Source organism: Cibotium barometz, chromosome 56 (genome assembly GCF_041138505.1).
Source record: "Cibotium barometz isolate CiBa-2024 chromosome 56, ASM4113850v1, whole genome shotgun sequence".
Classification (NCBI taxonomy): domain Eukaryota; kingdom Viridiplantae; phylum Streptophyta; class Polypodiopsida; order Cyatheales; family Cibotiaceae; genus Cibotium; species Cibotium barometz.
This window is the reverse complement of record NC_141101.1, coordinates 13,647,252-13,791,430: the sequence shown is the minus strand read 5'-3', so window position 1 is coordinate 13,791,430 and position 144,179 is coordinate 13,647,252. Positions and strand designations below refer to the sequence as shown.

The following is a 144,179-nucleotide window of genomic DNA, read 5'->3' as shown; positions in this document are numbered from 1 at the left end:
CTATGGATGCTAGTAAGGTTGATGCTATTATGCGATGGCCAACACCTCGAAGTAAGGAAGAACTTCAAATCTTCTTGGGAATGGCAGGATTTTATCGCAAATATGTGAACGGTTATGCAAAGATTGCCGCTCCCATGACTGATCAATTGAAAGGTGCGGCAATTACCTTTCAATGGCGTGAGGAGCAACAACGTAGCTTTGATAAGCTTAAAGTTGCTTTGGCTACAGCTCCCATCTTGGCAATTGTGGATCCTCAAAAACCATTTGTGATTGAAATGGATGCCAGTGCTAAGGCAGTGGGTGCGGTTCTCATTCAAGATGGTCATCCTGTTGCCTATGAGAGAAAGAAGCTCAATCGTGCTCAACAAAACTACTCAGCTTACGAGCGTGAGCTCTTTGCCATCATATATGCCTTACGAAAATGGCGACATTACTTATATGGTGCACAATTCGAGCTTGTTTTTTATCACGAAAGCATAAAGTGGTTTATGAACCAAACAGATTTGCAGGGTCGAAAGGCCAGATGGGCTGAGATCCTTCCGGAGTATGATTGCAAACTACGCTATCGCAAAGGACGTTACAATATTGTAGCTGATGCCTTGAGTCGTATGCCGGAGATTAATTCGCTGCTATTCACAGAGTTGAAAAGCGAATTGTTAGAATCTTTACGAGGCAAATGCAAGCAGGATTCAACATACTCAAAGGTGTGGAATCATGTTCAAATGAGGGGTCCCTCTCACTCAAACGGTAGTGTTTCCAGTTCTTCCACACATGGTTCTTCTTTATCACAAGATGAACTACAGCGATGGAAAAACTTTTCCATCGATGATGGATACTTACTCCACAAGGGGAGAGTTTGTGTTCCATTGGACTTAGACACTAGGCGCCAAATTCTTTTTGAGTGTCATGATAGTCCAAGTGCAGGTCATGCGGGCATTCGCAAAACGTATGCTCTCGTAAGAAAGCATTTCTATTGGCCTGGACTTCACAAGGATGTTACTGACTATGTTCTGCAGTGTCAGAAGTGTCAAGTGAACAAAGCAGAACGTCTTAAAGCTGGCGGGTTACTGCATCCATTAGAGATTCCTGACGGAAAGTGGGAAAGTATCTCTATGGATTTTATAACGGGCTTGCCCACAACGAATCGTGGACATGATGCCATTTGGGTAATCGTGGATCGATTAACCAAGCTTTGTCGGTTTGTGCCTACTAAGAAAACAGTTACAACTCCAGAATTGGGACGCCTTTTCGTGGAGAATGTTTATCGACTTTATGGCTTACCATCCAATATTGTCAGTGATCGCGATCGCAAGTTTAACAGCCATTTTTGGCGAGCAGTATTCAGTAAGTTGGGTACTATGTTGAACCTTAGTACAGCTGATCATCCGCAGACAGATGGTCAGACTGAACGGGTTAATCAAGTGCTGGAAGATATGCTTCGGGCATATGTCAGCAAAAAACAATCTGATTGGGAGTCTTATTTGCCTATTCTTGAGTTTGCTTACAATAGTGCAAAGCATGTCTCGACAGGCTTTAGCCCTTTCATGTTGATGTATGGTTTTCAGCCACGTTCACCAGTGTCGGTGGGACTGGCGAATGAGAAAATCAGTCAGGTTAAGGATTTTATCCAAGACCATATGGATATGTTGCGCCTTGCACGATTAAATGTTCGTCAAGCGCAAGATCGTTACAAGAAGTTTGCGGACCAGAAACGTAGGCCACTTCACTTTCAAGAAGGTGATTGGGTGTTTCTGAAGGTACCAGAAAACTCCATCAGTTTAAAAACGGGTCCCGTACCAAAATTGTCGCCCCGATTTTGTGGACCGTTTAAGATACTCAAGAAGGTGGGCCCAGTAGCCTATAAACTTGAGTTACCAGCACATTCCAAGGTTCATCCCATCTTTCACGTAAGCCGTTTGAGGAAACGCCTTATGGGTCATGAAAGGCCGGTGGATGATTCTTTCTTGGTAGAATATGTGGAACCCCCAATACTGCCTCATGAACCAGAAAGAGTATTGGATTATCACATGTTACGTACTCGCCACCAAGTTTGGAAACAAGCTCTTATCAAGTGGAAGGACCGTCCAGAGGAAGGCTCCACTTGGGAAAACATTAGTGTGATGAGGAAACGTTTCCCCACTTTTGTTTTCGAGGACGAAAACTCTTTTCGAAGGGGGGAGTAATGTCAGGACTATGGTCCTACGGAAGTCGAACCCTAGCATAAGTTAATAGCTTTCGGAGTCTCGAGAGTATTATTAGTGCTAGCGGGGTTCAGGGGTTAATGGGCATTAGGGTTTGGTCCATGTGTGTACACATTTAAGTTAGCACGGCTCTTAAGTAAGATGGGCGGCCGGGCTAGGAGGTGTGGACACAGGCCAGGGTTTTGGTATAAAACCCAACGAGAAACCCTAACTCGTCATTATATGGTTGGGAGGTGAACCGACTTCCACCCTCTCTTCTTCTCCACGCCTAGGCTATGGCGGCTTGAGGAAGACGCAGCCGTAGCGGAGGCGTTACACGCCACCTGGGAGAAAGAAGCCGAACTGATGTGAGATTATCCCCAGTTTTGTGAGATGAGGACATCTCACGTTTTTCAAGTGGGAAAGAATGTAAGATTCCTCCCCAGCCCCCAAGATGTCCAGTATCTTCCCCTGTAATCAATCCCCTTCTCAGAATAATAAAAGATCTTGTTTCTACCTATTTTGGCCTAGAGAGAGAAAATGTTCTAGAGAGAGATAACTCAGTTTTAAGATATCTTTGGATGAAAAATATCCTTTATTATTAAAATAAATTCCCCCAAAACATAAGTTTAAAAAGAATTTCCTAAGGTGCATTAGAAACAAATTGTAATTTGCTAAAAAGACCTTAGCCTAAGGGTCCAGATTTTTTGAAAATTTTGGATTAAGATTCTGAGGGGCCAATCAGATTAATCCAAATGTAGGGAGGAGATAAATTGAAGAAATAAAGAAAAATCCTCCAAAAATGAGTAAATACTCACATAAGATGAAGAGTGGACTAAGGACAAAGAAAACATTAAAAAAATAAATTTTTGACACCTCAGAGTGGGGATTCCCCCTCATGAAGGAGGCGCCTATTTCACATGTGTGGAGGAGTCTTAAACTCAAAAATAAAGAGATATTTCATCTCTCCTCTCTCCTAATTCAAGTCTAGTTCCAAAAAGTAAGCTGAACTGACCCAAAAATGGTCAAAATTTGACCAAACTGATCTGGAAAATTCTAGAATCAGTTTGCTTGGTTAGAGGCCCACTTTTTCCTATAAATAGAAGCCTCTCCCTTTGTAAAAGCTTAATAGTGTTTATGCACTGTTACTCTACTCCTTCCCAAAGCCAAAAAACATTGAATTCACTTGATAATTCACTTGTTTTTGACTAATTCCTCTACAAAGAATTGGTGGCCACTCTAAACAAGAGTAGAACCCTCAATCCCTCAAGCTAAAGGAAAGCTCACAAAACTCCATGTAAGTTAAAAATTCTACTTTTTTAAAATTTTAATCTATGGTTTTCTGATTTCTTTACTTTTTTATGTGAATATGGATGTTAAGCCTTGATGAAAAGGCTTCCCCCTTCTCTTCATTAAGAATTCAGCCTTTCTTTATCCTAAAATGAGTAACAAATAAATTGAGTTAAACTTTTCTTATTGATTACTCTTTAGAAAGTGAAAATTGATTAGATTAGAGTGCTTTATTTCATCATGGGATTAATTTTAAAGTAAATTTAGAATGTAAAAATTGAGAAATGGCCAGCCATACAAAGGAGGTTATGGTAAAATTTTCTCTTAAATTTTGTGGAAATAAATTTTATCTTTATGTTATTCTAAAAGAGTAATCCCCACCATTTGTGCATTCTAAAAGAAATTCTTTTTATTTTAAAAGTGTTATTCTCATTGGATTTAACAATAAAATAGTGTTTGAAATATCACCCCTTTCGAGAAAGATAGTTCAGGAAGAACCTTATCAGACTCGAACCCTGAATCAGACTATGACCAAGACCAAACTCTTTCGTCAGTTTCAAGGAAAGACAATGTGACCAGTTCAGGAAAATACACTCAAATCACCCACCAAACCTGAAACTAAGTTGAAACCTTTGAATTGATTTGAGGATCAAGGTTACAGAATTCAAGGAATTTTGTTTTGAAATTCAGTGTTACGTGTATGAAGTTTTAGGGATACGGATTTAAGATATACTCATTATATTCAAAAGAAAAACAAAACTGAAAACTTGCATAGAAACCATGTTTTCTTAAAGGACTGTCTTACGCCAGAATGCTGGAGGGAGCATTTGGTATATGTGTGTTTCTTAGGGAAGTTCGGTTGCAACAGCAGCAGCTGGCAGGGAGTGTTCAAAGGACAACTCACGCGGCAAAGCCTAAGCCTTGGTACGGTTAAAATGGTGTGCTTTCGGTACGATGGATGAGGGCCGACGAAGCGGTCCCTAAGTGAAGTACAAGGACACCTAAGGAGGATCCTGGAGGGTTCTGACCAGGCGATGCACGGGCTTGCGATGCCGAGGACACCCATGCGTATGTCGAGGAAGATATTGTATGATGGACCAATGTTTATTGTAATCTATTACTAGATCTCGTTGTGCTGACCAGCTGGTCTCAAAACGGAGAGTCCAGAGTGATACTGTTTTTGTTGAGAAACAAGGATTGGATGGAAATTTCGAGTTATGACATGTGTAACCAATAATTGTTTGTCAATGGATTGTTTTATAAGTTAAAGTTTAAAGAGGAGTGTGTGCGTATCTGTATTCTAAAGCAAAAGTTAAGGCATTCAATTATGGATGGGTGAGTAATTGTCTGGTTCTACCAATTCCAGTGGTTGGGCGGTGGCTAACCCATGGGCCGTATGGGGCTAGGCTGGAATCAGTAGAGTTTTAATAATAAAATTGATTAATAGGAATACGCTTACAACTCAAGTAGTTAAATAAAAGCTTGAAGACTTCTCAAATGAATAGATCAACGGCTGTGCCTGATTCAATTAGGAAAAAAGCATTGATTTCTTCAAGTTAAGTCTGTAACAATTTTCCTTCTATCTGGTTTAATCAGATGAAGGTTAGTTTAGTCTCTTGACCCCGTTAGAAATTCAAAAAGGTGGAATCGTCTCCATTTTTTGGGCAAGGAAAATTTTCTCGGTTTCGGTTTCGGTTTTGGAATGACCACCAAATTAGTCTCGTGCCCGGACATTCGAGGACGAGGCCCCGAGTGGGAAACCCTTCCCCCTGCGCAAGAGGAAGCTACTTCCGCTGCTACCAATCGGGAATCCGATGCGCAGAGGGGGTAGTGGGATCCTACATGTCCGATTAACTACCTCTTGATCAGTTTCTACCCTTTGGGATCCTACATGTCTGATTAACTGCCTCCTGATCAGTTTCTACCCTTTGGACTGTTTCTATTTTGTGTGTGGAAGGTTTTGAGTCCATCGTGGGGATGAAGCAGGACACTTTTTAGTATCATGGTCAAAGGTTTTACAATAGATGCAGTATAGAAAAATAGGTGCCTTGTATGCACAATAAGGATTGGGATGGTCATAGTGATTCCATTCCATTCAACACAAGGCATTTCGCTCGTCATTTTTATAGGCATTAAGGATGTCTGATTTTGAAGGTTTTCATCCTCTCTTAGAGATGTTGGCTGTAAGGTTTTAAGCAAGGCTGCATAGAATTCGGGGAATGTCAATTCTGAGATCGGTCTTTCTTTTGCCATTGCTTCACTTGGTTTAGATGAGGAACATCTTGTAGCATGATCGTCTTCTAGCATGTTGTCATCTAAACGTATTATTTCTTTACAACATGGATCGAATGTTTTCGGATTGGATACAATGATCAAGTTGTGTAAGCTAATATTCTTTATGCCCATCATGAAACATCTCCTCAATTGAACATCGTTTAATTTTTCCCATGACTCACATGAGTCCAAGAGTTTTATCCGAAGGATAAAATCTCTAAAGGATTCATTTGGTTGACGTTCAATTGAATAGAGTTCTGTTGTTGCACTCCACCGATCACCTTATCTAGAAAAGCCATGTATAAAGGCTGATTTTCAAGGTTTTGAAGTTGGTCTTGATCGCGGGCATATCAAAGCGATGAACGATCGACTAGCTTTTCCTTCTAAGCATAAGTTCAATGCATGTACCTTAGTGGGGCAGTTGGGATTTCCAAAGGCTTCACATCTCTGTTCAAACATTTGAATGAATTGAACAGGGTCTGTTTTTCTGTCGTATTTGTCCATAATTTTGGAAATTTGTACGGCTGTATTTCTGTATGAGTCATTGAGACTATATGTGCGTGCTCTTGTTGGAAGACTCATTGAGTCCTTGGGCCACCCCCCTTCCTAGACTAGTCAGTATGTCCAAGGTGTGGGCATCCAGGAAAGAGTCGGTACTTATAAGATTTGCCCGAGAATGTCAGGCAAAGGACCGAGCCAGGTGGGATCGAAGTCATAGGGGGTGTAAAACCTGATGACACGCTTTGTTATAGCCATGGTCAATGGCATGGGGAGGTGAATTGGCGGCATGGATCTCAATGGCTCGAAGATGTCAGCCACCATTGGGTTGAGTCCTTGTGTAATTGCAGGCAATCCCTCTATTGTGGCCATGTTAGAGTGCCTAAATGCTCCTTAATGAGCAATCAAAGTTTTTTTTTTTGCTTTTTATACTTTCCCACAGCCCGTTTTACAGCCTCAAGAGGCTTGGCGTACTCTTGGTTGGATCAAACGGGTGTCTGTCTGCCCTAATTAGCTTAGGCGCTATATACACGTGAACGATAGAGATATTTTTTCGAAAAAAGTGTATGCTAGGAACTTTCCAAATGGAAGAGGAGGTCCTAAAACCTATTCTCCATCACTGTCTCAAGACGAAAAAAAAATTTGAGAATTTTTTTCCTATTTCGCAACATGTTTTTGAGGGTGATCCAAAATGAATTTTGAAAAACTTTGTATGAGGGTAGTATTTTTGGAGTACTACGACTTTGTTTCCCTGAGCCGTCCGTGATTTTGTTGTTTAGACTCTCAGAAAATAGCCCGAATATGGCTCGTTGTCATTTTCGTGTTGTTTTTTGTAATTTTTCGTGGTTTTTGGGTTGTTTTTTCCTGGATTTTCTGGTTGAATTTTGAGGCTGTTGGTCAGAGGCCAAAATGATCGATTTTGACTTCGGACAACCAAGTCCGAAATCAAAGAGCTCGATGTCAGCTTTTTGATGAGCCCTGGAGCGCCTTCATCAGCGGATATATGGTTTAAGAGATACGAGCCTCCAAACAGGGGTGGTTTCCAGAGAACCACACGCTGAACACGCGTGACCCGAACTTCGTGGGATTAAATTTTTAATTTTTTATTTTATTAAAATTGATTTTATGCATAGAAAGACGCAAAAAAGATTTATTTTTATTTCAAAAGTGTTATCCTCATCATTAAAATTGATTTTATGCATAGAAAGACTCATAAAAGATTTATTTTTATTTCAAAAGTGTTATTCTCATTCAAATTGAATTTATGCATAGAAAGATGCATAAAAGATTTAATTTTATTTCAAAAGTGTTATTCTCATTAAAATTGAATTTATGCATAGAAAGATGCATAAAGAATTTAATTTTATTTCAAAAGTGTTATTTTTCTTAAATTTGAATTATGCATAAAAGGATTTTTATAAAAGTGTTATTCCCACTGAAAGTGATTTTTATGCATAAATAGATGCATAAAGAATATTTATATCAAAAATTAGAATTCTCTTAAATTCTATGTTTAAATTCTATGAATAGATGTAATGAGATGTAATGAGAATCAGATAGATGTGAATGGATGGGTGGTTGTGATGTGAATAGAGGTGATGAGATATGAGGTGAATAGATGTGATGTGAATCAGATAGATGTGAATGGATGGATGGATGTGATGTGAATAAAGGTGATGAGGTGAATAGATGTGATGTGAATCAGATAGATGTGAATGGATGGATGGATGTGACGTGAATAGAGGTGATGTAAATCAGATAGATGTGAATGGATGAATGGATGTGATGTGAATAGAGGTGATGAGGTGAATAGATGTGATGTGAATCAGATAGATGTGAATGGATGGATGGATGTGACGTGAATAGATGTGATGAGATGGATGGATGAGGTGAATAGATGTGATGTGAATCAGATAGATGTGAATGGATGGATGGATGTGACGTGAATAGATGTGATGAGATGTGATGTGAATCAAATAGATGTGAATGGATGAATGGATGTGATGTGAATAGAGGTGATGAGATGTGAGGTGAATAGATGTGATGAGATGTGATGTGAATCAGATAGATAAGAATGGATGGATGGATGTGATGTGAATAGAGGTGATGAGATGTGAGGTGAATAGATGTGCTGAGATGTGATGTGAATTAGATAGATGTGAATGGATGGATGAATGTGATGTGAATGGAGGTGATGAGATATGAGGTGAATAGATGTGATGAGATGAGATCTGAATCAGATAGATGTGAATGGATGGATGGAGGTGATGTGAATAGAGGTGATGAGAAATGAGGTGAATAAATGTGATGAGATGTGATGTGAATCAGATAGATGTGAATGGATGGATGGAGGTGATGTGAATAGAGGTGATGAGAAGTGAGGTGAATAAATGTGATGAGATGTGATGTGAATCAGATAGATGTGAATGGATGGATGGAGGTGATGTGAATAGAGGTGATGAATGTGAGGTGAATAGATGTGAATGGATGGATGGAGGTGATGTGAATAGATGTGGTGTGAATCAGATAGATGTGAATGGATGGATGGATGTGATGTGAATCAGATAGATGTGAATGGATGGATGGATGTGATGTGAATAGAGGTGATGAGATGTGAGGTGAATAGATGTAATAAGATGTGATGAGAATCAGATAAGTGTGAATGAATGGATGGGTGGTTGTGATGTGAATAGAGGTGATGAGATGTGAGGTGAGTAGATGTGATAAGATGTGATGTGAATCAGATAGATGTGAATGAATGGATGAGATGTGATGTCATGTGAATCAGGATGTAAATGAATGATATGGGATATGAGTGGATGATATGTTATGAAAATGAATGTAAATGTATAAGTGAAGAATAAATATGAATGTATATGTGAAAGAATTGATGTGAATGAGTATGTGAAAGAATTGATGTGAATGAGTATGTGAAAGAATGGATATAGATGTGTATGTGAAAGAATGTGATGTGATGGAAAGAGATGTGATGGAAAGAGATGTGATGTGTCATAAATATATGTGAATGTGAATGTAATGAATATGAATGAATGTGAATGTGATGGATATGAATGAATGTGAATATGATGGATATGAATGAATGTGATGTGATGGGATGTGAATCGGGATAGATGTGAATGAATGAGATGTGAGGTAAAATGAATGAGATGTGATGTGAGTGAATGTGATGTGGTCTGAATGGATGAGATGTGGATATGGGTAGATGCGAGTGGATGAGATGTGATGTGAGTGAATGTGATGTGGTCTGAATGGATGAGATGTGGATATGGGTAGATGCGAGTGGATGAGATTTGATGCGGATAAATGAGAAAAGATGTGATGAAATGGAAAATGATGTGATGAGAATGGGAATACACATGAAATAAATGAGAATTGATGTGGAACAATGTGGAAAGATAAGAGTTCGTAATAGAAACTATATTTATGACCTGTTTTTAAATGGCTGTTTTATGTCAAGAATAAAGGGGAAGCATTCTGACGGTCTTGTGATTGAGGTTGTGGAGATCTAGTCTGATAAAGTTACAACAACTGTGAACGGAGAGTCAATGGAGGACGTCTCGCGTAGCAAGGTCGGCCGAGGTCTTGAGTGACCAACCTCGGTTCGATTAAAATGGTGAGCTTCCGGTACGGTGGATGAGGGACCAAGAAAGCGGCCTATGAGTGAAGCGCTAGGTCACCTGCGAAGGATCCTAGAGGGTGCTGACCATATGGTGCTCGGGCTCTGGGTCGCCGAAGATACCCATATGGTGATCTGAGTGAATTGTTATCTGATGACGGCACCATCCTACGGATGGGTGGACCCGATTAGTCGGGTAGCTTTCCAGCAAATTAAGTTGAAGCCCTACGTTAGATAGTTAGGTTCTTGGGCAACTCTATTCAAGAAGACTAGGTCAGCGGCTGTGCCTTGCATAAGATGAGGAAAAAAGCGTTGTCCCTAGAAATCAAGTCTAAGTAGTTGCCCAATTTTTTGATCAATTGCCCTATGGGTGATTTGATGTTTAGGAAATCACGCTCCCCCTGCGGGATAGAGCTAGGTCATACCTATGAATCGTATCCTTGAATCTCTACAAGGTCAAGGTGTCGATGAATAGGAAATTTTTCCCAAGATAAGACTTAGCGGACTATCTTAAGTGTTTCTCCCATTTTTAAAGGGAGGAACCTTACATCACTGCACACATCTACAGGCTCATGGCTCACATTTCCTAACTTATAGCTCACATCTAGCTAGACTCATGTCTACACTATAACAAAAGCAAACAATAGTGGCACTTATTTGCGGCATTTTAGCGGTGTTTTTGTTTAACTGCCCACCCAGTTTGGGCAAGATGATAAAAAAATAGAATGTAAAACTTGTGTGGAAATAAAAAAAATAAAATAAATTAAAGTTCAAAAACTTGTCAAACATTTAAATATATTTGAAATACAACAATAAATCACCGAATCATTACAAAACCATGTACATAGGTTACAAACCGATCAATATGTACATACGTTATGATGATATATATATTTAATTAGTACCATCATCGATTCTATCTTGCACTAAATCCATGCATGCCAATTGGTCTAATCTCTAAGTCCATCATTTTGATGGCTCCAATATCAATATAAAGTCCTATTCCACTACTTAGAGAAGATGTAGAGGTATTATCATCATGGTTATGACGCATAGGCTGATTGATTTCATTTGATGAAACCAAGGCAGTAGATCTTCATTTGTATTGCATTCCTCAAATTTTAAATGGGTTGTTCCATTTCTTGGTCCTCATGGTGCTCATATTGATTGTTGTTAGTTGTGTTGGCCATCTAGCCACTGCCTAGACTTCACCCATTTGTAACAAACTATTATGTGTTACAATAGAGGATTATGCAATAGAACTCATAGCATTGCTAATGCACCTAGACCAGCCCAACAAACCTACCCCAGCCACACTGAGCCAATGGTTTGTGAGAGGATTGAGGGAGAAGCTCTAGATGGTGGTAGCCTCTTATGATTTTGAGACCCTCACCTTTGAACAAATGGTAGCAAGAGCAACTAGAGCCGAGGGATCTTGAAGCAGAAAAAGAAGGATAAAAGGAAAATAAGGAAGAAGAAACTTTCGAGTTGGATTCCGATGATGAAGACACCTCAGAATTAGATTCCAGTTGGGATTTGGGTGTCGAAGAGCAAAAGCCCCATAAGAAAGGCAAGAAGCAAGCAATGGTGGATGTTCAAGAAGAATTGAAGGCCACCCTAGCCAAGCTTGCCAAAGGACACATAGGATTTGAACTAAGACGAGACATCTGGTGTGCTTGAAGTGTAATAACCAAGGTCATACAAAGGAAGAGTGTCAAATAAAAAACACGCAGCAACCATGTGCTACTTGCGGTAAGAAGCTACTCCAAGCCATAGTGTTGAGTGAAAGATTGGCGCAGATGCCCATGTTGGAAATAGAGAATCCGGCCTACAAAGTGAAAAAATGTGGAAATAGTCCAGGATTGTGTGACAGAGCTATCCTGGAAGTGACCATTAATATCACAGGGCAGACAGTGTCAAGGGTCATCCTGGATGGAGGATCTGGAGTGAATATAATATTAGATAGCTTGGTGAAGAAGATAGGAATTACAGAAATGCAACCTGCTCCATTCCAAATCCTAATGGAGAGGCTAATTGGAATCATCAGAGGAGAACAAATTTAAGTGGTGCAATGTATGTTCACTTCCATGTTTATAGTCCTAAAGATGACTGAGATCATGGGTGCATGCCCCATGTTGTTAGAAAGACCATAGCTCAAAAGTGAAAGATTTAAGCACAATTGGGTAACATACAAGATTACAATCTAAAGAGGAAAAAAGAAGGTATGCATCTCGGTTGCAGCAGGGAAAGACAAGTTAAATCTGGCCAGCCAACTGTTGTATGCAAAAGGAAGATGACAAGGAAGAGTAGATCCTAAATGAGAATCTAGACCTGCTGTCATTCTTCAAAGTAAACATTGAGTGGATTGTCCAGAGGTACGATCTAGAAGTCTTGATCGCTAATCCTGAATTGCTGAGATGAATGAAGAAAGTGTGAAGGAAGATGAGGAACATAATCAAGACTAGATAACAGAGATAGATGCCAAGCAGGAGAAGGCCATGGTTTCTCTCAAGCAAGAAGAAGACCAACTGAAGAGACGTAATATCAGGATTCAGGAAGATGAGCTTAAGGAGGTAAACCTAGGAGATGATCAAGAGCCTAGAACAATCAAAGTCAGCACAAAGCTAAGTCAAGAATTCAAAGGAAAACTCTTGGACCTATTAATATTCTACAAATATGTTTTTGCATGAAACTACTCTGACATGAAAGGAATTGATCCCAGCTTTTATCAACACAAGATCAACTTAAAGGAGGATGAAATTCCTATCAGGTAGAGTAGGTATAGAATGAATCCTAACTATGCCAGAAGGTCAAAGAGGAGATAGATAAGCCATTGAGAGTGGCATTCATCTATCCGATTGACAGAGCAGAATGGCTATCACCCATAGTCATTGTCCCAAACAAGAACGGGAAGCTTAGAGTCTGTATAGACTACCAAAAACTGAATGCCTCCACAATATCTCATCAATTTCCTCTACCATTCAAATTCACTACTAGATGCTGTATGTAGGTCATGAGACATACTCATTTTTTGATGGATTCAATGGGTACAACCAAGTGCAGATGTCTCTAGAGGATAAGGAGAAAACAACCTTTGTAACAAAATGGGGGGCTTTTACCTCCAATGTGATGACCTTTGAGCTGAAGAATGATCCAGCCAGAGGATGGTGCAAGAAATATTCTATGAATATTTAACCACCTTCATGAGGGTTTTTGTGGACGAATTAAATGTGTTTGGAAGAAAAGAAGACCACATAAAGCACCTGATGATCTATCTAGAGAAGTGCAAAACAGCTAGACTGAACCTCAATCCAACAAAGTGTGCCTTTACTGTCATGAGCGGATCCCTGTTAGGACACATAGTGTTTGCAAAAGGATCCCTATTAGGACACATAGTGTTTGCAAAAGGATTGGAAATAGAGAAGTGCAAAACAGCTAGACTGAACCTCAATCCAACAAAGTGTGCCTTTACTGTCATGAGCGGATCCCTGTTAGGACACATAGTGTTTGCAAAAGGATTGGAAATAGATCCGGTAAAATTCGAGATCATAGTAAAACTGTAGCCTCCCAAGAATACCAAGGAGCTAGCCAGATTCCTAAGATTGATCAAATGGCACAACAGATTCATGAGGTTTTTGGAAAACGTGGTGGCAATATCCCTGTACATTCTAACCTTGAAGGATGTAGAGTATGTATGATCAAGAGCCTATTAGAAGGCATTCCAGAATCTTAAACTGATACTGTCATCAACACCAATTCTTCAGCAACCAAATTTTGATCTGGTGTTCCATGTGTTTGTGAATGCTTTTGACTTTGCCATTGGAAGTGCTTTGATGTAGAAGTCACATGAAGGCTGGTTTCAACCAATCTATTATGCAAACAGAAGACTATCAAAGCCAGAGAGGAACTATTTCACAACAAAAAAGGAAACACTAGGAATGATCTACTTGATCAAAAAATTCAGGCACTGGGTAATGTTTTTGAGTTTCATGTGGACCATAAGGCACTCTTGTACCCAGTAAACAAACCAAACCTGGTAGGAAAGTTAGCCAAATGGATGTTGTTTATTGCAAGAGTTTGAGTTCACCATCAAGCACATCCCAGGGAATAAACATGCAGTGGTAGATTTTCTATCCAGACTGGAGTAAGGAGAAACTCCAAATGGGGTGGAGGATGATTTTCCACATGCTCACATCTTCATCATAGATGGAGAGAGACCAAGATGGTATGATGAGATGATGTAGTTCCTCTCTGACTTGTCTTTTTCAGAGTTCATGTCTAGAGATCAGAGAAAAAAGATGACTCTCCAGAGCAAGTCATTCATAGTGATAGAGCAAGACAACTGTACAAGATGGGCATAGACCATATTTTGAGAAGGTTTGTTCCTGAGCATGAACAACAAGTTATGTTGGTAGCAGCACATTAAGGGATCAGTGAAGGCCACTTTTTCAGAGAGGTCATGTAAAGAAAAGTGTTTCAAGAAGGACTATGGTGGCCAATAGCATTGAAAGATGCCCACAAGTTTATAAAGGAGTGTGACATGTGCCAAAGTCTAGGGTAGCCAAATGACTTAGACAGAATGCCTTACACCTCGATACTACCACTCAAGCCATTCCAAAAATGGGGTCTAGACTTTGTAGGCCCATTCAAGTCATCAGCTCCTCAGAGTGGGAACAAATACATACTAGTGGCTATAGATTGCTGTACAAAGTGGGTAGAAGCTAAAGCTTTTAAAGACGGTAAGGCATCATCAGTGCTGGGAAAAGTTTCTCTACAAAACTATCATCATAAGATTCGGATGCCCAATAGAGATAGTCAGCAATCAAGGGAGCCACTTCCTTAAAGTTTTTGTACGAAACTATCATGACAAGATTCAAATGCCCGATAGAGATAGTCAGCCGATTAAGGGAGCCACTTCCTCAATGAAGTGACTAAGAAGCTGACAGAGCAACACATGATTGTACATAAGAAATCAATAGTCTACTACTCACAAGCTAATGGTCAGGCGAAAACAAAATCCTAAAAGGAATTTTGGTCAAGACGGTAAATAAAAATAGGACAGATTGGGACACAGAGCTGCATTCTACATTGTGGGCATTCTGAAGAGCTTACAAGAATGCAATGGGACTTATGCCATTCAGCATGGTTTATGGACTAGAAGCAGTAGTGCCCATGGAGTTCCTCACACAAAGCCTCAGGATAGCCATGGTAGAAAGACTCCCTCCAAAAGAATTAGAATTCCATAGAATCAAGCAACTCCTTAAGCTAGATGAAAAGAGGCTGTGTAGTGCATGGATAGCCAAAGTTGTGAAGAAAAGAAGAAAGCTCTATGTGGATAGAAACACAAAGTTCAAAATATTCGACGAAGGTATGCTATTCTCCTTAAGAATGGAACCTCACCCAAGAAAGCTGAAGATGAGATGGACATGCCTATTTAGAATCATCAGGAAAATGGAAACAAGAATCTATGAACTGGTAAGCCTGATGGAGAAAGGCTAAAGAAACTAGTGAACAGATATAGGCTAAAGCCTTATCATGGAAGGATGCTAGAATAGGAAGAGACTCAAGCAAGACAATTGTGTCCAGATCCAAAAAGTGTCCAAGGAGCAGAATCCAAATCTAGTCAAGATCAGGAATTTTAAGTGGGATAGAATTCTAGAGGGAGCAAAAATGGAACAGCACAAAATCCAAAAGTAGAAATTGTTGTTATAAATGTGATTTTAATATGTAAAGAAAGCAAGGAGCCAGTGGGCAACTGCATGGAGGTGGCGAGAAAATCGATGTTGTGACCTTGTAAAAGAGTGCATGGATGGAAAGGGAAAGGCATCACATCGCTTTCGCCCCACTCCCTAGCCATAAATGACCTCATGGCTCATGCAATAGGGAGCACTAATGAACATCCTATAATAGGCACTGATGAACAAAATTTAAAAAGGATTGGGAAAAATCATGGAAATATCGAGCAATTATGGTTGTACCGAGGAGAGGCGTGCACCATGACAATGGCTTTCTCACTTGAATGCCTGATTTGCATGTTTCTATTGTGCAAAGGTTGCATTCCACACTCTCTGCTTTGGTGTGCTTCCTACCCTCTCCTTTCTAAGCTTTGTTATAATCCTTGCCTTCTCTCACCTAACCTTAGTTATCTGTTGCCTAATAGGATAATGGAATTTAAATACCTATCATCTACTTTGTACAAGGAAGCAAATAAACATGCAGAGTGGCTGAAGAAAATGGTCCTAAAGGAGTTCACAGAGCTTCCCTACTAGGAGGAGCTCCAACATAACTTTAGAGTAGATGAATAGCTGAAACAACTCCAACGATCCAACATCATCACTCTGACCTCCTCAAGAAAGAAGAGGTAATTTTACCCCTTGTATGTGGCTGAGGTGTTTCATTTGCTGGCAGAAGGAGAGGTGGAGATTAAGCCTGGAGAGGATGATAAATCGATTAGAGAATTTATCCCATTGGAGGGGAGAGCCAAAGAATATAAGATAATTAGAACAGCTAATGAAGACATGCAAAAAAAAATGAGGTTTGTGGTAGAGATGATAAACCTCACCCACAAGCCTTACTGCATGTTCAGAAAGACATTCAACATGGTGAAGGCCGTAGAAGTGGGCACAAGGGTGGCTTGGGCAGAAGTTCTCTAGCACAACCTTAAGGAGCAGATCAAGAAGCTCACCATGCCTAACACAAAGACAAAAATTGGGCCTTACCTCAATGCATTGTTCAAAGGAAAGGATCAACCAAAGGCAGAGAAGGAAAAGGTAGAGAGCTCAAATGAAAATGCCCTAGGGAAATCTAAAAGTTCAAAGCCCTCAAGAATCGGCCACCTCTAAATAGGGCAATAAGAGGTTATTTAAATTTGGTGAGAAGAAGCTCACCAACAAAAAGAGAAAAACTTCTAAGGAGGGCACTATCGAAGGAATTAAAGTGCAAAGCGGTCAGAAAATGAAGGAGGACCTGGCCACGCTGGGCAAATCGGTGTTATTGTTCCCTAATGTTGAAGCAACAACAAGAGGCCACCTCCACTGCAACCCTAGAACTAGAGATGCAGCCTCCACAGCCAAAACTCTCGGTGCCCATATCGGCCCAGATGGTGACATCATTCTAATTTTTATTGAGATGGAATGGGTGCAAGGTGCCTTAATTTACTTACAACAGTGCATGAATGATGGTGTAAGATTCCTCCCTAGCCCCTCAAGATGTCCAGTTTCTTCCCCAGTAATCAATCCCCTTTTCAGAATAATAAAAGATCTTGTTTCTACATGTTTTGGCCTAGAGAGAGAAAATATCCTAGAGAGAGGTAATTCAGTTTTTATGTTTCTTTGGATGGAAAAATATCCCTTCTTATCAAAATAAATTCTCCCAAAACAGAGTTTAAAAAGAAATTCCTAAGGTGCATTAGAAATAAATTATAATGTGCACAAAAGACCTTCGCCTAAGGGTCAAGATTTTCTAAAAATTTTGGATTATGGTCCAATTAAGGTTCCTATGGACCAATAAGATTAATCCAAATGTAGGGAGGAGATAAATTGAAGAATAAAAGAAAAATCTCCCAAAAATGAGTAAATGCTCACATAAGATGAAGAGTGGACTAAGGACCAAAGAAAAGAATTAAAAAATTAAATTTTGACACCTCAGAGTGGGGATCTCCCCTCATGAAGTAGGCACCTTTTTCTCATCATAACCCCCAATTTTTAATCAATAAAATGAGATATTATCATCTCTCCTCTCTCCTCTCTCCTGTTTCAAAACTAGATCCAAAAAGTAAGCTGAATTGACCCAAAAATCAAAAATTGACCAAACTGATCTGGAAAATTTTAGAATCAGTTTGCTTGGTTTTAGAGGCTCACTTTTTCCTATAAATAGAAGCCTCCCCCTTTGTAAAATCTTAATGGTGTTTATGCACTGTTACTCTACTCCTGCCCTGAGCCATCTACATTAAATTTTTTAATAATTCAATTGTTTTTGGCCTAATCCTCTCCAAAGTGAATTGGTGGCCACTCTTGCTTCAAACAAGAGTAGAACCCTCAATCCCTCAAGCCAAAGGAGAGCTTACAAGCTCCATGTAAGCTAATTTTCTTACTTGTTTAATGAAAAATCTATGGTTTTCTTAAATTTTATGTTTTTCAAATGTTTGAATTAAATTCAAATGCTATGCCTTTGATAAAAAGGCCACCCCTTCTCTTCTTTACATTCCAACCTTTCTCAATCCTAGAAAGATTAACTAAGGGATAAATTAAACTCTTCTTATTGTTTACTCTCTTGAATTTAGAAAATTGTGTAGATTAGAGTTCTATAAATCTAATTTGGGTTAATTTAAGTTAAATAAAGAATGATAAAAATGAGAAATGGTCAGCCATACAAAGGAGGTTATGGCAAAATTTTCTAGAATTTTGTGAAAAAGAAAGTTTTTTTTTATGTTATTCCAAAAGAATAATTCCCACCATTTTTGCATCTAAAAGAAATATTCTAATTACTCCATGTACATATTCACCTATGAATATGCATGGATATCACTGATATTAATTATTAAATTTGATTTCTATGTATAGAAAGATGAATAATGGAAATTTTTTTATTATAAAAGTATTATTCTTATTAAAATTGATTTCTATGCATAGAAAGATGCATAATGGAAATTTTTTTTATTATAAAAGTGTTATTCTTATTAAATTTGATTTCTATGCATAGAAAGATGCATAAAGGAATTTTTTTATTACAAAAGTGTTATTCTTATTAAAATTTATTTTTATGCATAGAAACATGCATAATGGAAATTTTTCTATTATAAAAGTGTTATTCTTATTAAAATTAATTTCTATGCATAGAAAGATGCATAATGGAAAATTTTTTATTATAAAAGTGTTATTCTTATTAAATTTGATTTTTATGCATAGAAAGATGCATAAAGGAATTTTTTTATTACAAAAGTGTTATTCTTATTAAAATTGATTTTTATGCATAGAAAGATGCAAAAAGGAATTTTTTTTATTACAAAAGTGTTATTCTTATTAAAATTGATTTTTATGTATAGAAAGATGCATAAAGGAATTTCTTTTATTACAAAAGTGTTATTCTTATAAAAATTAATTTTTATGCATAAATAGATGCATAAAGAAATTCTTTTTATTTTAAAAGTGTTATTCCTATTAAATTTGATTTTATGCATAAATAGATGCATAAAAGGATTTTCTTTTATATAAAAGTGTTATTCCCGTTGAAGTTGATTTTTATGCATAAATAGATGCATAAAGAATTTTTATATCAAAATTAGAATTCTCTTAAATTATATGTTTAAATTCTATGAGTATTTGATAAATGAATAATTAAATACTCTAAGAGAGAAATTTCTATCGTTTTATATTCACACGGATTGTAAAAAGAAAATTCAAGAACTTTATCGAGATCGAAATATTCAGATAAATGAGTAATTTATTCTTCATTGGAATTCGTAACTAATTTAGAAATAAGTTAAGTGAATGTTCAAAGAAAGAAATTCAGTAAAATAGTAACTGAATTATCAAACCTTTTTAAGAGAGATAGTTCAAGAAAAATCTTATCCGACGCGACCTTGAATCAGACTATGACCAAGACCAAACTCTTTGACAGTTTTGAGGAAAGAAGGTATGACCAGTTTAGAAAAATACACTCAAAACTCACGCCAAATCTGAAACTAAGTTTGAGACCCTTCCAATTGATCTGTGGATCAAGGTTATAGAATTCGAGAAATTCTGGTATGAAATTCAGAATGCTGATCAAGAAGTTTTGGAGATATGGATTCAAGAAATACTCCTTGTATTCAAAAGAAAATCAAACTGAAAACTTGCATAGAAACCCTGTTTTCTTAAAGGATTGTCTTACGCCAAAATGCTGAAGGGAGCATTTGGTATATGTTTTTCTAAGGGAAGTTTTGGTTGCAACAGCTGGCGGCGGGGAGTGTTCAAAGGACAGCTCACATGGCAACAAAGCCTGCCTAGGTCTTGTTGACAAGCCTCAGTATGGTTGAAAAATGATGCTCTTTCGGTACGATGGGTGAGGGCCGACGAAGTGGTCCCTGAGTGAAGTGCCAGGACACCTAAGACCAAGGAAGATGTTTAAGGAGAAATCAAACGATGAAGTAGCTCTACATGTCTAGATAGAGGAACTAGAAGTGCTCATCAAAGAATACAAAGAACACCAAAGCCAAGACGGCCATACCATCAAGTCCTTGAAGAAAGAGGTAGAGGCAGCCACACCCACAAGGGTGACTAGAGGCAAAGGAGAAAAGATGGGTATAAATGAGCTGAACAATGACAAACATTGACATCAAGAAAAAAGCCCATCAGATGGACGCCATGCAGATGAATGCCATGAAAAAGGCCCACCCTGAGGAACTATAGTCCAAAGACGATGGTTCAGGACTTCCAAAGCTGGGCCAAAAGAGAGAAGAAGGTGCGGAAAGATGTACAATGCAAGCTATAGAAGGAACTAGACCAAAAGTGCCTGAGCGCCTAGAAAGAGACGTCTCTCAAATGCATGCACCAGTTGGTGAACTCTACACACAACAAGCGGGCGCTATGAGGCCTTTCAACTGGGATGACATAGCCAAATTCATGAACCACTTGGAAGTGCCTAAAGTGGCAAGACAAGGCCAAGGCCCTTCCCAACAAGTAGAAGTGGCAAGACAAGGCTGAAGCCCTCCCCCAGATCCAGAGCTATGTGAGGAAGTAGCGGGATGTTATGACTCACGGATCCGAGTGAGGATGAAACTCAAAGAGCAACGCTGTCAGTGCCCCTTACCAAGAGAGTCAATTGGCATACATAGAAAAGGGGATTTCAATATTAGAATAGTCCAAAATACCACCCTATGGGTGGAAGTGGAGTTGAGGCGGTAGAAGAGGGCCAAGAGAACCGAAGCAAACTATTTTTGAAGAAGATGTTATCTGTCCATAGTAGATGGAGTCTCATGCCTTCACAGCCCCGGCATGACAGTAGTAAAGAGAGCTAAAGAAAAGTATCCGGAGGCATGGCCCATTGATGTGCAATTCAGATGAGCCAATGAAAAAACAAGGCTTGGGCATGCCTAGGTGAGCAGTAGGAAAAGAGCTTATGAGCCCAGATATAGCCAAGACCAAACATTAAAGTTCATTTCAGGGGGCACTGCTGCACATGCCAAACCATAAGGAGGGTGGAATAGCGTGTAAAGGAATGGACAACATGGTACAGAGTTGAGAATAGTCTAGATTTGGAAAAAAATTTAGAGCAACATTAGGAATCGTGGACTTCACTCTGTTGACCAACGTCCACCATGATTTCCAGGTGTTGGCGGCTAACCAGTCCATCAAGCTGCCACACTTAGACTTCTTTCCATGTGTAACAAACTATTATGTGTTAAGTTTTCTTGTTGGTAACAACTTTTGTAATAGCTTCTGCAAACACGGTAGTACCCAGATTGATGTAATAAGTGAAGGGGATTATTCCCAAATAGAGGAGTGGACTGATAGATGAATGGATAGTTGAGCTCATGAATTCACAAGCTAAGTCGTTGTTGCCAATGTACTGTATGCTTGAGAGATTAAACTAATATTCAAGGATGTTTTGTGGGTTATTATCTATCTTGTCTCTATTCTGCACTGCATAGCTCTGTTTATTCCTTGTGTCAGTGCATGAAGTATGCAAGACTGGCTTTCGGGTGGAATTTGAGGAGCATTCAGTTGCTCTACCGGGACTGTGAGACTGGCCAGGTTGTTTGGGAAGGCAGTGTGGAGAATGGTATCTACAAGCTCTCTGCACTCTCCTCATTGACAGGTCGGAGATCTGTGGCACTTTCGTTTTGGCCACTTAAATGTGGATGCACTGTGGCAAGCTTTCCGAGACCAGATGGTGGTTGGCTTGCCAGATGTTGGCAGCAGAGTAGGCAAGGACCTTGCAGTTCTTGCATACGTGGTATGCAGCACAAGGAATCCTTTCCAAAGCACGCTTCCAAGCGGGCGTCAAAACCATTGGAGTTGATTCACAATGACTTATGTGGACCTCAGCAGACACCATCATTGGGAGGATCTCTCTATTTCATGCTGCTTGTTGATGACTGTACCAGATTCACGTGGGTCTACTTTCTTTCACAGAAGGACCAAGCTTTTGCACGGCTCAAGGATTGACACGTGATGGTGGAAAAAGAGTGTGGATTGCAGGTAAAGACTCTCAAGGCTGATAAAGGGGTGAATTCTCCTCGAATGTATTTCTCAGATTTTGTGCAGATCATGGCATCAAGAGGGAAGTGGCCAATACAGGATCGCCTTCAAAAAATATACATATATATATATACATATCTACATATACATACATACATATAAATATACATACATATATATATATATATGTATATGTATATATATATATATATGTATATGTATATATACATACATACATATAAATAAACCAAAAAGAATTTGTAGTGCATGTGGAAGGATTGGGTACTTGGAAGAACATTGCTACTCCAAAAAAAATCAAGAAAACACTTATGTGGTAGATGACCACTTTGTGGTAGAAAATGATGTCTCTAGCTCCAATCATCTTTTGTAAAAACTTTGTATGTCCTACCCTCTAGTACCAATTATGTAGCCAAGGTAGAAGAAATAGCCAAATTTTGTAACCCTTCTCTTAGAAGAGACCTCTAGACCTCAAAGATAGGTCAAGTCTCTATCAAGGGAGGGACCTCACTCTTAGAGATAACCTCTAGGCCTTAAAGATCGGTCAAAATCACCATCAAGAGATCCTTTATTCCAGATGAAACACAACCTAAAAAGAAGAACCACAAAATATTTATAAGGAAATATAAACAATACCTTCCTTTTATCTATTAATTCATCAAAATTAAAAATCAAGTACAAACATGTTCATAATGTTGTGGTAGAACGTATGTATCTCCTGAATATTACCATAATTTAGTTGTTGAATCAATGGCAAAAACTTCACTTGGATGCTTCTTGAAGATTGCTTGAGTACCTCTTTATACCACTTTAAACCACTTAGCATCAAAGGTAAACCCTTTGAAAGCACTAAATCCAATCTCCAAGATGTTTTGAATTGTTCGACAATATTCAGCATGGCCTACCCAGAAGAATAGTAAGTGATCGAGATCCTAAATTCACGTCAAGATTCTGGACTGCATTTTTTGAAGCACAGCTTTTACCACCCTGAGACCGATGGTCAAACTGAAAGGGTGAACCAAGTAATCGAAGATATACTTCGGTCATGCTTTAGCAAGGAACCCAAGAAGTGGCTATGCTATCTACACACCTAGTCAAGTTTGCCTACAATGCTTCTTATCACTGAAGTATTGGGATGAGCCCTTTCAAAGCTCTGTATGGACAAGATTGCTTAACTCCATTAACTTGGTCCGACCCATTGATTAGGGTCGAGATGTCCAGACAGATGCTTGACGACATGGAGCAGCAGATGTAGTCAATTTGCAAAGATATAAAAGCTGCCTAGGATAGACAGAAGCAGTATGCAGATAAGAAGAGGACAGAAAAAAAATTCAAAGAAGCAGATATGGTCTTCATTCGAGTATGCCCCAAAATAAGTTCTCTATCTCTTGGGAAGTACAAGAAGTTATCCCCCAGATATTGTGGGCCATATCTGATTATAAAGAAAGTAGGTGACTTGGCATACGAGCTTCTTCTGCCTCCTCATCTCAAAATACATAATGTATTTCATGTCAGCCTTCTTAAAAAGTATGTACTAAGCCCGAATCATGTGCTTGATGAAATCTTAACTTCTTCAACCCAAGGGCAGATGGAATCTTAACTTCTTAAAAAGTATGTAGTACTAAGCCTGAATCATATGCTTGATGAAATCTTAACTTCTTCAACCCAAGGGCACATGGAACTCCAACCTGAAGAAATCCTTGATGTTTGAGAAAAGGTACTCAGGAATAGAATTCTGAGAGAATTATTGGTCAAATGGAAGTTCTATCCTTTTGAAGATGCCACCTCGGAGTAAGAAGCCGAACTGTTGTGGGATTACCCCCAGTTTGCGAGATAAGGACATCTCGCATTTTTCAAGTGGGAGAGAATGTAAGATTCCTTCCCAGCCTCTCAAGATGTCCAGCATCTTCCCCTGTAATCAAATCCCTCTTCAAAAATATAAAAAATCTTGTTTCTACCTGTTTTGGCCTAGAGAGAGAAAATGTTCTAGAGAGAGGTTATTCAGATTTTGAATATTTTTGGATGGAAAAATATCTCTTCTTATTAAAATAAGTTTCCCCGAAACAAAAGTTCAAAAAGATTTTCAAAAGGTGCATTAGAAATCAAGTATAATCTGTTCAAGAGGCCTTACCCTAGGGGTCCAAATTTTTTGAAAATTTTAAATTAAGGTTTTGAGGGGCCAATCAGATTCATCCAAATGTGTGGAGAAGATAAATAGAAGAAATAAAGAAAATCCCTCCCAAAAATGAGTAAATACTCACATAAGATGAAGAGTGCACTAAGGACCAAAGGAAATACTAAAAAAATGGATTTTTGACCTCACAATGGAAATTCCCCCCTCATGAAGGAGGCACCTGTTTCACATGTGTGGTGGAGTTTTAAATTATCAAAAATTCAGATATTTCATCTCTCCTCTCTCCTAATTCAAGTCTAGTTCTAAAAAGTAAGCTAAACTGACCTAAAAATGGTCAAAAATTGACCAAACTGATCTGGAAAATTCTAGAATCAGTTTGCTTGGTTAGAATCAGTTTGCTTGGTTAGAAGCTCACTTTTTCCTATAAATAGAAGCCTCCTCCTGTGTTGAAGCTTAATAGTGTTTTATGCACTGTTACTCTACTCCTCCCAAGAGCCAAGAACTGTGAATTTCTTAATAATTCACTAGTTTTTGACCATTCCCTCTTCTAAAGATTTGGTGGCCACTCTTATTGCAAACAAGAGTAGATCCCTCAAACCATCAAGCCAAAGGAAAGCTTCCAGAATTCATGTAAGTTAGAAATCTTATATTTTTCTTTACTCTTTTAATGGTTTTCTAATTTTTGTTTTATTTGAAATGATAATCTGATGCTATGCCTTGCTGAAAAGGCTTTCCCCCTCTCTCATTCTTAAAATCAGCCCTTCTTTATCCTAGTTAAGTGATCTAATAGTTGGAATCAAACTTTTCATATTGTTTCTTTTTTAAAAGTAAAAATTGATTAGTTTAGAGTGCTTAAAACCATTTGGGGATAATTTTTAAGTAATTTTAAGATAGGAAAATTTACAAAAAGGTCAACCATACAAAGGAGGTTATGGTGAAATTTTTTAAAATTTGGTGAAATAAATTTTATCTTTTATTATTCTAAAAGAATAATCCCTATCGTTTGTGTATTCTAAAAGTGTCATTTTCATTCTATGCATACAAAAATGCATAGTAGAAATATATTTATTCTAAAAGTGTTATTTTCATTAATTTTAAATTCTATGCATATAAAGATGCATATTGGTTTTTTTTATAAAAGAGTGATTTTCATTAGATTTAAATTCTATGCATAGAAAGATGCATATTGATTATTATTTTTAAATATAAAAGTGTTACTTTCACTAATATTGATTTTTATGCATAAAATGATGCATAAAAGAATTCTTTTATTATAAAAGTGTTACTTTCATCAATATTGATTTTTATGCATAAAATGATTAATAAAAGAATTTTTTTATTATAAAAGTGTTACTTTCATCAATATGGATTTTTATGCATAAATAGATGCATAAAAGAATTATTTTTATTATAAAAGTGTTACTTTCATCAAAATGGATTTTTATGCATAAAATGATGCATAAAAGAATTTTTTATTATAAAAGTGTTACTTTCATCAATATTGATTTTTATGCATAAAATGATTTTTTTTTATTATAAAAGTGTTACTTTCATCAAATGGATTTTTATGCATAAAATGATGTATAAAAGAATTTTTTTTATTATAAAAGTGTTACTTTCATCAAAATAGATTTTTATGCATAAATAGATGCATAAAAGAATATTTTTTATTATAAAAGTGTTACTTTCATCAAAATGGATTTTTATGCATCAAATGATGCATAAAAGAATATTTTTATTAAAAAAGTGTTACTTTCATCAAAATGGATTTTTATGCATAAAATGATGCATAAAAGATTTTTTTTATTATAAAAGTGTTTCATCAATATTGATTTTTATGCATAAAATGATGCATAAAAGAATTTTTTTTATTATAAAAGTGTTACTTTCATCAAAATGGATTTTTATGCATAAAATGATGCATAAAAGAATTTTTTTATTATAAAAGTGTTACTTTCATCAATATTGATTTTTATGCATAAAATGATGCATAAAAAAAATTTATTATAAAAGTGTTACTTTCATCAATATTGATTTTTATGCATAAAATGATGCATAAAAGAATTTTTTTATTATAAAAGTGTTACTTTCATCAATATTGATTTTTATGCATAAAATGATGTATAAAAGATTTTTTTTTTAATTATAAAAGTGTTACTTTCATCAAAATGGATTTTTATGCATAAAATGATACATAAAAGAATTTTTTTATTATAAAAGTATTACTTTCATCAAAATGGATTTTTATGCATAAAATGATGCATCAAAGAATTTTTTTAATTATAAAAGTGTTACTTTCACTAATATCGATTTTTATGCAATAAAGGATGCATAAAAGAATTTTTTTTAATTGTAAAAGTGTTACTTTCACTAATATTTATTTTTATGCATAAAAGGATTTTCTTTTATATAAAAGTGTTATTTCCATAGAAGTTGGATTTTATGCATAAATAGATGCATACATAATTTTTATATCAAAATAAGAGTTCTCTGTAATCCTTGTTTAAATCCCATGAATATGGGTCAATGAATTAAGTAAATACTCTGGAAAAGAAAATTTTACCGTTTTATATTCTCTAGGATGATAATGAGAAAATTCAGAAAATCTATCAGTCGAAATTTTAGTTAAATGATTAATTTATCCCTCATAGGAATTTGTGATTAGTTTTAAATTCAGTTAAGCAAATACTCAATGAATGAAATTCAGTAAAGTAGTAATTGAAATATTACCTTTCGAATAAAGATAGTTCAGGGTGAACCTTCCCAGACTCAATCCCCTGAATCAGACTATGACCAAGACATAACTCCTTCGTCAGTTTCAAGAATAGACGATGTGACCAATTCAGTAATCTACACTCAAATCACCCACCGAATCTGAAACTAAGTTGAGACCTTTGATTTTTATCTGAGGATCAAGAATTCAGAATTCGAGGAATTCTGCTTGGGAATCCAGACCTGTGATCTAGAAGTCTTAGTACGGAATTAAGATATACTCATTGTATTCAAAAGAAAATCAAAACTGAAAACTTGCATAGAAACCCTGTTTTCTTAAAGGACTATCTTACGCCAGAATGCTGGAGGGAGCATTTGGCATATGTGTTTTTCTAAGGGAAGTTCGGTTGCAACAGTTGGCGGGGAGTATTCAAAGGACGGCTCACACGGCAAAAACCTGCCCAGGTCTTGACCAGCCTGGGTATGGTGTAAAATGGTATGCTTTTGGTACGATGGGTGAGGGCCGACGAAGCAGTCCCTGAGTGAAGTGCCAGGACACCTAAGGAGGATCCTGGAGGGTTCTGACCAGGCGATGCACGGGCTCACGGTGCTTAGGACACCCATGCGTATGTCGTGGAAGATGTATATATGAATGATGATGAGAAAATTATTGTAGTCTATTATTGGATCTAGTTGCTGACCCGTTGGAGAGTCCAGAGTGATACTGTTTTGTGAGAAACAAGGATTGAATGGAAATTTTGAGTTATGACATCTGTAACCAGTAATTGTTTATCAATGGATTATTTTATAAATTAAAGTTTAAAGAGGAGTGTGTGAGTATCTGTATTCTAAAGCAAAAGTTAAGAAAGGCTTTCAATTACGGGTGGGTGAGTACTTGTCTGGTTCTACTATTCCAATGGTTGGGCCCTCTGCACAAAGTTTTTGACTCTTCTAGATCTTCGTAACTTTGCATTCATGGCTTCCATAGTCATCTTCACACCAAGTGTCCTCATTGTTGGAATCCCAAGCTCCTCATCAAGGCTCATCTCCAAGCCACTAGACTCTCCATCAACAAGAGAATGCTCTACAAAAGTATCAGGCATACCAAGGGGCTCAACCACTTTCTCTTTGCCTTTATGTGATGTACCAACAACATTTCCAGGATTGGTATTATGACGTAGCTTGCCACTCCATGGTCTATCAACAGAACCGCTGGATGAGGACTCTCCTGGTCCACTCAATGACTATGATTGCTAACTTGCATTCTGTGCAACTGCATTTCCACTTACATCAGCCCCAACATCATCTTTTTCAGTAGCATACTAGCTACTCATCTCATCAAATATAACTTCCTTACTTGCCCTCAATTCACGTGTAGCAAGATTATAGTATCTATATCCCTTTTGCTTAAGGGAATACCCAATAAACACACATTTTTTTGCCTTTGGATCTAGCTTGGTACACAACTCATCTGGCACATGCACATATGCAATATATCCAAAAACTTTCAAAACTTCTCCTCTGGAATTACATCAGGTATGGCTGCAGAGTAGGAGTACTATTCATGATATAAATTGTTGTAGACACAGCCTTAGCCGAATAGCTATGCAACATATTCTTCTCTGCCATCAATGCTCTTGCTATCTCTGCAATGTGCCTGTTTTTCTACTCAGCAACTCCATTTTGCTGCGGAGTGTATCTACATGTAAATTATCTCTGAATGCCATTCTTTCACAAGAATTCAGTTGGAGAAGTATTCTCCCCCTCCATCTGACCTAGGCACTTCACATGCTTTCCTGACTATTTTTTAGCCACTCTGAAATTCTAAAAATGAGTGAACACTTCACTCTTATCCTTCATGAAATACACCCACACTTTTTTTGTGTGGTCTCATTAATGAATGTTACGTAGTACTTGCAGCCACCCATAGACATAGTCTTTGTAGGACCCCATACATCTGAATGCACATCTAGTACATTCTTACTCACATTTTTGTCATGTGGAAATACATGCTTTGTTTCCGTTCCAAATTGACATGCTTCACATACTTTTTTCATACCTTCAACTTAGCCCTATCATAATGTCTTTAGTCTGCATAGACTTCCTTCTTTGCACATTTACATGCCCAATTCTCTTCTGCCAAATGTATATATCTGCAAAAACTCATGAACCATTTGCAAACATTGCAGTACTCACTTCATGCATATTTACATTCAATGTAAACATTGTATCCACTCTGTTGCCTTTTGCTAACCATAATTTTGATTACCTCTTCGGCCACCACCTTGACCACATCCATGACCTCTACCTCGTTCTTTACTTACACGTGTAGAAGGCCTACTGCTCTAAACTGTTTTTGTTTTGTGAAGACTGTTGATCTTCACCCAAATTCTTCTCTTCAATGATCAGCATTAACACCAAATCTGTGAAGGTGGGAATGTTCTCTCGAGTCTGATTAGACGTCTTGAACACCTTCTTGTATTGTGGCCCGAGTCCATGTAGACACACTTCTACCTTATCATCATCATTAATAGAAACACCAATTAATGCAAGGGATTCCACAATGCCCTTGATCTTCAAGGCATAATCATTCACAGACATATTTTTCTTCTCCACAATATGAAGCTCATTCTTCAACTGAATCTTTCATGCCTTGGTGTTAGTTTTATACAACTTCACCAAGGTGTCCCATGCCTCCTTAGGGGACTTGGCATCCTCTACATGTCCAATCATAGTGTCATGTATGCTGATAGAAACCCAATACATGAATTTCCTTGCTCCTTGATTCCAATCCTTGAATTCTTTTACATCTACAGTAGTTGGATTAATCTCCGGTATCTCTGGTGCCTCCTCATATTCACCTTCAATGTAGTCCTAGTAACCTTTTCCCTGTAGCTCTGCTCTTGCGAAGAAAGCTCCTCAATTGGAGTTTGTTTGTCGGTGCCTCCCGAAGAGCTCCCGCCACAAGGGTGTAGTAGCCAATACAAATGAGGGAAGAGTAGATGAAGCTCTTACCCTCGTACCACTTCCTTTGCTTCTCTTGCTTGCCACTCAGCCCTTAGCATGAACCAGGATCTAATACCATTAAAAGATGCAAGGGAGAAGATAGCTTGAGCTCTTGCAAGCACACACACACTCACACAAACCCTAGAAGAGAACACACAAGTTGAGAGGCTGAAAATTCTTCTTCTTCTTCACACAACAAAATTGGTCTACAAAGAAGATAAAGTGACTAACACACATAATAGAGTATATACAAGCGGTCCATAATGTGAACACGCTAAGAGGAGTGGGTAGGTGTTGACTAGTCAGTGTAGTCCAGCTATAGAATCTTTGGGGAGCGAAGATATGTCGATGCCAGCTACTAAACGCACCGTTTGACGTAAATGTCAAACGGTCATGCAGGTGCCTCGTGAGTGTCATCTCATATTGAGCTTGACATCTCAACAATAAACACAAGAGATTCACACATATGGCCAAACTAAAAATGATAGAATATCACAAGTAACTCCTAACGATCTTCATAGCCAATACATTTTTGTTAAGCTTTGGCTATCTATTCGTTTGGCTAAGTTACTATAGCTGCTCCATGAGTACATATCCATACTCACGCACTGGAGGACATTTACACCAAAGCCTCACCACCATCAATAACTTTTCAAGTACATCTCTGGATGGGGGGGGAATGGTGGGCGAAAGCCTAGTCCATGGTACAACTCATCGCCTAGAATTTTCCTTCAAACTGAAAACCTCTCAAAACAAAGCTAGAATTTTCACAACACAATGATATCTAATCCTTCGTAAAGATATCTATCTACGCCTCGCAAGTCCATGTAATTCTTTCATGCCTCGTAAATAAGTGGCTACTTCAACAAGAGCAACTCAATAAGAGTCTAATTGACTCATTTCATGTACTTCTTGTTTATCTGCTTCATAGAGCACTTAAATATACACAAAAGAATAAAAAGCACCTGGGAAGAAGTATGCAGGAACAGGTCCTACTCAACATCTCATAAGAATCCTGCCACAAAAAGGGACTTCATCCAAGGCCAATTTATTCAAATGGTGAATGTTACTTCAACGAATCAAATGAGGAACTGAGAATCACAGTCTCATTTTAATGATTTTGTCTACGTTCCTCCGGATCCTCCTTCTCTTCTCCCCTATTATTAACATCTCTTAGTTTTCCACTAACACAAATTATAGGTAACTCTACTTATGATTGCCAAAAAACAAAGTGAGCAAAAAATATTAAACAAAAAAAAGGCTCATAAAAATATGAAAAATGTAATCGAGCAAAAACCCCCAACCCCTCACCCCATTAGGAATGTCCGCTAACCTCTAACCTTTTCATTTACTAACTAGCCTTTCTTATTCCTTCTAGAGGAAAAACCATCATTGAACGTCACTTAACATCAAAGGCCAATAACCAAGCTTGTCAATTCTCCCCACACAAAGGTCTTCAACACGATCACGAGAGGACGTGATCACCATCTGGAAGGGGGGAATGTTAACCCATTCCTAGGGTTAACAAGATCTACTACCATTATCTTATGTCAAGGAAGCAAGTTAGATACACCAAAAGGTCATACATTCAAGATATGAAGCAATGGTGTCTAAATCTACAACTTGGACAGGCGCCTGTAATGGTCGGACAAAATACTTATGGCGATTCCCACTTCAAGAGCATGTGGTAGTAAGTTAGGATGAAGTCCCAAGTGATGTACTTCATGGATATATTATGAGAGTAGTCATTGTAATAGCATTAGGCCTCTTATGAGCCTACAGTGCCCAGTCGGCCACAGTTTAAGTGAGTGTGAACACTCATGGCCATGTATATAAGTGAAAATATCTCATAATACAAAGAACTCTCCCATTGTGCAATAGAGTCTTGCTCTTGCTAATCCTCTTGCTAATATCTCTCCCTAATGCATGCTAGTGAGTGTGTGTGAGTGAAGTGAGGTGAGAGGAGGGACGAGTACACGTAGTGCAATGCGGCGGTGTGACAATACTCACAGAAGACGCAGTGGAATTGCTTCTTAAGAAGTAGAGCTTGGAGACCTCAAGGGTTACGAGCTTGGCCATTAGAAACATCATCACGATAGTTGCGGTTCACGAGGTAATCTCTCGTTGGATGTGTTTCAAGGGGAGTTCGGGTGAGTCATAACTCTGTATGTGTGTGTGTGTGTGTGTGTGTGTGTGTGTGTAGAAATATATGTGTGTGTATAGATATGTGTGTGTTTGTGTGTGTATAGATATGTGTATGTGTGTGTGTGTGTGTGTGTGTGTGTATAGATATGTGTGTGTGTGTGTGTGTGTGTGTGTGTGTGTGTGTTTCTATATATGGAAATGTGTGTGTATGTGTGTGTTTCTATATATGAAAATGTGTGTGTGTGTGTGTGTGTGTGTGTGTGTGTGTGTGTAATATGCATTCATATATATTTCCATATATATGAACGTGCACACACACACACATCTAGGTTAGATTTTTTAGTTTATCATCATATAGGTAGAAATGAGAAGTGTCTTATATAAATTAGGTAGAAATGAGAAGTGTCATATAAATTAGGTAACTTGTGATTCTAGATTTATCATGAATATAAGTTCAACATTGGTAATATGTTAAGAAAATAATTTTTAAAATTTCCTTTATATCAATCACTCAAAATTATTATGGGTAAAATACATTGTGTCATTACTCAATGCTTACTTTAGAGACTATGCATTAGAACTATATTTCTTTGAGAAAATAATTTTACACATCTAAAAAATAGTTACTTGAAAAATCCTGCTCAAAGATTTTTACTCAAACTATGTATACATCCCTCTATGTGTGTGTGTGTGTGTGTGTGTGTGTGTGTGTGTGTGTGTGCGCATCCATGTGTCTATGTGTGTGTGTGTGTTCCCTCTATGTGTGTGTGTGTGTGTGTGTGTGCATCCATGTGTCTATGTGTGTGTGTGTTCCCTTTATGAGATTTAAGTAAATATATGACTCAATTAAGAAACAAAATATGTAATTGATTTTAGAGAAAGGAAGTGGTAGAGTGTCATAATAAATTAATATTATCTAAATACATACGTTATTCTAAAGAAGATAAATAACATATAAAAAAGAAAGTATATCTTATTCAAGTAGTATAAATAAATTATTAGAAATTATTTCTTATTCAAGTACTATAAATAAATTATTAGTATTTGTATATGATTTCTTGTGTTAAATAAATATCATTCAAAAATAAAGAATTAAACATAAATATTGCTAAGTAGATATGGGCAATGCCAACCAATCCTCCGAGTTTTAATGGTGCACTACAAAAGGAAAGTGGGAGAATGGTGTCAAAAGTTCCAAATAGGTGGCACCTTCCTCCCACTTTCCTTTTACGATGCATCATTAAACTTGTGGCAGCCTAAAAAGGTGTGCTGGGAACATGTGGCTCAAGCCATTTGTTGGGAATACGTTGGCTGGAGTAGCCGAAAAAGGAAATCTATAAATACAGTGAGCCATGTAAGTCATCGTTCTTATTTTGCTAACATTTTTTTAGTTTTTTTGTCTATATATGCAATATAGATGTCACCATCTCAAATCCACCCGATGCTAGAGTTGTACAGTGTGCGATCTAGGTAGTCCTATTCCAAACAAACTGTCTTAAATCCCCCCTGGAGTGATGATGTGAACATGTACAAGGTATGGCTTATCAATCATAAAAAGGCAATAAGCCAAAAGCTTTACGAAAAGCTTCAAACGAAGAAGAGCATTTGTGAATAAATCTGCCATGTTGTCATGTGTAGGCACATAGACCAAGCTGATCTCTACTACAGAGAGTCTTTCCCTAACATAGTGGTAATGCACCTCAATGTGCTTAGTGTAAACATGAAACACTGGGTTCCTCACAACTGCTAATGCGCTATGGCTGTCAGTGAAAATGATGATTGTCCAACACCCAAATCAACCATAAGACATCTAGGCCACACTCAATTGTAGTTGTAAAAGCTGCCCTCTGTACTCAACTTCACAGCTAGAAGTGGGCCACTGTAGGTTGCTTCTTACTGAGCCATAATATACATGAATCACCAAGGTGAAAGCAAAACCCACGAGTGGTGGACACTCGTGTCTCATAACATCCAGTCCAATCTGAATCACTGAAAGCATGCAATTGTGACTCACCCCCCTTCGATAAAATAATCCAAAATACTAAGTGCCCTGTAAATAGCGAAAAACCCGCTTAACAGCTTGCCAATGCTTCATACCTGGGCTATGCATAAATCTGCTCAATTGCTCAATTATCTGGCCTCGTTTTGCACACATAAAGAAGGGATCCAACAGCCTACTAATATAAACTAGCATCAAAAGAGTCTCCTCATCTTGAAGACTAAGTCGAGTACCTATCTCCATAGGTGTAGCCACCACAGGTTTACAGTCTTCAAGATTAAACCTCTTCAATAGCTTCTATATATATTTAGACTACAGCATAACAATGCCATCATTGCACTGCATAAACTGAATCCCCAAATAATAATGCAAGGGCCCCAAATCTGACATCTCAAAACGATGACTGAGAGGCAGGCATTAAACAATGACAAAAAATGTGTCCGTACTTCTCTAGGGTACTCTCTATTGGACTATTACAAAAATCATTTGTAACCAAGTATGCATGAATCTTCTCATACCATGCTCGAGGAGCTTGCTTAGGGCCATAAAGAGCCTTTTTCAACCTGCATACTTTAGAATCTTCTCCTTTCATAGCAAAACCAGGAGGTTGCGATACTGTTAACCCATGGCGGACATTGCGACGTACTATATTTTACGTCATTAATTTAAATATTCTGAGTCATGGGCCGGGCTTGTCGGCACCATATGTTAAGGATGAAGGGATTGGGTGATCACCGATGAGAGGCGCACCTTGGATATCAGTAGGATAAGGGTTAGGGTCGGCCGGCCATGTATGGGCGCCCAAGTGTGAACGGCCAAGTCACCTATAAGAGTCAAATGTAACCCTAAAATCCTTATTCTCATGTGTTGTGAATACAAGAGTGCTCTTGCCTTATCTCTTTGGTTTCCTTCTCCTGCGTTTGTGAGAGAGAGAGAGAGTGAGTAAGAGAGCAATCGAGCACTGTGTAGCGGCACGGCGGCGGCGGAGAGGCGGTAGAGCGGCGACGGCGGCTCCTCCTTCACGGCTGCAACGCGGGAATCCTTCAAGGCGGCGGTTGAGCAGTGAGTGACACACCCTTGGCATTCTGTTTGAGCTTCCTTCCCTGGTTGTATGCTTGTAGCCATTCGTGGCTCGCATACGGTGTCTGGCAAGTCCCCAGCTACGACCTGTGCGACAAAAGCGCACATTTTTGGCGCCGCTGCCAGGGAGTTGCCCTGCACCAAGCTCCAGTTTGCAGCTCGGCTGCTGCGTGAAGTTTAATCTACACTGCAGGAAAGGCGTCTGTGTTGCTGTTGAGGTGTTTCTGTGGTTTTCAATCTCTGTTTCTGCAATTTGTCTTCTGTATTCCTGTTTCTTTTGTTATATTTTCGCTCCGCGTGTGGGCGTACGTTCTGTTATCTGGTTTCTGCGTGCGAGAGGGATTTCTGAATCCCCAGATCTGTGCTGTGTGTGCGAACTGCACCACGGCCAAGGCTGAACCCTAAGGAAACCCTAGAAAACTTATCTCACAAAAAAAACAAAAAATAAAAAATAAAAAATAAAAAAATTAAATTTTATTTTCAAAGAAAGAACCAAACATGTGGAGAGGAAAGATTTTCTAATTGGAGAAAAAAATTTTGAAAAGAAAGAACCCCAATTGACCCACGACCCCGGCCTCGGTCTCGGTCTCGGTCTCGGTCTTTTGATATATATATATAGGAGAGTGAGCCTCCATAGCTTTCTTTCAAGTGAGAGCTTATGGGAAGTTGTGCCCTATATGTAGCCCACTCCCCAAGGAGTAAAGTGAGCATGTGGGATAAAGCCCTCACCCTTTCCTCCACAAGCAAATAGGCTTTTGCCCCTTCCCCCCAAGGGAAACGGACTGTTTTGAGGACTACAGAAGCTCTAGATAGGCGAACACGGTGCTGTAAAGCACACTAGGACCCTTTGAACGATACGCTCGTTTCGAGCTATCACACGCCTTAGTCCAAGTTCGACCGTAGGTAAGGGGGTCAAAAACGGGTTAAAAACAACACAAAAACAAGTAAAAACAGGGTGCAAAACACCTAAGAAACCACTTGTGTGAGTTTCAAGGGTAGTTACCAATGCACGTAGGGTACCCACGTCACATGCATCTACGCTCTGGTCGGGTGCTAGAGCCTGAACCACTAGAAAGCGTTTCAGTCTACGCAGGCTCACACCATCCCTCCACGTTGGCATCTTGGCCTTCGGCTGGAACCCAAGGGAGTGCAACCCAAGATCCACGAATAGTGGATAGTGACTCGTCCTCTGACTCAGAAGCCATGGAAGGACACCCTACCAAGAACCCTGAGGAGACAAGCCAAAACATGCCAGTGTGGGCCCCATAACCCGGATCTAGCATGTTTAGTCGTCTAATAGAGACCTTTAGTAGAGCTACACTCTCTGAACATGCGACAAGCGAAGTAAATGAGGAAGGAGGGGTAGTAGATTTGCCATTCACATCTTATGTAGACCCTACCCTCCCAAAGAGTGTCCATGTGGATATTCTACCCGCTTCGTTTAATGAGGGCCCTACTGAGCTACCACATTCCGATGCTCTTCCTAAAGTAGAGGTCCCTAGAAGCCAACCCATAAGAAGTGACATTGCGTCCACTTCAAGAGAGCCGTTTGGCACACCAAGTCTGGATGGGATATTTCTCAATGAAAATTGGGAATATGATCTACACACAGAGACTCTAACGGACCTATACACGGATTACACATACCGTGTAGGTTGGTTGGAAGTCCTACGATCCACATCTAGCGCCACTAATCTAGAGGAGCAACAGCAAATGATATGTGATGTTATTCATAGAATTATCCAAATTGAGAGGCAAAATAGGGGAGTGGACCTAGTTTCCACTGGCCCTATGAGGTTTTTGGATACGGGCAAGGCCAAACAACCAACCCTATCACAATTGGAGACTCCCTCGGTGAGTCCCATAGACCCTTCATATGTTGTTTCACCTGGAGTCTCAATGCAGGTTGAGCCCACGAGCAGTAACTTTACCTTTCCAACCTTGGCTCAACTTTCCATTAGGGAATCCACAATGCCTACCCCAATGATGAGCATGACAGAAAGTGCACCTGTTACCACTGTAGTTAGTACGACACCACTACCTAGTGGAACAGTACCTACAACAGTGCATGGTAGTGCCTATCGGCCTTATGTACCTATTGCTACTCATGCCCATGTAGCTCCTACGCCTCCTAGTATGCCAATGGCGTATGCTCCAAGACTGCCTTATCACAACCCTTATCCAAGAGGAGCTAGGCCTAGCTACATATCATATCCTACGTCATTTGCCAACATACTCAGACCAACGCCAACTCCTATCAGCCAGGCTATCCCAGAAGTGCCTCCACCAACTATGCCTGCTCACTTAGGTGATCTCGCAGCATTTGCTCAGACGATCGGACGATCCATTGCAGAAAACATGCGGGGCATGCCTGAGAGAGAACCTAGAAGCAAGGCAGTACAAGTGGCTAAGCTCACTCAAAACTTCAGTGGTAACGAGGATGTTAGGAAGCACATTGAAGTCTTTGAACACGTGTGTGATTCCTTGGAAGAGCACAATGAGTTGCATAAGTGTAAAGCCTTAGGCTTAACCTTGAGTGGGAAGGCCGGAGATTGGTATCGAACCTTAAGGGTTGAAGAGCGCACTCACTACCCCACTCTCAAGAGATTGTTCTTGAAAGAATACATACGCGAGGGTGTGCTTTGGGGGGTAGCATCTCAACTTCAAAAAGCTGAACGCGAGGAAGGGGAGTCAGTGAGAGACTTCATAAGTCGATTGAAGCATCTAAATTCTCGCTGCACTCCTGATGAACGCTTCAATAACAACCAACTCCTCGATAGATTCATCCGAGGATTGCGCCACAAGGACATTTACAATGGCCTAGTCATTAGAGGTCTTACAACGTGGGAAGCAGTCACTGCCAATGCAATCCAGTTAGAAGACAACTTGATGATTGCAGGTAAAAAGGTGTCTTCAGAAACAAAATCCGTTAGTTCGCAAGTATCTGGGCACGAGCCAATGACGGCGAAACCTATTGCCAAGGAGCCCAAGATATCTGAAATGTCTGTGACCGACCTTACTACGGCCCTCCAAGAATACTTTAGGGGTAATCGAGCTCCTCAGAATAGCCATATGTACCCAAGAAGAGAGCAACAATGTTGTTCGGTGTGCTTAGGACCACATAGCACGAGTGAATGTCCCACATTTAGAGTCAAATTCAATGGGAATTGCAATGCATGTGGTAAGTATGGCCATCAATCTAAAGATTGCCTAACACTTAAGCGAATGTTGGCAAACCAGGCACCACTAGCTTGGTCAAACACACCTCAAGTACCCGCGCTAATGCCTGCACAACCTATCGAGCAACCGTCACAGCACATAGTTCCAAGGAATCCGAATGTAGTCCAGTCTGTGCCGTTACCACCGCCAGTGCTAGGACCACAACCTCCACATCCAAGGATTACCCCAATAAACCAGATGGGTTGTGAGTCACATAGTGCATGTGGGGATTATGAAGAGGAGATAGACCCTACTGCTCCATACGGGATTGATACGTTTGAAATGATTCCCCAGTACTACATGGAGGATCATTTCGGGCAAGTCAAGCCTGTATATCAAGCGGCTGCTCTTGCCACAAGAGGGCAAAACCTTAATACCATGGCAAGGAGACCACCTCTTCAATGCTATGAGTGTGGTGGACCGCATCGTGTAGCGGAGTGCCCTAATAGGCTACAGAAGATCGCCACTCAAATGCAACCAAATCAAGGGAGCACATCGGGAATGCCGGTACTTACATGTAATCGTTGTGGCATAGATCATTTGATCGCTCAATGTCCACATAATCCTAATGCACCCAAGATTACGCCATTGAATTTGGTTGAGGTCACCAACCAAGCACGAGGAACCGCACCTGTTGTACCCGCGAATGTAGTTACACGGTCAATGCTTCAAAATCAAAACTACATTCTTGAAGAGAGGGATACTGCATCAATCGCTCAGGCAAAGAAAAAGAAAACACGACGAAAGAGATCGCTTAATGCCACGAGCTCCAAGCCCAGTTCAAAGACCAACATAGGGACAGGAGACGACCCCGTGTATATGAATGATCCTGAAGATGATTCTGATTCAATAGAAACCATGGGGACCAAAGCCACTACCTTAAGGGAGGAACCCACTCGGGAGCTCAATGAAGGAGAATCAAGCGAGTACAAAAATAAGGGGAAACAGAAGGAAACTTCCTCGGCCCCACAACCAAGTCAGTTAATGCCCTCTCGACCACCCAAACTGACTGAGACTACCCAAGACAAGCCACGTGGGCCAAAAACCCTCAAGAAAAAGATTGGAACTTACCCAAACCCAGTTGAGGAGATTGAACAAGTGCAACACTTAAGGGATTTGGTGGAAGAAACACAAAGAGAACTGGAGTCAAACCCGAGAAAAATCAAAATTCCAGACACAGTGTTTCCTACGCAAGTTCAGCCTCACAGGAACCATAAACTGTTAGCTATACCTAGTATCATTCGGGAAGAAAGTGAGGATAGGACATCCGGAAGTGGGCAAACACCCTTCTTGCTGGAAAGAATGTTTAGTGAGGGAATGCCTGACCCCATCGAAGAGGAAGTGATTCCATCTTCACCAGTCCCTAGTCAAGGGGCGATGTCTCAAAAAGTACCGTTGAATGTGTCTAAGCTAATGGATTTCATGTCCTCTGAGATCAGAACCACGATCATATCCAAATTATACGGAGATCCTGAGCTATTCTTAGCTCTTCGGGCATTTCTCAATGGAGAACTAAAGGCGGGGTTACCACAATTTGCAAATATGGATAGACCCGACACGCTTCAAGATGAAGGGGAACATTGGGATCTACGACCCAACCTAGATGAAAACTCGGTCGTTGAAATACCTGTTAACAAGTTAGGACAGTACTTTGAAGGGGACGAATCTAATGCAACCCTCCCCATTACTACCAAGGGATTAACTCTAAAAGGAATCCTTGATGGTGGTGCTGGAGTGAGCATTGTGACTAAAAACTGTTGGGAATCTATGGGAAGGCCTCACCTTGAAGTCACAAACATAGTGGTTAAGATGGCAAACGGAACCATAGCTAAACCTATTGGAATGTTAAGGGACCTCAAGATCAAGGTCCTGGGATACAAGGTAAAACATACCTTCATTGTAATGGATTTCTCCAAGCATCCTATGTCATATCAAATGATCTTAGGACGTCCTCTCATGAGGGAAGCACAAATGGTGCATGACTGGTCGAAAAACCATGTCTATCTACAATTCCAGGACTCTGTCATTCGAGTTGATCTTGAGAATGGTCGTGCGCATCCCTTAGGAAGCAAGGTTATCATTGATAATCGATCGGATACCTCTGTTCACTCTGCCCCATTAAGGTATTGCTATACATGCAAAAAAGAGACTGATGATGGAAAAGATTCTCCTTATATGGATGTTCTACCGGGTATGACTGAGTCGGATAACGTGGATTGGGTACACCTAGCGGCAACCATAGACACATGGGGAAATAGAGGCACAAAGCCAACTTGGGAATTACGCAAGTATTTTTCGAGGAAGCAGAGGAGGATGCACTGGAATCTGACCCACCTCTAAGATACCCAATTGAGTTACAGAGTCCTTACGGGGAGGTGCTGTATAATGCATTATTGGATACAGGAGCTCAACACAATTTGCTATCATATGGCGTGTGGTGTCAACTGGGAAAACCACCTTTAACCAAGAGTTCTATCCAAGTTCAAGGAATCAACAAGAAGAAAACCCCTGTCTCAGGAATTCTGCACACTCCGGTTGCCTATGACAAGGGAACCATAATTCAAAGCTTTTTGGTTATGCCTGCTGGTACCATGGAAGGGACTGTAATCTTAGGGCGCAAATGGATGATGGCCACCAAGTGCAATATCGATTGGGCAACCAGACAAGTCACAACGCAAGAACCAACACTAGGTCTGACCGCTCAAAATCCCGCACCTAAGTCATCCACTCAAATATTAGATAACGAAAAATCACAAAGTCCAGTTGCAAAACCATCTTCGATTGTTGGCCACCCCTCTAACGCTTCAATGTCAAGAGTGGAAACAGGCAAGGTGGTCCCTAAAGCTTCACTTACTATGCCAAAGAGTACATACAAATGGATCCCCAAAGCTTCGTTAACAGCTCCTTCCCCTGCTCAATCTCGTTCAGCCACCAAGAAGCCTCGTAAAAGGAAAGCAGCTACCTACCCGAGAAAGGGCAATGTAACATCGCGATGGATCCCTAAAAAATTATTAGTAGCCCAAGGGTACTACGAGGGGAATGACCAGATTTGGGTCCCTAAACATAAGCTGAATCCCTCTACATCACCTGTAAAACCTTGCAAACCAAATGTTGCCACCCCAACGATAATTCAAGACCGTGGTAAGGGAAAGGTAACAGAGTGCTCCGCACCACTTCCAGAGTTAGTTTGGATTCTCAAACGATATCGATCATTACCACCCAGCTCAGGAAGGGGGGAGCCACATGAAGCTTCTAGCTCCTCATGCCAGGCACACACTCATATAGAAGTTTCTACATGCTCTACACCTACTCTTGTCAACACCCAACAAAAAACCGATGAGCCTACGTCTCCCCTTGTAATAGTATCGATGGAAACCATTTCCTCCATTCGTCAATGGGAGCGTACACTACCATCTCTGCAATTGGATGTGGCCACAAGGGTCATAAAAAGCTATCTGCCCACATCACAACCTATGACCCGCTGGACAAATTGGTTCCAAGAGGCTGCAACATCATTGCAAATAATATGATCTACCCAAGGAAAGGGGGAGCATGTACTCACGCTCGACATTCTAATGCTTCCTCCTTAACCTTCTCCCCTGACCATGTAATTGCCAAATTCAAGGGGACGTATATATATAGCTTCATACATTATAAAAACAAAAAACAAAACAAAGAAAAGAAAAACAAAAAATAGTAAAAAGAGCAAGAGCACAAAAAGAGGATAAATATCCGTATACAATCAAGAACTAGATTGACCTGTCTCACAAACCTACTGATGCTATATCTGTGTTTGCAGATATGGCAGATGCACGATCATCATACACTTCATCCACTCCCGCCTTTGATGAGAGGTATCATCTGTACCTTTCTCAGATATTTCACATGTGCTATCCTGTAATTGAAACTGAATGGGATCATATAGATGTATTAGCCAGAGAGGAAAATGTTGAGGAATTAGAATGGCTAATTCGCTTATTAACCATGACTGACCCCTACTCCGTAGAGGACATATCCCCAATAGCCCAATGCTTTCCTTTTCCACAAGATGACTATCCTCGCATGGTTACATTCTTGATGAGTCTATGTGGATGGGAAAATGAAAAGGAAATATCTGACAATGATGAATGGACGGATGAAACTCATGGCACTACTGAGGTTGATTTTATTTATTTGGATGATGCGGATAGAGGCTTAGCCTTAGGGCTAGAGCCAGGACTCTACAACATCCTCTTACCGTATCCTCAGTAGTAGTGTGGTGACTGGTAGGTAGGTTAGTGTTTTCAAGTTTTTTCTAGTTTAGATTCTTTAAACGAGTCTTGAAATTTTCACACTGATGTGCCTCTCGAGGTATAGTGCTTGTTAGTTGATTGTACAGGTTAAAAAGTTTGAGGTGGGTTCGCTTTCAAGTCCTGAGACTGCCGCAACGTTCATCAAAATATATCTACATCAAATTGCAAGCTGTCTCGTCAAATCAACCAATAACAGGTGTAATTCTTCCATACCCACTCTCTTTCGTTTTTACTGTTCAATTAATTTCATAAACTATAAGGCATGACCACATGGAAATTGTCAATGTACTACTTAGTTTTTGAAGTTGCTTGCATGCTAGTGTAAATCATTAATGAGCTTAACTTTATTGAAAATATTCCTAGGCAGCATGACGTCTTAGTTAACCTTGGAATACGATTGTCTTAGGTCTAAGGTCAAACCATCTTAATGTTTGACACCTGGCCATGTGTGTGTTGACCTCTAGGACATAGCTATTACCCCTTTGTCGAAAGGATGCAAGACAAATTATAATTCAGGAGCAAAGATCAAAAAAATAGATTTAAAAAAAAAGCCTACAATAAATGGCAATACAAGTCTATGATGTGCTTTAATGTTGGCCTATCGCCTTATTGATACTTGGTAGGCGAGGAGTATTCTACTCCAGACCGATGCCTTGGTTGGTAGGGGGTAGCCTTGCCTAAAGTGAGCTAATAGATTCCTGGATAATGCCTTGTGTTAAACATGGTACCAGGATCGATGTAAGTCTTGCCTTAGGAAGGTCGCCATTGTGTGTAAAAATTGTCACGTGCATTAAAAAAAAAAAAAAGAGGCAAAAGGCTCCTGTAACTCTGATGTTTCTTGTGTCCCTAGACGCGTGGTATTAACTTGTTCTTAGAGTAGACACAGTGTGGTCATCTGTTTATTTATTAAGCTTGGTTATTTTCCTTGACTTAGGCCAGTTATAAACCTTGATTAACCTTTGACACCTTGCTAACTCTTGAATTCCTTTCAATAATTTTAAACTCCTATTAATTTGCTACACTAGCTCACTCATGTGACCCTTAAACTAAGTTCTCATAGCAACATCCATTGTGGTCTCACATGCTTGAATTTATCACTTTATATCTTTTGAATTCCAGCATACATTCACTCTACTTCCCTGTTTTGCAGACGGTCTACCACAACAACCCTCTCGAGCTTACCATACCATAGCTTCCGAGGACGGAATCTACATCAAGAAGGGGGGCATGTTAACCCATGGCGGACATTGCGATGTACTATATTTTACGTCATTAATTTAAATATTCTGAGTCATGGGCCGGGCTTGTCGGCACCATATGTTAAGGATGAAGGGATTGGGTGATCGCCGATGAGAGGCACACCTTGGATATCAGTAGGATAAGGGTTAGGGTCGGCCGGCCATGTATGGGCGCCCAAGTGTGAACGGCCAAGTCACCTATAAGAGTCAAATGTAACCCTAAAATCCTTATTCTCATGTGTTGTGAATACAAGAGTGCTCTTGCCTTATCTCTTTGGTTTCCTTCTCCTGCGTTTGTGAGAGAGAGAGAGAGTGAGTGAGAGAGCAATCGAGCACTGTGTAGCGGCACGGCGGCGGCGGAGAGGCGGTAGAGCGGCGACGGCGGCTCCTCCTTCACGGCTGCGATGCGGGAATCCTTCAAGGCGGCAGTTGAGCGGTGAGTGACACACCCTTGGCATTCTGTTTGAGCTTCCTTCCCTGGTTGTATGCTTGTAGCCATTCGTGGCTCGCATACGGTGTCTGGCAAGTCCCCAGCTACGACCTGTGCGACAAAAGCGCACAGATACATACGCCTCCTCATGTAAATCACCATTCAAGAATGCAGTCTTAATGTCCAACTGATGTACATTCCACCCATGATGTGCTACCAAAGCAATGGGACACCCGATGGTAGTCATACGAGATGTGGGTTCAAAGGTCTCATCATAATCAATGCCCTTTTGCTGGGCATACCCCTTTGCAACAAGTCTGACCTTGTAGCAATCAATGCTACCATCTGCTTTGTGTTTTAACTTGTAAACCCACTTAGTACCAATGGCCTTCCATGAGGTAAATCTATCAAATACTAGGTGTCATTCTTGAGTATAGAGTTATACTCATCCTACATAGCATGCATCCAATGATCATCATCCTATGCTTCCTCAAAGGAAACATGTTTCTCCTCTCATTACATAAAGTAGAAATGAGAACATGATCCACATGAGAATAATCTGCATGATGAGAACCTGCACGAGTTCTGCTAGGTAAAGGGCCTGCCAACTTGCTATCCCTCAATGTTTGCACAAGCCATTTTGGCATACTCCTAGATTCTTATATGGCTGCTCTTTCCTCATCCACTACATCCTCAATAATTGCCTCATCAAAAGGCTGATTTTGCACCTGCAAAAGCTGAATTTCAGCACTTGGTTGAGCATTCAATTGCTCTACATATGGCTGCCCTCCATTAAACAAAGGTAGGAGCGAATCAAACATGTCCTGTGAGCATATATTCTATTGTTTTTTGCATGAAAGCATGGGCTGAACTGAGTTTTTGACAAAAAAAACATCTCTACTTACCAAAATCCACTTTGAGGTCGGATGGTAGAGTCTATATCCCTTGCTTTCTAAATTGTATCCCACAAATATGCATTTAACTGCCTTATCATCAAGCTTACTGCTCTTGTTGCTCAAGCACAAGAGCATAAGCAAGACAACCAAAAACACGCAAATGAGCCACAGAAGGCTTCCTACCATGCCAAGCTTCATAAGGAGTTTTAGACTGCAAGGCCTTGGTAGGACATTTGTTCAACACATAATTTGCGCACATAGTTGCCTCTAACCAAAAACCATGAGGTAAATCTTGGGCTTTCACCATACATTGTGCCATCTCCATGAGAGACATGTTCTTCCTCTTAGCCACACCATTGTACTGAGGTGTATATGGCACTGTACACATTGATGCCTTATGTCTTTTTCAGCCATATATGCATGAAATTTATTGGAGATATACTCCCCCCCTCAATCTGAACGAAGGGTGCCAGCCATGGATACAAAGTGCCTAAAGCACATAAAAACCTCTGACTTCTACTCTAATGGATACACCTAACTATATCGAGTAATTATCAATAAAAGTGACGAAGTAGAGATCTCCCCCAATAGATGGTGTCCTCATAGGACCACATACATCACTATGTATAAGCTGTAATTTCTTAACAGCTCTCACACATCCGTCCTTTGGAAATGATGCCCAATGCATTTTACCAAGAATACACCCCTCACATACATGTTTAGTAGGGGTCTCAAGAGTTGGCACCGTTCTCTGGAAATGATGCCCAATGCATTTTACCAAGAATACACCTCTCACATACATGTTTAGCAGGGGTCTCAAGTGTTGGCAAACTCAAACACCATATCATACCTTTGAAGGCGTAACAAACTGCCATAATTCAGATGGTCAAAGCTTGCATGCCATAATTCTACATCACTCATAGCATGAGTCATAGAGACTGAGCAAACATCATGTTGGAACTTCTCAAATACATCCATCTTGTATAGGCCATGAAACAAGGTACCTGAGGCAATGATAGAATAACCATTATTTCTATCCTAAATTGTATATCTGTCATCCACAAATTTCACCATCAAGCCTGACAAGGCTAAGGCTGAAATTGATAGCAAGTTCTTCTTAATTCCTACACATATAAAATTTTAGAAAGAGTAAATGTGCCCCCATTTGCAGTAGTGAGCACAACTCTACCAACTCCTTTGATAGGATATGAGGAACCATTTGCACATGTGATGGGTACTACACTTAGGACAGATTCCAGAGATGAGAACAATTTTTGTGAAGTAATGTGCTTACTAGCACCACTTTCAAAGTACCAAGCATCCGATTCTGCCCACTGACATCCGATTCTTCCCACCATTGACATGCATACATCATGAACAGAAGGGCCATAACTACAATGTATAGTCCATGCCCAATCATCTTGAGCAAAACTTGCAAAATCCTTCTGCTCTGCACTTTGGTGCAGATGCACCAGCCACAACCATGCCCAATTCTTTCTTTTTCTCCTTCTCTAGCCTTTTCTTGCACTCATTTATGTAGTGCCCTAGTCACTTGCCCTTCTTTTTAGGCTTATCACCTTATTTCTCTACATCCTTACCTGAGGATTCTGATTTTGGCTTATAGCCACCATGCGAAGAAGCTTTACCTTTGTCTTTCTGTCTGGCAACAAAAGCTTGGTCACCAACTCGCATAACAAATCTGTTTTGCCTAACCTGTTCTTCTTGCAAAAGTACTGAAATCAGCTCATCAAATGAAAGGGCATTTGGATTTCCCCTCATCGTGAGTCTAAGGGTTGAGGTAGAACTCTGATAAGAATCTGGCAATGCATTGAGAACTGTGGGCACCAATGTACTATTAGGATATATCTCATCCACACTAGCGAGTTGCTCCTTAAAATCTTTGATCTTGGTCAAGAAGTTGTCCATTGAGTCTCCCTCATTCATGTGCTCATACTCCAACTGTTTGTGCAGATATACAACACATGCTTCATTGCACACCTAATATAATGCAACAAGTGCATCCCATGCCTGTTTTGAAGTCTTACATGATCGAATATGAGGAATAATGCCTCGCTTCACATAAAGTGCAACCAATGCATATGCATGTGCATCTCTTCCATCCCATCTCGTTTGAGCAGCAATAGGAGGTAGTGGTGGTGCATGTGAAGGAGCCACATATGTATCAGATTCTACTTTAAATGTACCTGCAGCACCTGGTTACACTGGTAGTTGTGAACACGATGAGTTTCACTACCACTGACCACATTCCAAAGGGCTTTAGCAACCAGTACATGCCTCATCATATAGGACCACAATGGGTAGTTAGTCCCATCAAGTTTGTCCTCAGCAGACAACATGTTGAATACATCATTACTGTCAGCCATGACTGTCTACCAAATGCAAAATCTTTCAACACACTGCAAGTACTCAGTATTCACTGAATATAAGCCCGGATGGCTGCCAAACTGACTGAATCACCTACAAAGTGTATGAAAAATAACACAGAGTAGAGAATAGAGTGTTACTGGCAAAAGTATAATGGTCGATGTTGTTGAAGACACTGTAGATGCTGCTGTACACCAAATCTTTGCCACTACACAGCCCAAACACCCAAAATCGAGCAGAACCAATCCAAAATGATGCCTCTCTAGAACGTCCTGCAGAAACCTTATGGTGCCCAAAACGCGCCCGAATCGCGTCGCTCATCACGGACCCCGAAAATGTTGTATATAGCACACTATAGTATATATCTTCTTCTCCTAAGAGGGTATCTCAATCGAAGATAGAAAAATAGGGTCACGAGGAGGGAGGCAGACTACTAGATCAAGTGTTAAGGAAGCTAGCTCTGTTGGAATTAGGGTTAGGGTTGCAACAATGCTCACACACAAGATAGAGAAGTTTGAGAGCACATAAACTCACTAGACTAGGATAAACAATGTGTGCTAGATACAAAAGATAAGTATACACCCCAAAATGAGTAGATAAGAGGGTGTACATACACATAGGGAAAAAAACCTCCTAGTAAGGGAAAAAGTGCCCCGACGGTCCTAAGTGTTTCACACACATCGCTACCATATAATGCTACAAGTCACAATCCAACTGAACAAAGTGCTCATCAATGATGCAGTATTGGATGGTGGATTTGGAGTAAATGTCATTACGAAGGAAACTACAATAGGATTGGGTCTCAAATGGAAACCGATTCCATTCAACAAAAGAATGGCAGGTAATAGAATGGTTGTTCCTAAGGAAATTGTCAAAAATGTCCAAATAAAAAACAAACAAGTAGACTTCAAGGTCAACCTAGTGGTCATAACCATTGAAAACCACACCGGGTCTTACCAGGCATTATTAGGAAGGCCCTAGTTGAGACATGGCAAAGTGAAGCAGGACCGGGGTAGAAATAGACTATCCACCATCAGAAAGGGAAAGTGGAAAGTCCATGTTGACCTTTCCGATGTAAGGGGATCAATATCACCCGCTCAAAGGTCAGTCCATGCAGAAACATTTAATATGTCAGAAGGCTTTAATGATGATGAAGAGGAAAGAATACTCTGTGAACATCCCGACCTGGTGCCCTTGTACATGTTACATGTAGATAAAGTGATGGGGCACTATGCGGAAGCAAAAGATGAAAAAGCGAAAGAAGCAGCCAAAGAAATAAAGAAAAAAGAATCAAATTCTGCAAAACCAAAGGGCTCAAGGAGAGCAAAACTGAGCAAAGCCATGCAGGAGAAAGCCTCGGAAGAGGTTGAATGGGCCTGGAATCTAGAGCAAGAGGAAGAAATGAAACAAGAGATCCATGATTGGGTGCAAAAGCAAAACGAGAACCAAAAGGGAAATGCCGCAAAAGTAAGCCCGGGCAAACCACAAGAGGTGAATCTAGGAAGTGAAAAAGGAGAAAAGCTCATGAAGATTAGTCTAGAACTGGAAGAAGAATTTAAGTAAGAGTTGGTGTCCTTACTGAAAGAATGTCAAGATGTCTTTGCTTGGTTGTATGAGGACACGGAGGGCATTGACCCTAAATTCTTCCAACACAGCATCAATTTAAGAGAAGGAGCCATAGTCAGACAACAGAGGTACATAATGAATCCTAACTATGCCAAATAAGTCAAAGAAGAAATTGGCAGACTACTAAGAGTAGGTTTCATTATGCCAGTAGAGAAAGCTACTTGGATATCCCCAATTGTGGCAGTGCCCAAAAAGAACATGAAAATAAAAATCTGTGTGGACTACCGCAAGCTGAATGCCGCAACTCCTCAGATCCCTTTCCACTTCCGTTTTACGGACTCCTTCCTGGATGAGGTGGCTAGGACAGAAATGTACTCATTTTTCTAGATGGATTCAGTGGGTACAATCAGGTAAAAATGGCACCAGAAGGCAAGGAGAAAACATCCTTCATCACTGAATAGGGTGTCTTTGTGGTGGCCATTGTCATGATGTTCGGCCTAAAAAATGCACCGGCTACTTTTCAAAGAATGATGTAAGAGATTTTCTATGATTATCTAGCAGACTTCATGAAAACTTTTATGGATGACTTCAGTGTATTTAGAGATAAGGAAAAGCACATCTATCATTTGAGGTTGTGTCTACAGAGATGCAGAGATACAAGGCTCAAGCTAAATCCAACCAAGTGTACATTTACAGTAAGATCAAGAACACTCTTAGGAAACATAGTGTCAACCCAAGGATTGGCCATAGATCCTACTAAAGCAGAGCCCATATCCAAAATGTCCGCTCCAGAGAACATCAAGCAACTACAGAGGCTCCTTGGTAAGGTTAAGTGGCATGCTAGATTTTTAAAATATTTAGCGCATGTGGCCAACCCATTATATGCACTTACCAAGAAAGATGCAAAGTATGAATGGAATTTGGAGTGTCAAAAAGCATTCATATGGCTAAAGAGAATGGTGTCAATTACACCAGTGGTGTGACCACCTCAGACTGGAATGAAATATTCCATGTATATGTAGATGCTTTAGACAAAGCAATGGGCAATGCACTGATTATATGCAAGAGGGGTATATGCAACCTATTCATTATGCAAGCAAATCCCTCATAAGGGCGGAAAGGAACTATAGCACAACAAAGCGAGAAGCTCTCTCAATGATATATGATGTGAACAAGTTCCAACACTACCTCTTGGGAAACAAATTTGTTTTCCATGTGGACCATCAAGCCCTGATTTATCTAGTGAACAAAGCTTTTCTGGTGGGGAAGATGGCAAGGTGGATGCTCTACTGCAAGAATTTGAGTTCACTATCTAGTACACACTCGAAAAAGAAAATGTTGGACTTTTTGTCTAGACTGGATTCCAAAGAACTGGTAGGTGGAGTGGATGACCAACTCCCGGATACCTGTTAAAATGAGTAATGCTAGAGTGCCAAGTCACCTAGTCAATTTATCCCACATGAGCTATCATAGCTTAGTTGTACTCTCCTCAGATAAAAGGGGCCAAGCACAACATCTCAAGTATTTTTATGAGTACAAGTTTTCATCTTGTAACCTAACTGAACTTGAGTCTAAACTTAATTAGCACACACTCATCACAATGAATCTCCTTTATTTCTATCCACCTTAGATTAGTATTGTCATTAGTGTAAGATTAGATTTTGATTAGATAGAATTACATAGATGTCTTTTGTTTAGGAGAGCTTGATCCATGATTTTCAACATGGTATCAGAGCCTGGTTTAAGCTCCCCTTTAGCTTAGCTCTAGCCTTCTCTAATCTCTCTTTTGCTTAATCCCATTATTACTCATCTAATTATCCACTAATATCAATCTTATCCACTTCTCCCATTTGTGGTCCAAACTTCAAATCCTTGCCATTGCTCTTTCTCCCATCCATTAGCCAAGACATTCTAGAGGATTGCTTCTCATCCCTATGCTAATCTACATCCAAGAGCAATCGAACTAATTCGTTGTAAACGGGCCGGAATTAGCGCATATGTCCACATTGGTCTTTTCGCTCATTCTCCATCTGTATAGCAAATTGGCAAGAAAGCTCTTAGCCATAGCTAGAGCATAGTACAAGGTACCTACACCTTAAATCTTGCTCGGTTTTATCCACTGACCGTCAAGAAAATGCAAAAATACCAGCCGCCCTCAACTCATGTTTATTATTGATTTTCGCCAAGATTAAGCCGGTTCTTGTGGTCAATCTCAAGGTAGTGCAAGTGATCTTTAATACCATCATAAAAGCCCCTTCAAATCTTGCTTCCATATGCTCAATATTTAATCCTCCAAGATTCAGCTCACTTAATCACTATAATTAAGCACTAATTTTGTCATTAATGTAATATTAACAGAAATTGGGCTAATCAAAATCTAGAATTGGAAAGTTGGGGTGTAAATCCACTATGGAAAATTATCTCTTGCATTAAATTCATTGCATTCTCTTGCATTACTCAATTGAAGAGATTTTTTCATTGCCATTCTTGTACTAGGACTAGACACTGGCCGTGAATTATTCACGTGCAAAGACCTTCCCGATCTTCTCACGACAAATTTATATGAGATTAGACACTGCTAACAAAGCAAAAAAAAAAAAGCTTGTTAGTAAGACCTTCTCAGTATGGAGCATGTTGAAGTTGTTTCAAGATTTAATGGTAATGGTTTTTTCACATGGCAAAGCAAGACCATGTATTTGCTTATGCGTAAGGGGCTTTGGCACCTTATTGAAGATGAACAAGTGGTTTTTTCACATGGCAAAGCAAGACCATGTATTTGCTTATGCGTAAGGGGCTTTGGCACCTTATTGAAGATGAACAAGTGGAGGTTGAGCCACTTCAAAACAAAAAAGCATTGGGCCTTATCACTCAAAATCTTGGTGATGATGTGGTTAGTTACATTGCTAGCATCAAGGATGCCAAGTTGGCATGGTAGGAACTCAACAAGATATTCGGCACCAACTCAAAGAGCTCAAAGATCAACCTTCTCATGCAGTTTTACAAGCTTGACAAGAAGGAGACCGAGACCATGGCACAACACATCAGTAAATTCAAAGGTATCAAGCAGCAACTTAGTGCATTAAAGAAAGTCATTGAGGAAGATGAATCTATTGCCGTATTGCTAAAAAGTGTTAACAAAGAACCTTATGAATCACTTGTTGCTACACTTAAAAATGTGCCCAACACTAAACTTCAAGATGTAGAATCATCTCTACTTGAACAAGAATCAAAATTCAAGGATAAAGAATCATTCAAATCACATTCAAGTGAGAAAGCACTGTATACAAAGGGTGGGAGGTTTCAAAGGACAAATCAATCAACATCTCAACTTCCAAGATGCTATCACTGCGGAAAACTTGGTCATAACAACAATGAATGTTACAATAAAGATAAACCAAAGCTTGTTTGTGACTATTGTGGAAAAATTGGTCACCTAGAAGAAGATTGCTATCAAAAAAAGAAGTAGGCAAACTACATCGAGGCCAAAGCTACACCAGCTGAAGACGCGCTCTTCTAGAGAAAGAACCATTGTACTTTTTCACCCCTCTTGTCTCTACAAAAAGTGTGATGTAATCAGCCTTTGAGGCTATATGATGCACTCAAGTTGAAATTCATAGCCAAAGTAGCTATAATGCCAAAGTAGCATAAAGGCCAAAGTAGCCTAGCACAAGGGGAGAGAGAGGAAGAGTAAAAGCCTAAAAATTGTACACAATCTAGCATCAAGGTTGGATGTTGAAATAAGTGATGCTAGAGTGCCATCACCTAGTCAATTCATCCCACATGAGCTATCATAGCTTGGTTATACTCTCCTCATATAAAAGGGGCCATTTTCAAGCAAGGAAAACCAAAGGACACATGGGTAGAGAAATCATAGTCCAAAAAATTTGCAAGTAGGCATATGGTGGCCAATAATCATGAAGGATACCAACAACGAAGCAAAGCAATATAATGTCTATCATCAGGTGGGTCAACCTGGTGATTTTGTAAATTTTCCATCTCGCCCATATTGCCGTTGTTTCCATTCATGACGTGGGGATTGGATTTTGTTGGACCAATCAAGCACTTCCTATCACCCCGAAACTGATGGACAAATCGAGAGGGTGAACAAGTGGGTGGAAACTTACTTGAGGTATTATTGCCACCATGATACACAAGGTGTTTGGGATGAGTGGTTGCCGCTTGCCGAGTTTGATGATAATAGTACACATCATGAGAGCATTTGAATGTCGCCTTTTGATGCACTCTATGGGTACAAAGTGAATATGCCAATGATGGTTCAAAAGAAAGAGGAGGTGAGTCCTAATACAAAAGAGGAGATGGAAAAGTTGGATGGACTATTGCAACAATGCAAAACTAATATGAAGCAAGCTCAAGAAAGGATGAGATATTATGCTAATGCTCATTGGAGACCATTGGAGTTCATGGAGGGTGATTGGGTGTTTTTGAGAATTCCCAAGACAAGATATGGTTCTCTCAAGGGCAACACAAATACCGAGTTAGCTCATCGCTACTCTCTCGCTACTATGGGCCATACAAGGTGGTGAGGCATGTTGGTGAAGTTGCTTATCGATTGGCACTTCCATCAACCTCAAAGATTCATGATGTGTTCCATGTGTTGCATCTCAAAGATTACCTTGGGCCTGAGGTATTTGTGCAAGATGAGTTACCTCTAGTGAATGAGGAGGACATGATTGAGTATGTGCCAGAAGCAATTTTGGGTACAAGAGAAAGAGTTCTTCACAACCCCGTACATTAGTGGAGTACTTGGTCAAATGGCAAGGACTACCTAAGGAAGAAGCTTCTTGTTGGCAACCTGCCTCTACATTGGAAGGGTTTGAGGGGTTATTGGATGCATTTTGGAAGTCCAACGAGGGTCAAGAATAGTAAATCAACTTGCTATAAATTCTTGTAAATTCACTCTGGATAGCTCTCTATGCATAATGTTTGGAAGCTACACAAGGCTCTTATGCCATCATGGGGTAGATGTTACGACTTGTTTTGAAGGCTTATTGAGCAGTTTACAACCATATACATGCAATTTTGTCTTCCCATACATGGTGTGAGACATTTGAGCTTGAAGCTTGACATGAGTCCATTGACATACACTCCATCCATGTGGATTGTGATTGTACATATCAATGGTTTCGAGGAAGAAACCTCTTGGGTGGGAATGGTTTGTAATAAAGTGAATGGCCTCATATGAATAATGGGCCCAAGGCCACTTGACCATGCCCATGGATAACACTTATGATAGTGTGAAAGGGATGGTCACATATATATACCAAATAGACCATAATTAGGGAATATCACTTGATAATTATAAATCTCTCTTTCTTACCTTAAACCTTTGTTAATCCTTTAACAATCTTTGTTAATCATTATTAATCCATATTTCTTAGATTAATCTAGGTTATTGTGATTGTACATATCAATGGTTTCGAGGATAAAACCTCTTGGGTGGGAATGGTTTGTAACAAAGTGAATGGCCTCATATGAATAATGGGCCCAAGGCCACTTGACCATGCCCATGGACAACACTTATGATAGTGTGAAAGGGGTGGTCATATGTATATACCAAATAGGCCATAATTGGGGAATATCTTTGATAATCAATTGATAATGACAAATCTCTCTTTCTTACCTTAAACCTTTGTTAATTCTTTGCTAATCTTTATTAATCATTATTAATCCATATTTCTTAGATTAATCTAGGTTAATGGCTAGACACTTCCTTTCACTAATTTGTTCCTACTCCCACTTGATTTTGTAGTGATTCCTAAGTAGAATTTATGGCTTTTACTTGCTTACTACCTTTTACAAAGCTTGAATGACTCTAAGGTTATTTAGGCTAACACTCATTTGACTAAATGTTCCCTCCTAGTGATGCGTAATGATTGCACTCCCAACATTCTCCCCCTCTTGTGTTATCCATCCCTCTAACATATGGATTTAACCACATATTAATGCGACGAGTGAATTTTTACACAAGTAGGAGTTGGAGATGGCCTAAAGACCTCCTTTGGTGATTTTAAAATGCACAATCATCTTTAGCAAGGTTTGCCATTCTTCCAAGCTCAAGGTAGGTTCCCCTTCTTCTTCATTGGTTACAAAGTTAGCTTGGAACTTCTTCTTAGAGAAGTAGTCCTTCTCTAATTGATTGGTCCTCCAACAGTAGTTACATTTGAGTTTCCCTTTTCTTTGTTCGGACCTTTTGCAGGTCCTTTGTTAGGGTTCTTGTTGGAGAAGTGTGTTGAAATCTCCCCTTTCTTGCTTGCTTTGGAAGTTTTTCTCCTCTTCTTGAAGTGATAAAATCACCCATTCCAATGCTGGCTCTAGAATGTTCTTCAAGGTACTAGAGACAATGTGGCCATAGATATCATCAGGCATGCTCTTGAATAGCATGGATATGGCATCATCATTAGAGACTAGTGCACCAATGGTTGATAATTGGTTCATGAGACTTTTCATGTTATTGATGTAAGTGACAAAAGAATCACGTGATTTCATCTTTAACTTTATGGAATCCATGCCCATCAAATTTATCTAGATGCATGGAATGAGATGCCATGATGAAAAAGAGGTAAGGTCTTACCTCATGGTGAATGATCCCAAGGCTAGTGTCTAGTCCCTAATACAATAATGCTCTAGATCCTTTCACTATACAAATGCATGTTTGTGCTCAAAATTTCAAAAAACCCTAGTGATTTTGCATAATGTTAATAGTAGAGTTTGGATTTGGTTTTAACTATTTTCTTTTTGGGCTTTGAAATGAGCTTGTCCTCCTTGATTTGCTTTGGAACATCATGTAATGAACAAATCACTGATTTGGAGAGGCTTGATGAGGGTTGTAATGATGAAGCAAATTGAAAACAACCTCATACAATAATGTAGATGATCCGTGATGTTAGCTTGAATCTTAAAATGCCAAGGATTAACTTGATTTGGCTATGCTAATTAATGTAATTAGGAATAAACACTCTTTATTTTGATGCAAAGAATTGATCACATTGGAGTGAGAAATTGGAGGTTTTAATCATACGGCAAATTTATTTTCATGAAATAGGCATGTATAACATCCTCTAAACCAATGATTAGAACCTTGAGATACTCATAAACATCACTTGATTCACTTTGTCTTAGTAGACATCTTTTGAGACCAAAATAGAGGAAGAAATAATTGATGTCAACTGAAATACCCAACTATTTCTCACAAAATTTTATGAGCATTGCTAATAGGTGTGCATAGTCAATTTTGGCAATGAACACGTGTAAGTACTGATGATTTTACCCCTTTTTTGTATAGTTGCATCACCATTGCCTCTACGGAGTGCATTATTGAAGAACTTTGTTGTTGATGATGAGCTCTATGTAGCATATAGTGATCCTTTGTATGCTGGGAAGCTCTTCCTTTGCTTTAAGTTTAGTAGAAATGCCTCCAACTCTAGATTTGAGCTGATTAAGGCTTGGGGTAAAGAGGGAAAATGAGTAAATTAGGCTTAAGTAATTAGATGCTAATCAAGATATCTCATATAGGATGAAAATGTGGATCTGATACCAATCGTGGACCATGGCATAGCAAACATTGAGTAGCTATGGTGGATCATAACATGAAGAAAGCTATGTGGATCATAACATGAAGAAAGCATGATTAGTAACATGGTTTAAGACTAATGATAAAGATTAGAGCTTAATAAAACACTAATCACACACGAGTTGAAGCATAAACGAGATCAATTTATTCATAGAACGGAGCCTCTTTTGCATGCACATTACAAGCACATGGAGCCAAGATTGATTTTCCCAAAATCCTCCACTATTCTCTCCATTTGACCCCTTTTTATCTCCCTAAAATGTAGGTCTTTTGCTAGATTCTAGAAGAATATGGCACATCGGAAAGAGATAGCAAGACAAAGCACAATAGAAAATGTAATAGATACACAATGGAGAGAATTCAAAAATTCTGATTATACCAAAGAGGTATAAGTAATGGTGCTGTCCACCCGTGTGCTCTCAAGTAGAGCTTAGATGGCGATCTAGACAGACTCTGGATGGAGGATGTACTAAGTGTAGAAGGAGGTGGATACTCATGAGCATTGGATGCCTTAGCTCATGGTAACCATGTCCATAGATAGTACTGTAGGTGGTGTGGTAGACACGTATACAACGAGGGTGGTTACACTGCATAGACACAGTCAACCGCCCCCGTATCAAGAACGCGGCCCACTGACCACACCGATCACCGCCCACTAGTATCTGAGGGGATATTCTAGGCAATATTCTTCATACCGTCGTCTCGAGGGCTCCTGCCCCCGGGCCTCAGCTAATGTTCATACCCCTGACCATCTTCTAACCATCATCAATGGTCACAATAATGATCCCATCGTCGTCTAAGCCGGGGTTCCCACTAAAGACATATGTACCATGGCTACTCCTCATAATGGGGGCCTAACAAATGTGCATTATACATCAAAGTGAGATACATGTTGAGAGGCGGGCATTGAGTGTATACTAACAGATTCATGGTGGGCTAATTTGTTCCTACTCCTACTTGATTTTGTAAAGATTCCTCGGTAGAATTTATGGCTTTTACTTGCTTACTATCTTTTACAAAGCTTGAACGAGTCTAAGGTTATTTAGGCTAACACTCAATTGGCTAAATGACTACTCGTAGTGATTGCACTCCCAACAAGGAGATCTTACCTACAACCACTTTAATTTGAGTTATATGGAGAAGTGAAAGCAGAGGTCCAATTCTGGAACAAATTTGATGAGGTGTCTTTTGTGCATTGGCCAAAATTGTCTAATATGGCCGAAGTGCACGAGTGACAAATGGGGTGTCACTACTTCGAGTTACATAGTTTTTGAATTGAGTTTTTGTAAATTAGTACTAAATTTAATAGCGTTTTTATAAATTATTACTAAATTTAGTATTGTTCCATTGTGGTGAAGACAACTTCATTAAAAAATGTTGTCATTTCTCTCCTTAGAAGAAAAAAAAAGTTCGTGGATAGTTAATTTTTTTGAAGATGAAGGTGAGGTCGTCTGTGAAACGCCTTTGCGAGTTTTGCAGAGTGGTGAAGAGGCGGGGGCACATCTACGTGCTCTGCACTGCCAACCCCAAGCATAAGCAGCGCCAAGGCTTCTCTACCCTCGGCCCCTGCACGTAAGTATCCTTCACGTGTTGAAAAAAAATTTCATTTAAATTGAAATGCAAACAAGAATTGTGTGGGTAGCGAGCAGAGAGAGACGGGGAGGATTAGGGTTTCCAGTGGAGCCAGCTGCCCGGCAAGCTAGAGGCGTGCTCTCCTTGAAGCAGGGGAGAGCTTGGCACGAACTGAGAGAGAGAGAGAGAGGCGGTGAGATTCGAGGAAGGGAGGATTAGAAGACAAAGAGGAAAGTATCTTTTTTGTTTTGTTTTGTTGGGAAGTTGCCCTGCAGAAACCCAAAAAACTCACGAGTGGCCTTGTGGCCCAAGTCTCGTGCTTTTGAGGTAGAGCTGCTTGCCGTAAATAATTTTGAAAGTTACATTTTGACTGCTGAAGTCAACCTTGTGGGGCGGTATGAGAGCAAAAGGGCTTCACCTTTGCCAATGAGGTGATAGCTCAAGTGGTAAAGGTGCTTGTCTAGGACCAAGAGATCTTGGATTCAAAACCCCACAAGGTGCTTCCTTGGCAGCATCCAAACCTGTTATGCTTTGGGACAGCCCCAAAGGCAATGGCGCTGCGACTCATGTGGGTGGTTGCACATCTTGTGCACTGGGCTGTGGACAACCACCAATGGCCAGCCACATGCCAATTGCTAAATTCTTGTGAGATACCTGCCAAAGGAAAAGAGTGACTTTTCGAGGTCAAGGTCGTAAGTTGTCGCACAGTCACTTCCAATAGTCTCTGAGAGGAAGCTAGGTGAGATGTCTTGGGATAACCAGTAGTCTGTTGAAGCGTGTGTACTGTGCAGCTGGACCATCAAAGGCCTGAGCCTCCTGAGGAAGCCACCTGAAGCTAGTCCATTCACCAAGAAATTGGGAAATGAGGGGGCCCCAGGCTATGTGTGAACGTGTGCCTAGAGGGTCACCATCGGGCATCCTAAAGAGGGGGCTCCAAATTAGCAGGCTGGTGGAGTCTCTCCTTGTCTAGTGTTGCATAGAAACGCGTTTCATACACTTATGAAACATACGAAACGTTTCTAAACGTTTCGTACAGTATGAAACGCGTTTCTTAAAACATGCAGTTTTTAAAAACCTCAAAAAACGTTTCTTTCCTGGATTCGTACGGCGCATATTATCACGCTTCCCAGTGGCCGCCGCATGCGAGTTCGCCGATTTGCGTGCATCCATCTTGTCCTTCCATCGCATCTGTCGACCCCCAGCTCCTTGGTGTCCTTGGGCCTTGTGGAGGTCTTCCAAAAGGGTAAAGTCCTGTTTTGCTCTAAGTTGGTTTTCTCTGCACAACTCACAAAACAGCACACTTTTTTCTCTTCCTTCAATATTTATGGCATATCTTCGACGGTGTCGCACTTGCAGGGCCAACAATCTGCATTTATCCTCATCTTGTAGGATGCCTCGAACAGGTGATTCTCTTTGGAACAATGTCACCTTCGAGTCTAGATATGGTGGCTCAGGCTCCGGAAAGTGGAAATGCAACTTTTGTGCTGATAAGCACCATGGCAGTCTCACTAGGTTGAAGGCACATTTCTCACAAACAAAGGGTTTCGGCATTGGGCCATGTAAGCATGTGCCACAAGAAATCTATGATAGCCTCAAGGCTTGGAAGGCCATGCAGCTAGGTATCCCCCTTGAGGATATCCCCAATCTGGGAGAGCCTGAAGCACGTCAAAGTGTCTCCAAGAGGACTCGCAGTATCAGAGAGGAAGATACCAGTGGTGATGTTGCAGGTGGTGTTGCAGGTGGTTCTAGCTCGGCACCTCGAGCCAAAAGAACTAGTCTTCCAGTGTTCAAGAAAGGACATGTACAGGCAGGGATGCAAAAGGCTGCCATGAAAGAGGCAACGAGGGAGTTGATGAAGTTGTTTATTCAATGTGGATTATCCTTCCACATTGTCAGGACTCCTCGATGGAAGAAGGCAATGAGAGCTATCTCCCGCATTGGGTGTGAGTGGGATGGCCCCTCCTATGAGACATTGCGCACTACTGAGCTTCGCAAGGAGCAACTAGCTGTGGAGATGGAGATGGAGCCTCTCAAGGCCACTTGGGCAAAGTATGGTTGTACTTTGCTTTGTGATGGATGGACAGATGCGCGGAAGAGAAATGTGTACAACATTCTTGTGTCCTCCTGCAAAGGCACAATGTTCATTCGTGCCATAGATGCATCGGTGCCAGGGATAGTGGTTACAGGGGAGTTCATTATGTCCCACATGCGCCAGGCAATCAATGAAATTGGGCCTGATAACATTGTGCAGGTGATCACGGACAATGGGTCCAATTGTGTATCCATGGGCAGGATGTTAGAGGAGGAGTTCCCCAAGATTGTGTGGACACCTTGTGCAGCACACAGCCTTGACTTGATGATTGAGGATGTGGGAAAGCTTGATTGGGTGAGCCATGTATTTTCAGCTGCAGCTACCATGGTGAACTTTGTCACAAAGAGGCCAAAGGTTTTGAGCATGTACAGGGCCAATAGTGATCTTGAGCTTCTAAAGCCCTCCAAAACTCGGTTTGCATATATGTTTATTGTGGTGGAGAGACTAGTGAGAGTGCGACATGGCTTATTACGCACAGTTGTGTGTCGTGAATGGACAGCATGGGAGGACAAGGATGAGCCCAAGTCTATAGCATTCTCTCGTATGGTCATGAGAGATACTTGGTGGCAGGATGCAGAGGGACTTGTGAAGGCACTTCAGCCCATGTATAGTGTCCTTCGGCTCACAGACATGGAGGGAAGTACCATTGGGTTGCTTTATGAGTTCATGGACAGAATTGGTGAAGCTCTCAATGATTTCACTACCTTGTCGCGTGACAGGTGCTCACCCTTGGGCTTTAACTTTAGTCTTTGAGTTATTTTATAAATCTTGATCTCTTATGTGTGTCACATGTTACATGCAGAGTTCAAGATATTAAGGAGATCTGGAATCGGCGTTGGGATTGGTTTCATAGGCCAATCCATGCTGTTGCTCACATTTTGCATCCCCTTTGGAGGAATGAGGAGCAATACCTCAATGAGGAGCTAGAGTCAGGATGGATCGAGTACATTACCAAGTTGGTGGGAGTGGGAGGTGATGTACAGCTGATGAGAAAGCTCGAGGATGAGCTTCTCATTTACCGCAACGGTAGCCATATGTTTGGGCGAGCTACTGCATTGCTCAGGGAGACACAGTTGGAGCCAGTGTCTTGGTGGGAGAAATACGGTATTGGGACACCCAACTTGGTAAGGTTTCTTGATTCTTGAATCTTGTATCTTTGTCTCGTGAGTCCTATTCTTTCAAAATCCACATTCAAATGCTACTGTCTTTTTGACTCTAACTTAACATTCTTTTTTGTGCAATGTAGAGACGGATTGCACTGAGAGTTCTCTCCCAGGATTGCAGTTCAGGGCCTTGTGAGAGAAACTGGAGTACATGGGCTCTTTTTCACACGAAAAAGAGAAATAGACTGTCCTCAGCACAGTTGGAGAGGCTTGTCTTTTGTCATTGCAATCTCCGATTGCTAGAACAAAAGGGTCATCCCATTGAGCCTCGCCAAGTGAATCCAGACAAGATTGATATCATGAAGTGCAAGGAGATTCCCGACATTCCTCAGGAGGAGAGAGACATCTATTCTATGCTCTATGAGGAGATCATGGCTCCGGCTCGCACTACACGATCTTCTCGAGAGGCTAGTACTAGTGGTGCACCTGCACCTCTAGAGGATGAGGCCTTTGAGGACTCGGCTACCGGCAGTGACCTTGAGAGTGAGGCTGCAGAGGCAGAAGATGCAGATGAGGATGAGCATGAGGATGCAGATGAGGATGCAGATAGTAGCTAGCAGCTGCCAGTATCATTTTATTTGGATTTTGGACATGTTATTTAGTTTGAACTCTGGACATGTTATTTATTTTGATCTTGGATTTAGAGTCATGAATCATCACCCACGTGGTGATGCTTTTTGATTTTTGTTTAGTCATCAGTGATCACCCACGTGATTTGTGATATCATCATATCTTACATGTATTCTGTTTTTATTGAAATGAATTCAATGTGGTCTCTTAAAAGTTATGTCAATATTTTTTTCTTTTGTATATTTCAAGTAAAAAATATACATGTTTTTTCTGTTTTGTATGAAACGTTTTTTTACCCGTTTCTTACCTTTTATGAAACGTTTCAAAACGTATGAAACCCGTTTCATACCTGCCGTTTCTGAAACGCCTGGCAACTATGTCCTTGTCCAAGGCCATCCACTCCTCGTCTACGGGCTGGTTGTATCCACTCTTTCTTGAGGATTAGTGCATCAACGTTTTGCTGTTTTCTCTCATCTCTTTCTTGAAGGTTCAGTGTTTTTGTCATTCGTCTACATCTTTCCACTACCCTTTGACATGGTTATAGAGAGCCTAGAGACGTCCAGACCTGGAATCGCTGATTGGAGGCTGATTGGTGATGATTTTGGCTGCGTTTCCACGCGAACTTGGTGGCTGTCTGCAGTGTTTCAAACCTACGTTTTTTTCTCTGGAGGGGCAGATCTGCAATTTTTTGTGTTTTTTTTCTCCTCTCCACTCTCTTTCTATCCCGTCCACCCTCCCTACAGGCGACAAGGGCAGAGAGCAGCTCTTGGCCTGTTTTGGTGGCTGCGTTTTTCAAAGGAGGTACATCATGTCACTCATCCAACCTCGGGCGGTTCAAATACCCACTCTTCCTACTTTTCCTTCAGATGCCAAGTTGGATGGCACAAACTATATCTGGAAAGTCATGGTGGAAGCAGTCTTGGAGACTTATGATCTTTTGGAGTTCATCACTCGATCGGTCCTCCGGTCCACCACAGAGGATGAGGATACAAGGGATGCCCTTACGCATGAAGCTGCTCTATGGGATTGGCTTAATGCTCTTGCTCGGTCATTCATTCTTCTGAACTCTCAACCCTCAGTTATCGCTCACATCAAACGGGATACCCATGCACATGTTGCTTGGAAGAGACTCTCCGACATCTACGACCGGAAGACGCCCATGAAGGGAGTTTCCCTGGAGCTTTAAATGTTGAAGCTTTGACCCACTGATTCTACTTCCATGTGGGATCACATCAACAAACTAGAGTCATTGTGATCTGAGATTTCTAGGTGCGGGAAGGAGATTTCCACTAAGGATATGGCCATCCCACTACTTGCTCAATTGTTAGACATCATCCCCTACTTGCTGGCTTCCTATTTGGTGTCCTATTTTAGCCTCTAGGGTTGACCATGTTAGTCTGAGGGGTTGGTCACCCCTCACTTATATTTTACCCATATATATTCAGTGTCCTGGGTATTTTTCCCCGTCGTGGAGGTCTTTTGCTCCAGTCGGCTGCCTACATGTAGTAGTATATATAGCCGGCATGCCTCCCTCGTATTTCACTGCTTAGCATTGCTTGCCTAGCTTGTCTAGTTGTAGTCCCTCACTTACGAGGTTCTCCTCTTGCTCGGGACATGTATTCCTTTTGGTGATCATATTGAGAGTAGGTTCTCACCTGTGTTCTCTCCATCTCTCTCTCTCACTCTCTCTCTTGTGTTTCCACTTTCCCTTCTTCCGCTGCACATTCTATCATGGTATCAGAGCGCCGGTGATTTTCAGCATTGGATGCCCCCTCCTCTACCTCTCGATTTCTGCGTTTTTCTGCCTATGGACAGATCTGTGTTTTGGTTCATGCGTTGAAGCTTGCGTTTCAGTTCTTCAAGGGCTGATTCATCCGCACTTCAGTGGGCTGCAGTCCCTCTTCATCAGGGCGTCAGTTGGCAGCCTCTAGGCAGCCTGACGGGCGTTTTTTTTCAGGACAGCATACCTGCCCTTGTGGCGGCACCTTCCAGTGTTCTCAGGTGACTTTTTTTTCAGGTCTGGGTAGCAACATAGCTGTCCCAAACAGGCTGCGTTTTGGCCTGTTTGGGCTTGCTTTCCCAGCCCTGATCTTGGAGCTCTTTGGGCTCCCTTTTGCCTGTACCTTCTGGTTATCTTGTGCCCACCCCCCCCCCTCCCCCCTTATTGTTCTCTGCAGCAGTTCTTGATCTGAGGCTTCAGCGGGATGCTGTCGGTTGCTGAAGGGGAGTTGTCGGCTGATCCAGATGAGGCAGCTGCAGGCCGCATCAATAATATGGAATGATGCCCAGTCAACTGGCCGACCAGCAGTCGGCCAGTTCTCCATAAAGTACAAAGGACTATAAATAGCACAAGAGAGGCACAATGTGTTAGTCATTCATTCCTTTAGGGAATGGGTCCTTAGTCTAGGACAGATTTTGGTGTTTATCACCCTTTTTATGAAGACAGCCTAGGGTTGTAGAAGAGTACCTATTTGTACTATATAAATATACTGAATTTCCAGCATCTCTCTCACAAGCTAACACGACTGTGTACTTGCTTCTCTGTGTGTGTGTTGTTGTTTCTCTCTCTCTCTCTCTCTCTCTCTCTCTCTCTCTCTCTCTCTCTCTCTCCGTGTTTGCTTCGTGCCTTTGTGTATAGCCGCCCACTGCCGCCCGCCCTCTGTGCGTAGCCGCCCGTTTCGCCGCTTCTGTTCCCTGCTCGCTTCGCCGCTTCTGTTTCCTGTTCCCTGCTCACTTCGCGCCTCTGTGCGTAGCCGCCCACACTGCCGCCCGCTTCACTGCTTCTGTTCCCTGTTCGCTACTGCCGCCCAGTAGCCCTTCCGCCTCGCTGGCGCTATGCTGGCCGGCCTGCCTGTCCGGTAGGCCCTGTGCTGCCCTTTCGCTTCGCCGCTTTTGTTCCCTGTTCGCTACTGCCGCCCAGTAGCCCTTCCGCCAAGTTGGCACTATGCTGGCCCGCTTGCCTGTACGGTAGGCCCTGTGCTGTCCTTTCCCCACCCACCCTTGCTCAGGCCCCCAAGGCAGCAACATAACTCTCTCTCTCTCTCTCTCTCTCTCCTCCCTGCCTGTGGGAAGGGCTGCAGAGTAATCTTGAGGAATGGCCCCGAGTCTCCAAGAGAAACTCGAGGTCCTCGAGACGGCAATGAAGGCACTAATCAAGGAGAACAAGAAGACATCCGATTCCAACCTCAATGAGGTGGAGAACAAACTACACTGGCACATCATGGCCCTCCAAGCACGGGTCACGGGCCTTGAACAAGAGAACATAGCACTCAAGGAGGAGGTGAGTGCATTGAAAGTGGAACTGGTAGCCGTCAAGAACACCGAGAAGGAAGAAGGGGAGATCAATGAGAACACTCTCACGGCCATCAAAGAAGAGATCTCCAAGGAGATCACAAAGGACATGGACATTGGAGGGAAAACTCGAAGCCAAGCAATCAGGATGGGTTGAGGTGGTGAAGAAGAACATCCGCAAAGAAGTGAGGGAGGAGACTCAAAGGGAAGAACATCAATCATTCACACCACATTCAGGAGGAGAAGATGAGGCATGCCTGCTGCCTCAACATTTGAGTCACAGGTATAGCCGAGACACCCAACTCCACTCTCGAGAAAGATGGACAGCTTCTATGCATGAAGCTAGGCTACAGGGAAGAGGACCCTCTCCCCTTCACCAAAGCATGGAGAGCCGGGAAAGACTCAACACGCAAGCGAGCCCTCATCCTACAGTTTACAGGAGAGACGGAGAGGGTCACCTTCATGAGGAAGAGGGTCATACTACGAGGCTTAGAGGGAGCTCCTATTTTCTTGGATGATGATCTCACGAGGATGCAGCTAGAGCATAGGAGAGCTTGCATGCCATGAGTCTTACACGCAAGGAGAGAAGGCAAGAAGGCCTTCTATCGAGATGGTAGGGTCATCATTGATGGCCGGCCCATGGATTAGCGGTTTGGGGTCTATGGGACACAGACCAAGCCACTGATAGAGATACACATGGCGGTATGGAACTATAATGGTTCACTATGGATGCAGCCTGGACGACTTGAGCATGTTATGGTGGGGAGAGACATCATACTTCTGACAGAGACACATCAGAGCCCAGAGAGAGGGCTACCTCGAGTAGAGGGATTCCAGTGGGAGTCAGCATACAGGAGGACCACACGCCAGGGTACCTCGAGAGGGTCGGGGGGAGTAGCAGTTCTATTCAGACGAGAGCTACAGGGGAGATTGAGAGTGGTAGCATAGGATCCAGAGGCCAGATACATGTGGAATCTGGATCAGCTTACAGCTCTCACAGGACAGGGTTATATACATAGCCCTATGTTACTTTCCTCCATCAGGATCCTCCTATGTCATTACAGAGGACATGTCACAGGAGCCTGGCCATACACTTGTCCGTCAGAGGAGATTATGCATTATTCTACACTAGGGGAAGTATTTCTTACGGGTGACTTCAATGCCCACACACAGATTAGACAGTGTGAGGTGTATGACTATGATGACATGGAGATCCTCCACCCTGTGGATCCAGAGGAGATAGGGGCTAGTCGGGCATTAGAGGACATTGGACCAGACAGAGGACATTATGGGGACCACTGACTAGAGTTGGGAGCTAGGCATTGTCTCGTTATTTATAACGGGATGCTACAGTGGCCGGGATCAGGAGGGCTGACATGCTTTCCACATGGGGGTCATACACGGACCGGAGGCACAGTGGTAGACTACATTATGGGGTCTTTGGAGGCATCACAGCTTGTCACCTCATTCTCCATCCCACCTCGTCCTATTGGGGCAGATCATACATACTTGGCATTTTCACTAGCCGGATCACCGGTATCGCCAGCTCCCCACATACCGACGCCACACACTACCATCTACTTCACACATGACATGGCAGACATATACACTGCCAGAGTAGAGGATGGGCTGTTACTCATGGATCCCTTGGCACCTATGGATACCATTACAGCCCAGCTGGCATCACTCCTACACACGGCTGCATTACAGAGCTTCCCACATCGTGTCCACTCAGGAGAGCCTGCGAGATCTGGGACTATGCCCCAGAACAGATGGTATGATGACGAGTGCAGAGCCCTATACTCATGGCTCTGCATACAGAGAGCCTCGGGAGCCATCACAGAGCAGGAGTCGAGGAGAGAGAGGAGGAGACTTACTCGCCGCAAAAGGCGGGCCTTCGCAGAGATACAGGAGCTAGAGATCTTCCATTTCTTCATGAGTAGAGATAGCCCTATCTCATGGCGGCACTTCAGAGAGCCCCGGACACCGACATCCATTGCAGATCCACAGACATGGCACACATATGGAGAGGGCCTATACCACGCCCCACAGCAGCCACCTATACCTCAGCCACACAGGAGCCTCGACCTACCACAGCTAGCTTCTTTACCCACTGGATGATGGTAAAGGAAGCTATTCGCCGCCTACAGCATGGACGGGCCGCCGACCATATGGGCCTACAGGGTGAGCATCTCATATATGCAGTAGATTCTTTGGCTCCTTTTCTTGCACATCTGTTTAACATGGCACTAGCAGAGGGTTTGCCTGCGGAGTGGACGATGCACACCATTGTGCCGATCCACAAAACAGGGGATATGCTCGATCCGAGCAACTACAGGACGGTTATGGTTGGCCAAACTCTATGGTGCAGTGTTGGAGCAAGAGCTTAGCTTATATGCTGAGCGAGCAGGTTTACGCTCATCAGGGCAGGCAGGCTTTAGGAGAGCTTTCTCTACCACTGACCATGTATTCACTTTGAGATGTATGATTGATCAGGCCAGAGTGAGGAAGAGAAAGCTCTATTACTGCTTTGTGGATTTCTGCAAGGCATTTGACACAGTACCACGAGAGAGGCTCTTTCAGCGCCTGCAGTCTCTTGGCATACCAGCAGATATGACATGGGGCATCTATGCATTATATGAGCAGGTTTTTGGGCGAGTCAGATGCCCAGTAGGTACGTCTGAGACTATTGCTAGCACCATTGGTGTGAAGCAAGGATACTAGTAGAGCTCCATTCCCTCCTCCCCATTCATTGTACTTATTGCACACCCAGATTCAGCTTTTTAGTTCAGTACTTTTTCATTTTGTTGGGATGACAGAGGATACCCCACACAGGTACACTGATTTGTCTCATAGGCTGAGTTCGGTCTTTTGGAAGACGTTAATAAAATCTTTCTTTCTCTCTCTCTCTCTCTCTCTCTCTCTCTACTCTCTCTTCATGTCTGCGTTTTGCATCAGCATGTTTTTAGGAGTGTTTAGGGCTGAAAGAAGACTCCCAGAGCTTCCGCATGTTACATTGGTATTAGAGCATTAGGCTCAGCAAAGCTAAACACTGATTCAGTCCCATACGATGGTGTACAGGTCCAAGGTACAGGAAAGTACATAGATACGAAGCCCAAGAAGCTATGAACTACCCGGGCACACACGGCCTTCATCCTCGTGCTGGCAAGCTTCCTCCTTATCGTCTCCCAACTCTGGTTGCTCGATTCATGCCTCTTCAGCTTGGATCGTTCCCCTCAAGGGTCGCCACCTTTTAGTATGGGATAAGCCACGACTGTTGAAGTTATTTTTATATTAAAAAAACCTCACGTAAATGTTTTTTTAAACATTAAGGCTTTAGCCTTATAACATAAGACCCTATGTGGCAGCCCACATTAATTTAAAAAAACAACAAAAGCGAATCAGCCAGCCCCTCGACAGCCACCCAGGACTAGCCGTCGCCTGCACTTGAAAATGGCCAACGGTAAAAAAAACACGATAGCAACCTTCACGTATGCAAACACGGCCAGCCCAAAGAGAACAAAGAAGGAAGAAAGAAAGAAAGAAAAAAACGTTTTTGCTCCACAACCAGCCTGCACGAACTTCAAAAAAAAGTGTGCCCCCACATACCCAACACAAGTTTCCCCAAGTCTTCATTATTTGCAGCTTTTGCTTAGTGTCTGACTCCTGCAGTACCTGCATTCATCCGGGCTTCTTCAAACACACGCATCTCACGCATCATTAAAAAGAAAACACAAAATACAGCACAAACAATAGCCAGGACAATGTGGCACTTCAATGTTCGAGAAAGCCACAATTCATCATCATACGGGTACTACGCACTTCAGATGTGCAAATCGGGATTTATGATTTACATAGAAATGAAAACCCCCCTTGCTACTTCTTCATCAGCAACAACCAATCCCAATGCTCTCAGTTCCAGCTGATCTTCCTACCTATACAGGATGGTCTCTAACAGCCTTGCTAGCTTGTAACCTACCTTCTCCAATTCACATAATGTATCTACTCCCCCTACTTGTTGATGGTTATCACTAAGGCCCAAAGGTGTCAACAACCACAACCCCCAGAGCCTCAATTTGCAGAGTCTTCATCTCAACCTACTACTATGGAGGACGAAACCCACCAGCCTGGCAATCCATCTCCAGCGGATTGGCAACAAGCTTTGCAGCAGATGCAGCGGCAATTTCAACAGCAACTTCAAGAGTCCATGGCCACATTGGCTTCTCAGATCCGACGGTTGCAGACGGATTGCCATTCTCATATGTGTTCTGTACCAGCAGTCGACATTACAACATCAGTACTAGACAATGAAGACAACATTCCCCCTGAGGTGGAAGGTGATGATCTTAAGACTCTTTATCGTCTTTTGCAAGCTAGTAAAACAAAGAAATTGGAAGTTAAACCCCCGGAGTCCTATGGAGAACAACGCAAAAAGCGTACACTTGAACAATGGCTTTACAAACTCTGCCTGTATTTTGACTCGATGGTCCTTATCGATGCCAAGAAGATTACATTTGCTGCATCCTTACTTAACGATACTCTCTTACTTTGGTGGCAACGGTGACATGTTGGAAAAACGGTTACGACGTGGGAAAATTTTGAGTGGGTCATTCGTATGCAGTTCATTCCTTGCAATGCGGATTTCAAGCCCGAACTCATTTACGCCACTTAGACCAAACTGGTTCTTTGGCTTCTTATATCTCGCAGTTCATTAATTTGATACTGGAGATTGATTCTTTGTCCCTAGTAAACGAGCTTCGTGCCTTCATTGAAGGTTTAAACCCCACACTTCGTACCGATGTGCAAAGTACAACCCTGTCGACCTTGCTACTACCATTCATTATGCCGAGTGTGTAGCGGATTTGAATCCGAAAACTCAAACATCGACCTCTCAAGGTTATTATGGCAATGGGTCACGTATGGCTCGGAAAGGTTATCAACAATCCTCATCGGACACTTCAACCCAACTCTCCTTGGCAACATTCGCAGCAACCTCGCCGACAAGAAGGGTCATCTTTTAATCATTTTCAGCGTTAGCAGTTCCTTCAACCACGTGCATCTGATCGTGGACGGGACTCTAGACGTGATCAATCTCGCACTCCTCGTCCTACAATAGCTTCACCTTCTCGTAAACAACAAACGACAAGATTGTGCACAATTTGTAATGGCAACCATAGATGGTTTGAATGTCCTAGACGACCCAATGCTTCTCAAAACCGTAATGTGGAATCTTCAACTTCAGAAGATTGCTCCGATAATTCAAAAGGAAAACATGCAGTAGCTCATGCACTTCATGTTAGTCCTAACCTTGACATAGATATGGCAAACTTTATTGAGTCAGTTGATGACAACATCGAGGAATCTTCCAGCATTACTGCAGAAGAACAGCAAGATGATGTTGAAAAGACCTTGGATTCTTTATCTCAAGATGATAAGTCACCAATGATGGACTTCTTTGAAAACACGGAGATTACAAAAGCAAATATAACACTAGTTTCAACCTTACCCACATGGGATGACACAATCGACATCAAGCAAGTGGATAAAGTTTTCAACACTGCAGATAATTTCAAGCATTCTTCTAACAACTTGGATGAGTACTTTACTACTATGAAGCGGAACACTTCAACAGATACTATTCAAGTATCATCGAGAGAATTCATGGTTGAACCTTCAAATTCTTCTACATCGCAATATAGTCAAGTCAACTTCAAGCCCAACATTTGGAAGCAGACAAAGAAGAAGACGTTAAAGAATGATGCTACAACTTGGGATTTAGCATTTAAAGCACGACAGCAAGACAATAGAGAAAACTTCTTCAATATTTCTCAATGCAAGCTTCACCACAACCATAAATGGCCTAATGACAAAGATCTTCAGCAGAAGTCTCTTATTTAGCCGGAGTCTTATTTTAAGTGGGAGGAAATGTCACGATTGTGACTTTACCCTTAATTATCCTTAATTACTCTTAATCATTGAAGGGATACCAATGAAGGGTCACAACCTATCACATGGGTCATCACCAAAGGACACATCTCTTCAAAGAGACACATCTATTAATCAAAGGGCACATCTCTACGTCCAAAGGACATAACTATTCATTCAAGAGTCACACCCTTTCATCAAGGATGTGTCTCTTCATTTGTACCTCTTCAGGCCCTATTTAACAAGACCCTGTGGCTCAATGCAAACAACACAGCTTTCTGCTCTTTGCCTCATATTTACTCAAGTATTTAAATATTAAGATATTTTAATCATGTTTAATTAAGCTAAAAGCTTAACAAAACTAAAATGTGATTGAAATTAAAATCATTATACTACTTTATTCAATCCACATCCAACAAAGTAGCGATATGCAAACTTGGTGCCCCCAAAATTACTCTGCTTGCAACTGGGTTGCCTTTGAGTCTAATGTCCTTGCGTCTTGTAAGACAAATTTCTCACTCTTGAGTCTCATGCCCCACTTGTACATGCTTTCTGGCCTATATTTGCTAGCTTAGTGCTACATAATCCAGCTCACTGCATATGTCAACAATAAGAACATACAACATGCGGTACATGCACACCACTCACTTAACAGCACATGCCCCACCTCTTTCTCTCCACCCCCTTCGCCTTCCTTCTTCTCACCTTTCTTACCCCGCCTTCCTCCTTCCTACCTTCTCCCCTTCGCAGGCCCCCCAACCTCCTCCTCCATCGCTTCCCTCTCCCGGTGCCTCCCCTTCTTTGCGAGCCCCTCCTGCCCTACACCTTCTGACCACTGCCGCCTCCTCTTCGCCTTCTGGTCTCCACCTAGCGACAAACGCAACACACCTCCCCCCTCGGGGGGTGGTTTTGCCCTTTCGTTTTTCCACCGCCCCCTCCCCCCTTCTTCTCTTGCCCTTTCGCCTCTTCGTCCTTCAAGTTTCCCATGGGTTTTGGACCTTGGTGTATTGGCATCGTTCGGCTTTCTCTAGTCTCCACCATTCCAAGTGGACTCTGGCAACTGCTCCATCATCCCTGACCAAGGCCGTCGCCCCTTGCCTTTTCTCTGAAGTAGACCTCCAGCTCCTAGCATCAACAGTAGCCTCCCTCGAATCCTCAACACTTGTATGCAAGATTGTCAGTAGCCGCTGAGCGTGCAACCAGCTTCAAGACTTGTTCCAGGCCAGCCTCCTTGGTGAGCCAGGCAAGATCATAGATATCCACACCCTCCGGCGCGCGGCTACTATGAGGTGGAGTTCGACACCCCAACATCTTAAGATCACGTGCTTCATCCGAGCCCTGGATTTCGAGAAAGCCTACGACAGGGTGGATTAGGGCTTTCTCGAGCAGCATCACCAGAAACGCATTTCAAGAGCTATGAAACGTGAAACGCCTGAAACCCCTGAAACGTTTCGGGGTTTCATGAAACGGCTAAAGAATTAAGGGGCAAAACGGCTAAAAAATTAAGGGGCAAAACGTTTCGTTGTTGACCAAGACTAATCTGTTTGGCTGCACGTGGAGTTCGACGCTGTGAATCGACTTGGGACTGCAGCCGTTCGCATCCACATCGTCACCCGCGCCTGTGACGGTGGCTGAGGTCGACGAGGTCAATTCTCTCTCTCTCTCTCTCTCTCTCTCTCTCTCTCTCTTCGCTAAGGTCGAGTCTCGACCCTCTTTCTTTCTCTCCCCCATCTTCACTGAGGTTGACCAAGGACCCGTCACCCTCTCTCTCTCTCCTCCCTCTACCCCTGCCGCCGCCCAGTTCGCTTCTGGCTCCCTCGCCTCCAGTTCGCTTCTGCCCAGTTCGCCGCTGCCTCCCTCCACCCCTGCCGCCGCCCAGTTCGCTTCTGGCTCCCTCGCCTCCAGTTCGCTTCTGCCCAGTTCGCCGCTGCCTCCCTCCACCCCTGCCGCCGCCCAGTTCGCTTCTGGCTCCCTCGCCTCCAGTTCGCTTCTGCCCAGTTCGCCTCTGCGTCCCTCCACCCCTGCCGCCGCCCAGTTCGCTTCTGGCTCCCTCGCCTCCAGTTCGCTTCTGCCCAGTTCGCCTCTGCCTCCCTTTCTGGCTCAGTTCGCCTCTGCGTCCCTTTCCCCACCCACCCCTGCTCAGGCCCCCAAGGCAGCAACATAACTCTCTCTCTCTCTCTCCTCCCTGCCTGTGGGAAGGACTGCAGAGTGATTTGGAGGAATGGCCCCGAGTCTCCAAGAGAAACTCGAGGCCCTCGAGATGGCAATGAAGGCATTAATCAAGGAGAACAAGAAGACATCCGATTCCAACCTCAATGAGGTGGAAAACAAACTACACAAGCACATCATAGCTCTCGAAGCACGGGTCACGAACCTCGAACAAGAGAACACGGCACTCAAGGAGGAGGTGAGTGCATTGAAAGTGGAAATGGTAGCCATCAAGAATGCTGAGAAGGAAGAAGGGGAGATCAATGACAACACTCTAACGGCCATCAAAGAAGAGATCTCCAAGGAGATCACAAAGGACATGGAGGGAAAGCTCGAAGCTAAGCAGTCAGGATGGGTCGAGGTGGTGAAGAAGAACATCCGTAAAGAAGTGAGGGAGGAAACTCAAAGGGAAGAAAACCAAATCATTCACACCACCATTGAGGAGGAGAAGATGAGGCATGCCCGTCGCCTCAACATTCGAGTCACAGGTATAGCCGAGACACCCGACTCCACTCCCGAGAAAGATGGACAGCTTCTATGCATGAAGCTCGGCTACAAGGAAGAGCACCCTCTCCCCTTCACCAAAGCATGGAGAGCCGGGAAAGACTCAACACGCAAGCGAGCCCTCATCCTACAGTTTGCAGGAGAGACGGAGAGGGTCACCTTCATGAGGAAGAGGGTCATACTACGGGGTTTAGAGGGAGCTCCTATTTTCTTGGATGATGATCTCACGAGGATGCAGCTTGAGCATAGGAGAACTTGCATGCCACGAGTCTTACACGCGAGGAGAGAAGGCAAGAAGGCCTTCTATCGAGATGGTCGGGTCATCATTGATGGCCGGCCCATGGATTAGCGATTTGGGGCCTATGGGACACAGACCAGGCCATTGACAGAGATACACATAGCAGTATGGAACTGTAATGGTTCACTATGGGTGCAGCCTGGACGACTGGAGCATGTTATGGTGGGGAGAGACATCATACTTCTGACAGAGACACATCAGAGCCCAGAGAGAGGGCTACCTCGAGTAGAGGGATTCCAGTGGGAGTCAGCATACAGGAGGACCACACGCCAGGGTACCTCGAGAGGGTCGGGGGGAGTAGCAGTCCTATTCAGACGGGAGCTACAGGGGAGACTGAGAGTGGTAGCACAGGATCCAGAGGCCAGATACATGTGGATCAGCTTACAGCTCTCACAGGACAGGGTTATATACATAGCTCTATGTTACTTTTCTCCATCAGGATCCTCCTATGTCATTACAGAGGACATGCCACAGGAGGAGGAGATAGGAGCCTCGCCATACACTTGTCTGTCAGAGGAGATTATGCATTATTCTACACTAGGGGAAGTATTTCTTACGGGCGACTTCAATGCCCACACACAGAGCAGACAGTGTGAGGTGTATGACTATGATGACATGGAGATCCTCCACCCTGTGGATCCAGAGGAGATAGGGGCTAGTCGGGCATCAGAGGACACTGGACCAGACAGAGGACATTATGGGGACCACTTACTAGAGTTGGGAGCCAGGCATCGTCTCGTTATTTATAACGGGATGCTACAGTGGCCGGGATCAGGAGGGCTGACATGCTTCCCACATGGGGGTCATACACGGACCGGAGGCACGGTGGTAGACTACATTATGGGGTCTTTGGAGGCATCACAGCTTGTCACCTCATTCTCCATTCCACCTCGTCCTATTGGGGCAGATCATACATACTTGGCATTTTCACTAGCCGGATCACCAGTATCACTAGCCCCCCACATACCGACGCCACACACTACCATCTACTTCACACATGACATGGCAGACATATACACTGGCAGAGTAGAGGATGGGCTCCTACTCATGGATCCCCTGGCATCTATGGATACCATTACAGCCCAGCTCGCATCACTCCTACACACGGCTGCATTACAGAGCTTCCCACATCGTGTACACTCAGGAGAGCCTGCGAGACCTGGGACTATGCCCCAGAACAGATGGTATGATGACGAGTGCAGAGCCCTATACTCACGACTCCGCATACAGAGAGCTTTGGGAGCCATCACAGAGCAGGAGTCGAGGAGAGAGATGAGGAGACTTACTCGCCGCAAAAGGCGGGCCTTCGCAGAGATGCAGGAGCTAGAGATCTTTCATTTCTTCATGAGTAGAGATAGCCCTGTCTCATGGCGGCACTTTAGAGAGCCCCGGACCCCGACACCTATTGCAGACCCACAGACATGGCACACATATGCAGAGGGTCTATACCATGCCCCACAGCAGCCACCTATACCTCAGCCACAGGAGCCTCGACCTACCACAGCTAGCTTCTTTACCCACTCGATGGTACAGGAAGCTATCCGCCGCCTACAGCATGGACGGGCCGCCGACCATATGGGCCTGCAAGGTGAGCATCTCATATATGCAGTAGATTCTTTAGCTCCTTTTCTTGCACACCTGTTTAACAGGGCACTAGCAGAGGGTTTGCCTGCGGAGTGGACGATGCACACCATTGTGCCGATTCACAAAACAGGGGATATGCTCGATCCGAGCAACTACAGGACGGTTATGGTTGGCCACGTGCTGGCCAAACTCTATGGTGCAGTGCTGGAGCAGGAGCTTAGCTTATATGCTGAGCGAGCAGGTTTACGCTCATCAGGGCAGGCAGGCTTCAGGAGAGCTTTCTCTACCACTGACCATGTATTCACTTTGAGATGTATGATTGATCAGGCCAGAGTGAGGAAGAGAAAGCTCTATTGCTGCTTTGTGGATTTCCGCAAGGCATTTGACACAGTACCACGAGAGAGGCTCTTTCAGCGCCTGCAGTCTCTTGGCATACCAGCAGATATGACATGGGGCATCTATGCATTATATGAGCAGGTTTTTGGGCGAGTCAGATGTCCAGGAGGTATGTCCGAGACTATTGCTAGCACCATTGGTGTGAAGCAAGGGTGCCCACTTTCCCCCACGCTATTTGGGTTATACATTGATGAGGTGGCTGACTTCATTACACGGGGAGGCGGAGATGGAGTTGATTTAGCAGGTACCTCAGTACATATTATGCTCTATGCTGATGATATTGTATTAGTGTCTGAGTCCCCAGGTGGTCTACAGCAGCATCTACATGCACTCCATGATTTCTGCACACAGAGGGGTCTTACTGTGAACCTTGGGAAAACCAAGGTTATGGTCTTTCATACATCGAGACAGGGCAGGAGTCAGCTGACATTCACTCTCGCCGGATGCCAGGTGGAGGTGGTGACATCATACGTGTACCTAGGGGTTACCTTCTCTGCAGCAGCCACACGCTTTACCATGGGTTCAGCAGCCAGAGCTAGATTGACACGGGGATATGCAGCATTGGCTATGCTAGAGAGACAGTGCCACCAGGCGCATTTTCAGGAGCCCCGGACGAAGGGGTGGCTATTTGACACATTAGTCACACCGGCATTGATGTATGGAGCAGCAGTATGGGCGCCAGGCCTTGCTACCCATTGGTGGACACAGATAGAGAGACCACATGCCCTCATGATGGCACGCATGATACGCAGCAAACCGTCAGTACCTCATGACATTATCCGAGCAGAGTTTGCTACGCCTCCTATGATGGTAGAGGCCATATTTCAGACTATATGCCTGCTAGACAGATTCAGAGAGATGCCACAGGACAGATTATCATACAGAGCTTTTCAGGCATCTAGACAGTTGGCTGAGGCAGGAGACAGAGGATCATGGTATGCACAGGTCACACATTGGTTCTCACAGCATGGCCTAGACATGGATCATCTACCACCATTCCAGTATGACAGGGATGCACCACATATCCGTCTCTCTCATAGTGAGAGGAACAGAGTATTGAGACAGGATCTATGGCAGCTCTATACACGAGAGACATGGATATCGCCTACACAGCCTCTTCCACCGAAGATGCTATACTACAGAGATCACTTCATGAGTATCACTGATGATGGATTTATAGAGAGGCCTAGATACATGGAGGGCTTTTTACCACACGGCTCCCGAGTGGCTATTGGTCAGCTCAGAGTTTCATCACACCGATTGGAGATTGAGACTGGCAGAGCAGCACGGATCCCCCGAGAGGAGAGGGTATGCAGATTGTGCAGAGAGGAGGTGGAGAGTGAGGAGCATTATGTATGCAGATGCAGAGCATATACAGCCATCAGAGAGAGATATCCCATTTTATTCAGAGAGCCACATTCCCTACGCCAGATCTTTGAGACAGCAGACCAGCGCATACTGGGGAGATACATTCTAGACATACAGCGCCACAGAGAGACATTATTACAGGCTCAGACAGCTCCAGAGGGGGGGCGACAGACACAGATTACTACATTTTTTCAGAGATCCATACCCCTCCCAGCCCCTACACGGCAGGGAATTACTCTCCAGAGAGCAGAGACACTTAGAGCCCGCAGGAGACAGAGGACACCTGGCTTTCGGACACCACGCCTATACCAGAGAGAGATGACAGAGATCAGAGCTCAGTTTCACAGAGAGGGTGCGGAGCGACTGGCTCGCTTCAGAGCACACCCAGGCATGTTCTTCAGGGAGCTGTGGACACCCCCTTCACTGATGTATACCATTTTATACCCCCAGTATGGTACAGGATGGAGCTAGCTAGGTTGCATATCATGATTGTATACTCCATGCATATAGCTTTGCATTCTCCTAGTAATAGAGCTCCATCCCCTGCACACCCAGATTCAGCTTTTTTATTCAGTACTTTTTCATTTTGTTGGGATGACAGAGGATACCCCATACAGGTACTCCGATTTGTCTCATAGGCCGAGTTCGGTCTTTTGGAAGACGTTAATAAAATCTTTCTTTCTTTCTTTCTTTTCTCTCTCTCTCTCTCTCTCTCTCTCTCGGGTGGTGGCAGGAGGGCTTTGCTGCCTTGCTAGTGATGGCCGTCATGTGTGAACAGCTTAATCACCTCTCCTGCCACCTCTGCATACCCTAATCCTGCGCAAACTCTAATCTCTCTCTCTCTCTCTCTCTCTCTCTCTCTTTCTCTATCTCTCGCTTCGCCCCCCTTTCCCCTGTTCGCTTCTCTCTCTTCGCCCCCACAAGCTGTTCGCTTCTCTCTCTCTCTCTCTCTCTCTCTCTCTCTCTCTCTCTCTACCTATGCTGTCCGCCTCCCTTTCCCCACCTGCCCGTTCGCTTCTTTCTCTCTTCGCCTCCTTTCCCTTGTTCGCTTCTCTCTCTTCGCCCCCACAAATTGTTCGCCTCTCTCTCTCTCTCTCTCTCTCTCTCTCTCTCTCTCTCTCTCTCTCCATACATGTGTTGTTCGCTTCTCTCTCTTCGCCCCCACAAGCTGTTCGCCTCTCTCTCTCTCTCTCTCTCTCGCTTCTTCTGGCCCCTCGGACCGCCTCTGCACTCTAGTGTGCCCGACACCCTCGGCCCCCCCGTCGGCCACGATCACCTCATTCAAGCATTTATCATAACATATTTTCTAGGAGGATTGGCTTGATGAACTGTAGCAACGCCGCGACAGAGTTGCCATTGGAGATAACTCTGTTGTCTCCTTGGCGAAGGAACAATGCTCCTCATTTTGGATGGCAATGGAGGGAAGTACACCTCGAGAGTGCTATGTGTGCCAGATTTGGGATTTCATCTCCTTTCTGTACATGAGATTTGCAAATTGGGCACTCAAGTGGAATTTATGGACTCCTCTGTGATCATTCGGGACCCTCTCACTGACAAGATCCTTTTTCAAGGCATCGAGGACCATGGCCTCTACAAACTCATGGCTCTTTATTCTCACATAGGTATCCGCACAGGCGATCTTTAGCATGCTAGATTTGAACATCTTCATTTGTAGGCCTTGTAGAAGGCTTTTCCGGAGCAGTAGGTGGATGGATTGCTAGATGTTGGCACACGTGAGGGCCCTTGTCACTCATCTCAAAGGGAAACAACATCAGGCGGCCTTTCCAAAGAAGGCTACATGGCGAGCGCAACACCTCTTGAGTTGGTTCGTGCGGATTTGTGTGGCCCGATACGCACTCCGTCTCTTGGTTCTGCCAGTTATGTTTTTCTCTTGGTTGATGATTTTAGTAAGTATACCTGGGCCTATTTTCTCAAATCCAAAGATGAAACTTTTGATAGATCCCAAACATGGAGAACCTTATTGGAGAAACAGTAGCGACACTCTGTCTTGACATTACGAGCCAACAAAGGAGGTGAGCCAGTTTAACCAATATTGTGAGCTACATGGCATTCAACGAGGGTTTGTCAACATAGGTACTCCTTCAGAGAATGGCATGGTGGAGCGGAAGAACCGAACGGTGATTGAGATGGCTCGAAAAATGTTGGAACATTAGAGTGTTCCTCAAAAGCTTTGGGTAGAGGCAGTTGCTACTGCTGTTTATATTCTGTCCCCTACTACTGCTGTTCCAAGGTAGATCCCCTTTCAGGCATTCCTCGGAAGAAAATCCACGGTCCTCACTTTCGGGTTTTTGGCTCAGATGCATTTGTTCATGTACGTGATGGTGACAGGGGGAAGTTGGACGCCAAGTCCAAGCATCATATTTTGGTTGGTTGTAGCTCAGAATCCAAAGGTTATCGGCTCTACAATCTTGCAACCTAGAAGATCATCGTTAGTAGAGATGTGGTGGTTGATGAGACTTCATCTTCCATTGATGAGGGGGCTTCTTCATCTTCAGGGGCTGATTCGACTCAGCTTCTCTTTGGTTCCTTGCTGGATCCTCTTGTTCCTCTTCCTCGACTTGACCCAGCACGTCCTCGAGCACTTCAAGCGGAGGAATCATCCGACATTGATCAGGAGGAAGAGATTTCGGTAGATGCTCCATAGTAGGTGTCACGACCCTGTGTTTTTCTCTGGACAAGATGCAGGTGTGCACGGGGACATGGTGGACAGTGTGAATGGCATCAGGTGGGAGTGAAGATGGGAGCCCATGTGTGGACAACCCCATGTGTGAAAGGGGGCAAAGAGATTTTAGCTTAAAAGGTTTAAAAACCTTTAAAAATTATTATAAAGCCCTTCATTAAAGAAAAACGTGGCCCTTATGCTATTTTGGGGCCACGTGTGCTTTTTGGGAAAAAGAGGGGCTGCCAGGCAAAAGGGGCGCCTATCTCTTGTTGACGTGTGTGCTTTTTCGCTGAGGGGGGCTGGTCGCCTGAAGATACATGTTGGCTGCGCACAGGAGAGTTCATGCTGATCTGTACGGCTGCTGTGCAGGTACAGGCTGCGCAGGTCAGGCTGCTCTGCAGGTGCAGATTCAGGCGGTGCATGTACAGGCAGCGCTGGACAGAGCAGCGCATGTTTTTCTCTATGCGCAAGGGGCTGGACTGCAGGGCCAAGTCGGCTGTGTGGAGGATGCACGTGGGCTGAACTGCAGGTACAAGTCGGCAGCGTGGAGGAGAAGACAGTCGGGCAGTGGCTGAACCGAGCGTGGGATTCTCCCCCTTCGTAGTGAAAAGCTGCGCAGGTAAACAGGGCATGAGAGGCTCTCTTGGAAAGAGGGGATTGCAGGAGAAACAAGGGCGTACATGTGGGGACAGCCAGTACCGCTTTCTCTCTCTCTCTCCCCCTCTCTCTCCCTCTGCTGAAAAGTAGACAAGGGCTGGTTTCTTTGGACACAAAGGTGGACAGGGGCTGGATTTCCATGAACATAGACATCAGGTTGATGGCGTTCATCTGATGGAACTTTCAGTTTCTCTTTGCTTTGGATTCGGGACTGTTTTGGGACAGTTTATGGGCTGTTTTTGTTTGGCTGCAAATTCAGCTATGTGCTTGGGTCTTTGGCTGCAAGTACAAGGTTACTTGGTTATGTTTCTTGGCATGGGAGTGATGCAAGCTCACATGGCTGCGTGCTCATGGAGCAGATTATTTTCTTCCTGCTAGAAAGGAACAGTGGGACCTACAGTTATGGGCATCTCTATGTTGCCAGATGTTTCATGAGGGAACAGGTAACTAGATGTATGGAAACAAGACAGAAGTTTCAAAGGGAAACAGGCCTAAGGGTTTCATGTGGAAACAGGCCGTAGGTTTTCTCGAAGAAACATGTTTTTGGGTTTCTCCAGGAGATAGGTCACATGCAGGCAAAAGGGTACAGGAATGGACACATGTTTGGTACAGCCTTGCTACTGACAAGACAGGGGACAGGGAATCCATGACAGAGATGGATGGTACCCCTGGAAGGTAGAGAGGGTTGGTACAGGTGTGTCAACTGTATGGTATGCTATGCTGTGATACGAGTTCTCTTTTGAGAGACAGTTTGGGAGTCTGTGTTGTGATGCAGAAGCACTGGATGTGTCAGGGTGTGATGCTGTTCATAGTGTGAGAGGCTATGGATGGTTGTGGCAGCCTTGATCGTGGGAGAAAGCTTCTGTATGCAGACTCAATGTGAGAAGAGTATTTCGATGTGAACAATGGCTGGATTTGTTTGTGGATGCCGAGTGGACAAGAAGCCAGATGCAGGTTCTTTGCAAGCTTCAAGGGTTCTACTGCGACGGCTGAGTTCCCAGCCTTATATTGTAATCAAAGCTCTTATAATCAATTAAAGAAATACCGCAAGGGGCGCCACTGCGATTTGGGGCCAATCGGTGTCCGTGTACTGTTTGCAGGAGCACTCTAGCTCCCCCTGTTTGTTTTCCTTTTCTAGGTCCTCAATGGTGTTGAAGTGTTTTATGTGTGAGTGTTTGTTTCACCGCCCGTCAGGCCGGTTTTCAAGGTTCCGTTGCTGGGACACATCGTCGACTTTCTCAAGGAGGTGAGTCCGTGGTTGCTTTGGTCGGGACAATTGCCGACTTTCCTAAGGGGGCGAGCTCGTGGTTGTCTCATGAGAGTCACATCAAAAGCTTCAACATGAGGAAAGTGAAAAGGAAGTGCAGGACACAGTATAGGATTTTGTGTCTTTGCCTATATGAGGTGAAGAGCAAAAGCTGAGGATGAAGTTCAGTTATGGTGTAGGAGATGCGTTGAAGGATATGGCTTTCGACAGTTTCTCACCAGTGGTATCTTCACGGAGGCTTCATGGGTTCGGAAGACAGTTCTTTCTATGTTAGTGGTGATCTACTATGCTTCATCGAGGACTTGTGCTTATCACTTGGGTGGAGTGCAAGCAGGTTTTGGGTGCCTGAGGATGTATGAGATGAGGCTCAGATGGAAGTGGAGGAACTTGACGAGGTTCTTATTCCTGAGCATATACTGGCACATAAGGAAGGAAAGGTACAGGGTAAGGTTTCCCGTCGCTATCCTGTGAAGTTCAAGAGCTGTTCACTGATGGATGCGAAGTGGATGGAGGAGGGTGACTTAGCAGATTCACCTCAGGAGTTGCAGCTTTATCTTGATGCCTATGAGTTAGAGTCGACTCTTGTTACGGCTCATGCAGGTTCAGCAGAGCATAGGTCTGGAGCATTGCCTGATGCTCAAAAGGGGGGGTAGCACCTCCGCTCCCTTGTTACAGACAGGCTCATTTGTCATCTAGGAGTCGCTTGGTGACATCTTTGTATTCACCCGAAGGTACTGAGGCTGACAGTATATCTGCTTATGGGACTTCTATGATATTGTGTACTAGTCACATGAGATGGTAAAGTTGGGTATGGTTCACAGTCGCGCGCACCTTGAACTATAACTGCAACTATGGATAACTCTATGGAGAGCATAAGTCTTGCGAGCAGTCCTAGAGTTGGTTTGGTTCATGGATATATGGATCGAACTCTGTTTGTGCATGTATGCATTCACTTTTTGAGGTAGAGGTATTTTTGTATTCTGGTGCCATTGGATCCTGGCACCATTGAGAATACATTGGGAAATACTCTGCATTGTGTCATATGCTGCATGTATGTTGGTATGATACATCAAGTACTTTATTATGTGCATGGATGCACCACTGGGTGTAACTCCTGCGGGATGGCCATGAGACATATGTGGGAAAGTACTTACTGGATGTAGTGTTTGGATGCATTGAGTGCTTGCATATGCTCATGTTGTACCATCAGTCGTGGGTCCTGCGGGATGCCCATGGGCGTAAGGCTTGCGAGCAGCCCTTAGACTGTTACTTTAGAGTAGGTAGAGCATCTTGAGGAGCATATTGTTTGAAAATGCATATGTGTGTCATGAATATGTTTGTCATATGTAGAATGATGCATGGTTTTGTTTTTGGCTAACACAGTTAACGTGTTTCCATTTGGTTTTAGACTTTTGCTGTAGGTTTTGAAGGAACAAGCAAGAGGAACAGTGTGGCTTATTGTGCAGGATGATTATTTTATCACCCAGATGCATTGGAAGGCCATTGTTTTTGCCATATGGGGTGTCTTTGCTCATGAGATGCTTTACTGTGCCATTGAGTGCAATCGAGGACGCTTGCCATTTTTCAAGAGGGGGGTATGTCACGACCCTGTGTTTTTCTCTGGACAAGATGCAGGTGTGCACGGGGACATGGTGGACAGTGTGAATGGCATCAGTGGACAGTGTGAATGGCATCAGGTGGGAGTGAAGATGGGAGCCCATGTGTGGACAACCCCATGTGTGAAAGGGGGCAAAGAGATTTTAGCTTAAAAGGTTTAAAAACCTTTAAAAATTATTATAAAGCCCTTCATTAAAGAAAAACGTGGCCCTTATGCTATTTTGGGGCCACGTGTGCTTTTTGGGAAAAAGAGGGGCTGCCAGGCAAAAGGGGCGCCTATCTCTTGTTGACGTGTGTGCTTTTTCGCTGAGGAGGGCTGGTCGCCTGAAGATACATGTTGGCTGCGCACAGGAGAGTTCATGCTGATCTGTACGGCTGCTGTGCAGGTCAGGCTGCTGCAGGTGCAGATTCAGGCGGTGCATGTACAGGCAGCGCATGTTTTTCTCTATGCGCAAGGGGCTGGACTGCAGGGCCAAGTCGGCTGCGTGGAGGATGCACGTGGGCTGAACTGCAGGTACAAGTCGGCAGCGTGGAGGAGAAGACAGTCGGGAAGTGGCTGAACCGAGCGTGGGATTCTCCCCCTTCCTAGTGAAAAGCTGCGCAAGTAAACAGGGCATGAGAGGCTCTCTTGGAAAGAGGGGATTGCAGGAGAAACAAGGGCGTACATGTGGGGACAGCCAGTACCGCTTTCTCTCTCTCTCTCCCCCTCTCTCTCCCTCTGCTGAAAAGTAGACAAGGGCTGGTTTCTTTGGACACAAAGGTGGACAGGGGCTGGATTTCCATGAACATAGACATCAGGTTGATGGCGTTCATCTGATGGAACTTTCAGTTTCTCTTTGCTTTGGATTCGGGACTGTTTTGGGACAGTTTATGGGCTGTTTTTGTTTGGCTGCAAATTCAGCTATGTGCTTGGGTCTTTGGCTGCAAGTACAAGGTTACTTGGTTATGTTTCTTGGCATGGGAGTGATGCAAGCTCGCATGGCTGCGTGCTCATGGAGCAGATTATTTTCTTCCTGCTAGAAAGGAACAGTGGGACCTACAGTTATGGGCATCTCTATGTTGCCAGATGTTTCATGAGGGAACATGTAACTAGATGTATGGAAACAGGACAGAAGTTTCAAAGGGAAACAGGCCTAAGGGTTTTAAAACCGGTCTATGGACACATAAAGCGGTAATTCATTCACAAATAACCTGGTCTTACTTAGACACACAATCACAGAATCCTCGCTCCCTCGCTCAACAACACATTGGCCCCGAAGTCCGGCGCCCCTTGCGGTATTTCTTTATTGTTAAAAGGTTGGAAATTACAAAGCACAAGTGCAACAAAGCACTCTACTTGCATAAGCTGAGTTTTACAAATTCTGGGAGAAATTTGCCAGCATAACTGCACTAAAACTGTTCCATAACATCTCAGAATGAGTCCCAACTGACAGGCTCACTTCCATAGGCATCAAGCTATCCAATGGAGTCCAAAACATCACCATTCAGCTTGCTGTAATTTTCTGCACAGACCTGTTTTCAGCTCTGTTTTCAGCCCAAAATAACCCTTGTACTGTCCTGGAGGACTAAAGCAAGGTCCTACTGCATTTTGGCATCAACCGGGCAACATAACAGCCCAAAAACAGCACCTAAACAGTGCTGAAACAGCATTGTATTGAAGAGGTTATTACCCTCTTCCGTCCCTGCTTTGGTGTAGGAACCAACTACACCTGTTCCTGTTCAAGGAGGCAACTAACCTTTGCATATAAGCATGGAATTCACACAACTGTACCTGATTTTATCTGATGAGAGCATTTCCATAGTCTGCAAGAGAGAGAAAGAGAGAGAGAGGCTGTGGGGAGCAAGCTCAACCCTCAATTCATGAGTTGTAGGGCAAGGGAGTGCACCACCATAGCTGTTTTTCCTGCAACAAAACCACACGATGGCTGCAAATGAGCCTCCTTTTCCCAAATTCCCACGCTTCCCTCTTCTCAATGAGGAAAATGCACCAAAATTTGACACTTGGCACATTTTTAAGCCTTTTCCACATGCAATCTTCCAGGCTAAAAATCTCCTGACTGGTTCACATTCTCACAACAGTCCTTTGTCAGCTTTTGGTCCCCTTGACATTCCGCACAAACTGACGCGAACACTTTTCAATTCCGACACTGCCAAAAATAGCAGTTCAAGTCCCACTGGCTGACCCATTCTGACATTGCAATGGCCCAAGCCCTTCCAAGAGATCCCGGGGGAAAACAACAGCAACCAAAGAGAAAGAAAAGAAAAATAATGTAAATAAAGAAAACAACTGCAAAAAGTTTCACCTCCTGGTGACATACCCCCCTCTTGAAAGAAGCAAGCGACCTCGATTGCAAGTCCACATGCAAACGGATGACACAGGACGATCACAAGATTCCGGAGGTGATTAGTGTCATCGCATGTATCTCCTGCCAACGGATGACATGGGGCGATGATAGGGATTCCCCACTACCATTTGTGCCATCGCAGGTTCAAGCCTTTCAAATACATGTTTCCGGATGCAACACAGGGCGATAGCATATATCTTGTACTATTAGTGTCACAACATGTAAATCATTCATTTGAAGCGTAACAGATACAACTTCAAAGCACTGAAAGTTCATTCATTGATTAAGTCATTGACAACAAATGTCAAAATTGTACATTGCCAAACATATAATACAAATGTACAGGTCATTCAGAATTCAGGTTCAAAAAGCAGAAATAACTGGGACAGACTCTCCTTTCAGCTTCACATCCAGAACATGAGTCTTGTCCCTATGTACAATTGTGATTTTCCTGTTGAAAGCATTCAACACTGCATATTTCCTATGACACCATGGAATTCCCAATAGGACATCACATCCTTCCAAGGGCATGATAAGAAACTCCTCTGTGTCCACATAACTCTGTATATGCATGCGAAGTTTGCCAAGTATAGGAGTGACAGGAACTGAATGCCCAAGGCATGCCAAATCAGCCTGTCCAACTGGTCCCATCTCTTCAGCACGAATTCCCAACTTGGCTGCCAATGCCGGTGAAATAAAGTTGGCTCGAGCACCAGGGTCAAAGAAAATCAGCACTGTAGCATCTCTGATTTTACCCCATGCTCTGCACAATTCTGTCGCATTATCACATGGCTGGTCACCAACCATGTCAGGTATCAATCCTGCACTCGGCATTGTCTTCTTCTTGGGTGGCCCTTGTTTATCCTCCGCATCTTTTGGTGGCTGTTGTGGACATTTTGCAGCCATATGCCCTTTCTGTTCACAGATGAAACATTTCCCAGCTTGCATCAATGCCTTTCTCTCTTCAAATGACTTGCCATACAGTGGCCTCTTCTGTCCTTTGTCTTGAGGTTCCTTCTTCACTGTGCTCTTAAAGCCACGTGAACCTCCCTGTAGCAATGCATTAGCCATGTTTGCATTCTCAATGAGCTGAGTCATATTAGAAACATTGGTCTTAATGCAATAATCCCTGATTTCTTTGGGCAAACCACAGCAATACTTGTCTATTTGCTCTGACAATGGCACTGTCCTGTAAGAAGTTACTGGCAAGAGTGCATCCCAAAACTTCTTATTGTACTCTTCCAGATTTGCACAATTAGCTGCATCCAGTTTGTGCCATGCTGTCATCACATCCACTTCGAAGGTGTTTGTCAGCCATGCAAAAGAGAACTGCTGCTTGAATTGGACCCATGTAGCAGGTGCCTGTCCTTGCATCAACAGTGAGGTCCACCACTGCAATGCATTACCTTTCAAGAAAGTAGCAGCCTTCCGCACCTTAGAAGACTCTGTAAAGTTACCCCCAGTGTATGCTGCATCAAACTGCTGAATGAAAGTCAGCGCTTTCAATTTGTCTTGCATCCCACTGAAAGTGTCAAACTTTACTGCTTGACCTCCTTCTTTGTAATCCTTTTGCACCTTTTCTGCATCAGTCCTTACTGCTCTTTGTCCACTAGGTTGAGAAAATTCAGCCACACTGACAGGTGCTGCGGGCCCCAAAGCTGGACTAAAATAAGTTTGAAATCCGGGCTGCACACCTATATTGGCATAAAGAGGGTTCACAGCTTCCATAGGCATCATTCCTGGTGACCCTCTTGACATCAATCCTGGCAAAACTGTGGGCGGTCTAGCCATGGCCTGGAAAACAGACCCACCACCAAAATAAACGGGTTGGACAGCAACCAAAGGAGGAATGGTCGGCATGACCCTTTGCACATTACTTTCTTGGCCATTAAATGCATGTACCTGTGCCTGTGTAACATGCTGCACTGGATCGGCTGCCACTGCTGGTGTCTGCTCTACATGCTGTGGCATCCTTGGCATTTGTTCCTGTGCCCTCTCAACTGCATGCTGAGATGATTCAGCGTGGGAATCCCCTGTCTTTGACGGCAAATACCTCTTCATCCTGGGATTCTTCACCAACTGTTCAAAGGTACCAACCATGCTCAGGAGCTGCGCATGAAATAAATCTTCTTGTTCCTGTTCTTCCTCTAACAAGGCTGGTTGTACTACTGGCTCCATCCGAGCAGAGGCTGACACCTGGGCACCTGTCACCTCTATATCCTGTCTGCGAGTAGAAGAGGAACTCTCTTCGGCAGGGAGCTTGCCTTTCCCTTTGTCTGTCATACTGTCAACTGAAAGTTTAAGGGAGCCTGTATCCAAAGAAAGAGACCGTACTCTTTCTCACCTGTAATCAGTTGTACCTCACTATGTGTGTCTCCTGTTCACCCAATCCAATCCGTGTCCGGGCTCTTGCAGAAAAGAGGACCCTGTCCCGGCAACGGAACCATAAAACCGGTCTATGGACACATAAAGCGGTAATTCATTCACAAATAACCTGGTCTTACTTAGACACACAATCACAGAATCCTCGCTCCCTCGCTCAACAACACATTGGCCCCGAAGTCCGGCGCCCCTTGCGGTATTTCTTTATTGTTAAAAGGTTGGAAATTACAAAGCACAAGTGCAACAAAGCACTCTACTTGCATAAGCTGAGTTTTACAAATTCTGGGAGAAATTTGCCAGCATAACTGCACTAAAACTGTTCCATAACATCTCAGAATGAGTCCCAACTGACAGGCTCACTTCCATAGGCATCAAGCTACCCAATGGAGTCCAAAACATCACCATTCAGCTTGCTGTAATTTTCTGCACAGACCTGTTTTCAGCTCTGTTTTCAGCCCAAAATAACCCTTGTACTGTCCTGGAGGACTAAAGCAAGGTCCTACTGCATTTTGGCATCAACCGGGCAACATAACAGCCCAAAAACAGCACCTAAACAGTGCTGAAACAGCATTGTATTGAAGAGGTTATTACCCTCTTCCGTCCCTGCTTTGGTGTAGGAACCAACTACACCTGTTCCTGTTCAAGGAGGCAACTAACCTTTGCATATAAGCATGGAATTCACACAACTGTACCTGATTTTATCTGATGAGAGCATTTCCATAGTCTGCAAGAGAGAGAAAGAGAGAGAGAGGCTGTGGGGAGCAAGCTCAACCCTCAATTCATGAGTTGTAGGGCAAGGGAGTGCACCACCACAGTTGTTTTACCTGCAACAAAACCACACGATGGCTGCAAATGAGCCTCCTTTTCCCAAATTCCCACGCTTCCCTCTTCTCAATGAGGATAATGCACCAAAATTTGACACTCGGCACATTTTTAAGCCTTTTCCACATGCAATCTTCCAGGCTAAAAATCTCCTGACTGGTTCACATTCTCACAACAGTCCTTTGTCAGCTTTTGGTCCCCTTGACATTCCGCACAAACTGACGCGAACACTTTTCAATTCCGACACTGCCAAAAATAGCAGTTCCCTAGATTTTAGGGATGATGTCATCTGCATTCCTTCTGGTCTCCTGACCATCTTTGACCACTATGGTCACTTCAGAATTTGCTTAGAATTCAAGATACGTTCACATTTCGGTGGCGGCCACTTACTAGTGTAAACCGGCCTATGCCCTCATTCAGTGGCCATGTCCTGGACACTGTCATTCATCTTTCAGTGTAGTTCTCAGGCTTAGCCAACCACTGGTCCAAAGTCCCACTGGCTGACCCATTCTGACATTGCAATGGCCCAAGCCCTTCCAAGAGATCCCGGGGGAAAACAACAGCAACCAAAGAGAAAGAAAAGAAAAATATATATATATTTATAAAGAAATGTAAATAAAGAAAACAACTGCAAAAAGTTTCACCTCCTGGTGAAACTGACAGGTTTCATGTGGAAACAGGCCGTAGGTTTTCTCGAAGAAACATGTTTTTGGGTTTCTCCAGGAGATAGGTCACATGCAGGCAAAAGGGTACAGGAATGGACACATGTTTGGTACAGCCTTGCTACTGACAAGACAGGGGACAGGGAATCCATGACAGAGATGGATGGTACCCCTGGAAGGTAGAGAGGGTTGGTACAGGTGTGTCAACTGTATGGTATGCTATGCTGTGATACGAGTTCTCTTTTGAGAGACAGTTTGGGAGTCTGTGTTGTGATGCAGAAGCATTGGATGTGTCAGGGTGTGATGCTGTTCATAGTGTGAGAGGCTATGGATGGTTGTGGCAGCCTTGATCGTGGGAGAAAGCTTCTGTATGCAGACTCAATGTGAGAAGAGTCTTTCGATGTGAACAATGGCTGGATTTGTTTGTGGATGCCGAGTGGACAAGAAGCCAGATGCAGGTTCTTTGCAGGCTTCAAGGGTTCTACTGCGACGGCTGAGTTCCCAGCCTTATATTGTAATCAAAGCTCTTATAATCAATTAAAGAAATACCGTAAGGGGCGCCACTGCGATTTGGGGCCAATCGGTGTCCGTGTACTGTTTGCAGGAGCACTCTAGCTCCCCCTGTTTGTTTTCCTTTTCTAGGTCCTCAATGGTGTTGAAGTGTTTTATGTGCGAGTGTTTGTTTCACCGCCCTTTGCTTTCTGAAGGCCGGTTACAGTAGGCAACATCTCACGAGCAGGGTTCAACTTCTAAGGGAGCATCTCCTATTCCCAATTGGTTGTACCAAACATTGTGGGACTCGGGGGTAACACGATTGCCTTCACCTCCAGTAGCGGGTCCCCGTCGATCGGAGCGGTTGCATACCACGACATCATCTCAAGAGAGCCTGTGCGTCAATTATGCACTGATGGCATGCATCCAGAAGGACTCGGAACCTACTCATATTGGGGAGGCACTTTCCAAACCAACTTGGAAGCAGGCCATGGAAGCGGAGCTTGACTCTATTGAGCGCATTAGAATTGGGAGCTGTGGTTCCTAGACCGGCAAAGCGGAAGGTGATTGGTGTCAAGTGGGTCTATAAGACCAAGTACAAATCGGATAGGACTTTGGATAAGCACAAGGCCAAAGCTTGTGGCCAAAGGCTACTCTCAGAAAGTTGGCGTGGACTTTGATGATACCTTTGCACCGACTGCTCGGATGGCGACTATACAAACAATTCTTGCTCTTGCTGCACAATCTCATTGGCCCATCTTTCAAATGGATGTCAAGTCGGCATTCCTCAATGGGGAGCTGAAGGAGGAAGTTTATGTGGAACAACCCTCGGGATTTCACACTTCTAGCTCCAAAGGTATGGTCTACAGGCTGAAAAAGGCCTTGTATGTGAAAGGGAGATAGAATTAGGTTTTCATGTGAGACATACACATAGAGAAGAAGGAGAGAGAAAGAGTTGTGGGGATAAGTCAACTCATCAAGTGTGAGTGTGTGACTCCCCTATCACACATGTATATTTGCACTAGTACACAGTGTGCACTTAGTACATTAAAAGTACTAAGTGTACTATGTACTATAACTTATGGGCTTGTACACACTATAAGGGTGGGCATAATGCCTTCACCCCAACAACCTCCCACTTAAAGGCAAAGTGCCCTTAAATGAAGGAAAAGAAAAATCAGCATGTACATGATAATATACAAGGCCATATCAAGGTTGAAACTGGCCTCACCCAATGCCCATCAAGTGTCTGCAATGAGCAAACCGCTCCGGAGGCAAACTCTTTGTCAAGAGATCAGTCGGGTTGTCATCCGTATGAATCTTAACAAGCTGAATTTGCTTGTTCTCTATCACCTCTCTGATGAAGTGATACTTCACATCCACATGCTTCGTCTTTGCATGAAAGACAGGGTTCTTTGCCAACTGGATGGCACTCTGACTGTCACAATGCAACAATGGAATATCCCCTGTATAGCCCAAATCAACCACTAACCGAGATAGCCATAATGCCTCCTTGCAAGCCTCTGTGGCTGCAATATACTCGGCCTCTGTAGTAGATAAGGCAGTGCACTTCTGCATCCTGGATATCCATGACACAGCACCTCCTGTGAATGTAAACACATAACCGGTAGTAGACTTCCGGTTATCTGGATGACCGGCATAATCCGAATCCGTGTAACCATGCACTAATGTATCCTGTTTGCCAAAACATATACACATATCCTGTGTGCCCTTCAGGTATCTCATGACACCTTTCACTGCTTCCCAATGCTTCTTGCCAGGGTTGGCCATGTATCTAGAAACCACTCCCACTGCAAATGCAATGTCCGGCCTAGTAGCAACCATGGCATACATGAGACTGCCACCACAAGCTGAAGCATACGGAATCTTGGCCATATCAGCCCTGTCTCTATCCGACTGTGGGCTGTCCATAGCACTGAGTTTCACATATGGAGGCAAAGGAGTACTAGCCTTCTTCCCCCCGTCCATATTGAACCTCTGCAAGACTTTGCCAATGTATTCCTTCTGAGACAAATACAACACATGCTGATTTCTGTCCCGAAGTATCCGCATACCCAAAATGTGATTTGCATCACCCAAATCTTTCATATCAAAGGTTTGATGCAGCCTCTTCTTCAAGGCATCCATCTCTTTACGAGATTTCCCGGCAATCAACATATCATCAACATACAAGATGAGGATCAATAGACTGCCATCCAAAGCTTTCTTGGTGTATAAGCAGTGATCTATGTCACTTCTCTTGAAATTCTGGGATTTCATGAATGTATCAAATTTATGATACCATTCCCTTGGTGCCTGTTTGAGCCCATAAAGACTCTTTTTCAGCTTGCATACAAGCTTCTCCTTTCCATTCACTGCATAACCCTCTGGCTGTTGCATATATATCTCCTCATGGAGATCACTGTGAAGAAAAGCAGTCTTCACATCCATCTGAATCAAATCCAGATCATCATGAGCAACCAAAGCTAATACAGCTCTAAGTGTGGTCATTTTGACCACTGGAGAGAAGATCTCATCAAAGTCCACACCATATTCTTGCTTGAAGCCCTTAGCCACTAACCTGGCTTTGTATCTTGGCTTTGCATCAGGTGCAACTTTGAGCCTGTAAACCCACTTGCATGGCAAAACCTTCTTGCCTGTACGCAAATGCACCAACTTCCATGTTCCATTTTTGTGCAGAGAATCCATCTCTGACTTCATAGCACGCTCCCAAAGAGCCTTGTCTGCCCTCTGTAAAGCCTCCTTATAACATGAGGGCTCCCCACAGTCAGTAAGCATTAAGTAGTCAACCCCTGGAATAGACCTGTCAGGGGCTCTGGAGGGTCTTGTGGACCTCCGTACCCAGTGACCATCATTTGCAGGTTGCTGTCCAGCCTGCATATCACCTATTGGTGGCTCCTGTTCCATGCCATAAGGTTGAAAATTCATGTTCGGTATCTACTATCTCCTCTAATTGTGGGATATCCATAGGGATATCTTCTGCCATCTCTGGCTGTCCATTTGGACCATTTTCAGCACCATTTAAGGGCTGGTTTTGTTGCTGTAATGGCTGATTTACAACCCTTGGTTGTTGTCCATGATGTCCATCATCATCAAAGATGACTCTGCCAGGCTCCTGTTGCCTTGCAGGCTCCTTATACATGCATGTTTCATAAAAAATCACATCATTGCTGCGTATAATCTTTCTATTCATTGGATCCCAAAGTCTATATCCCATTTCACCTCTGTCACCATATCCTAGGAATATGCATTTGTGAGACTTAGGATCAAGTTTGGTGCGCATTTCCCTGCGTATGTGCACGTACGCAACGCAACCAAACACTCTCAAGTGCTTGTAGGACGGAGGCTTCCCTGTCCATACTTCTTCTGGCACTTTCCCACCAGCCTCGTGTTAGGTGACCTGTTTATAAGATGAACGGCTGTCATAACAGCTTCAGCCCAAAAACCATGAGGTAACGCAGCATGTGACAACATAGAACGGACCTTCTCCTGAATGGTCCTGTTCATCCTCTCTGCTGTCCCGTTTTGTGGAGGATCATAAGGAGTAGAGAGCTCCCTCTTGATGCCTTTAGCATCACAAAAGTCCTGAAACTGTTTGGACATATACTCTCCACCATTGTCGGAACGCAAAGCCTTCAGTGTTTTGCCAGTTTGATTCTCAACAAGAGCAACAAACTTCTCAAACACTGAGAATGTATCACTCTTCAAACGAAGAGGATAAACCCACACCTTGCGTGTGGCATCATCAATAAAGGACACAATATTTTGCCCCTCCCAAAGAAAGCTGAGGCATCTCACATACATCTTTATGCACAAGCTCTAACTGAGCATCTTTCTGTCCAAGAGCTTTCTTGTGGGGGCACTGAAGTTGTCTGCCATATATACAATGCTCACAAAATTGAAAACTTGAAAACTTTAGAGAAGGCAAGTAACCAAAACGAGACAATTGCTCCATTCCTTTGACACTCATGTGTCCCAACCGGCTATGCCACATGGAGATTTCCGGCAGCTCGGTTGCATTTACATTAGCATGGTGACAAACACCTGCATGCATGAAGTAAAGAGTGTCCACCTTAGAGTCTCTGGCAACAACCAGTGAGCCCTTACTAATCTTCCACTTTCCACGACCAAATGTGGTAACATAATCAGCATCATCAGCTGTCCAGTAGAAAGCAGGTTCTTCTTGATCTCAGGCACATGCCTGACATCATGGAGCATAAGCTGTGAGCCATCTGAAAACACAAGCCTCACATCACCTCTGCCAAGAATCTTGCATGCATGGTTGTCACCCAAATAAACTACTCCTTCATTGCCAGCAGTATACCTGTCTCTGCAACCTGTGACATGAAAGGAGGCACCTGAATCAATGATCCATGAGTGCATACCATGACCATCTCCTGCAAGTAGTGAATGGGCATCAAGTGAAGACGTGAATAGGACTTCATCCTCACTGTCACCTGCATGTGACACATTGACTTCTTCAATCTTGACTCCACTTTTGCCCTTTGGCTTCATCTTTGTCTTTGTCTTTTCCTGTGCCCTTTTCCTTTTTGTAGCATTGCTTTTTGAAGTGTCCCTTCTTGCCACAATAATGGCATTCCAAGTCCTTTTTGGAGTGGGACTTGCTCCTTCCCCGTTCTTGGCTTTTACCCCTTTGCTGGGATCTCCCACGTGCATTCATTGCATTGGACTTTCCAACAGAGTTGTTTTTCCTGTTCATCTCCTCTTGAAGGAGAGCACCCTCAACATCTGCATATGACAGCATAGCATTCGAATTGCTAGTGGCTGTCCTGAATGTGTCCCAACTCTCTGGCAAAGTGCATAAGAGAAAAGTGGCTTTGAACTCATCGTCCATTGCCAACTTTTGATTAATAACCTGGCTGACAATACCATTAAACTCATTTAGATGGGCTGTCATAGACGCCCCTTCCTTCATCTGAAGACCTATGAGTTTCTTCAACCAATACACTTTGCTTGAGGCACTTTGTTGGGCATACAAGTCCTGCAATCTTTGCCACATTCCCCAAGCTGTCTTCTCTTCACGAATGCTGAAAAGTAAAGAGTCTGACACAGACAACATGATAGTAGATCTTGCCAGCTCATCCATATCTTCCCACTCTTCAGCAGTAAGAGAAGCGGGCATTACACCCCTTTCTTTGATAGGCTTGTGCAGCTTCTTCTGGAGCAACACATTATAGCACTGGGTTTGCCAAATGTCATAATTATGTGAGCCTTCAAGCTTCTTGATGTGAAGCAATGAAGAGCTCTCACCTGTGGTTGCCATAGCAATATGCAACCTGTCAATGCCTGACTCCCTGCAAGTGTGCAAACACTGCACCAAAAGCACACAAAGTGCTCACAGTTGTTCTCCCAAAGTTTATCTCCCACTGCGGAAGCACAAATGCAACTCTACTCCCACTGAATGTGATAAAATCACCAAAATCTGGTTGCTGCAGATTTAGGACAGCACCTTAAATGTGCTCTGTTCCCCTTCCAAAGTACTGTACAACAGTACTAAGTGCTCACAAATGATGTACCAAACCTGTACCGGCAAGTACAGCAGCTGAAAATGAACCTTTTCCTCACTCAAATCAATGTACAGCCATGCCAGAACTTGTACAAAGATGTACCAAATCTGTACCAGCAAGTACAACAGCAATAAATGCTCTCCTGGCTGTCCAAATGAGTGAAAATCAGACTTTTACAGTCCCGACCACTGCATACAATAGTCCCGAACAAAAATTGGGCAAAAGCCCCTTGACTGCAAGCTGATTTCTGAGGATTGAAGGCATAAAAGTCTTGCCTGCTGCTTTGCCAAGCTCAACAAGCATAAAATCTTGAAAAGCCCTTTGATTTACAGGCACATTGAGTGCTTGACAGGCATCAACACATTGCCCAAAGCATCAAATGCGAGTGCCTGCATGCAAATCAACCCAATCGGCACAAAAGCCCTTTGATTTGCACATCAATTTCTTGCAATTTTGGCCCGAATGTGAGATTGCTCACATCATACAGCATGTATGAATGCCCAATTGCACAATTACATCAAAAGCCCCAAATTTTGACATCCAATTTCCTGCAAATTGATCCTGAATGTGACCAATGTCACCCAATTTTGCCAATTTTGCTCAAAAATTGAGCAATTTGGCACCTGTACCTGCTCAATTGATATTTGTACCTGCTCAATTGCAAATCCCAAAAAAAAATTGAAGCAAATACCTTTGCAATTTCTGATTGCAGGAAAGAGGAGGGGGTCGTGCTGATGCTGCTGTAGTCTGATTCTTGGAGGTGATCCTTGGAGAGCTTCGATGGCTGCTCCAATCAAGCTACTACCTGTGATGTAGATGCCCAAGTATATGCCGACTGCAGAGAAGGCGTAAGCTGGCGTACACGGCATCCGACCAATGCTCACACAGTGACCAAACTCAAGCACGAGCTATCCACGTCACAAAACTGCTGCGAGCGCTGATGTTTCGCCTTCTGGCCAGCGCTATACGCGATGGGCTGAGCGCCACCCCGCAGCTTAAGCCAGACTCTCGTGGCAGTACAGGCGGGCTACGAGGCGCCGGCGTAGGGGGGCAGGGTAGGGCGCAGTCAGCAGAAGCGCCAGCACAGCCTCCGCTGTGGCCACCGCTACACGCGACGGGACCTCACGGGGACACGCTTCACGGGGACACGTAAGGCCGTTTGTTGATGCCGCCTCCGCCTAGTGGCTTTACGCCTCACACAGACTGCGCCCAACACACGCCTGCTAACGTTGACTCCTTGCGCTTCTTCTCCAGGCTATCGGCTCTGCCTGCATACGCACAGGCTATCGGCCTTCAGCCATGCTTGCTTGGACACACACCTGCAAGCTATTTGCCTGCGCCAGACCATGCTGTCTCAAGACCATACACAGTGCTCTTCAATGTAGAAACCCTACCACTCTCTACCACAGGGATCTCCTGTAGCCAAAGCTCTGATACCAGTTGAAAGGGAGATAGAATTAGGGTTTCATGTGAGAGACATACACAGAGAGAAGAAGGAGAGAGAAAGAGTTGTGGGGATAAGTCAACTCACCAAGTGTGAGTGTGTGACTCCCCTATCACACATGTATATTTGCACTAGTACACATAGTGCACTTAGTACATTAAAAGTACTAAGTGTACTATGTACTATAACTTATGGGCTTGTACACACTATAAGGGTGGGCATAATGCCTTTACCCCAACAGTATGGTTTGAAACAAGCTCGCAGGGCTTGGTATGAGAAGACTGATGCTTTCTTTCGAAGTGGTTTCAAGCAGTCGGCACAGCTGATCCAAATCTCTATATTTATCATGAGAAAGGGTTGTATACTCTTATCACTCTCTATGTGGACGACTTGATCATCGCAGGTAGCCATGCAACACACATTGCTCAGACAAAGGTTGCCCTCAGTAAGGAATTTAAAATAATAGATCTTGGGTTGCTTCACTTCTTTCTTGGATTGGAGATTTTTCAGCCCTCAAATGGCATATTCATTTCTCAACAGCGGTATGTTACATAGCTGCTAGAGGCTTTTAGGATGACAGATTGTAAGCCCATCACTTTCCCCATGGATCCTGGCACCAAACTCTCCTCTTTTGGAACCAATCCAGTGGCAGATACACTTCTGTACATGAAACTGGTTGGTTCCTTGATTTGGTTGCTCAACACACATCCTGATTGTGCATTTATGGTGGGAACTCTCAGTGCTTTCATGTAAGCACCTTTGGACACTCATTGGCAGGCAGCACTCTGTGTGTTGCCATACTTGAAAGATACCAAGGATTTTGGCATTCTCTATGGAGAGGGGACCACATTACGTGGCTGGACTGACTCTGATCGGGCTGGAGATGTGGATTCCCGACGATCTACTACAAGGTATTGCTTTACTCTTGGATCTGGAGCAATTTCATGGACGAGTAAAAAGCAGCCTGCGGTGGCGCTTTCATCGACTGAGGCGGAGTATCGAGGTGCTTATTCGGCTACTTGTGAGGTGATTTGGTTGCTTATTTGGCTACTTGAGGAGATCGGTTTTTGACAACAGTAGCCTACCCTTATCTCATGCGACAACCAAAGTTGCTTGGCTATTGCTAAGAATCTAGTATTTCATGCGCGGACCAAGCATATAGAGATCCAGTATTGCTTTGTGCCGGAGCAGATCTTGGAGGGAGACATTATCCTTGAATATTGTCCTACCCAGGATAACGCTCCAGACTTATTATTCACCAAAGGATTTGTTAGTCACGTAGCGGTAGCACACACACCACCCTAGGGCACTGAGCAATGTCGGTGGCTGGGCTCCCATCTCCTAGCCGTTGCTCCCCCCCAAAAACTTGGCCTGAGAAGATATCTATGACAAGGTGCCACCACACCCTATATATGGCTCTTCGACTTCCCATGCTCTTGCATATGGGATAATCCACCTCAACTTCTAGTCATGCGATAACCCGAGAGTAGCTACAAGAATTGCCACCTCCAACACCCTCCTTCAATTCGAGCACCTCGATCAAACGGAGGTTAGGACCGCCCAAGACCACACAAGCCGAGCTCTGATACCATGTCAAAGTCACACAGCAGCAGCACACACACCACCCTAGGGCACTGAGCAATGTCGGTGGCTGCGCTCCCATCTCCTAGCCGTTGCTCCCCCCCAAAAACCCGGACAGAGGAGATATCTATGACAAGGTGCCACCTATGGCTCTTCGACTTCCCATGCTCTTACATATGGGATAATCCACCACAACTTCTAGTCATGCGATAACCTGAGAGTAGCTACGAGAATCACCACCTCCAACAGGATTATCTCAGTCAGCTATCGGCGTTCATGGAAGCGGTGAGCACCTTCAACCCTCTGCTTACGGAGCCCACTCCTTGCCTATGGGCTGGTTGTATCCACTCTTTCTTGAGGATTAGTGCATCAGTAGTGTTTTGTTGTTTTCTTTCATCTCTTTCTTGGAGCTTCAACGTTTTTGTCATTCGTCTACATCTTTCCGTTGCCCTCGGACAAGAACCCCCTCCCCCCCAATGGCTGGGAGCTCAAGCATCACAACATCCCTTTGGCGGTCCTAGGCTTAGACAGCGGACCAACTCTCATTTTCTCAATCGGATGTCATGGACATTTCACCCTTTCCCCAACAAAGGACTTTAGTGGCGGCTCACTCAGAGGGTATGGACCATCGGCTGGAGACTCTAACTTTGGGAGAGCCGACCCTTGACGCGGATTCAATGGGGCCCAAGTCAATGGCGAGTGTGAGACTCTAGCTCTAGGAGAGCCGACTTCGACGCGGATTCAGTGGGACCCAAGCAAGTGGTGAGTGGGACAGACCCCTTCAGTCTAGAGAGCCCAACTGGCAACCACCCCCTTTTTCCACTACTCGGCAAGGCTAGGCCGCTAGAAGTGGGAGCTTCTGGAGAGTTGGCTTGAGGTGGCCCCAAGCTCTCATCAAATTGGCTGCAAATCTGTCCTTGAATGCAGTGCTCAAACCTCGGGATCAGGCCTCCGTGAAGATGTGAGTATGCACAGGCGGAAGCGATCAACATATAGACAAAGTAGAGAGTCAGAGAGAGGGAGAGAGAGTAGGCAATGATCAAGTTCTATTATCATAGCTTGAGATTTACAGGGGGTAGTAAAGCAGCCAGCAGATGGGCTTTAGACAATATGCGTTAGGATTGGATTGGATTGGATTGGATGATTAACAAGTGGGGAGGGAGGCCCTTTACATAGGAAGGCCATGTAGCTGGCTAACTGCACCAAGAACACGCCACAACAGCCCACGACCTGGAAAATCAGCCACGGCTCATAAAAAAGAGATAAAATACATGTCTACCCAATATAAGATCCAGATCCCACACATGAGATGCACATAAAATTCTAATTGTAACTATTTGGCCCTCCTACCTCTTTTCACATGATGGAGCACATACCCTGACACTCAATAGGTTGATGAAAGCATGGGAACAGGAATCATGAAGTTGGCACAAGGAAAACTGAAAAACTAAAATCCGCTTTTCCAAAAAGCAGCTCTAGGGCCAAAAAGCAAGGCCCTGAAGCTAGAAAAGCAATAATTCAAGAACTTTGGCAAAAGATGAGTAATATTTTATTATTATTAAAATACTAGAGCAAAGCAAAAAGAATTGCTTTTGGCAAAAAAGCAAGGCCCTCCCCAAGTATTTCAAGATCATCACCAACATCGTCATCACCATCTTTGAACACTTCTTCCCGCCGCCACCGCCGGACAGCCCGTCTCTGCCAGCCACTCCTGCCGGTGCCGTCGCCGATCTCCACTTGCTCCACTTGCAGCTCCACCAACAACGCTGTTACATGCAGAAGCTCTGAGAGTCTTCTTTCAGCCCTAGAACATGCTGATGCAAAAACGCAAACATAAGGGAGAGTAGAGAGGGAGAGAAAGAGCTGGAAATTCAGTATATCATATGGTACAAAAAGGTACATCCGTCTTGCAGCCATAGGCTGCCTTCAATGAAAAGGTATTAACCCTAATCTAGGCCTAATCTATGATCCAGCCAAGCCAAGGGGCTGAATGTTGAAAACGATGAGCACATAAGCCTTATATAGGCCTGAGAATATCTCACGGACTAGCCGACTGCTGGTCGACCAGCTCTTGGACAATAAAATCAAATATATGTTGTAGTCGACAAGGATATTCCCTGGCTGACAACCCCTTGTGTCCTTTACAAGATACTCCAGCCACTAACACAGTATCTGCTCCAAAATCTTGTTCTCATCTTTCTTCTTTATCTTGTTGCCTCTTTAGGATTGGCCTCTGAGTTCAGCCGGTGCATGTCTTGCACATGACAAGCACCGCCCTGTTCAACCGTTTGTGCTGCTCTGTGTGGCCCTATTTCTTTGCCCCACAGGCTCTACCTGCAGCACCGCCAGCAGCATCGCCACCTTCAGCTGCCTCTTGATTTCCGGTAGAAGTCTCGCAAGCAGCACATACATCCGTCTTTTGGGATAAAAGTTTCAGTGCCATTTGTATTTTAAACTTGGTGTTCACTTTTTCAAGGAGCTTTTCTGAGGTTTTGCTACAGTTTGGGCATTGAGTATATTTTTGGACATCATTGAGACTTGGGATTTGATTCATATTCTGGTTATTGGTACTAGCCCGGTGAGAGATTCTTGTCGGTCATCCTTGTGGTGTGCTCGGCATCAGAGATCTTGTGCCTCGACATGGACTTCGACCCAGATTTCTACATCGACATATTTTTTTGATATTGTATTCATTCATTGTATTGGTCCTGGCTTGAAAAGCCCGTGGATTGTTCTTGAATAAATTCCTAAAAGGGGCGGAGCCTGTGGTTTCATTTGGTGTTCACTTTTTTGAGGAGCTTTTCTGAGGTTTTGCTACATTTTGGGCATTGAGTATATTTTTGGACATCATTGAGACTTGGGATTTGATTCATATTCTGTATATTTTCTGAGGTTTTGCTACATTTTGGGCATTGAGTATATTTTCGGACATCATTGAGAGTTGGGATTTGATTCATATTCTGTATATTGGTACTAGCCTGGTGAGAGATTCTTGTGGGTCATCCTTGTGGTGTGCTCGGCATCAGAGATCTTATGCCTCGACATGGACTTCGACCCAGATTTCTACATTGACATATTTGTTTGATATTGTATTCATTGATTGTATTGGTCCTAGCGTGAAAAGTCCGTGAATTGTTCCTGAATAAATTCTTTCAAGGGGCCAGAGGTTGTTCCCCGCTTAGTGTGGTATACTGTCACAAACCCCTATATTCTAGGGACATGCGGATGCGTGTCAGGCCTAGAAACATGCGGATGCATGTCAGGCCTAGAAACATGCGGATGCATGTATGTATTATACGTGGGCATGTGTATGGATCATATGAGTGGATGCATATGAGTCCAAGGACATGGCAGGACATTTGTGGACTTTCGGGCGGTGCCCGTGTGGATTCCGGCCATGCACACATGGTGTGTTATGATGGCAGGCGGAATATTTTCAAGTACAAGAATGATGATAGGTGGTTCTCCAAGTTTACATGTGCACAATGCATAAATGATGCATGCCATAACTTTATTTTACTTTGTGTGACATTGTCTTGCTGCCTGGACAATGCTTGTTATTTTGGCTTGTGAAGTCCGAGGGACCGGGGACGCCCGGGCACCTTGTGGACGCGTGTGTGCACTCCTGTTTGGGCCTAAAACTGTGGGCTTATGGGTTTTGCAGGTGGTAAGTGCGTCCACACTCAATTTACAGCTTATTTCATTTACTACTAAAGTTTATTGGTTTGCAGGTCCACACTCATTAATAAGTGGCCGGACAACTTATAATGCGTTCGCATTTGGTTGGACCAAAATTAATGAAGTCCAGATAGCTTATGGCCATTCCCCATTTGGTTGGACCTAAACTTATACAAACAGGACAAATGGAGCACTATGGGCTGGACACCTACTTGGACACCTTATGGGAACACTTGTCAGCCTGTATGTGTACCCACCAAGCCTCTTAGGTGGCACTGGAGAAAGGCGCCTCCTTCAAGAGGCCTTTTGGGCTGTTTTATTCATAACTCAACACATTGGAGGACTGGTTGAAGCTTTGGGAGTTGCTACAGGGCTGGTTGCTTGCTTCCCGGACTCACACAAGCTTGGATAACGATCCCCACACTCTTCTAAAGGGCTGGTTGGTAAATTTCAGACCTGTAATTTCTGGTTATTGCGAGTTTTGGGCTGGTTACAGGTGTCCAAAGTCAACTTGGACAGTACAGGACAGCTCTAGGGACCTCCACAGGGCTGTAGAACCCTTTATTACAGGTGGATTTCTCGCGATAGAAAGTTGCTGTTTTGGACTGGTTATTGCACAAAACAGGCCGGACAGCAATGGAATATGTGAGCATGGATGTGTCTCAAGGATTCCTAGTGTAACAGGTGCTTAGGGCAAGCATTGGGGACACTTGCTCGCGGAGAACACAGGTTTCTGGATCAGTTTCTCGCGTGGAAACAGGGCCTAAAGATCCATTTATATCTTGTGCAGGGCGGAGTACTTGTGAGGATTGTGATACTCTTGTGCAGGGCGGATGTACCTGTGAAGAGGCTTATGCAGGGCGGATGTACCTGTGTGTAGGGCGGATGTACCTACAGATTCTCTTGTTTGAAATGTATTCATTCATGATGTATTTGGAAGAATCAGGTGCAGGCTGGTGGTGAATTCCCAGGCACCTGTAATCTTGTACTTTGCAGACTCTTTTGGTAATATAACCTAAAGGGGAGGGGGGGGGTCAGCCTATCATCGGCCCCTTTATGTGGTGTACTGTCATTTTCAGCTTTGTGGTTGTAATGCTCAAGTGTTAAGTGTTCAGAATCTTGTTCACATTTATACGATTCCAATACACGCGTCCGCCTCCCGTTACATATACTGTGCAAGTTCCCTATTCCCTTCTCTTTCTCTCCTCCCTCTCTCTATATTTTTGTCTCTTGGACACGAGGTTGAATCTGTCAATTGCACGTCCCGCTGGACTTACAGTGGTATCAGAGCAAGGATCTCTCTTGAGGAAATCTTTCGTGGGGTGACAAAGCCATGTCAAGAGCAAAGGGAGACCAAGGACCTAATGAAGGGAACAACTATGAGGCCAATACAGGACTTCAAGATGGGAACCAAGGCCATCAATATATTTCTCATGAAACCACGGCCATGACATTGGCAGAGTACCGAGATTTCAGCAGTTTAGACAGTTTCTCCAAGATGAAGAACTCCTTGCTTGGAGAGCCTAGAAGGAACAGGACCATAGAAGGCCTCGGATGTTTGAAGATTTCATCAAGGATCAAGCCACCGAAGCCGAAGGAGTAGAAGCTGCTAAAGCTTATCTTCGGGCCAAAGGAGTCACTATTGTAGAATGATCTAGAGCTACCCGTTCCGCTTCTTGTGGAGGAGACACCTAGGCCCGTTCTCTCGGATGATGCAGCATAATCAGGCCCAAGTAAGGTGAAAGAAGGCAAAGGAGCCTTCAACAACTGGCAAAGTGGACTTCAAGACGAGAGAGAAGAGTGTTAAGTTTGATGCTTTTATGGAAAGCGGGACACCCAAAAAGCCTTATCCTTCATCAAGCAGTTTGATGCCACTTTTGGAGGCGAGGACTTCTCTGAAAAGTCCAAGCTCTGTATGCTTCGTATGCATTTGAAGGATGCCGCCTTGAATTGGTGGCTAAAGGTGGTACAAGACGGGACCGCGAGCCAAAGTCGTGGGCCGATTTCAAGACCATGTTCAACAAGAAGTTCCTACCCGCAAACTTAGAAGCGGATGTGTAGAAAGAATGGGATGAGGTAAAGCAAAAAGTCAATGAGAATGTGGCAACTTACCTTAATAACTTTTCAGCCATCTAATTAAAGTTTACTTCTTATGCTCCCATTCCATCACTAATGGAAATGCGTAAGTTTGTGAATGGATTGCAACCTAAGGTTATGCAAGCAGTGTACATGGCTGGACCAAAAACCTTGGAGGAAGCACAAGATAAAGCTCTACAAGCCGAGGCCTTGCACATGGCTTGGATGGTGGGCAAAACGAAGAACGATAATTGAGATCCATCCCAAAAGAAGAGGTTCAAAGTGGGATCTCAATCAAGGAATGAGCCACAAGAGAAAAAGGATAGGAGTGGGGATAAACCTCCACTTTTCCGAAAGAAGCTATCCCGCAAGCAACTTGAAGAGTATGTCAAGGAAGGAAAGTGTTTCCAATGTGGGAAGAAGGGACACATGGCTGTAAAATGTCCCGACAAGCCAAACCAAGAGACCAAGCCTTCCCAAACCAATGCATTGCCAAAGGAACTTCAACACCAGGATGATACACCGCCAGAGAGAAGGCAACTTTTCAAGGCTTGGGGCAAAGTGGCTAACCAACCCGTGCTTATCCATTTTGATAGTGGTGTTACCCACCACTACATTCATGGATGGTGTCCGCATTGGACCACATACATCACTATGTATGAGCTGTAATTTACTTTCAGCTCTAACAGTTCCATCTTTGGGGAATGGTTTTTGTTGCATCTTTCCCAAAATACACCCCACATACATGTCTTGGTGGAGACTCAAGAGGTAGCATATTATCAACCATATGGTGCTTCTGCAAAAGCATCAAACTCCGAAAATTTACATGCCCAAAACGAACATGCCATAGCTCTACATCATGCAGAGCAGGAGTGTGGGCAGCCACTGTATTTGCATCATAAGTACGCTTGTCATAGCTGTCCAGCTTATACAAGCCTTTGTATCGTGTTCCAAAAGTGACTATTTCATAACCCTTTGATGGGTCTTTTACCAAACACTTCCCATCTTCAAATTCAACCTTTAAACCTTGGTCGTTTATGGCTGAGACGGAGAGCAGATTTTTCTTTATGCGTGGAACATACAATACATTTTTCATACATATATTGGCATTATTGGCTGCAATAAGTATGACATTGCCAATTCCCTTTACTGGATATGTGGTATGATCTGCACATGATACAGTGCGGCCATTTGAAGCATAAACCAAGTGCTGAAATACATCTTTGCATGAAGTGATGTGGCTCGAAGCACCACTATCAAAATACCATGATACATCGTGTCTGTCAGATGCAATGCAAGACATATCATTGTCTGAAGCACTTGGTGTGTCACTAGTGCATGTGACCAAAAAGGTGCTCTTCGTGAATTACATTAGCTGATTGCTGTGCTTTGTCTCTTGAAGAGTCTGCTACTGCATTGCCTGCTTCTTTCCTTTTCTCTTTTGCAATCCGCTTCCTACATTCACTGATGTAGTGTTCAAGCTTATGGCAGTAGTGACATTTGCCCTTCTTTTTGGGCTTGTTTGCATCCCCTTTGTCAGACTTTTCACCACCAGAAGAGGGCTATCCATGACCAGCCTTGCTAGACTGTTGTCCCCCATGCTTAAAGCTCTTTGCTATACCCTATCCTTGGCTGTAAATGCCTTGTCTCCACCACGGTTGCTTGATAAGTTTGCTCTTGTTTGCTCTTCCTGCAAGAGTAAACCCACCAGCTCTTCAAAAGTGACGGGATCACCACCTCCTCTCATAGAGAGGTTGAGAGAGGTGTGAAAGCCCAAGTAGGAAGGTGGTAAAGAGTGAAGAGTGTTGGTGACCAGCTGTCTGTCTGGGATAACCTCATCAATGTTGAGGAATTGTTCCTGCAAATCTTTCACTTTGGTGAGATGATTTGCCATGGAATCACCCTCATCCATAGAAAGAAGATCCAATTGCCTCTTCAAGTAGGCAACTCTTGCCTCGTTGCGTACCTGATACATTGCTTCCAATGTGTCCCATGCAAGCTTCGATGTCTTGCAAGAACGAATGTGCGGAATAATAGTCCTTTTCACTGAAAGGGCTATCAATGACATGGCCTGTGCATCCCTAGAGTCCCATCTCTTTTGCTCTTGTGTGGGAGCAGGTTCTACTTCAGGAGCTCTTTGAGCACCTCCCCTTCGAGGCGTGGCTGGCTGTATGGTAAGTGGGCGTGTGTCATCACCACACACGATGCCCCAAAGCCCTTTGGCTACTAGCAACTTACGGATCATGAAACTCCAGAGGGAGTAGTTAGATCCATCCAACTTGTCCTCCTGGGTGAGCACACCAAATACATCTGTAGCATTTTGAGCCATGTCAACAAAATATACCTGCAAGCAAACCAAGCACCAATGTGCACTGCCAGGCAACGAAACAATGGTCTAGATGGTCTATATGCAAATGATATGCAAAATGCAAACATGTTATGATGCAAACCCTAAGGCTTCTATGACTTCTATATACATGAATGATTCTCTCCAAGTGGGTTAAGGGACTTGACTGACTAACTGACTCTCTAAGGCTAAGGAATTACCTACGTAGCTCGTGCCTAACATATCTTGGATGGAGGATTACAACAGGGTCACGACATACGACAAATATCAAATCCTAAAAGGTTCTACTGATGTACAACGTTGCACTAATGATGAGCCATCTTGTCACCATGCACTACAATGTAGAGTGCATCTGCCACCTGCTCCGCTCCCCAGGTGGTTTCTCATCCTAATCTTTCTTCTCTGAGTTTCTCTCATCCAGTTCTTTCCACTACTCTTGCTCCCTGATAGAATGTATAGCGGAAGAAGGGAAAGTGGAAACACTGGAGAGAGAGAGAGAGAGAGAGAGAGAGAGAGAGAACGATGGAGAGGAAACACAGGTGTAAACCTGCTCTCAATATCATCAACCAAGAATACATGTCCCGAGCAAGAGGGGAGAAGCCTCGTATGTGAGGGACTACAACAAACAATGCTAAGCAATGAAAAAGGAGTGAGAGTATGCCAGCTATATATATGCCCAAAAGTAGGCAACTGACTAGCTCACGACTAGGGAAAAAACCTCCACGACTAGGATAAAAGTGCCCAAGACTCCATAAAATCTGGAATAAATATGGGTAAATGGTGTGAGGGGTGACCAGCCCCTCAAGCTAACATGGTCAGCCCTAAAGGCTAAAATAGGACACCAAATAGGAAGCCAGCAACAAGGAGATGATGTCTAACAATGATGTCTAACACCCTCTCTCAGCACCGGATGCTGAGTGAACTCCAAGAAGCTAGAGATGCCGTCCTCGATCAAAGATGAAAGATTGTAGAAACAGGTACCAAGAAAGCTCCGCAAGCAATCTCCTCAACAACTTAGCTACAAAAGCAAAATAACAAGCTGCCAGGTATACCGCTCCTCTGGAAGAAAACAACCATGTAGGTTGCGACGTGCTGCTCCAAATAATGGTTCCAAACCCAAGTGTAAGAACACTGCCCGAAGTCGAATGTCCTGTATCCAGCCTGGAGAAGGTATGAAAAACCCCAAAACCAACCAAGCTCAGATCCTGTAGATAATCAATCCTAGGAGAAGCAAATTCTCCTCACTGGAACCCTCAGAAGAAATAGAGTCAATCTGCTCCAACTCTGTACCAAGAGTAGCCAAATGCTGTACAAAAGCATCCTCTGAAAAGATCGGCATCGCAAGATGTAAAGACTCTGTAGAAAAGATGGGGTCCATCTGCCCAAACTCTCTACCATGAGTTACTCAAAGCGGGTATCGCCAGATGAAAGGACTCCACATCCCCCTCTGAAAAAAGATGTCGTCGGACTGGTACAAGCCCAACCTGATTCTGATCCAAATCCAAAAAACTCTGGAAGTACCACTGTATCCCAAGCACGGTTAGCAACCACAGATCCAAAGCATCCCACCAGGTCCAAAAAAACATCCTCCAAAACAACCACCCTGCAGAAGTGGCAGGGGGAGGGGCATCCTCAGAAGCATCACAAAGAGAGGCAAAGGTAGACTCCTCACAATGAGGAAGGGAAGCAGGAATATAAAATGCAATGGTAACAAAGTCCTCAAAAGCATCACTGAAAGCAGAAGACTATTCCATAAGTAGATCCCAAGGATTAGCAACAAACAAGTGATCCATGTGAAAGGATCACACCTCACAGGCAAAACACCCTCCTTTCTCTGCAAACACTGCAAAGAACACAGGCTCAAACAAAATAAACTTTGCTCACTATCTCTAAAAAGATCACTACTCTCCTCCAAAATCTGTAAACTCCTGTCACATAAGAAAGTCTCCACATATAAAAAAACAGCTCCCGAAACTGATCCTCAAGTGAAGTAGTTGGAGATGGGCCCCCTCTGAGTGTAGAAAACTCCTGTGGGAAGCAAAACACAGCCAAAACACTGTTGTCCAGCAAAAAATAGCACTCCACCGCCAACAAAAGGCAAGGAACATGAAGAAACCGGGTAACTGTGAAGGCCAGGAACAAAACACAAGTATAGATGCTCCAAAATCAGCAAAACGCTGACTAAAATAAAAAATTCAGTATCCTCCTCAAGTACCAAACTGCTTCCAAAGCCACAATCCAAACAAAACAACCTCCGCAAATGATTTGTGTCCATTGGAGAAGAAAATGCAGCACCAACAGAGGGCTGCCAACCTGAAATTCCAGGCCAACCAGTGTCCACACCTTATATGAGGAAAACCGTTGAAGAGAAGGTACCTTCAGGTCCAATGGAAGAAGCCTAGGTGAAGGTAGAGCTACCAGTAGAATCAACTCAGAAAAACACAGTAGCCATGGCTGCAAATCTGAAAACAGAGAAGTGTTTGGGGCAGGAGATAGGGCAAATTTTGGAAAAGTAGAAGATATATGGTACCAGCAAGTCCCAAAGCAGCAAATAGAAACAGCAAACCTGCAGGAGAAAAAACGCAGCAAAGATGATGATGCTGCCTTGCACAGAACAGGCGGCTCACACTACAAGGGGGGAAGATGCTGAAAAACACTACAATCTGCTGATGACAACTACTTGTAGAAAAACGCAGCAAACTAGGTGGTTGCTGCCCTGAAAACAGTGCAGCCAACAGGTGAAGGGGGTTCTCAGAAGGTCAAAACCTGATATGAATGACCACGGAGAAAACGCTTGGAAGAAGCCAGCCGACCAGCAGCAACCTAGAGAAAAAAACATAGATCTGTCCATCTGCAGAAAAACGCAGCCAGGAGGGAGAGGAGGGAGCATCCAACACTGTAGATCACCGGCGCTCTGATACCATTATAGAATGTACAGCGGAAGAAGGGAAAGTGGAAACACAGGAGCGAGAGTGAGAGAGAAAGATGGAGAGGAAACACAGGAGTAAACCTACTCTCAATATCATCAACCAAGAATACGTGTCCCGAGCAAGAGGGGAGAAGACCTTGTATGTGAGGGACTGCAGCAAACAATGCTAAGCAATGAAAAAGGAGTGAGGGTATGCCGGCTATATATATGCCGAGAAGTAGGCAGCCGACCAGCTCACGACTAGGGAAAAAACCTCCACGACTAGGATAAAAGGTGCCCAAGACTCTATAAAATGGGGAATAAATATGGGTAAATGGTGTGAGGGGTGACCAACCCCTCAAGCTAACATGATCAGCCCTAAAGGCTAAAATAGGACACCAAACAGGAAGCCAGCCAACAAGGAGATAATATCTAACAATGATGTCTAACACTCCCACTCCCACCCCTACCATATACCATCCTACACTCTGTTGGGGTAAAGGCATTATGCCCACCCTTATAGTGTGTACAAGCCCATAAGTTATAGTACATAGTACACTTAGTACTTTTAATGTACTAAGTGCACTATGTGTACTAGTGCAAATATACATGTGTGATAGGGGAGTCACACACTCACATCTTGATGAGTTGACTTATCCCCACAACTCTCTCTCTCTCTCTCCCTGGCTTCTCTGTGTATGTCTCCCACATGAACTCTAACCCTAACTCCCATTCAACTGGTATCAGAGCCATAAGCCTAACTCAGCAGTGGAGCAGTCGTACCGTCGTGCTGAATTCTGAAGGTGCTGGTCGTACCCTGATTTGGTTGCCTTTCTCTGCCCAGCCAACAGGCGTGGGCTGCTCAACTGCTGCCCAGCGCAGCTGGGCGTAGGCAGCCCAGCCAGCCCCAGCCAGTAGCGTGGGCTGCCCAGCCAACCAGGCGCAGCCAGGCACCTACAGCAGCAGAATCAATAGACGCTTGGTCACAAGCGGTGAACGTGTAGCGAAAACACCTGTAGCGCTACTAGGTGGAGGCGGCGAAGGCTTTGGTCGTCGGCTGGCTACTAGGCGGAGTCTGCGAAGTCATGCGTTGGGCGTTCAACTGGCTACTAGGCGGATAGGCGAAGGCAGCAAGCAGGCGTGAGAATGTGCATACGTGCGCTACACCAGCGCGAAGGGGATGAAGTGGCAGGTCTGGCTTGGTCTCGTTTAGCGAGCTCGCCTTGCTGCATCCAGAGGAGACTCCGCCAAAGGGCCCCTTCGGAGCTTATCTGCACAACAGCTCGCCGTTTCTCAAGTGCTGCATCACGGAAACCATGGCTTTCGGAAGAAACACTAAGAGTTCTCAACAGCAGAGCGCTTGCCATTGAATCACGGCATGTTGGATTGACTAGGGCCGCCTCGCAGAATCGAATCCACATCAGCATCAGATTTTTGCAACAGCATCAACAGAAATTCAGCCTGCAAAAATCAAAGAAATTCAAAAATTAAGAGGTATTTGCCTTCAATTTTGGGAATTTCTTATCAATTCAATCAATTGAGCATGTACAGGTGCCGAATTGCTCAATTTCTGAGCAAAATTGGCAAAATTGGGTGACATTGGTCACAATCAGGATCAATTTGCAAGAAATTGGATGTCGAAATTTGGGGCTTTTGATGTAATTGTGCAATTAAGCATTCATACATGCTGTATGATGTGAGAAATCGCACATTCGGGCAAAATTGCAGTGCAAATCAAGGGGCTTTTGTGCCGATTGGATTGATTTGCATGCAGGCAATCGCATTTGATGCTTTGGGCAATGTGTTGATGCCTGACAAGCACTCAATGTGCCTGTAAATCAAGGGGCTTTCATGTATTGGATGTATATGTGGCCAGGGGGAAGCACCGTGAAGACCTTGGATGCCTTCATGTGCGTCAATGTACCATGTATGATCAGCAATTGATCTTAAATCAAAGGGGCTTTTCAAGATCGTATGCTTGTTGAGCTTGGCAAAGCAGCAGGCAAGACATTTATGCCTTGAATCCTCAGAAATCAGCTTGCAGTCAAGGGGCTTTTGCCCAATTTCTGTTCGGGACTGTTGTATGCAGTGTACGGGATTGTAAAAGTCTGATTTTCACTCATTTGGACAGCCAGGAGAGCATTTATTGCTACTGTACCTGCTGGTACAGATTTGGTACAGCTTTGTACAAGTTTTGGCATGGCTGCACATTGATTTGAGTGAGCAAAAGGTTCAATTTCAGCTGCTGTACTTGCCGGTACAGGTTTGGTACATCACAGGTGAGCAATTGGTACTGTTGTACAGTACTTTGGAAGGACAACAGAGCACATTTAAGGTGCTGTCCTAAATCTGCAGCAACCAGATTTTGGTGATTTCATCACATACAGTGGGAGAAAAGTTGCATTCTTGCTTCTGCAGTGGGAGATAAAGCTTGGGAGAACAACTGTGAGCACTTTGTGTGCTTTTGGTGCAGTGTTTGCACATTTTGCAGGGAGTCAGGCATTGACAGGTTGCATATTGCTATGGCAACCACAGGTGAGAGCTCTTCATTGCTTCACATCAAGAAGCTTGAAGGCTCACATAACTATGATATTTGGCAAACCCAGTGCTATAATGTGTTGCTCCAGAAAAAGCAGCACAAGCCTATCAAAGAAAGGGGTGTAAAGCCCGCTTCTCTTACTGCTGAAGAGTGGGAAGATATGGATGAGCTGGCAAGATCTACTATCATGTTATCTGTGTCAGACTCTTTACTTTTCAGCATTCGTGAAGAGAAGACAGCTTGGGGAATGTGGTAGAGATTGCAGGACTTGTATGCCCAGCAAAGTGCCTCAAGCAAAGTGTATTGGTTGAAGAAACTCATTGGTCTTCAGATGAAGGAAGGGGCGTCTATGGCAGCCCATCTAAATGAGTTTAATGGTATTGTCAGCCAAGTTATAAATCAAAAGTTGGCAATGGACGATGAGTTCAAAGCCACCTTTCTTTTATGCACTTTGCCAGAGAGTTGGGACACATTCAGAACAGCCACTAGCAATTCAAATGCTATGCTGTCATATGCAGATGTTGAGGGTGCTCTTCTTCAAGAAGAGATGAACAGGAAGAACAATTCTGTTGGAAAGTCCAATGCAATGAATGCACGTGGGAGATCCCAGCAAAGGGGTAAAAGCCAAGAAAGGGGAAGGAGCAAGTCTCGCTCCAAAAAGGATTTGGAATGCCATTATTGTGGCAAGAAGGGACACATCAAAAAGCAATGCTAGAAATGGAAAAATGATCAAAAGGAAAAGGGAAAAGGCAAAGACAAAGACAAAGATGAAGCCAAAGATGTAAAGCCAAAGGACAAAAGTGGAGTCAAGATTGAAGAAATCAATGTGTCACATGCAGGTGATAGTGAGGATGAGGTCCTATTTATGTCTTCACTTGATGCCCATTCACTTCTTACAGGTGGTCATGGTATGCACTCATGGATCATTGATTCAGGTGCCTCCTTTCATGTCACAGGTTGCAGAGACTTGTTTGTCAGGTATACTGCTGGCAATGAAGGAGTGGTTTATTTGGGTGATAACCATGCATGCAAGATTCTTGGCAGAGGTGATGTGAGGCTTGTGTTTTCAGATGGCTCACAGCTTATGCTCCATGATGTGAGGCATGTGCCTGAGATCAAGAAGAATCTGCTTTCTACTGGACAGCTTGATGATGCTGATTATGTTACCACATTTGGTCGTGGAAAGTGGAAGATTAGTAAGGGCTCACTGGTTGTTGCCAGAGGCTCTAAGGTGGACACTCTTTATTTCATGCATGCAGGTGTTTGTCACCATGCTAATGTAAATGCAACCGAGCTGCCGGAAATCTCTGTGGGGCATAGCCGGTTGGGACACATGAGTGTCAAAGGAATGGAGCAATTGTCTCGTTTGGGTTACTTGCCTTCTCTAAAGTTTTCAAGTTTTCAATTTTGTGAGCATTGTATATATGGCAGGCAAGTGCAGCGCCCCCACAAGAAAGCTCTTGGACAGAAAGATGCTCAGTTAGAGCTTGTGCATACAGATGTATGTGAGATGCCTCAGCTTTCTTTGGGAGGGGCAAAATACTGTGTGTCTTTTATAGATGATGCCACACGCAAGGTGTGGGTTTATCCTCTTCGTTTGAAGAGTGATACATTCTCAGTGTTTGAGAAGTTTGTTGCTCTTGTTGAGAATCAAACTGGCAAAACACTGAAGGCTTTGCGTTCTGTTGGGTTAAAGCCCTAAATGACCCCTCAATGTGTATATTGTACATGTATTTTAAAGGCTTAGAACATTTAAAGCCTTGGCCATGTTCACATTGGACATGGCCACATTATTTTTAAAGTCACTTGAATAAAAGGAAAGGCCAACAATACAAATCGTATGGCTATTTTCCCCCAACCTACGAATTGCTCTCCTCTCTCAATTTTCGATAGCTCACGTCCCTCCTTTTCTCTGCTCACGCCTGTGTTCTATTGCCCCAACCTTGCACGCCTAGTCTTGGTCTACCACCTGGTGCCTTCTTCTCTCCACAACAACTGGTATCAGAGCTTTAGGGTTCCAAAAACCCTCTACGCAGGCTGCTGGACAGCGAAAGAAAGATGCTTTTCCGGCGATGTTTTTTGTTTCTATCGCGAAGAAGAGGGTTCCCGGGCTCAAGGGGGGTACCTAGAGTACCAAAACAGCCCAAAACAGGCTGTTTTTAGGTCAAAAACAGGTTATGACAGCAATACGCAGGTGTACCAAATCGTTTAATTCACATGTATAAGTGTTTCCCCTCACGAAATTGACCAAACAGGTGAAAACAGGCACTTGAAAACGTAGTTTCAGTCGAAATTTCTGCAAATTTCAGATTCGGACTGCTTTTATGTACGATATTTGTGGTCTTATGTACGCAAGCATTGTGGTTGCGCCCAATTGCTGAAATTTTCAGCGTGTTGCATTCCTCTTGTGGTACATAGTCGCAGTGAGTCATCATGGCCGCCACTTCCTCTGCATCTGATGCCAAAAGTTTGATGGAGATCCAACGCTTTGATGGTACAGGTTTTGATTTGTGGCAGGATAGAATGCAGGGCATACTGTTTCTCAAAGATTGCGATGATGCTCTTTTGGAAACGAAGCCTGCAAACATGCCAGATGAGGATTGGGCCAGACTCAACAAGAGGGCCAAAGCCTACATAAAGATGGCAGTGAATGATGACATTCTTGTTGACATCAAGGGTTTGGACACTGCATTTGCTATATGGCAGAAACTGAAGGCCACTTATGAAAATGCTACGCATGTCAATCAGGTGCACTTGATGCGTAAGCTGGTTAACATGATGCTTGATGAAGCCAAGTCGGCTTCTGAGCATTTAAGTGCCTTTACTAGTGTTTTGAGTCAGTTGCAGGACACAGGATTACAGCCATTTGATGATAAGCTCAAGGCTATCTTCTTGCTTATGACTTTGCCTGACTCATGGGAAACGCTTGTGGTTTCTCTGAGTAATAGCCCCAGTCTCACTTATGATGGAGTGAGAGGCTCTATTCTCAATGAGGAGATTAGACGCAAGGCCAGTGGGGAAGGTGGCAGATCTGCCTATAATGCAAGAGGCAGGAGTCAAAAGCGGGATACAGGTACAGGTCAAAACAGGAGCAAAAGCAAGACAAAGGACAAGGATGTAACTTGCTATCAGTGTGGCAGAAAGGGCCATAAGAAGCCCGATTGCAGGTACTTCAAGAAAGAGCAGGAAAGGAAGAAGGAAGCGCAGGAGAAGAAGAAGAAGGACGAGATGAAAGGGGAAAAATCAGCAGGTGACTCTTCCAAAGATGCGGAGAATGCAAATGTATCCTCTAGTGTTGTCATTGAGGAGTTGTCAGACATTGAGGAGATTTTGGTTGCATCTTCATGCCCCTCAGATTTTATGCTTTTGAATGCAGAAGACATGCTTATCTCAAGAAAGGATGTCATTGATGCATTGCTGAGTGCTAATGATGGCCTATCTCAGTCTTGGATAGTAGACTCGGGTGCCTCTTTCCATGTTACTCCATCTTTGGAGTGTTTTGCTACATATACAGCAGGCAGGTATGTCAAAGTTTACCTCGGTGATAACCATGCTTGCAACATTGAGGGAATGGGCACCATACGCTTGGCTCTTAACAATGGCCAAGAGTTTATGTTGAATGATGTCAGGTATGTTCCAGGCATTAAGAAGAGTCTGCTGTCAGTGGGCCAATTGGATGCACATGGCTATACGACCATATTTGCTGGGGGTTCATGGAAGCTGCAGAAAGGTTCTATGCTCATTGTCAAAGGTTGCAAGAATGGTACTTTGTATTATTTACATTGTAAAGCTTTGCCTGGCAAGTTTCTTGCAGTGGCTGACATTGCCTCCCACTTGGAGTTATGGCATAAGAGACTTGGCCACATGAGCCAGAAGGGTATTGATGTGCTCTCCTCTTTGAAGAGGGTTGATGTAAAGGGCACAAAGTTGGACTTTTGTAATGATTGTCTGTTTGGAAAACAAAAGAAAACTTCTTATTATTCTGGTGTCTCTCGCAAAGCTAATCCTCTTGACCTTATTCACTCCGATGTGTGCACTATGCCTGTTAAATCTCATGGTGGTGCATTATATTTTGTGACATTCATTGATGATTGCACTAGGAAGGGTTGGGTGCATTTGTTGAAAAGTAAAAGTGAGACGTTTAATGCTTTCAAGAAGTTTCATGCTTTTGTTACCACTCAAAAGAATGCTAAGGTTAAATGTCTCAAATCTGATAATGGAGGAGAGTATGTGTCTGCTGAATTTCAGCGTTTTTGTGATGATAACGGGATTAAAAGGGAGTTGACAGCCCCTTATAATCCGTCTTCTAATGATGTGGCTGAGAGGTATAATCGTACTTTATGTGAGAGAGTGCGTTGCATGTTGTCCACCGCTAATCTCCCTCAAGAGTTTTGGGGGGAGGCATTGAAAACTGTAGTTCATATTTGCAATCGCTCTCCTAATAGTATGCTGAAAAATGACATTCCAGAGGAGGTTTGGTCTGGCAAACCTGCCTCTTATGATCATTTGAGAGTGTTCGGCTGCGAAGCTTTTGTTCATGTACGTAATGACTTGAGAACAAAGCTTGATATGAAGTCCATTAAGGGACTCTTCCTCGGTTATGGGGAAGAAGGTGAAATGGGCTATAGAGTGTGGTTACCACAGTTTAGAAAGGTAATTCGCAGCCGTGATGTAGTATTCAACGAGGCAAAGTTGCTCAAAAATGCTACATCTGCTGAGTTTGACAAGAAAAGAGTCAAATTTCAGCCTCTTGTGCCACCCATTGGTGTTGAAACAGAGCCTCATGATGCATTACCACAGGCTGAAATTGATAATCAGCCGGTTAACCTTGAGCCAGAAGAGGTAGGACATGATATTGATGCTCCTAATGAGGATGGACAGCCACCTGCATTGGCTGAAAATGATTTTCAGCAACATGAACAAGCTGAAAATGAGTTGCCTCTTGATGTGGAACCATTGCCTGAGAATGTAGATCATTGGGTACGCAGGTCCACTCGTTTGAGAAGGCAACCGCAACGTTTTGATCCCTCTTTGCATCATATAATGTTGTCAGATGAGGGTGACAAGGAGGCAAAGTCATGTGAGTTGAGCAGCAAGTGGGAGCTTGCAATGCAAGAAGAAATGAAATCTTTGCATGCAAATGATACTTGGGATCTTGTACCATTGCCCAAAGGGAGAAAGGCTCTTCCTAACAAATGGGTGTACAAAGTCAAGTGTGTTGATGGAAAACCCAAGTACAAGGCAAGATTGGTTGCCAAAGGATATGCACAGAAGGAAGGGATTGATTTTCAAGAAATCTTTTCCCCTGTTGTGAAGCTTACCACATTGCGTGTCCTTTTTGCTCTCGTTGCAATACTTGATTTGGAATTGAATCGAATGGATGTGAAGACAGCTTTTCTTCATGGTGACATTGAAGAGGACATCTACATGAAGCAACCTGAGGGTTTTGTTGTTCCTGGAAGAGAGGAATTGGTATGCAAGCTGAAAAGAGCACTGTATGGTTTGAGACAGTCATCACGGCAGTGGTATAAGAAGTTTGACACTTTTATGCTGTCTCAAGGCTTTAAACGCAGCCATGCAGATCATTGTTTGTATACGAAAAAGGATGAGGATGGAAGTCCTATTATCCTTGTTCTTTATGTGGATGATATGTTGATTGCTGGGAAACATAAGACCAGTCTTGATGCTCTCAAACGCAAGCTGAATTCAGCTTTTGCTATGAAGGATTTAGGTGATGCAGAGCATATTTTGGGCATGCGTGTTAAAAGAGATAGAAAGCTGAAATTGCTGTTTTTATCTCAAGAGAAGTACATTGCTAAAGTACTTGACAGGTTTAATATGGCTGATGCTAAGCCTCTTGGAGTACCTTTACCTCCATACACTAAGCTTAGCAAAGCAGATTGCCCGAAGGATGATATGGCAGTGAAAGCTATGAAGGGAATCCCTTATGCATCAGCTTGTGGTTCCCTCATGTATGCTATGGTTGCTACTCGTCCTGACATTGCTCATGCAGTGGGAGTTGTCAGTAGATACATGTCGAATCCTGGCAAAGCACATTGGGAAGCTGTCTAATGCATTTTGAGATACTTGTTAGGTACACAATCAAAGTGTATCTCTTATGGCAAAAGTGACCTAAAGTTGCAGGGATATTGTGATGCAGACATGGCAAGTGACTTGGACACCAGGAAATCTACCAGTGGCTATGTCTTTACTATTGCTGGTGGTGCAGTCTCTTGGTGTTCTAGGTTGCAGAAAATTGTGGCATTGAGTACCACTGAAGCTGAATATATTTCAGCTACTGAACCTTCAAAAGAAGCCATATGGCTGGGCAGACTTGCAAAGGAGCTTGGCATGCCTGTGAGTACTCCAGTCTTGGGATGTGATAGCCAGAGTGCTGTCTATTTGGCCAAGAATGCCATGTTTCATGCTCGTACCAAGCACATTGATGTGCGGTACCACTTCATACGACAGGTATTGGAGGATGGTCTAGTCACCTTGACTAAGATCAACACACAGGATAACCCTGCAGATGTTCTCACCAAGAGTCTTGCTAAGGCTCAACATGAGCATTGCATACAGATGGTGGGAGTTGGATAGCTTAAAGGCGTCATTTATGCCTTTAAGTGGGAGGTTGTTGGGTTAAAGCCCTAAATGACCCCTCAATGTGTATATTGTACATGTATTTTAAAGGCTTAGAACATTTAAAGCCTTGGCCATGTTCACATTGGACATGGCCACATTATTTTTAAAGTCACTTGAATAAAAGGAAAGGCCAACAATACAAATCGTATGGCTATTTTCCCCCAACCTACGAATTGCTCTCCTCTCTCAATTTTCGATAGCTCACGTCCCTCCTTTTCTCTGCTCACGCCTGTGTTCTATTGCCCCAACCTTGCACGCCTAGTCTTGGTCTACCACCTGGTGCCTTCTTCTCTCCACAACACGTTCCGACAATGGTGGAGAGTATATGTCTAAACAGTTTTAGGACTTCTGTGATGCTAAAGGCATCAAGAGGGAGCTCTCTACTCCTTATGATCCTCCACAAAACGGGACAGCAGAGAGGATGAACAGGACCATTCAGGAGAAGGTCCGTTCTATGTTATCACATGCTGCATTACCTCATGGTTTTTGGGCTGAAGCTGTTATGACAACCGTTCACCTTATAAACAGGTCACCTAACACGAGGCTTGGTGGGAAAGTGCCAGAGGAAGTATGGAGAGGGAAGCCTCCGTCATACAAGCACTTGAGAGTGTTTGGTTGCGTTGCGTACGTGCACATACGCAGGGAAATGCGCACCAAACTTGATCCTAAGTCTCACAAATGCATATTCCTAGGATATGGTGACAGAGGTGAAATGGGGTATAGACTTTGCGATCCCGTGAATAGAAAGATTATACGCAGCAATGATGTCATTTTTGATGAAACATGCATGTATAAGGAGCCTGCAAGGCAACAGGAGCCTAGCAGAGTCATCTTTGATGATGATGGACATCATGGACAACAACCAAGGGCTGTAAATCAGCCATTACAGCAGGAAAACCAGCCCTTAAATGGTGCTGAAAATGGTCCAAATGGACAGCCAGAGATGGCAGAAGATATCCCTATGGATATACCACAGTTAGAGGAGATACTGGGCATGATTTTTCAGCCTTATGGCATGGAACAGGAGCCACCAATGGGTGATATGCAGGCTGGATAGCAACCTGCACATGATGGTCATTGGGTATGGAGGTCCACAAGACCCTCCAGAGCCCCTGACAAGTTTGTTCCAAGGGTTGACTACTTGATGCTCAGTGACTGTGGGGAGCCCTCATGTTATAAGGAGGCTTTACAAAGGGCAGACAAGGCTCTTTGGGAGCGTGCCATGAAGTCAGAGATGGATTCTCTGCACAAAAATGGAACATGGAAGTTGGTGCATTTGCCTGCAGGCAAGAAGGTTTTGCCATGCAAATGGGTTTACAGGCTCAAAGTTGCACCTGATGCAAAGCCAAGATACAAAGCCAGGTTAGTGGCTAAGGGCTTCAAGCAGGAATATGGTGTGGACTTTGAGGAGATCTTCTCTCCAGTGGTCAAAATGACCACACTTAGAGCTGTGTTAGCTTTGGTTGCGCATGATGATCTGGACTTGATTCAGATGGATGTGAAGACTGCTTTTCTTCACGGTGATCTCCATGAGGAGATATATATGCAACAACCAGAGGGTTATGCAGTGAGTGGAAAGGAGAAGCTTGTATGCAAGCTGAAAAAGAGTCTTTATGGGCTCAAACAGGCACCAAGGGAATGGTATCATAAATTTGATACATTCATGAAATCCCAGAAATTCAGGAGAAGTGACATAGATCACTGCTTATACACCAAGAAAGCTTTGGATGGCAGTCTATTGATCCTCATCTTGTATGTTGATGATATGTTGATTGCCGGGAAATCTCGTAAGGAGATGGATGCCTTGAAGTAGAGGCTGCATCAGACCTTTGATATAAAGGATTTAGGTGATGCAAATCACATTTTGGGTATGCGGATACTTCGGGACAGAAATCAGCATGTGTTGTATTTGTCTCAGAAGGAATACATTGGCAAAGTCTTGCAGAGGTTCAATATGGACGGGGGGAAGAAGGCTAGTACTCCTTTGCCTCCATATGTGAAACTCAGTGCTATGGACAGCCCACAGTCGGATAGAGACAGGGCTGATATGGCCAAGATTCCGTATGCTTCAGCTTGTGGTGGCAGTCTCATGTATGCCATGGTTGCTACTAGGCCGGACATTGCATTTGCAGTGGGAGTGGTTTCTAGATACATGGCCAACCCTGGCAAGAAGCATTGGGAAGCAGTGAAAGGTGTCATGAGATACCTGAAGGGCACACAGGATATGTGCATATGTTTTGGCAAACAGGATGCATTAGTGCATGGTTACACAGATTCGGATTATGCCGGTCATCCAGATAACCGGAAGTCTACTACCGGTTATGTGTTTACATTCACAGGAGGTGCTGTGTCATGGATATCGAGGATGGAGAAGTGCACAGCCTTATCTACTACAGAGGCCGAGTATATTGCAGCCACAGAGGCTTGCAAGGAGGCATTATGGCTATCTCGGTTAGTGGTTGATTTGGGTTATTCAGGGGATATTCCATTGTTGCATTGTGACAGTCAAAGTGCCATCCAGTTGGCAAAGAACCCTGTCTTTCATGCAAAGACGAAGCATGTGGATGTGAAGTATCACTTCATTAGAGAGGTGATAGAGAACAAGCAAATTCAGCTTGTTAAGATTCATACAGATGACAACCCGGCTGATCTGTTGACAAAGAGTTTGCCTCCGGAGCGGTTTGCTCATTGCAGACACTTGATGGGCATTGGATGAGGCCAGTTTCAGCCTTGATATGGCCTTGTATATTATCACGTACATGCTGATTTTTTCTTTTCCTTCATTTAAGGGCACTTTGCCTTTAAGTGGGAGGTTGTTGGGGTAAAGGCATTATGCCCACCCTTATAGTGTGTACAAGCCCATAAGTTATAGTACATAGTACACTTAGTACTTTTAATGTACTAAGTGCACTATGTGTACTAGTGTAATATACATGTGTGATAGGGGAGTCACACACTCACATCTTGATGAGTTGACTTATCCCCACAACTCTCTCTCTCTCTCTCTCTCCCTGGCTTCTCTGTGTATGTCTCCCACATGAACTCTTAACCCTAACTCCCATTCACACTCCTCCCCAAGTCAATGACTCCATGAAGCTTACAACAATCAACTATCATGCAGGGTCTTCCTACACTCAGTTATTGCTGGAAGGAGTCAGTGTGTGGATGTCCATCTCAACATGTCACTTGGTGGACCCTGCTTTGAGAAGCATATTGGATGCTCGGGCCCGTCTTATCATCATCCACTGCATGACTCCATCTATACAGGCAGTGTTAGGCACAGTTTGTCTCTACCCGAAGTGATGCTCATCAGATGTGGACGGAGATCCAAAGGAGGTATGGGAGAGTTTCAACAGTAAAGATTGCCAAATTGGAGTCAGATTTGGAGAAGTTTTCAATCAATGAGTCAAATAACATGGTTGAGAAGATTGAAGAGTTCACCCGTATCAAGCTGCAGCTTGAGGAGTACAGGAGCACCTACAGGTTGCCCTTGTGCTCATTGTCAGCAATAAACAACTGTCTACAGCCTTCTACAATTTGTACTTGGGCCTACAACCTGTGTTTTCTCTTTCTTTCAAATCCTTGCACGATAAGTCATGTGCTGTGTGGCACCACTATCCAAAATCCACTGAGGAGAGTGGTGTCACGTGCACACCCATCAGGTGTACAGGTGGCATGGCATCATTAAGCATCCATAAACCTTAAGCAGAACATCCAAGCATTAATCCAAATATTAGCCAGACATTCACATCATGAGCATCAGTGTTTGGGGCTTGTATAGCACCAACAGTAGTTACCAAGCATATAGAGCACACATCTCATCAAGACGGGGGCTGTTTGGACCAGTCGACAGCAGTCCTCTTCAGCCAACAGCAGTCTTCATCAGCTGACAGCATTTTAGGCATTGTCTAAAGCATTTATGTAGTCATGAGCAGTTAGGTATCTGGCCGACCTGCAGCATCTCAGCATATAAATAGTGGCGCATCAGATTGAGTCCAACATCTCCCTCATCTCAGCATCGCTTGGTGGTCTTCAGCCCAAGACCCTAAGAGGGTGAGGAGTTCAGCATACCGCATTCAGTATTCAGCATACAGCCAACATATTTAGCATACTCAGCACCTAGTTCATCATCTCCTACCTCCTACATAGAAGGAAGCCGGCATCGAAGGGTGGACCTCAGCATTGGAGCCAGGAATAGTCCTCATCGTCAGCATTCAGCCTATCCCTCTCATCCCGAGAAGGGTCTTCTAGGACAGCATCATAGATCTATTTAGATCTCATTGTAACCCATTCATCTAATATAGCTGCATTGCATTGCATTGCATTGACACTATTTGTCTCTCTTAAACATCATTAAGCGAAGTTTAGTTAGCCTAAGGTTGTGATTACTACGGTCAATCTCTCACATGTCACAAGTGGGAACGTGAAGGAAAAGCCTACTCGACCATTGGAGGGGGAGTCTCGGACTCAAGATCAATCAGGGTGATGAAAGCTAACTCCTCCACAACTCTAGCAGATGAGCTTGCCCCTTTGTCCTTTGACTTCCCTTCCAAATCCTGCATGCAACCCCGGCATTGTCGCCATAAGTGCCCTTGTTTGGAGCAATAATCACAAACCTTCTGGTTGCTAGAAGAATGAGACGTTGAAGATCCCCTCAGCTTTGGATCCTTGGAGTCCTCAAGAGTCCTTAGAAGGAAGTACCCCACCTTTGCCTTTGTTAGACTATCCCCCTCTGTGTCCAATGAAAGCCTGGTTACCTTTCTTAGAAGAAGAATCCCTGAATCTGCTCTCTTGACCAAGGACCACAGGCAACAACTCATCCCAGGTAATAGTTTCCGGTTGACCTAAGGTAATAGTTTTCGGTTGACCTAAGGTCAGAAGTGAAGAATAGAAGCTCTCATATTTTGGGGGCAATTGAGCAAGTAGTGGGATAGCCATTGATAGAATGTGCAGCGGAAGAAGGGAAAGTGGAAACACAGGAGAGAGAGTGAGAGAGAGAGATGGAGAGAAATAATCAATCCTGGGAGCAAACCGCTCCTCACTGGAACCCTCAAAAGAAATAGAGTCAATCTGCTCCAACACTGTACAAAGAGTAGCCAAATGCTGTACAAAAGCATCCTCTGAAAAGGTCGGCATCGCAAGATGTAAAGACTCCGTAGAAAAGATGGGGTCCATCTGCTCAAACTCCATAACATGAGTTGCCCAATGCTGTACATAAGTACACACCACTGAGATGGGCATCGCAAGATAGAAGGACTACACATCCCCCTCTGAAAAAAGATATCGTCGGACTAATATAAGCCCAACCTGTTTCTAATCCAAATCCAAAAACTCTGGAAGTACCACCGTGCCCCAGGCACAGTTAGCAACCAGAGATCCAAAAGGTCCAAAAAAGCATCCTCCAAAACAACAAGCGTGCAGAACTGGCAGGGGGAGGGGCATCCTCAGAAGCATCACAAAGAGATGCAGAGATAGACTCCTCACAATGAGGAAGGGAAGCAGGAATATAAACTGCAGTGGTAACAAAGTCCTCAAAAGCATCACAGATAGTAGAAGACTGTTCCAGAAGTAGAATCAGATCCCATGAATCATCAACAAATAAAGGATCCATATGAAAGGATCACACCACAAAGGACAAAACACCCTCCTTGTTCTGCAAATATTGCAAAGAACACAAGCTCGGACAAAATAAACTCTACTCAGGATCTATGAAAAGATCACTGCTCTTCTCCAGAAAACTGGAAACTCCTGTCAAAGAAGAAAGTCTCCACTAATACAAAACAGCTCCCGAAACTGATCCTCAAGTGAAGTAGCTGGAGATAGGCCCTCTCTAAGTGTAGAAAACTCCCGTGGGAAGAAGCAAAACGCAGCCAAATGTAACATGTGGAAGCTCTGGGAGTCTTCTTTCAGCCCTAAACACTCTTGAGAACATGCTGATGCAAAACGCAGACATGAAGAGAGAGTAGAGAGAGAGAGAGAGATATATGTTGGAAATTCAGTATATTTATATAGTACAAAAAGGTACTCTTCTACAGCCCTAGACTGTCTTCATAAAAAGGGTGATAAACACCAAAATCTGTCCTAGACTAAGGACCCTAAGGACCCATTACCTAAAGGAATGAATGAACACATTGTGCCTCTTGTGCTATTTATAGTCCCTTGTACTTTATGGAGAACTGGCCGACTGCTGGTCGGCCAGTTGACTGGACATCATTCCATATTATTGATGCGCCCTGCAGCAGCTGCCTCATCTGGATCAGCCGACAGACTGCTTTATCTCAGCCGACAGCTCCCCTTCGGAGCCCACAACATCCTATGCCTTCCATGTCCCTGCTTCAAGTCCATACTGGTTCTCTTCTGCACCTTGTGCTCCAAAATTCTGAATCTTTGTTTTTTCTATGTTATAGAAAATAGGGAAAAATCATAAATTAAGAAAAATCAAGCAAAGGGGCCAAAATTGGCTGGAAAATTCTCTCCTGCTCTTCCATACAACCCTTGCTAAGGCTGATTTTAGGGTTAGGGCTGGCTGATTTTTAGGGTTAGGGTTCTTTGATTTTTAGGGTTAGGGTTTGGTTGTGGGCATCCTACAGGTTGGAGTTTGTTTGCTCTGATACCACTGTTAAGCTTTTAGCTTAATCAAACATGATTAAAATATCTTAATACTTAAATACTTGAGTAAACATGAGGCAAAGAGCGGAAAGCTGTGTTGTTTGCCTTTAGACACAAGGCCTTGTTAAATAGGGCCTGAAGAGGTACAAATGAAGAGGCACATCCCTGATGAAAGGGTGTGACTCTTGAATGAATAGTTATATCCTTTGAGTCGAAGAGCCATATATAGGGTGTGGTGGCACCTTGTCATAGATATCTCCTCCGGCCAGGTTTTTTGGGGTGGAGCAACAGCTAGGAGATGGGAGCTCAACCACTAACGTTGCTCAGTGCCCTAGGGTGGTGTGTGCGTTGCTGCTGCGTGACTTTAACACTTTGAACGTAGAGATGTGCCATTTGATCAATAGATGTGTCCCTTTGAAGAGATGTGTGCTTTGGTGATGACCCATGTGACAGGTTTTGACCCTTCACTGGTGTCCCTTCAATGATTAAGAGTAATTAAAGATAATTAAGGGTAATGAAAAGAGATTAAGTCACAATTGTGACGAGTTCCTTGGACATAAACGGAGGAGCATGCAAGCTCACCTCCTAGCCATGGTCCTTAAGACTGCAGGTGAGAGTCTCCTTAGTTTATTAAGGTCAATTCGCACCAAAATAACTCTGAAGACATTCTTAGCCTTTAAGCATTAGAATTAAATTCCATCTCAGCCATGACTTTTGGGGATATGACAATTCTAGAAGCTTGAACAGTATGTGGCAATGTAGTAGGTGTACACCAGATAGCCTTACGTCCTCACGTCTGCTTTTGACATCAAGTTGTGGTCAATGAAATTCTAGGTTCTCAAACAAATTTATCACCAAGTTTCATGTTATCTTTTGTTTTGGCAGTAGATTGATGATTTTATCAAAGGGAGCATTGAAACTGTCCTGGATTTTTCTTGTGATTTCATGAAGCAAGCTGATGTGAAATGGCATACATGGTTAAATCATTGCCTGTATGCCATGTGGGAACCTCTGCAGGAAGTTTTATTACAATCTGCCGTTGGCAAGTGTGCTTGTTTATTGATGTTGCTTTTTTCATGCTTGTTTTGGACAGGGGTGGTTCATATGACAGCCTTAAATGCATGATGCCTGCACCTGTACCAACACGTCAGCGTATGGCCAGGCCCTTTGAAATGTGTGCTAGATATAAGATGCCCAGCAATGGTGGAGTGGGCCTTGCCTCTTTACTTTCTAGGCCTTGAGACCGTTGCAATATTGGAGATTTTGATAAGTGGAGCATGATGAACTTTTTGGGGACAGTATGAATTGGAAAATTTGCATTGTGATCACATATGTATTGAATAGAGGTAACAATGCAGAAGATGGTGGCTGGGCTATGCGATCTGAAGGACAAACCAAGCTGGATGTCAGTTTTATGTGTTGATGAGGGAACATGGATGCACCTAGCAAAGCATCAAGTCAGCATATTCACATATGTGCTCCACTGTCATTTGCGTGTTTAGCTTTTGAATTATTATTAATACAATGTCAAGACTTACTGCTCATTGTCTAGTTTTAAAAGGATGTATTATGGACTAGGTTTTGTATCTCATTCATCGTGGAAAGGTATGATTTTTCTGGGCTGGTCCCACTTGATTATAGCTGGGAATCAGGTAAGACATACATTTTCTCTGCTACTAGGGGAGGAGGACTAGAAGTGTCTCAAAATATGCAAGGCTTGATCTGGGTGTCTGCCCATATGTCATTTTGGTTACTGCATGCGCTAGCGTAGTGGTTTGTGCACCATCATGCTTGCAACGGATTTTTTGAGGACCTCACTCTCGAGCCATCATATGGAGCATGTCATGTGTTGGCTTCGAACTCTAAATATGTTTGATTTCATGTCACTAGTCTTTATGATGCTTTTTGTTGCAAGGCTTTATCTGGGTGTCTGACCATACGCAATTTGGTTACTGTGTTTATATTGTGCAGCAGCCATTTTGTGCAACTTGCATTCATATGTTCTTACCTGTCTCAATGGCTTCAATCTCATCTTAATCATTATAGATTTATGCTTGGCGACAAGGCCTTTAGGACAGCAAAGTTTTGAGGATAGAATCGACATCAGGTAAGGGGGAATTTCAAGGTTAACAAAATTGCTCTCTACCACATACGAGAGTTAGCAATAAGTGTCATGAATAGGGGATATTTCAGGAAATCTAGGTGAGGATAATGAAATCAAGCATAAAGATGCATGAATGGCCACAAGTGGCCTTGTAAGGGAAAAATGGTCAATTTTAGGATTGTTCTAGGGTGGTTTTATTAGTGGGGTTATGTATCACTATGTGTTTGAGCCTAGAGATACAAGAAATTGGACTTCTCACATTGAATAACTAGCAATGGGCAATTGATATATAGGTTTGTGTAAGGGTTTTCAAGGTGGAAAAGCCAATGTCAACACTTGAAAAATAAGTCCAAAGGAAATGTCCATTGGGGAGAGACCCAAGGGGAGAGTGTAGAACATAAATATTAAATTGGAACAGTGAAACAAATAACCTAACAATGGAAAAAGTTAAATTTTGGACAGGCCAAAGATCTTGTTTTGTGCAGAAGACAGGCTAAAATATGCATGGCGGGATAGAGTGATAAAGTCATCATGTATATATGTTACCAGAATGAAGACCCAAGAGCACCTTCAAATGGGGTATTGGAGTAGAGAGGTATACTAAACTACTAGTGATAATTGAGAGTGGTAACGAAGAGGGAGGTAACTAAGCAATCATTATATGGAAGGCTATGCGCACATTTGCTAATGAAGACATGAGAGAACCTTAAGATGGGAGAGAGTGGTATCAAAGAGAGGGAGACAACTTGGCAATCCTCATATGGCAGACTATGCCCACATTTGCCAATGTGCGTGGACTTGCAAACTTTAAAGGCCCATGGTTTCTATCTTTCTTATCTAATCCACTATACATAAGAAAAAGAGAGAAAAAAATAACATAAAAACCAAACACTACACACACAACATAGAACTATACATAAATATAAACCCACACACAAACATGTATAGACACATAAATAAAAACATCTACAAAACACCTACCCCCCTAAGCTAAAAAGAGTCAAGCAACATGCCACCTTTCTAGGTAACACTTTGATGGAACCCATAAAAGTTTCTAAAACAAAGAGAGAGAGAGAGAGAGAGAGAGAGAGAGAGAGAGAGAGAGAGAGAGAGAAAAGTTATATTAACATCTTCAAAAGACCCAAAGAGTCTATAAGACCAAAATGATGTATACATAGTGTCCATGAGATCTCGTCATGGAGGAAATAAGAAAAAGTAACATTAAACCAAAACTTAAAACTGAAAGCTAAGTTGAACTATTGAAATAGATGGAGTAAGATAACATTGTTGCACACATCCATGCCGGTCCAACTATAATCCATGTGTTTGAAACCAAGTGAGTACTATGACATATGAAAATGAATGCTCTCCTCTAATGCTATCTATTTATGATGACTGTAGTGCAAGTCAGGGAAGTCAAAGTGGATCCATCTCCCTCACCATATGTATATAAGTGATAGTCTAGAATAAAGCCTCCATCAACATAGGAGCCACATTCTATCTAGATGATCTAGTGGGGAACATATGGCTTGATGCATATCATTTGTGATAACCTCTTGACTTGAGAATGCTCTATGTGCTACTAATCTATTGGGGGATAAATCTAGTGCCCAGAAGAGAGTTGCTTACATAAGTGCTGGGATGATTAGGGTGCCAAAAAGCCAACCCTTCATCCTTAAATTGTGAAAATGCACCTAAAAACATTACCTCTCCACCAATAGGGCTAGAACTGCATATCCTCTAGTGAGTCTATCCTCTACAATCTATTTCATAGAGAAGCATGTACTAATGAAGGTAGCTCTGAGATAGATATATGAGTGCACCACCTCAACCATGCTACTCATGTAAGTGATCTCTGTATGGCCTACAATTGGGTAGGAGGTGTGGAATATCATTAACAGTATATAAAAGGATGGAAACAAGAATACCTCCTAGAGAAGGTCCTCTGCTTCTAGCTCTTTCAATGGAGCCTAAGATCTCATCTATGTAGAGTCCAAAGAGGGCCAGAGATAGTGGGCATGCTTGTTTCCTTCTGATGATGATGCTAGAGACTAACTCTCCACAGAGTCCTCCCGGACATCTCACCCTACCAATAACTACTCATATAAGGTAATAATAGCCCAAATCATGTCAGACAGAGTTTGTCCAAGATATGGCCGATCATGATGGTTCTATAATTATTAGGATCCATGGGATCTCCTGCCTTATGAATAGGTGCAATGGTGTGTGATAAGGTGGGAGGAAAGTCCTCTGAGAGGGCCCGATTAAACATATGGGCTAGAAGAGGTGCCAGGGTGTCACTTGTATAAGAGAGGTGCTTAACCATGATCCCCTCATGGTGATCTTGTGATCATCCATTTCTAAAGCTTGTGTATAGCCTTAATTGTCTCCTCTCTGAAGAAGGTGGATGTGGTGGGATGTGTATGAGGTAGATGTGGGAGGGGGTTTGGTGGGTTATGTGGTATAATAAGTGTGCATATGAGTTCCAAATATGTGGATATGTGGTGGGAGTGGGTGAGCATCATTCATAGATCCTAATCCAGGCCTCGCCAAAATTCCCACTTAGGAAGAGTTGGCATGATTCCTCGTTTATGACAATGTGCTCATTTTTTACATGGCGAGGAGTAAGATACCAATTAATCTGTTCATCTTCATGCTTTTGGATTTGTTCAGTAGAGCTAACCTATGTAAAATACTTACACATGTGATAGGACATTCGTCATCACATAGTAACAATTCTAAGGCATGGTATCTATGCGGGCTTTGGTGGTGGACCAGCATGGGTGTGTGCAACACTATCGATGGTAGTTGTGTGGATGATTATTGTGAGCTATGAGGTGAGGGTGGTGAGGGGTGTGGATGGGCCTACATCTAATAGAGCTAATCTACTTAGATAAGGTCACAATCATGGGGGAAATGGATCTAAGCATAATGGGTGATGCACTTGGGTAAGGTCACAATTATGGGGGAAATGGATCTAAGCATAATGGGTGGTGCACTTGGGTAAGGTATGTGGTGTGTAGATGAGAGTGACGGTGAGGTAACTATGGTTGTCACTGTTAACCCTTACCGGAGACCTCTATGGCATTGACGCCGGCCACTGTATTATTTTCACTTCTTTTGGGCCACAAGTGTCGGAATGGTCGAAATTCACAGGAAAACCATGTATTGTATATTTTACGTGTGCTCACTCATCGCTTGTCTCTTAAAGTGCACCACGTGATCCTAGGTTGAGAGTGCTATCTTTAGGATAGGTGTTTACACTAGCAAGAGTGGCCAAATGATCCCAAGGAGACGAGACTTTTAACTTTGGCCACCCAAGAGTGTGAACCGTAGAGGTCACCTACAAAACCTAAAATGTAACTCTCATGACTCATTCTCTTATGTAATTAATAGAGTGCTCTTCTTCTCTATTCTTTTGCTCTCTTGTGTCTTGCTTGCCTAAATCAATTAGAGCTATTATATGCTCATTGTGTATGTGTGAGTGTATGTGAGAGAGAGAGATTGACTGAGAGGAGGGTCGAGCTTCCTTTGGAGTGCGAAAGTAGTGGTGGCATCGATAGAGTGGAGCTTTGGAGTGTGGCTACATGACAACATCGTCTCCTATGAGAATCCGAGCACAAGCATTCACGAGGTGAGTGACACACCTTGCCCATGCAATTGTGAGCTAGGTCATGGCATATTGGTTTCTCGGTTGAGTTGTTTTATGCTCCCAAGTGTGGTTGGGTAAAGCTTCATGACATTGATTTGTTCCTGCACTCTTTCTATGGTGCAAGGGCTTCCCATAAGTTGCGTTGTTGTCGGAGAATAGCCCCACCGCGTAGCCACATTCATTTTGAATGCGTGTGTGCGTATGATTGATTTCTGTTAGATCGCTGGATTTTATGTTTTTTCAAGAATGGTAAAAATGTAATTATGAAAATCTGTCAATTTTGTTGCATTGTTGAAATCTTAAGAAATTTTGTTGCATTGTTGTTGTTGAAATGTAATTATGAAAATCTGTCAATTTTGTTGCATTGTTGTTGAAATCTTAAGAAATTTATGTTCAATTTCTACAATTTATGCATGTTTTGCAATTTCTGCATGCTTTTCAATTTATGTATGTTTTGCACTTTTAGTGAGTTATGTAATTTGTGCATTTAGGTTAACTCTACTCCAATTTCATCATTTACAAGTTTAGTTTTTGGTTTTTTGTATTTTTTCAAATTTGAAAAGAATCGGGTTAAACAGACCTCAAAATTGGTTTTTAATTATAGGCTTCATCCCAATTTAGGGTTTTCAATTATAGGGTTTACCCCAATTTAGGCTCCTTACATGGAGAAATTGGGATTAAAAAATAAATTAGGGGAGGATTTACCAACGAATAGAAATTTCTGTGTTTTCTACACATTTTGCATTTTGCATTAGTGTAATTAATGTGAGTTAATTAATCATAATCCTCTCCCTAATATGGAATTTCTTGATTGATTGGACGTATTTAATGCATGCAAGCTTTTAGGCCACTAGCCCAAAAAGTTTAAAAGCTTGTCATTACCCATTTTCGAGTAAGTTTTGAGTGGCTAGATGCATTTAATGCGTGTAGGCAAGTCAAAGATTTTAGAAATTCTCTTTTCTGGTGGGTGAACGTAAATCATAAAATGTAAAACAAAAAGGCAAAAAAGCAAAAATTAAAAATTAAAAATTAAAAAGCGAAGGTAAAAGGTCCAAGGAAAAAAATATAGATTTTTTTTTGAAAAGTGTACACACAAACGTGCCTAATATATGCTTTAGAATGTTGCAATTGTGTTGAAACAACTTGTGTGACACCCCAAAAATTTACATTTTTACATAGTTAAGAAGCTTCCTCAACTATGGGAGCTAACACCCGTGCTTGATTGACCCGAAAAAAGTACACTATTTATTAGGCCATACAGGTTAAGAAACACCAGAAATGTGTTTCGGAAAAACTTTGGACAATCCAAATTATATATATATATATATATATATATAATTTTTTTAAAAGAAATCTTCAAACTTATCGAGGGCATCCGTTTTAGGGCCTTCAAATACCCCGTATTCACATGCACTTGCAATTTGGGCATGTATTAGAGGCCTATGTAGACAATAGTGCATCTATCGAGCTAGCCGCATCCCAGCCTACACTGGGCTCAAGGCCTTTGGTCAAACCCAGTTTAGCATTGTACAAGGACCTACAGTAGGGGCCAGTTATACTTTGTCAAATTTTGAGTGAATGGAAGGATCCCTAGTCCCAAGAAGTGAGAACCCTAACCAGGTCTCACCAGTCAAGCCAACTACCAATCTTTTTAACTGCGTAGCTAGCTACCTAAGAGGTTCACGGTCTTAACCGCTACCTCTAAACCAAATCTTCCTACATATGGACCACATGATGGAGTTGATGTAAACTCCAAAGAGACACCTGGTGTACTCTCATTGTTCCAAGCAGGGAGCGTTCACGTTGATACCTCTGTCCATGAAGCTCTTGTTGCACCTACTGTAACTGTGACCATTAAACTACCTCCTACACAAGTGCATATGCTTGATGGTAGGACATTAGAATAAGTGCACGCAATAGAGGCCCTAATCCACGCTGCCAGAGTAAAGGAAGAAGTGACTTTGCAAGTGGAACAACATTGATTAGTAGCCCAAACAGCCCAGCATGCCCAAAACGAGTCCCAAGGTAGGATTGCACAAGTATTGCCCGCCTCGCCAACAGCCTCAATCTAGATAGTAACATTGCATCTACCTCGAGGAAAGAGCTAGGCTTGCAAATCTTCAATCAAATTCTTCTCACAAATGATTAGAAGTATGAAGCATCAACAGCGACTCTTGTGGATTTCGCCACAGTCCCAAGTATAATTATGAAAATAAAAATAGATAACCACAGGGCCGACGACCCAAGGAGAATCTTTTTCACAAAGCAAGATATAACTCTTCAACATGACACACGTATAGCATAACTCTGATGTATGTTGGATAATGGAAGGTATGTTATGGAGCAGTCCATTCATTAAACATAGTGAAGTCAATATTAGACAATTTGGGAAAAAACTCTTATTTTGGGAATCAACTTTTCTATATAGTTTTGGACATATCTTAAACATAACAAGTCTAAATTTGTCGCATATTGTAGATTTAGATTCTACTCTAAAGATCTTTCTGACAATATGTCATATGAGGGGGTTTTGACAAAATTTTAGCCAAGTACACCATGATCCCATTTTTCATATAAGAATGGGAATTTTCTCAAATTATCTAATATGGTGTTAGTGGGCAATTAGGAGAGAACCTTTAAATAGTGAGGCAAAATGCCTAGGGTGGATAATTGAATTGTGTGTCATGTCCATGTTTCTTTTCATTGAGAAATCACCTAGTACTAGGAGGCATGAGGCCACAATTCATGTGGTTTTTCCCCGATGATGTAATGCACTCTTGGCACCTAGATAGTAATGTCTCACCACACCAATTTTTCCTTCTATTTGGCCCATTGAGAGGAGGGAGCAAAATTGACTCAAGAAGAGGTAAAAATTTTCCTTCTATTTCCCGGATGATTAGGGCCAAGGCCTCCATACCACATGATATTATCCGTGCAGAGATGGCTGCCCCCCCATTGGTAGTAGAGGCACTCACTCGATCAGCCTCCTTTATACATAGCACTTGGGCTCTCCCTAGAGACAGATATGCTCGCTTAGCCCTAGAGTCTTCATGACAGTTGGCATCACAGGGAGACGGATCATGTTGGTATGCACAGATGACAGCTTGGTTCCAACTGCATGGCTTTAGTATGGACAGGCTACCTCCATTTCAGTACTCCCTGGTGGATGCACCCTTCCTCTCTCTCACATGGGTAGAGATTACCAAACTTATCAGGCAGGACTTGATTCAGCTGGACACTAGGAGGACATGGATACAACCGACACATGAGCTTGGTACGAAGATGGCTTTCTATAGAGATCATCTTCTCCAGCTCACGCAGGATGGGTTTGTGATTAGGCCCAGCTACATGGATACTCATCTTTCTCATGGGGTACGGTGTGCTATTGGTTAGATGCGCACATCCTCACACCAGCTAGAGATTGAGACTGGCAGATTCAGAGGAGTACCAGCTGAGGCCAGGATTTGTCAGCTGTGCCAGATGGAGCCAGAGACAGAGTTACATTACATATGTCACTGTCCAGTATATTATGAGATACAAGGCCGTTTTCACTGCCTATTTAGAGAGGGTTTCGGACCACTTTCTAGAGTCATGAGATACCAAGATCAGAGATGCCTCAGATTATACTTGCTAGAGCTTCGTAGACATAGAGAGGGTCTCTTGAGAGGGAGGGGATCAGAGAGGGAGAGACACCTACAGAGGCAGATTTCAGACTTCTTTCGACCAGAGATTGAGCAGTAAGGCCAGCAGGCATTGCAGATAGCCCCAGAGTATAGCCGCACCAGAGGTACACTGATTGATCCGGCTATAGAGCTGGGGCGGTCCAGGTGCCCCAAGATGAGAGGCCCATCTCGACCAGAGATTGAGCAGTAAGGCCAGCAGGCATTGCAGATAGCCCCAGAGTATAGCCGCACCAGAGGTACACTGATTGATCCGGCTATAGAGCTGGGGCGGTCCAGGTGCCCCGAGATGAGAGGCCCATCTCGACATCGGCGGAGACTACAACAGAGGATCAGGACCATACTAGCACGGCATGGGAGACGTCCAGTCAGAGTACTCACCATGGAGGACATTGAGGATATCCGCCATCGACCGATGAGAGACATCTTTGGATAGTGATGTGTATGATGCTTACCTTTGTTGCTGGAGTTTTCCTCCCAGATGTTATCCATTAGGAGCTCCTAGTATCGTACTTTTCCTCATAGTTGTTTCAGTTTGAGGTAGCTGTTTAGATGTTTTCAGCTTTTCTTACACAGACATTGTATCAGATCCACCAATTGTTGTAACCTTTTGGGTCTCATAGGTCATTTTGGCCTTCTGAAGACGGTAATATATCATTTCATATCATTTCATTTCTCTCTCTCTCTAACTTTAATTATGAAACTTGTGGTAATATAGTGAAGTGAATTTGACAAGGTGTTTTAAATTATGGATTGATTATGAGTTTCATTCATATCTTAGAGGTTATTGATTATTTTGTGGTATTATACTTAATAATCTTCTTAGGTGTGTTTTAAAGTAAGGATTGATTATGAGTTTCTTTCATATCTTAGAGGTTATTGACTATTTTGAGGTATTATGCTTAATAATCGTCTTAATTGATAATGTTGATATTTCTTGTACCACTGCATCTATCTTTATTTTAAGAGAAAGGGAATAATATAAAAAAGGGAGAACTATATACAAGAAGGCATCACCCATTTAGAGAGGAATTGGTCCAAAATGAAACTTCCAAAAAGAAGGATGAAAGCACTATTCATTTAAGATAGTAGAGGCTTCCTAAAACTAGTCTAGTATGCGAGGAAAGGTGTAACAAAGACTAGATAAACAATTATAGTCTAGAGGCTGATACCAACATCTTTTACTGAGTCAAAGTATTCTTCAACTTTGGTGAATTGGATGATGTGTTGGCAGAGTTCATCTTCTTATTGATGAATCTCTACTAATGGTTCATAGCATTGCAGATCAAATTCCTATGCAACCACAACCATGTTGGAAGGCTGGTGGATTCTTTGTCCAATCATCACACATAGGACTTGGAGTATATGGAAAGGATTCTTCATGTCTTCATTTAAGGTCTTCTACTTGTTGGTAGACTCCACCCATTCTTACATTTTTATTTGCCAATGGCAGTCAAGACCAAATAAGTACATAGGATTAATTTATTAGGACTAATGTATTTGTTGCAAAGATGAGATTATTCCTACTAATCCAAAAGGCCCATAGAGCCTCGGCCCTCAATACATTCCACAAGCATCCCTAAGAAAAGTTGCTTTTTAGTGCATAATCATGTATAGGCATAATATGTGGTGAATAATCATGTATAGGCATAATATGTGGTGAATAATCATGTATAGGCATAATAAACAACTACATAAAATCCACAATGGTTTATTCTTAGGGTAATCTATAATCATGTATAGGCATAATAAACAACTACATAAAATCCACAATGGTTTATTCTTAGGGTAATCTATAATCATGTATAGGCATAATATGTGGTGCATAGTAATCTATAATCATGTATAGGCATAATAAACAACTCTATAAAATCCACAATGGTTTATTCTTAGGGTAATCTATAATCATGTATAATCATGTATAGTTATAATATGTGGTGCATAATCATGTATAGGCATAATAAACAACTACATAAAATCCACAATGGTTTATTCTTAGGGTAATCTATAAAGAGGTGTCCTCAGTGTGCCACCATTACATCTTCTATGTATACTCCATCTTATACACCAACGATATGTGGGAGCCATGCTATGAAAGCCTTTTGACTTGTCCAAATGAGAAGAACATCCTCTCTTTTTTTTAATAACCTTAAATGAGAGCCTTATAAATGTGTCTTACAACTGACCAGGGGCCAATAAAATCTTCCATTGTATGTTGATCTTTAGATAAAGGCAATGCCATTTTGTCTTCTAACAATTATCTTTGTCATCTATCAGGATTGAATTTTTTGGGTAAAGTATCCCATGGTAGCTATCTATTTTTGGACGTGGCCCAAAGGGTGCCCCAAGTGCTCATTAGACCATTTCAATTAGATAAGCTAGTTTGAGTAGGGCAGGCTAAAACATCATTTCATTTTTTTAGATACCTAAGAACCATATAGAATCTTGAAAGATATTACGCTATTCTCTTAGCCCAGTGACTTTCCAATAGGTCTCATGCTTAATGTCCATCCATGCATTCTAGATAGACTTCATGAGCTGGCTACAAATGACTTGAAAGGAATAGGATGAAGCATGATACATTAGAGACATAGATTTTTCTAAGTTCTATAATACCCTGTTTGGATTGGATTGGGTAGAGGGTGGATTTTCTAGAATAATTAAAACATGTATGTCCTTGCAAAGTCCATGTAGTATTGATATTCAAAGGACGAAACTTATTTGAGCATGATTCTTTCACACTTCTCCCCTTTGTTCTTTCGAAGGAAGAAGCGATCCAGAGCCTGTGTGTTGGGCTGAACTATGGAGAAAGGAGGGCAAGTCGTTAATCGCATGTGCGGCTGTAAACATGGAGGTGGTTGGAGCCTGTATGCAGAGGCTGGGCTTAGCTAGATGCTAAGAGGCTGGGCTTAGCTAGACAACGCTGAGAGGCTGTTGTGAAATGACCACTCATGAGGCTGGAAGCAGGGAACAAGAGAGGAGCCTTTTGTTCGTGAGTGATGCAGTGATAAGAATGAATGACTAGATGCAAAGGCAGTTGCAATTAGAGAGCTTGGAAGATGTCTAGATACACTATTGGAGATTCAAATGCATAAAGGAAGAGCTGGAGTTGATGGAGGATGTTGTGTTAGATGCTGAAGAGGAGAATTTCTTGTTCCTTGGGACATTGCCCGTGCAACTTGGATGTTAAATGGTGTGTTAGGAACTACCCAATGTGAAAGGTATGGTGTGGTATTTGGTAGGGAAGCATGAGAGGTTTGTGAGCGTACATGCAGCCATGGATGACCTTGCCTATTTTGCGGATGATGAGGATGGCTACTCTCTGGTGATGGACTTTGATGATACGTCCATTGATGGTCTCTTTGGTGATGATGCTTGGGTTGATGAACAAGTAAGTTCTCCTTTGGAGGTTGGCTGGACAGAAGAACTTGATGTTGCGTGGGAGACCATGTCTATTGGAATGCTTGCTAGACATGAGTGGGATATTGAGGACTCTCTTGAAGATGTTATGTAGGATGAAGAGAATGAAGAGGTTCTTGTTACAATGAAGTTCCCAAAGTTGAATTTATAGGTTGCCGAAGGACATCATGATGATGAGGAGGAACATGAGGAGGATTCTTGGAGTCAATTCATGTGGATGGTATGCCAAGCTGAGGAGGATCACTATTTGGTGGGTAAGTATGAGCTTTTTATTTGTCAAGAGGGTGTCTTAGATATGTGTAAACAAGAGGTGGCTGGAGATATAGAAGAGCATGAGGATTCCATATAAGAATATGGCACAGCAGAAAGAGATAGCAAGACAAAGCACAATAGACAATGCAATAGATATACAATGGAGAGAATTTAAATTTTGATTATACCAAAGAGGTACAAGTAATGGTGCTGTCCCCTGTGCGCTCTTAAGTAGAGCTTAGATGGTGATCTAGACAGACTCTAGATGGAGTATGTACGAGGTGTAGAAGGGGGTGGATACTCACAAGAATTGGATACCTTAGCTTATGGCAACCATGTCCATATATAGTATTGTAGCCGGTGTGGTAGACACGTATACAACGAGGGCGGTTACACTGTATAGACACGGTCACCGCCCACGTATTAAGAACACGTAAATTTTGATTATACCAAAGAGGTACAAGTGATGGTGCTGTCCACCCGTGCGCTCTTAAGTAGAGCTTAGATGGTGATCTAGACAGACTCTGGATGGAGTATGTACAAGGTGTAGAAGGGGGTGGATACTCACAAGAATTGGATACCTTAGCGTATGGCAACCATGTCCATATATAGTATTATAGTCGGTGTGGTAGACACGTATACAACGAGGGCGGTTACACTGCATAGACATGGTCACCGCCCACGTATTAAGAACGCAGCCCATCGTCTACTAATGATGGACCTAGTATCCAAGGAAATTTTCTAGGGAATATTTCTCATACTGTCGCCTCGGGGGCTCCCGCTCCCGAACCCCCTGCTAGGGGGACGATGCCCCGGACCCCAGCTAACGCTCGTACCCCTACCATCTCCTAACCATCATCAATGGTCACAATAATGACAGCATCAACGTCTAAGTCGGGGTTCCTACTAAAGACGTATGCACCATGGCTACTTCTCATAATGGGGGCCTAACAAATGTGCATTATACATCAAAGTGAGATACATACTGAGAGGCAGGCATTGAGTGTATACTAACATTCCATTGATTGGGGCTTTGATGAACTTATGATAGAGATGGATGCAGCTATGCAAGTATACGTGGAGAAGGCTCAATCAAGGTTGCAAATGATGAAATATACAAGGGATGCTAGTGCTTTGCTTGAGATTCCCTCATCCTCCATGCAATGTCGATTGCACTCCTATGACTCCCTCCTCCTATGTCGCGATTGCACTCCTATGACTCCCTCCTCCTCGTGAACATACCCGACACAAAGACATGCACACTTCCTCTCTTGATCTACCCCTGACTAGCTTCTCTATTTAGACTTCCTCTGCAGAACTAACCTCTACCTTCCTACTCCCCTTTGTGGCATACCATTCCCCAGCATGATCACCAAAAGTGTCGGTGTCTGGTCAAGACCTAGCACTTGCATGGTTCTGGACCACCTAGTTGGCTAATGACTAATACATATGTACCCAATGTGACAAGCCAATGCTGGGGCATTGAGCTGCCGATCTACCTAAGCTTGGGGAGTTAGTCATGACCACGCATAGATTAGAACCTAGAACCTTCATGATTTCGAATAGGAGTTAATGTCCAGACAGGCATGTGATTAAACACAGAATGGACACAGAATAGACAAAGCTATGTAGTGTAGAATAGAGACAAAACTAACCCACAAAACATCCTTGAATATTAGCTTAATCTCTCAAGCGTACAATACACTGGCATTGAGTCAGCTCATAAACTCCTGAGCTCGTCTATCTCCCTATCTGTTTGCAAGAAATCATTACAAAAGTTGTTACAACAAGAAAGCTTAACACATAATAGTTTGTTATAAACGAGAAGAAGTTTGGGCTATGACCTGACAAGCTAGTTAGCCACGCAAACAAAGGTAACTCCACTGATGGTGCTTCTGGATCACCTTCCAATAATTTTTCCCATCTAAGTGCTTGAGCCTTAGCAATATCCAAATTCCCTAGATATTTAAACTTTAATCTCCTCTTTATGGCCATTTAGAAGGTCTTCTTTACCAATGGTTCCACTACATCAACATGTGGTGCATATTCTTTCGTCAAGCTCTTCAAAGGAGTGGTAGTTTGGTCAACATATTCTTTTATCAAGCTCTTCAAAAGAGTGGTAGTTTGGTCAACATAAAACACCACATTTTTCCCCCAAAGTTGTTTCAAATTGACTACTACATTCATTACATCATCTTAATTTTCCAGAATTTTAAACTCTCTAACCAAGCTTCTAGATAAATCTTCTTAAGTTTCTTTGCCTTCTTCATTTATCCCTTTGTACCAAGTCAATGCTTGGCCTTCAAAGAATTCTAGAGTAGATCAAAATTTGGTTTTATTTCCATGAGTATTTCAGTATCCTTTTAAAATCCCTAAGGAATTGGGATCTTGGCTATCCCTCCCAGCAAAGATAAGCATATTTATCATCGTGCCAAATCTTTCCTTGACACACCCCCTCCCCCCGATAAAAAATGTTACATCATCTTATGAAACTTCTATAAAAAAGTTGATGGTGCCTTATTGTCAAGGTTGTTGTTGTCACTAGATTATTGAGGAGGGAAAACATCATTCTCTTGAAAAAAGTTCCACCAAATGCAAAGCTTGGGTGGTTCATCTAGCTTCTTCAAACTCCTCTGAAACAACAGGTACGGTTCACGGCATGAACTAGGTGGTTCACGGATTTGTTTTGGGAGTTTAGAGGGAAATTCAAATTTCCTTGTTTGGGGGGAATATTTTTTGAATTTTAAGTTGGGGAGATATGAGCATTTTCCCAAAAAGGCAAGTGGGGAATCAAAAAGTCAACCCTTTTATGTCACCCCCTTACACCTTTCATAAATGACCCCCAAAATGGACAAATTGACAACTCATTGGCATCTTTTCATTCAATGCTCATTAGCCTTAATGAGTTATGTAAAAAAGTACTTAGAAATTAATCAAAGATTAATCTTTTTTCCTTTTAGACTCTAATTAAGGACTCTAATTAACCACTAATTACTAATTAACCATTTAGCACATCATTGGATAGAGTATGAAATTGCTAAGCTATGTGCATCAACTAGTGTGTAAACTAATTTATAGTTGGAGATTAATTAATTTCTTAATTAAAGATTAATTAAATTCTTAATTTTAGTCTCTTCTCTTTATGCAAAATTAAGCAAAAAAGAGGAAAATTCATCCAATTGATGTAATTAGGTGTTTTGATGCATCTAGATGCTCTCAAAACACTCAAAAAAACTAATTTCAACCTCTTACATGATCAACTTTGACCCCCCAAATCTTTTTGCCTCTTGAACTACTGGATTAATCACCCTTAATGAAAAAACCAATTAATTAAAGAAGATTAATCAATTTCAAGGATTTTTAAGAGTTTTTATAAAAAAACATATATAGGATTAAGCTACTCCTAATGCTTGCTAACGCTCTAATGTATACAAATAAACAAAAAACATACAAATCAAACAAAAATTAATCATTTTAGCTCTATGTTTAACTCTAAAGAGAGCTAAAAATCACCAAAATTTGCATTCTATTGCATTTTTTTATGTAATGGAAGCAAACAAGGCCTAATACACTCTATGTGCAAGCCCTAGGAACATTAAAAACCACATTAACAACAACAAAAACAATAATTTAAGCTAAAAATTTAGCAAAAAATATTCTTTACAAAAAAGAGAGCTTTTCTACACCAAATCACCATCAAAACCACCTCTTTTTCATAGAAAACCACTAATCAAGACAATGGGCAATGGGTAATACGTAGATTAGAGAAAAACGATGGAAAAGGCCAAGGAATGACTCCCCATTACGGTGCTAAAAATGTTATAGCTCACCCAGACCCCTCTCGAAACACATCCAACAAGAGATTACCTGGTATACCACAACTATTGTGAGGATCTTTCTAATGGCCGAGCTTATAACCCTTGAGGTCCCCAAGCTCTACAACTCCTTGAGAAGCAATTCCACCGCGTCTCTTGCGAGCATTGTCACACCGCTGCATTGCACTACATGTACTCATCCCTCCTCTCACCTCACTTCACTCATACACACTCACTAGCATGCATTAAAGAGAGAGATTAGTAAGAGGATTGGCAAGAGTAAGACTCTATTGCACAATTGGAGAGATTTTTGTACTATGAGAGGTTTTCACTTATATACATGGCCATAAGTGTTCACACTCACTTAAACTGTGGCCGACCGAGCACTTTAGGCTCATAAGAGGCCTAATGCTATTACAATAACTACCCTCATAATATATCCATGAAGTAAATCACTTGGCACTTCATCCTAATTTACTACCACATGCTCTTGAAGTGGGAATTTCCATAAGTATTCCATAGGACCATTATGGACGCCCGTCTAAGCTGTAGGTTTAGACACCATTGCTTCATATCTTGAATGTATAACCTTTTGGTGTATCTACCTTGACTCGTTGATATAAGATAATGATAGTAGCTCTTGTTAACCCTAGGAATGGGTTAACAGTTGAGAGAGGAGAAAAGGAAAAGAGAGAGAGAGAGAGAGAGAGAGAGAGAGAGAGAGAGAAGAGAAGAGAGATAAAATTTGTAAAGAAGGAAAAATTCGAGAGGGAGAATACTTTTTTTATTTTTATTTGTATAACCAACAAGCCAATAATAAGAGGGATTTTTTTCCAAATTGGAAGAAAATGCAAAGAAAAAGATGAGGGATTTACAAAAAATTTATAAGGAAAGTAGGGAAATAAGGATTATAAAAATCAAACTAGAAAAAGAATAAAATATTATTATCTACACAAAAGACAACCTAGGTCCCTCCATTGTCATTTGTACACATGTGGGAAGATTATTTCAATTTTAAATTGGATGTAAGTCAACTAGATTCCCCACTCACATGGATAACCCCACTCACATGGATAACCCTTATGACACTTGTGGTACCCTCTTCTTCTTAGATGTTGTCCACCTCTCTCTTACACAAGCCCCACTAGGGTTCTTCTCATTCAATGCACTTAAATCCTAATGAGGTGTGTAAACAAGCAATTAAGGATTAATGAAA

General features: G+C 42.9%; 1 protein-coding gene and 1 long non-coding RNA gene across 2 annotated transcripts; both read left to right on the top strand.

The window, feature by feature from the left end:
* Positions 1 to 58,118: 58,118 nt before the first annotated feature.
* On the top strand, positions 58,119 to 127,581 carry LOC147606924 (uncharacterized). The gene is made up of 2 exons (XR_015264878.1): positions 58,119 to 58,341; positions 127,134 to 127,581. It is a non-coding gene; the product is annotated as an uncharacterized LOC147606924 (long non-coding RNA).
* Positions 59,445 to 62,319, top strand: LOC147606925 (uncharacterized). Its single transcript, XM_086791436.1, has 3 exons — positions 59,445 to 61,152; positions 61,236 to 61,557; positions 61,680 to 62,319. The coding sequence occupies exons 1-3, from the start codon at positions 59,666 to 59,668 to the stop codon at positions 62,151 to 62,153; spliced, it is 2,283 nt and encodes a 760-aa protein (XP_086647562.1). The 5' UTR covers positions 59,445 to 59,665; the 3' UTR covers positions 62,154 to 62,319.
* Positions 127,582 to 144,179: the final 16,598 nt, after the last annotated feature.

Coding starts and splice junctions, on each gene's coding strand:
- LOC147606925 (XM_086791436.1), top strand. CDS start 59,666: ATGGCATATCTTCGACGGTGTCGCACTTGCAGGGCCAACAATCTGCAT. Junction 61,153..61,235: donor ACTACCTTGTCGCGTGACAG/GTGCTCACCCTT, acceptor TGTTACATGCAG/AGTTCAAGATATTAAGGAGA. Junction 61,558..61,679: donor GTATTGGGACACCCAACTTG/GTAAGGTTTCTT, acceptor TGTGCAATGTAG/AGACGGATTGCACTGAGAGT.